This window comes from Carya illinoinensis, chromosome 3 (genome assembly GCF_018687715.1).
Source record: "Carya illinoinensis cultivar Pawnee chromosome 3, C.illinoinensisPawnee_v1, whole genome shotgun sequence".
Taxonomy (NCBI): Eukaryota; Viridiplantae; Streptophyta; class Magnoliopsida; order Fagales; family Juglandaceae; genus Carya; species Carya illinoinensis.
In genome coordinates, this window is record NC_056754.1 from 7795711 (window position 1) to 7932754 (window position 137044).

The window sequence follows — 137044 nt, forward strand, 5'->3', positions numbered from 1 at the left end:
TATTAAAAACCTTAATATTAAGCTTCAGGACAAAGACAAAACAAACTTTAGCAAGTTGGGTTTGTCAATATTCAACATCTAATATATTCCCAGCCCAATGGGCCTTAAAAGTAAAAACCATTTTGGTTTCGGATCTTGATGTACATTGATTCCAGCAGGTTTTGATATTCATGAAATGAAAACGTGTTCTGATTAAGTCGCGTCTTTTAATATTTTTTAGTATTTTATTTTGGTGATTACACGATACTCTTAAGTTCTTGGAATCTGAAAGCTTAATGGAAACCAGAAAAATAATGAAATGACAGTTACTTTTAGGGGAAAAACAAGTTCCATTTTTTCATTAACAAGGAGCAATATATGTCTGCAGAGACTAAAACCACACAGTTTTCTCACCCCTTACACTCAATGGGGGGATATAACAGGCATATTTTGTGTGTATTCGTATGGTTGCAGGGAGTTTGTGACTCGGATTTTGCTTTAGAAGACTTTAAATGCCCCTCGAATCAGTCTGGGTTTCAGCTTTTCCCCGCACTAATGGCAGCATGGACAAAGTCCTCACACCGCGTGATCCCTCCAGATAAAACATCGGGTAAAACACCGATGATGTCAAAGGCCTCCTGCAGATCAGTGGCGGAATTCATGTCATCCAGCCATGTGAGCAACTCTTTAGAAAACCCTACCATCTCCTTCACATTAGATAATCTCCCCTTCATCATCACCTCCCAGTCTTCCAGCCTTCCACTCTCATCTTCCCCTTCCGAGACGGCAGATGTTCCTTCTGCTCTGACAGACGCCAAATTTGCAGATTTTTTTACTTTAAAGAAATGCTGCAGCTGTTCAATCAAACCAGTATAGACAAGCATTGATCGGACAATAGATAACAGTTCATTGGCGCTCTCTGATTCAGTGCTAGGGCTTCCCCCAGTGTTTCCTGGTTCTGTTCTGACTATGGCTGCTGATCCACGAGCTGCCGACCGGCCCTGAGTGTGAGTGTGCTGCATGTATGCATGATAAATTCCACGCTGCAAGAAGGCGCATCGGTGCTGTAACCAGGATTCATACGACTCTGACAGAAGTGAATTCACCATCATAAATTGGACAGTTTCTTCAGCCCCCACAGAAGCCTGTGTTCCAGATGGAGTGGAGGGCCGGGAATCTGTTGTGGAAGAGGTTAAATATGCTGAGACAGCCTTGGCAATGGTGCGACGCTGAGAGGGGCTTCCCTGATCAAGAAGGTGACGAGCCATTTGGATCATGAAAGGAAGAAATCTTGAGTTGCTTTCCCTTCCACCACCTCTGCATTCAGCACTAAATGACGCCCCTGTAGCAAATCGAGCTAGCATCTACAATTGAACATTCAGGATAAGACGTGAAAACCAAATGTGAGACATATTTACAGTATGAAAATTCAAGTTAGAGAACAAAATCACAATTTAGAAAGGACTGACCCACATTAGTACCTAGATGGGAGAGTAATACATAGCCCATTCAGAAAGATACGACTTACCACAAATAGACAAATGTATATACGTATATGTATATATAAAGTTCTCAATGACATCTTCTCGAGACATTATTTACAATCCAAAACAAGAAAGTAATATTCAAAACATCATTTCGGCCTTAATATATATATCATGACAAATCCTAGATATGATCATTCCAAACACTATCAACATAAAAATATTTTTAGATAGGTTTCAGTTGATAATGAATATCAACATAAAAAAATATAGGGAAGGGAAAAAGGTCACAAGACAAGCAGAGTATAGACATGTACCAGAACAATGTCGTACGTCAATAGTCGGAGCTTGCTTCCATCAGCACGTCCAAGAGCATTGAGATTGTCCCAGAACTGGTCAACATAACGAATATACTGTGGTAGAGGAACAGAAGGACCTCTCACGGGGAATAAGGAATTGCAAAGAGATTCATTGTTTCTGAGGGTTGCACCTTCCCACTCTTTCTTTGGATTCTTCAGAGCAGCATCTGCTCTTTTGGCCTCTTGATGGCATTGGAAATGAATGATATTAAAGTAACTCACAGTCGTATAAACATACTCTCCACGTGTACTTCCTGAAGGGCCAACACCTAGGTTCACCCGCTTGCTGTAAGAGTAAACACCCATCAAGTCAGCAGGCCTCAAACTGTAACCCTCTCGGCACACCATGCATGCCAACCCATCTTCCTCCTCCTCCACATCTTCCAAACCTTCAAGGATTGGCTGAGTAACAACAATTCGCTCACCACCATGTGAAGCTAGTTCTTGTCGCATTCCAAGCCCCTGTTCCAATTACCAGCAAGGAAATCAGTTTCCACCATTATTACTTCGTTTCCTTGCATCAATATTCAAAATGTACTAGCCTTTTTTTTTTTTTTTTTAAATTCAGTGAAGAGGATTCAGAATGTACTATGATGCATTATATTTTGTTCATGGCTTCAAATGGCTAGATACTACGGAAACAGTGGAAGGCGAAATAAAAAGGGAAAGGAGAACAGCCTTCGATAATACAAGGAACGCTCCTGGTAGAGAGGAGAGTCCTAGAATCCCGAGAGAGAGGTACTTACAACAATTGAGACCATAAACTTCCAAGTAAAGCTTCTAGAAAGTACAAATATGAATCAGAGAACAATTTGAGATAAAAAACTTAAATTTCAAAAACAGTTTACAACAAAAATAAAGCACCCAGGATAGGTCATGCCTATAACCTTGTTTTATCTGACATTATCACAAGCCACAACGAGAAAAATTTTGTAATACTTGCTATTCCTTATCTTGGAAATGAAATTAAAAAAGCCACAATTATCACCAGCCCCAATTTAGCAAATTCTGACAGATATAGAAGCAGAAGTTATGCAGTTGGTCCAATGGAGTAATTACCTGAAGCAACTTCTCTCTCTTCATTAAAGCTAGACGCCTCATTTCATCCCTCCTTGCATTACGCAACCTGCGCACCTTCTCCTCCAAGAACCCATCTCCTTTCCCCTCCTTATTAGATAGTGTGTCTAACAAATTTTCTGCCCTCGCCCCAATTTCATTTTCTCCAGAGACTCCTTCCAAAGCATGAAGCAGTGGTAAGATTCCACCCTCATCTATGCACCTTTGGGTGGCCGAATGCCCCATTGACAAGCCCCTTAACATAGACAGTATAAGTGGTACAGAAGGCAGTTTTAAACCCACTGCCCATTCTGTACTGGATTTAAAGGGCATTGCAAAATTATTGGTCAGATGACTAACGGCACCACCAGTAATACCCTTCTCTAGGATAATGTCCTTTAGTCTCTCTCCGCAAGAACTAGTCTTAAGCGACTCCGAAACCCTCACAAAATTTTCCAGAGTGAACCTCTGCTTCGCAGCTTGCTGAGCAAGGCTCTCATCTTTAGGATTGTCTTGGTGTTGTTTCTGCAACCGATCAAATTCACCCCAGTCTTGCAAGTAAGGGCTAAAATGCTGGATCAGTGCTTCCATTGCAGCAGGTTCACCATATGTCAAATAGGGCAGAATTCGCGCAACCATTTCAGTGTTCCTCTGCTGTTTATTTGATTTCTTAAGGCCCAAAGGATGTGACAGCCTTTCCAGGAACATGAGAACTATTTTCTTGGCCTGTTCGCCTGTGCCGGTTTCTTCACTGGTAACAGTAAGAGCACTCTGTGTAATGCTAATGTTGTCACTCTCATTTGCTTCCAGCGTCAGACTTTCCACAATTAACAGAATGCCTTCAGCTGGCTCCATGGCATCCACAGAGAAGGCTCGCCTTGCTGTTTCAAGAAGTAGACCTAAAGCTCCTAGTCTCAACGCAGCACGTCTGTTCTCTCTTATTTTGCAACAATACATGAGGAGATTAAGAACTGCAACCAACTGCTCTTGGTTGGACTTAAAATCATCTCGCAAACGCTGCACATTTTAATAAAAGTAAGATAGGTTAAAAACAACTGAAGGGGAGCAAATGTGAAGAAAAACGAAAATGATAAAGATAAAACCTTTCAACAAGTTTTTGTATTAAATGGACGGAATTTTTGTAAAATAAGTTTTAAAATAGTCATAGAATTTAAAAAAAAAAATGCCCTCCATTCATAAAAGAAAAAAAAGTTTTCTCTATCATTACTTAAGGAAAAATACTTATACTATTTTTGTAATACAACATGATCAGGTTAAAAGGAAAAACTGAGCAAGTTTATACAATCACGTACAAATATGCTAAATTCAGTAACAAATATGAAAGCCCATGGTATGTGATATCCCATATGATAAGGAATAAGATAGGTAATGTATGGGATCCCATATTGCTTGGGAAGGAGAAGTTCTTGCTCTTTATAGAGTTCCAATGGGGTTCCAATTGTATCATTGACTAGTCCTTTTGGAGTATAAGTTATGTGGTTTGAGCATTCCATCGGAGTGTTACAAATGGTATCGGAGCCTATCCCAACTAAAAATGTGGGACTTGAGTCGTGCCACTTACGATGGACTAGCCCCACGAGGACGTCGGGAATTTAAAGGGGGGAGATTGTGATACCCTATATGATAAGGAATAAGGGTAGGTGGTGCTTCAATTGTATCATTGACTAGTCCTTTTAGAGTATAAACCATGTGATTTGAGCATTCCATTGGGGAGTTACATCATAAGATCCTATGGACAATCTAATGGTCATAGATTGGTTATCCATATGCAAGGAGTGGGAAACAATCAGTCATCCTTTGCTTCATTGTGATGTAGCTAGGGCTTTGTGGGCTTCGATTTTTCACCTCCTAGAGATTGAGTGGGTGCCCAAAGGGTGGTGAAGCTATTGGCAGTTTGGGGAGGTAGATTGGGAGGAAATTATTTATTGAAGATGACTCTGGTGTGCTTGAGTATATTTGGAACGAACATAATGCCTGAAATTAGGTAGACCGGGAGAGAAAGCTACTGGAGCTGAAAATTTTCTTGCTTAAATCTTTTGTATGAATGGTCAACCACCCATAACACTACTAGATTTTCTTCTTTCATAGATGTTCGAAACTCTTGTTCTCTTTCCCCTTCTTAGATAGGTGCTCTCCCATATATACTTCCAGTGTACTTGTGCTTTTAATAAAATTCAATATCATTACTCATCTAAAAAAATTGTTCACAACATGGCAATAATGCATAAGCTTGGAAATGACAAATTCCTAAAATTTTTGAAATTTAGTTTCTGTCTGACATAGAATACAGAAATATGGATTCAGATATTCATACTTAATTTATAAATCAAATTCAACCAATTGAATTAAAAATTTTAAGAAATTATGTCCAAATGCAGAATCAATTCAAAGAGTACTGAATAAATAAATAAACCAATCTTCTGAATATGTGGATTGGTTTTTATTACTTTCTTGGTAGTGAGTATTGAGTCTTTATTCATAGTAGATCTTATGTAAATATGCACCTTCCATACAGTGGAACCAAATACTTTGCAACAAGATAGGAAAGTGCATATCTTAAGAGTTACAAAAATAGAATTTTTCACATCTAATTTCTGTTTACAGATTAAAGATATTCACATCTATTTCTCCTCTTCATTTTGTGAATTTGGGACAGAAAATACTCCAACGAGTGTGACAAAATTCTGTTTTTGTACATAACCTTCTGTGTCATTTAAGATAATACCGACTATAACATTCACCTCTAGTTTCTATTTACAAATAAGAAAAATAACCTTAGTGAGAAAAGAATTCACAAATCGTACAATATGGCTTGTTTAGACTTTTTTTTTCCTTAAAAGTAATCCGAATTCATTAAATAAAATTGCAAAAGGTTTATTCTATCCGGTTTAAACTTTGTGATACAATGTCAATTGACATTTAATTTCATAGATAACTAATTTAACTTATAGAATTTAATTGCTTATACTATGTCCAAGCACCTTTGATCCTTCTCTTAAGTTCCACATTTTCCTGCTGTATTTTTCACCCGACAATATTGTTTCAGCCACTAAATGAAAATATTTTCAAACTATCAGAAATCGAAACAAGAAACTCGCCTATTTTATGTTACTAAACAGTATAATTTGATAATTTACTGCAAAGTCTCCAGCCATTTCTATTTCTTCTGTAAACAAATTACAGTGTGTTCCCAAATAAAAAGGCCTGGTGACAGTTTTGAATTAACACTAAGGGCAGTATGAAGAATATAAATCAATTCAACTTGGGCTTCTTAGACAGCTTCTTAGACAGTAAAGAAGTGTATCCCACGCACCTTGATCATGTCCAAAATAATTTCAAGCCCACCAAATTTGCAAACTGCACCTGCTATGGCAAACTCAACCTCCGGATCTTGTGACTCCTCTCTATCTTCCTCCAGCTCCTTAATCATAGGCTCAGTTGCTTCGCCATCTAATCCCTGCCAAAAATACCACCAGATAAAAATGTTGAACGCCTCTCACAAGAAGCCAAAAATCTATACTCACCACCATGATTTTATCTAAACCTTAGACAAAATGAACAAAACACCTAACATCCACCATCCTCGTACACAATCCTTCAGCAATAAATTTAGTCACTGTCTCTCAAAATCAGAGCATGGCCATCGTTATACAGAGCAGAAAGGGCAGGTGTGAATAACAAATGCATTGGATGGATCCCAAAATAGATCTCCATGAGCAGGAATCATATGCAGCCAACAACACAGATAAAAGGTATAAAAGAAGTTCTTCAGTTAAGTGGGAACACACCATTTTCAAAGCTATTTCCTAAGAACGTAACTAGGTGTCTCACTTTCTATTTTCTTTATAGCCCACTAGAATGTAACTAGGTGTCTCACTTTGTATACTTCCTGTGTAGTTGGGCATTGCCTAGTTTCTTCATATTCAATAAAGATTACTACTTATCAAAAAAAAAAAAAAAAGTAGTATCAACACACCTGAAGACGGTACGTCACATTCATAGGTGGACAATCCCTGGCTGAAGTAACAGTACTAGGGGATAACAAGGTAGTATTAGCCAAAGTGCTTGAAGATTGGTTTGACTTTCTCCATACTAGCTCGTAAACTTGAGCAATGCTCAAATCAAGAGAGATGATATTCCCAGCAACTAGTAACTCCATGCCATAATCATCTTCGAGAAGACCAAGCAGATCCAACTGGTGGCAAATTTTATTCTTAACATCACGCATCAATGGGCCAATCTCGGAACTGGAATAAGGATTCTTTGTCATTGATCCTCTGATGAATTCTTCTTGAGTGTGTGCCTTGTTAAGAACCAACAGATAGGTGGGCTCTGGTTTTGTTGGGCAGATTAGATTGCAGAGCTGCTCTAAGATAAACTGCACATGCAGGTTGAAATAATCTTCAAATGGGCAATTGCATCAACATGATACAAACTTAAGCTACATATTGAGAAAAAAAAATCAAGAATAACAATAAAACAGAAGTGCAGCATATTAAAGTTGTAAAATCTATAGAATTATAAGTTTCTCATCCAATAAGATTTTTATCTGAATCAATTCAAGATGCAAAAGAATCTCAAAATTAAGTTCAAATAGATTAAAATCTTCAAACAAAACTTTTTCATACCAGAGAAGTTCGTCCTTTACGCTCCTCTCCATGGATTTGCAAACCACAGATACAGGCCCGGATAAATTGTCGCTTATTTTCACTGCTCTCGAGCAGAAGGCTATCTAGAAGATCTTTTAGAAGCCTGTTGCAATCACTAATCAACTTTGTCTTTTGCACTATCAAGCCACGGATGACGATAAGAGCTTCAAGGATTTCGGAGAGCAGATTGTCTTTCATGAATCTGGCACAAGATCAAATGGTATTACATACGAGAAAATAAACGAGCTCACAAGAAAACGAAATAATATGAAAGATGTCATACCTGGATCTAACATTGGGAACCTCTAAAAATTTTCCAAGGAGCTCTATAAGCTTGTGCAGGATAAATCCCTGCGAAATATCAATATGCAGGCTCCTTTCCAGAGAGTCAATATTACTCACTTCTTGGGTAATTAATTTACAAATTGTACTTAGACATCCCCGAACAGTCAAAAAGAGACGAGAATCTTCTGACTCTATCATCTTGAAGAGCAACTCGAAATATTCAGCTGCACTTTCACCAGAAGATAGTGTTTCCGGTAACAAAGACACTAGTAAGTTCAACAACCGAAATCGTCTTGATGCACTCTGGGCACACAGTAAACTTATCAGCATGCACATTTCTGACCTTATTGACTGCGAGCAAGCACTCAGAACAAGTTCTGTCACCCAAGACCCAAGTTCAAATGCCGATAAGTCACTCTTAGCTATCTTGCAAGCACGCCGCTTCCACCTTAGCACATATTTAAGCGCTAGGTAATCATGTTTCTGGGGCCGAGACTTTTGACCTGCACCCTTAACTGCCTGAGACACCTTGTACTGCCTTCTAACAAAATCGAGATAAGATGCTCCCTTCTCCCACTCAGAATAGCTCAATAATTGAATATCCTGAGTCTTATGGGAAGCATCCCAGTTCTTCTCCAATGACTCTGCCTGAGATTTGCTCCCACTCAAAACACCACTAGACGACCCAGAGACATTAGGGTTACTTTCATCCTTTGTCTGCGAAGCAGCAGCAGATTTTCCAAGGCCTTGCTCTTTGTCTGCTGTATCAGGTTTTGGAGGAGTACATGCCTGAGATATAATCCTCAGACAAGGAAGAATAACATGCTCAGATATGGCAGGATGTTTGGCACCCAATTTAATGGATGAAAATAGCAGTTGAAAAACAATGCGTAACCTCGATTCCCAGAACTCATCAGCCAGAGAACACACTTCTGAAAGCAATAACAACTCTTCGCGTGTAGCCAGAGCAATGTCCATGGAGCGATGGTGTTCAAGGCAGTACATGACTTTCTTCTGTATAAGGCTGTTCAACTCGGTCACCGCATTTATATCACCCTCAGAGAAAGTACAAAGTACTGCCCTAGCTTGGACGCGAGCAGTTTTGGGACCTTGATGAATGTTATTTTCAAATAACTCCGATAAAATGCCAAATGCAACAAGTTGCTTCTTAGAGTTCGACTGCTTTGATAGCACTTGCAATAATTCAAGGCACTGAGTCACAAATGTAGTTGCACAGCCATAGCAATTATTTGGAGACCTGGATACAACAAATCTTGAAGCAGCGACTCCATTATCAGAATGTTTCTGGTGCAAATAACTCATCAAAACCCGACGTAACCCTTGCAGTGTCTGAACACTTTTACTGACAGAATCAAAAGCAGCTTTACACTTCTCACCATACAAGACACCAAGAAGAGCAATTTTACGATTTATCTTACATGAAGGTCCGGGCAAAGAGACCATCATTTGCTGCACGGAGTCTTTCTGCTGTGAGTCCATATCATTCTCACCAATACTTGATACGATCTTAAGCAGTGGCTTCTTGAACCCCAAGAGTTGCTGATATCTCCTATGAGCATTTTCTGATTCAGATTCTATAGCTGCTAAACCCCTCTTCATATCATCATCATTCTCCATGTTATCAAATGTAAAGCTGGGTTTTGCTGTGAAGTTGAACTCAAATCGGCCATATTTGCTGTACCCACACTCATTGCATAAAAAAGAATCCAGATTCTCATAATTGATGTTACGACATTGCCTACATTGATATGCATTCTCATGGCAATTGCCACATATCCCATGCTTGTCAGTGACAGGTCGACTGCACCGTGGACATTGCAATGGTTCAAGGGATAGGGCCTGTAGATTTTCATAGAAAGAATCCAGCTCAATCATGAAGTTGCAAGCAGTGATTGGAATGGGGAACTCCACCTTTAGCTCATTCTGATTGAAAGCAAGATGACAACTCTTTGCACGTTTCCACAGTGACCGATTATTTTTCAATTCTGACAAGTCAGACACAGGCCGATTATTGTAGTACAAGTTCAAAACTTTCACTGATTTAGACTTTCGAGCATCATGAACATTCATGGTCACAGTCTGAATGGTGTAACTCCCTGTACATTTCACTATGATTCGGTTGTCAGTGAACTTTGTTTCAGATTTCAGACTTTCTAGTTTCATCCTACTGTAAGGTACCTCAGGCGAACTGCAAGCCACACAAGGTTCACTCTCAAGATAGTACCCATCAAATTCCACTAAACCACTTAAAGTGTTGTATATGCGGGAATTTGGATGATTAGCCAATAGCTCGTTTTGTGAATGAAGTGTATCGAAGATGCATGTAATAACATCAGGGGTCAAGCATCGATCCACAAGTTCAGAACTTTGTTGCTTTGAGTTAATATCAGGGACTTTGCCCAGTAACCACGTGACAAGTTCTGTGTATTCAACAATATTCTGCCCATACATAGGCAGGAATTTGAATTTCTGCAGGAGAGTTGTTAACAAGGTTTCCTTGAATGACTGCTTCCCATGATGCCAGGCACCATAAAGAACACACTTGGCCTCCACACGCACTGAGCTTGAATTCCACTCCAGCAGAAAACAATCTATAAATTGCCTCAAAACATCGCCACCCTTGTCGGTGAAGATATCTATCATTGCCTCCATATCTAAATAGGACTTTTCTGAACCAGATTCGGTTCCATCATCACCTTTCTTTTTCTTCTTTGAATCCAGAGATTGAGTACCTGATTTGTTAGAGCTAATAGCTGTGTCGCCTGCTTCAGTTTTTTGTGAAGAGTGGCCAATATCCTTTCCCGTATAAAAGGCCGAACTCAAGAGTTTTAAAGCCTGAACAACTGACTCCTCTCCAAAATAAAACACTCCATTCATCAGGAAGGGTAAAACATCCCCATGCCTCAAGCAGAATTTCTGCCAGTTCCTAGGCCGTGCAGCAGCTACTTCCGCCATAGTAGAAAGGCACTTCACAATCTTAACACTTCTCTCATATGAAATAGGATTTTGAAAACCACCTGATTTGTCTATGCGTTTGAAAAGTTTCTTCACTTCACTAGAGAACTGCCAAGAGTCTCTAACACTGTAATAGTGAGTTTTGCTTCCACACAGGTGCAGGAAGAGCCTCCTTGCATATCTTCTGACAAAGGTTGTATGAGGATTGTTAATGTAACTGCAGAGAACATCCTGAAATCCATCCAGCTTCAAATCCTTACTGTACGAAGTCTTGTAAACCTTCTCTTTCTCACCAGTTTTCTCCTGTTTTTCTGGCCGCACTAAGGTGTATACAAGCCGGAAAGCATTCTCTAAAAGTAGCCTGTGGTAATCGATAAAGATATCTATCCGATGGGCTTTGGCATATGAATCTGAGAAGAAAGGAGAGAAATTACCTGCTGGAAGATCTCTCCGTACCGTTAACAAAGACCCACATCCAGAACTAGGGCCCAAACCATGAGCGGTTTCAAAATTAGCAGAAGGGGACTTAAAAACATGCACAAGCTGCTGCAGTATTTCCATCAAATAATTGATAAAGCCCTGTTGCCTAAGAGAATCACAAGCTCGAAGTAGCTGGGTTATAAAATCATCTTTTTCCTGATCATCCAAGGAAGATTGAGCAGCAGCTGAAGCAGAGGGTGGAATCTGGATAACATTCTTGTCATGTTTTTCTACAGTTCCAGCTGATTTTGGAATGGAACCATCACTGCCAGGCTGGTGCCAATTTCGGAGCATCAATGTGAAGAACATGAATACAAGGATTGCAACTTCCCCAAAAGAAGAGCGGGTTCTGGCATTAAATTGCCTGTTGAGATTGATCTCATCCAAAAACCATTTAATTAATTTCTCTAGATCCAGGCTTTTGGGCTTCGAACTGTCTATAAAAGGTCCACCAACAGCAGATGATAGTCTGTAAAAGAGTTGCATCACAGGGATCGCCCGAACCCCAGAGGTTGTCTCCATCCATCCTTTCAGCTGTTCAAGAAGCTCAGAAAGAAGCAAAGAATTTACAGCCCGTTTTGAAGCAGAAATTGAAACTGGATCAGTCACTGAAGCAGAAAACTCTCCAGATTCATTGGGCTCCAAGACATGGATTGATGGGGCAGAAGTCTGCATGGTAGCTTCTGCTGTAGCCGGCAACAAGTTTGTATCACTTACATCATCTGGTGTGAAGTGAAATTCATTGCCATCTCCTCCAATTGAATCAATTTCAATTGGAATTGCTGTCATAGGATGATCTCTAGTGTGTGGTGGAGGGAGCCGGTCTGCATCTAACACTTCATAACATGCCTCACAAAGATCAAAATCAGGACAGATAGTACAATGCCACCTTCGCCTAAGTATAGGAACAGTGGAGCAACCATCACAACAGTATTGAACAGAGGAAGTGATGGAATCTTCTTCAATCATGACTTGTGTATTTACACCAGTTGGGTCAGAAGGCACAGGAGCAGATACTGTATTTTCCACAGCATCATCTGTAGCTAACATGGTTTGCTTTGGAAATGGAACCTGGAGCAACCTCGAAGATATGGCCAAGCTGAAAAAGCAAGTGAAGTATAAGCAAGGACATGAAAGACAAAACTCAATTCAGATGTCAGGCAAAGAAACAAGAATGAATAGAAGTGTACCTGCTGGAAGTCTGAACCGCCTCATTGGGGGAAAACAGAAGCTGCTTGAGTAAAACAACAGCAGGTGCAACAGAGCGTACAGTATCCTTTCCGTGTAAAGCGAGACATTCAGCATAACAATAAAGGAGTTCCACAGAAGATATAACAACATTGTTCATAGTTTGTGTGTCAGGCTGCTCAAATTCCAAAATTCCCCAAAGGACTTGCATAAGCCCATCCACGACTTCAGAACCTGTGTCAATGATAGGAACAGCAGTTTATATTTACTAAATCCAAAATAGATCAACAAAGAAACATATCTCATCACGTCCAGAACACAATTGGACCTCAAAAACTAGCTCTCTGTCCAACATTTCAAAAATGACCTTTTTAAGTTAGCCACCAAATGCCTGATTTCCACATTTTCATTTTAAAAATGCATTTTTTGCCTCCAAAGATCAGTACTAATCAGACCTTTTGGTGCCAGATATTGTTGACCTACTTCTTGGCAACCTTTTTTTTTTTTTTTGGACAACTTAAGCTTTTGGCACTAAATGGTACCATCAAAACTGATCCATGAATGCACAGCAACCATAGAATTTAACAAATTGGCATGATCATCCCCATCAAGTTTAACATGTTTGCATCAAAGAGTTCAACAAAGTAATAAAAAAAAAAAATCAAGTTTTCTAAACAGAAAATAAATGGTGCTTTTAATTTTAGCACCCCCTCCCAAAATAAAACTTTTTTTTTTTGACACGTAAGAAGTAAATTATATTGATATGAATGAAATAGGCATAGCCCATAAAGAGTACACAATGAAAACTTATTCCCATGTAAGACAGATGCAAACCAATTAAACCAACCATCTGATTATTTTATGAATAAAAAAATGACATTTAATGAACTCTAGTGTAGCAAAGAATGCTGCCAACCACAGAATAAGAGGAGAGTATCTTCAAGACCCCAAGGCCAAGGGTTATGAGCAACTTATCCAAACTTAAGAAAAAGCAATGCGGGTCAATGAACACTAATACCTTTAAATATAACAACACAACATGCAAACATACCAAGTATAAAAAAGTAATAACAAAATCAAATATATAATGAAAACTTTACTCAGCCCATCAACACAACTTCACAAAAAGCCACCACAAATATCCAACAGAAGCCCAAGGCAACTATTAAAAGGCCAATTCAGAATTACTAACGAATATACAGTAAAGCTAATTTAAAAGATAATGCACACACCAAGAGCTCAATATATGGAGTCACTGACTCCATTTTAAAAGAATTCCATTCGGGCAAATCGGAAAGGTTATAACGCCCAAGTCTCACATTGGTAAAAAATAACTCATAATAAGTTATAAAGAGAGCCATGGGTGTGAAGTCACATTGGCTACTCGCTAGTTGAAATTGGACTTGATATAAGTAATTCTGAGAAAACTTCAAATTGACTAGTTTCTTCGGGGTTGTAATGCAATTGTGACTAACACTTCCCCTAAGTGGTTACATATGGCATCAGAACTACCTACTAAGGCTAGTCATGTAATATTGTAGCACTATGACATGGCCTTGATAAGAAGATCAGAAATTTAAGAGAGAGTTTGTAATAACCCAATCTCACATTGGGAAAAGCCATAAATCATTAGTTATAAAGGTAGTCATGGGCGCTAAGTTCCACACTAGCTACTTACTAGGGAAAAAAAGGGTTTTATGAGTGATTATAGTAAAACTTCAAATTTATTAGTCTTTTTGGGGTTATAGTGCAGATCTAGCTAAAGTTTTCCCTGGATCGTTACAAACCACCTAGGAATGCCACCAGATACATCATCTTTCTACGGTCAGCAAACCAATAACATCACACCATGCCCCCCAATATTAAACTCGGTAATATTTTTTTTTTTTATAAGTAAAACTCAGGTAATATATAGCATAACCATTACAAAAATCTCAACAGATATCTAGTGTAAGTTTGAGGAACATAAATAAATGGAGATGAAAAGCCAAATCATCGTATGGTGGATTAGGAACGTAACAATACCATTCATCTCTAGAAAAGTAGCCAAATTAGACCGACGCTGCAATGCAATCTTAGAGACTGCACGCATCTGGGCTGTAAATTCTTCAATAATCCACTTTCCTGCAGTACCACCAATCCCAAGCCTTGAAGAAAGTGCAGAGGCAGATTTCACCACCCCAAGGAGACGCATGGTGTCCTTAACCTGAGTCAGAAGCTTCAGTTAGATTGAAAGATGCTCGTGCATCTTAATCTAAAGCATTTACATTCAGACACACAAAAAGATAAAACAAAGTTTACACATAAAAAATTGAAAATTAGTAGTACTTGGTAGTATAACTCTTTTTTGGGGAATACAGCTTGCAAAACACGGCAAGCAGCAGCCTGCAACAAGGGTTCCCTGTCACTTTCAAAAATTGTTTCTAGCAACTGCCTGCACTTGAGTTTGCCCAGCTCCAGTTTTACTTCCTCATCCTTTGAGCATCCTTGTGAACTACACAATGAATAAAATCTAGATAGAAGCTTAAGACCATCTGATATGACCTGCTCCTGAATAGAAGCAGACTGCATTGATCGGCGCTTTTTCCCAGATGCTGCAACGGAGGAATTGGAACCAAGCGCACGAGCTTCCATATCCAAAACTGCATCCATTTTCTCTTTCCAACCAAATTCATCTTTAGATCGACCATATACTTCCAGCGAGTCTATTCTAGGCAGAGCAGAGCCACTGAAGGTTGGTCCAACAGAGATTGTAAATTCTTCATCAGCAAGGAGCGATTCAGCAACCGTAAATGGTATATCATACCAAGAACGCATGCCCTCGTCTAGTTTAACAACCCTCTGGAAGATAGTAATATCAGAAGGAATATGGCTTGCTGAAGTATTACCCACATGCACACGAAAACCTACCATGACTATATCAGGGTTTGAATTGAAGACAGATATCTGTGAAAACAGGAACATTACAGTTAGAGAAGCTTGATACAGCTGAAAACATACAAATTAATCGAACAAGAATACATTTAGAACTCCACCCAAAATGTACTATACTTGACAGGGAAAAACATCAAAAAATTAACCAATGCATCCTCATCTGTGTCAATATCATCAAAATTATGATTAAATCACTAATGGGCTTATGAGTCACTGTCATAGGGCTGTAATCGAGCCGAACCGAGCCAATTTTTGGCTTACCGAGCCCGGCTCAACTCAAAATACTCGAGCTCAAGCTCAAGCCCGAGTTCGAGATTTTTTTTTTTTTAAAATCTTTGTTCGAGCTCGACACGATAAGTTAAAATCTCAACTCGAGCTCGTCCCACAAACGAGTTCGAGTCGAGCCGAGCTCGAGCTTGAACTTGAATTTTTTTTTTGAATAAAATTTAATAATTAATAAATTAAATAAATAAATAAATAAAGGAACTAATATCAAATTTATACAACTAATATATATTATCAAAAAAAAAATTATACAACTAACAAATAGAACCTCTATTAAATTATAAAATTTTAAAAAATTTATAAATAATTAATATCTAACTAGTTAATATTTATGCAAAATAACAATATATTATATGCCTACATATATTATAAATACATACACTTAATATGATAACATATATCTATTTCATATATAGCTCCCACATACTATTATATGAAATTATTAAATTTTATCGACTAATTATTATACAAATTATAAAATATACCTATGAAGTATATTCACCATATAGACATAAGTAATTAGAATACATATTATATATTTAATTATAAAAGTGATATCTTTATATTATTAGCTAATACATATATACATGCATAGGTGTATGTATATATTTATCAATATATGAATGAGTTTTAATCGAGTCGAGCTAACGAGTCGACTCGAGCATAAACGAGCGAGCCTAAACGAGCCTTAGCCGAGTCGAGTCGAGTTTTGTCAGGTATGTGTCATTTACAAATCGAGCGCGTATCTGTTTTCATGAGCGAGCTTTTTTTTTCACGAGTCGAGTTCGATTCGAGTTTAACCGAACGAGTACCGAACTTGCTATCGAACAGACTAGTTCATTTACAGCCCTAGTCACCGATGCAAATACTGGATATAGGTACAACACATTATGCATATGCAAATTCGTCAATTCTTGAAAAACTAACAGAGATGAGATGCCAAGGATACAATAACTTTTTTTTTTTTTTTATAAGAAGTAATTTTATTAGAAATGAACGTGTAGGCAAAGTCCATGTACATAGGAAGTATACAGAAGAAAACACCTAGATACATTCTAAGAAACAGAAAGTGACAACAGAAAATCATAAATAGAAGCTCCGTTAATCACTAAAGCAGAAAATCAAAGCAACAAAGAGTGCACAAAAAAGTTCCAAATTTGCTCCAAAGTATTTTATACAATAACTAATTAACATATAACACCAAAAGAATACACGATCGACGATCCATGTTTGATATTCATAGAAATTGATTTTTTTTTTTTTTTAGAAAGTTGAAATGCTTCTAAAATACTAGATCCACATTTTAAAATAGTGTACACATGCCATATACAGATTATATCATGCTGTATCCATAGCACATCCACAAAAACTGTTATTTATAGTTATGTATACCACATCATCCCATCAGATACACATCATACGAGTACAGCAGCTATTCTAAAGTGTCCACGCTTCCTGGATTCAGGCAGTACCGTATAGTTCCTGTCACTCAACAGCAGGAACTTGAAGCCTATCAATAATCTCAGAGCCCAGGCCTTATTGGACATTCTGGATATGAAAATATGCATAAAAGCATTGCCTTTCTATGACTAGTCAATTTCTCAAGTGCACAATAACAAAAATAAAATAAGGTTAACAGTACTTTCTATCCAAAACTCTCTCTCCCTCTCTATCCGCTGAATTTGAAAATAAGTCCCCACCAACTCCCACGCAAACTAACAAACCCTTTACTCTCAATCTCCCCATCCACCCATGTTACCCTCTTACCCCAAATCCGAGTTTTCTTGACTAGGCTTCGATTTGGTCTCTCCTCGCTTTGAGTTCAGACTTCAGCCAAGGCTTGGTGAAAAATTATCAGTCTTCAGAGAGAGTAGCACGTGCTCAAAGGTGAAATTTGAAGGCAGAATGCGTGGGTTTCTAGAAAAATGGATTTGATAAATGTAGAGGGTAAAGATTTCAGTAGTGGAAGAGGGGTTTGAGGAGTTGGAAATGGGTTATTAGGGAAGAGGTTCAGTACTCTTCGACAATTTTTTTCAGAAGATAAGAGACTTTTCTTCTAATGCTCCATAAATTATTATTAAAATTACATTTTATTCTCTCTCTTAAGAATAGCAGCAAATTCTTTTTGCCTCTTTTTATGAGTTCAGCCGTTAAAACCAAATCAGTGTCAACCTAATTGGGCAACTTACCTCCCTCTGCAGCAGATTCAAGACAGCCATGGGACACATACTAATTGTTTTCAAGGTAATTAATTCCATTCAATAAGCAACATACCATTTTAGAAAATTTGACACTTTGGAATAGAAACACATTTGAGACTTAAAACCATGTCAGCTACAGGAAGATGAATTTAATAAGGCTGGAGATGGTACTACCACCGTGTCCCATCCCTACACGTTGTATGCCTAGTTTTTGTTTTCTAAACTAAATAATCACCACAATATTTATGATGATGTCACAGGTATCTCCTATGGTTCCCCAATTTTCAATGACCTCCTACCCAAGACAATGTAGCACCACTTGCACAAGCAACTTCAACATATTTTGGCACCATCCCACCCCCACAATACACAATTAAACAAACAAACAAGTAAACAAATTAATAAACGATAAATAATTATCTAAACTAAAACGCTTTACTTGGGCTCTTGCCTAATCATTTGATCAATAAAATCTTGTTTACAAATAAAAAAAAAATTATAACGGAGTAACTGTGTAAATGTATAACAATAATTACACAAGAAGGCTACAAACATAAGAAGTATATTACAGAATGCTCCCATGTAAGTCAATTATGTCTACCACCATATGAGAAAGAATGAGACCTAGAAGAAGCTAATATAAAAAACCACAGATGAAAAGAGGTATACACACAACACAATAAATAGACTGTAAAGAAACAAAACCTTAAATCCTGCAGGGCTGGGGCTCTCTAGATAGCCATCCTCAGATGATAAGCTCTGCTTAGCTGCATCAGAGTCACCATTTCGGACAGCATCTCCGCCCAATTTCACATCTGCTGTAATGCACACTGTTTTCTCAAAAAAATCAAGTGGGAATTCAGGATTTTCACCAGCATAAGCTTTATTGCTGAGGATACCAGAACCCAATTTTTTAACCTTCTCTGATGTCACAATTGCACCAGCATCAACTCCAACAGGGACGTGTGAGTATATCTGAAGGCTTCCATCATCATGTAGGACAAGACAATGGATTTTGTCTTTGGATAAAGGCTTGTAAGCAGTAACCCCAACTATGGGTGAGGTTGAACCCACTGCATGCCGCAGGTTTTGTGCAATTAATTCTTGAGGCCCCATGGACATAGCAAGTGCAGAATTGGATTTCACACTAGAAAAGCAAACAAACAACCCACTGCCAACCAGCAACTCTTTCCAACGATGAAGTCCAGCAGGCCGCAACTTACCATCTTGCTCCTCATACACTGAAGATATCTCAGTTAAAGATGTTGCACTGGAACTTAGCCGACCAATCAATGTTGTCCCATCTTGGTACGATATGAAAAGTAATTTATACATTGATGAAAAGTACAAAGAGGAACCCTTTGCATGAATTTCTTTATCCTGAACACATACAAGTTCCTTCAATGGTGTGGCCCCAACATTACCTTCCACTGACAACTCTAGCCTGAATAAGCTGCCACATTCTGAAAGAACAATAAGAAACATCTTCCCGTGGGAAGCCAAATAAAGGGTCGCATCCACAATAATGTCATCATGCAATGTGAAGTAGTGCAAGGGACTGATGTTGTCCTGTGACAGATCATATATTTTGATAAATTTGTTGGTTACCACCATTAACTGAACCTGAGAACCTGGAACCCAATCAACCCGCCTGATATATGCACCTTGCAAAGCTAGTTCAATGGCAAGACGATCAGTCACTTCACCACGAGGGTTCAAAGTGAGGACCTGGCAATCTTCATAACCAGCTACAGCAAGATAGTTCTCTATGACTGAATTGAAAGCAAGATGGACAATTTCAAATCGAACAGCATTCTTGGAGAGGGGCTTAACAATTGTCTTGTCTGCTGTTATGGGTGCAATGGTTGCTTGTCCAATTAACTGCCCAGCATCAAAGATAGCAACTTTGTCACCTTCTCCAACAGCAAGTCGACCTCGAATACTGACGCTGAGCAAGGATTTGACAAGAGAACCACTCACTAAATGTGATTTAAGCTCCTTGGCATTTGAATAGTCAGCCTTTATTTTTAGGTCCAGTGATCCACTTTTATATGCCTTTTTCAACTGCAAGATATCGATGCCATAAGAAAGTACCTTCTCGTCGCCCAAATTGATTTTCTTATCTTTTGAAAGGTTAGAGTCTCTTCTGCTAATTATGGAAGGCAATGAAGATGAGCAAAGGTCAAGAACCCGACCCTCAATGTCAAGCTCCTCTAGTAGCAGTGGAATCCTATCCTGAAGCTCTCTTGGAATAGATAACCCGAGGGAATTATCAACATCTGTATTAACATCTTCATCGAAATCTGAATCACTATCTGGCAGCTGATCTCCATCCTCAGTAAAGGGTAAGAAGGACTGAAAATTACTAGAACCTTGAACAGGAGTAACACTACTTCCAGTGAATTTGCGAGGCTTCAAGCACTGACAGTTGCTACCCCTAACACCACCAGCCCCACAATCACAGAAAAACCTACTTGAGCGAGAATAAACAACACGATGACCACGATGGCAAACTTTTGCACAGACAGAGCAGCAACCTTTTGATACAGTCAGATCACATGTATAGCAAAAATACCAATGCTGTTCCATGAAATTGCTGCCACTGGATGTAAAAGTGCATACTTTAGATGCAAGGGCCCTTTCGCTGTTACCATCCTCTTCCTCATCCTTGTCTATGCTAGCCACCTCACCATCAGAAGTCCCATCATCCTCATCTTCATCAACAGATGTTGCATCACATTCAAGAGATGAGGACACCCCTTCTTGATTAGCAGAAACAACCAGGGTCTCAGAATTCTTCCCTGATCCTATCAGCCTAGAAGCCACAGATCCCATCCCAAGAGTATTGCTAGACAAAGACTTTCTGGTAGATCTCTCTGGCATACTCTTACCAGACCCACAATCAGTCAAGACAGTTCCAAGAAAGCCGAACAGAAACTTTAGCCCTGCAAGCAAACGTTCTTCACCAGCCAGCTTCTCCATCAACATTACTGCCCTTTCTAAAAGCAATTTCATCGACGTCTCTCCTCTTGAAAGTTGAACAACAAGATGAAAGTAAGACTTGGCTGCTTGAATATCAAATAGCAAAAATGCAGTATCAAGTGAAACCAGTGCAGCTTCAAAAATATGACTTTGCAGTTCTCTTGATTGCAACACAGAAGGAGAAGATACAAGGCACAAAATAAAATTCATGGTTGATTCTCTGAGAGAGACAGAACTTCCTTTTGCACAGTTAACCACACCCGAATCCACCATGATGCAACCTAAAAGCCTTTTCTCCAACCATTTAGACAGGAGAAGTAAATCCATGCTGAGGAACTTATTTTGGATCTTTTGTATAAGACCAGGACACAACTCTCCGGATAAGAGATCAATAAAGAAAGAGAGTGCCTTTATATTAACTGATTCGGAACAACAGTCATCTAGTGAGTCAATCAAAACCAACAAATCAACATGTTGCAACCCATGAAGTTCCTTCACCCATTCAGATACATCTTCTGCACCAAGATAAAATTGGAAAATGACAGACTTTGAGGGGTCTTTCCTGAGGCTATCAATTGTATCAATAGCCTTTGTAATTACCAATTCATAGATATCAGTATTGCCTACTCCTCTGGCATTGATGTCCCTTAAAAAAACTTCAATGTGCTTTAGTAGAAATAAGTTAGAAACATCTGACCCTTCAAGCCCCACATTTAAGCTGTGATAAATAGCTTCACACTTTGCGTGAATGCTTCCAAAGATCCTATCAAACTTGACAGTCATTACCGTATCAAGAATCTGACCAAGTAACTGATTCTCCAGGTGGATATTTCCTCTTACATCTTTTATTCTGAGCAGCCCATCTAGAATGTAAATGATCCCTCTAATGGTAAGAATGCAAGAAAGAAGGACCCCACTAGGAGTTTGAAGATTAAAGGGAAAACCATGCAACATAAATTCCCAGTAGGCCCTGGATAAAATTCTAATATCCCTTTTATCAACAGTAGCATCTAACTTCAATAAGAGATCAAGAACAGGCTCCAGCTGACAAGCATCAGTGCGACTCTTTTCAAGGAGTTCATCTTGGACACACTTGTCAAATCCAGAATGCTTGAGAAGTAATAGATGTGAAAAAGTATCACCGTTGTTCTGGCTATTATCAATCGTGGCTAGGAAAGCTTTCTGATGGACCTGTAAATATCTTTCCAACATGGAAGTCAGTAGCGTGATCAGCATTTCAACTTGACCAGCTTCAACAATGGAGCAAATCAGGCCTTCGGCAGAAGTTATATACTCCTTGTCCCTATAAGTTTTTTCAACCCATACTGGACTTGGTCCAGGAATTGCATTTTTCATGCAGTATCTCCATATGCCAACATTAAGTAAGGAGAGCATCAGTGACAGCCAAGAACCATTTCTAAGGAAATCCCAGCCTAGTTCCTCAATTTCTTCAGTTATGTGCATGGAAGACAATTTCTGCAGCAGCCCAACAACCAAACCAGGGACATTAGTGTCTTGGCCAAGGGCATCGTGGTGCCCTAAAAAAGAGTGGGTAAAGAAGAAAAAATGTGCCATATCGGATAAGTCCAAATCCTGAGGGCAAGCCAATAATTGAATCAGATTGTCTGCTGGAGTGCTCATACTAGGATAATCCCAACAAAGAACAAAAACATATCTTTCAACAATGAGATCCTCAATTGATGCAGCCTTTTTTCCTCTCCAGAAGCCCAGTATCCTTGAGAAGGTCGCAAAAATGTCATTCCAACTCAAGCATAAGCCATCAATGGCATCATGATCCCAATATGGTGAAGTAGGAAGGGCTGTAATATCAATCAGTTGATTGATCAAGCTACTGATGGGAGGCTCTTCAACGCATGTACTGACCAAATTATTCAGTGTAACTGATGACCAAGATGATATATGACCATTGATGTTATTATGCAGATGTGATACAGAATGGGGTGTTTCCCTCAACTTGGATCGCAAATCCAGAAGCAATGATGGGGGGCAAGTACGCGGATAAAATATCGTATGACGAAGCACTAAAATCAACCTCGAAACTATCAAGGCCCAGCATGACAACTGTGTGCTGTTAAGACCTGAAGTTGGAACATCAATTTCTCTTAAGGAAGAAAATATTATGTTTGCCAGTGTTGCCTTTTCTTCTTCGGAAGATAAGTGGAATGCCATCAGAAGAATCTCAATATGAAAAATAGAGGGAAGGGTCTGAAGAAGCTCCTTTAAGTTAAGACACTTTAAACAAGCAGCATTTGCCTTCTCAACAACAAAAGCCACAAATCCTCTATATATTTGGGCTCTGAACAGGCTCCCAGCCAAACCCACCCGACAGAATAGAGTGTGAGCTAGCAAGTTTAGAGTCCGATCATTGTACACAAAGGTATCATTTTCAGCATTCAGAATTTTCTCAACAAGGTACTCTTCAAGGGAATCAGACAAAGCATGGCGTGTGAGAAGTTTGTGCAACAGTTCAAAGCAAAGTTCATGAATATTCCCCTTTTTCTTCTCTTCATGTAAACTGCCACCACCATCAGAAGTCCTGTCTTCAGAGCAACAGCCCTGACAATTAAGTAAGGAAAGCAAAATATCAATATGGTTCCTGTTGAGCTGTCTGCAGCCATCCTCATACATGGATTGATGCCATTCAGGAGAGAATATGCTCGCCTCAAGAAAGCTTAACATTTCTGTAGCAGCTTGAATTGCAATGATGCTATGGCTGGAACTAGAATTGATAGCAACAGGTGGTTGATCATATCCATCTGTAGATCCCACAGAACGAGCACTTTCAGAAAAAAGGTCACCAAAAAGGGCTTCATCCTCATTGCAAACTGAATTTTCAAGTTCAGGGGTGGAACTAGTTTTTGGACAATTGGAAGATGATCTCTCCACTTTAGGCTTCAATTTTACTCCTTCAGAATGAAGGAAAAAAATAAGCTGCATCAGATTGTCCACCCACTGATTAGCTGAGGGGAATACCAGTTTCAATAATTCTTCAACTGTATACCTCTTAAGTAAAGGAACCTTCTGAAAATGAATATGACAAGAAGGGGAATCAATCAGCAAATCAGTAGAACCACCACTAATTCCTTTTTCAAACTCTTCCCAATTGAGAGCCTGATGTGTTTGCCTCTCAATATCATGAATGAGTTTCAATGTGTAAAGAACACTGCGAGGGAAAAAAGCTAGTGGAGGCTTTGGGTTAGCCATGGAATTGTTGTATCTCCATACAGAAGAGTCCAAATTGTCCAAAACAGAAGCGACTATACATGTTTGAATATTCTGAAAAACACTGCTGTTGCAGAAAATAACCTGAACAAGCTGAAGAAACTCCTCCAACAGCGATAGAATCAAGCTCTCAAAACTACCCTCAACAGCAGCATGGCTACTTACAAATTCAAATGCAGGTCTAAACAAACTCGGCAATACATCAGCAAAAGAAGCAACAGCATGCATCAATTGAGCATCATACTCAACATAAGGCATTTCCTTCGCAAGATTTCCGAGTAATGTCAAAATCCTCGAACAGAATGAGAGTCTCTTGCTAAAATCTGTACCCAGCATCTTCTCATCAGATATATCTGGGATTGCAATCAGTTCTTTGCAGAGCAAAATCAGCCGCAATATGCATCCTACATGAGCAACAGCCCAATGCTGGGACAGAAATATCAGCTTGTTCAAATCTTGATGGGAAACATGTGCAACAAATCCAGAGGTCTTCCTATCAGGTTGTATGCACTCAGAAGCTAGTGTCATATGTAGCCGATCAACCAGTTTCTCTTCTAGTGAACAACTAATACCTTTTAAGACAAATATGAAGAGCACGTCAAGACTAAAATGCAAATCACAATAACATGACCACAAGAGATAATTGAGTTAAAATACAAAAATACCTTGAAGACTGCATTTATTATGATTATGCAGATCAATGCCACCACAATTACCGCTAACCATCGACAACAAGTCTGCCAGGCTATTTACTGAACAATGCAGCATTGTGTCAGATTCTTTATCCATCCCATCTACTAACGCAATCTCCAAAAGCTGTACCAAGTTATACTGAAAAATAAAAACACAAGGGTAATTATCACCATTTAAACAATAAAATAAAATAAAGGATACACGGACGTATAGATGCACAATATATTTCACCAGTATGTTGAAAATGGTCATTGTGAAACAGAAATTAAGAAGATTACAGGCAACAGGGAAAAAAAGGTTGATAACAACAGCTAATCCCTCCCTCCTCCCCCCTTTTTTTTTCCTGCCCTCTCTCTCATCATAAGTTGTGTTATAGTAGACCTCTGAGCATGAGTTAACAGGTGTTGTCAAAAAGGTCACATCTTAGGTAGTCAGGCATCCAAGACAAAGTTATGTATTGATAAAGTGAAAGATCAAATCTGACCAAGTAACCAACCAAGAAGATTAACGTGTATGGTTGTTGCATATCCATCTACTGTTGCAGCTACTACCTCATCCCATGCAAATCAATTATGAATTCTATTCGATATCCTTGTAATAAATTAATCCAATCAATCTTTCTGTGGTCCAATACGTTACAAGTTTGATGAAAGCATTTTTTGTGAAGTATGTGTTCTTGTCTGCCCAATATTTGAATCATATAATGTTGAATGTCCCTTTTTAGAAGGAACAAGAATGAGTTTGAACCATTCAATATGCAGTTACATTCCCAACAATGTATGGGATTTGAGACTCTTGGTATGATGACTAGCCCTTGAAGTTACGTTCCCAACAATGTATAGGATTTACCGTGGATGGGAGGCATCAGTGGCGAACTGTTGGCAGCATTCTGACGACACTAGACGATGGAACATCATCTTTGCTCAATCAATGAACAATTGGAAAGCTGAGATGTTTTTATCATTCTATAACCTCTAGTATTCTATTTAAGGACGAGAGGTAGCATTGAGAAAAGGATCTCATCACGCACAAGGCAAGTTTGAGAAGTGCCTTAATGCTACCTTTAATGCCCTAATCCACAAGACAATTGGGGCTATGGATGTTAGGGGTTTTCATCCTATACTTTTATTAGATAGTGTGTATTAAATCATCTCCAAAGTTCTAGCCAATAGGTGTAAATATTTCATGCCTTTAGGATGTGTGGGTCATGCCCTAATGTTGGTGGACTTTTCTTTTTAGAAGTAAAAATTTTATTCATCAAATGCAATAGACGAAGTCCATGTACACAGGATGTATACAAAAGAAACACCTAAATACATTCTAATACTAGGAAACTGAGGACAAAAACTCATGGACAGACCCTCCATTAAGTACAATAGCTGAAAATCATCTAAATAGAGAACACATGTAAAATTTCCAGAGTTCTTCTACATTGCGTTCCCTATTATTAAAACACCTCTCATTCCTTTCCAACCAAATGCAACACGTAATGCACAAAGGAATCATCTTCCACCCAGCTGCCACTTGAGAGCAAGTATGAAGTCTAGTCCAACATGGGTGTAAATCTACCACTGATTTTGGCATAACCCAGGTCAGTCCAGATCTTCTAAACACACCATCCCATAACACTTTAGCCACATCACAATGTAGGAGTAAATGATCCACTGATTCCGCAGCTTTCTTGCACATGAAGCACCATTCCATGACAATCATTCTACGCTTTCTCAAGTTATCAATTGTCCGAATATTCCCAATTGCTGCTGTCCATAGAAAAAATGCAACCTTTGACAGAACATGAGCCTTCCAAATACTCTTCCAAGGAAAAAAACTGTAATGCTGATAGGACAACATCTTATAATATGATCTAACAAAGAACTTTTTAGACGCCGTATATCTCCAGTACATTTGATCCCTCTCATATCATCTAATATCCACTGAATACAACAATCTGAAAAAAATCAGTAACCTCCTCAATTTCCCAATCCTGGACAGGTCTGAAAAATCTAACATCCCAATGCACCTCTCCATTGGAGTAACTCATCAAATCTAAGATTGAGGCCTGTTGATTAACAGCCAACCTGAAAACAACCGGAAAAGCTCTAAATGGTGCATTCTCACTACACCAAACATCAAACCATAATCGAACTCTTGAACCATCATCTACCTCAAATTTGACTTGTTTCACAAAATTATCCCATCCTTTTCTAATAAATTCCATAAGCTCACACCATAAGTCCCCCTACTCTCCTTAGTGCACCAGTCCCCCCCAATCACTCCCATACTTCCGAACAATCATCCCACCCTCCACAACGCTTCCTCTTCCCTTCGATATCTCCACAACCACTTCCCCAACAACGGCTTATTAAAACTACACAAATTACAAACCCCCAAACCTCCATCAGCAATCGGACAGAAAACCTTTTTCCAGCTTACTAAAGGAATATTATTCTCCTCCCCCAAACCACCCCAAAAGATGCTCTAAACAACTTTTCTATACAATTAGCCACTCCAACTGGTAAAGGAAATAATGAAAGAAAATAAGTTGGGATATTAGAAAGAGTACTCTTTAGAAGGGTGATTCTACCCGCTTTTGAAAAATACAACGTTTTCCACCCCGCCAACTTTTTCTCAATCTTCTCAAGCACTCCATCCCAAATATACTTTGCCTTAAACAATGCCCCCAGCAGGAGACCCAAATATTTCATGGGCACATAAGCAACTCTACACCCCAATAATTCTGCCAAATTGTTAATATTATGCACATCTCCCACTAGAACCATCTCCGATTTACCCAAATTCACCTTTAACCCAGAAAAGGCTTCAAAACATATAACAAGGCGGCCCTCAAAGCTTGAATTTATTCACCAACAGCATCATAAAAAATAAGAGTATCATCAGCAAAAAGCAAATGTGATATAGAAATGAAGCCATCATTAGTAGTTCCCACCGAGAAACCCAATAGAAAACCTCCTCCTACCACAGTCTCTACCATACGGCTCAAAGCCTCCATAACAAGAACAAATAAAAGTGGAGATAACAGATCCCCTTCTCAATCCTTTATAACTCTGAAAATAACCACATGGCTGCCCATTAACTAAAATCGAAAACCGAGTAGTTGAAATACAATGTCTAACCCAACCACACCACTTGTCACCAAAACCACATCCTCTGAGCATGTAGAAGAGAAAATCCCAGTTCACGTGATCGTACGCCTTTTCCATGTCCAGCTTACAAAGAACTCTCGGAACACCTTCTCACATCCAACTATCTAAACACTCATTCGCAATCAGCACAAAATCAATGATTTGTCGGCCTCTAACAAATGCATTTTGGGGCTTAGAAATAATCTTCTCCACCACCTTGGTCATTCGATTTGCCAAAACCTTTAAACTTATCTTATAAATCCCACTTACCAAACTAATGGGACAAAAATCCTTCAACTTTGAAGCACCCACTCTCTTAGGGATTAAAGCGATAAATGTGGCATTCATCGACTTCTCAAACTTTTGATTATCATAAAATTCTTGTAGAACCTGCATCACCTCCTCTCTCACAATATCCCAACAATCTTGAAAAGAAAAAAAGCCATAGAAAACACCCATCTGGGCCAGGAGCTTTTTCTCTTCTCATCCCCCATACCACCCAATGCACCTCAAGCTCTTCAAACGGCCTCTCTAACCAGCTTGCTGTAAAAGAATCCATAGCCTCAAAATTCAAGCCATCAATTTTACGTCTCCAATCCGCCGTCTCAGTTAGGAGAGCACTATAAAACTGCACAACATGATCTTTTATCTCATCAGGTGTAGAGAGCACATTATTATTAGCTTTAATCATCTCAATAGCATTGTTACACCTATGAGAGTTAGCCATTTTATGAAAGAAACTAGTGCACCTATCCCCCTCTTTAAACCATAGAACTCTCAATTTATGTCTCCAAGATATTTCTTCCATCAAAAGTACCTCACAAGTTCTTTTTTTTTTTTGATAAGTAAGTGATAAATATTATTGAAATGAATGACATAGGCATAAGCCATGTACATCGAGAGTATACAGAAGAACACCTAAACACATTCTAACTACGATGAATTAAAGACAAAAAATCATGAGCGTTGTCCCCATTTAGTACAATAGCGGAAAACCAAAGCAATAAAGTGTGGAGAAAAAAGTTCTTCAGCTCCTCCCTTGTATGTTCCTTATCATCAAAACAACGCGCATTCCTTTCTAACCAAATACACCACATTATACATAACAGAATCATCTTCCACACCGCAGCCACTTGATGACAACCTTGCAACTTCCTCCAACCACCCAACAAATCCACCACCTTCAAAGGCATCACCCAAGGAACATCAACCCTTTGAAAGATCTCATCCCACAACCCCCTTGCTACCTCAAAATGCAATAGAAGATGGTCCACAGATTCACCATTCTTTTTGCACATATAACACCAATCTACCACAACACAACCCCTCTTCCTCAAATTGTCCGTAGTCAAGATCTTCTCAAGAGCAGCATTCCAAACAAAAAAAGCAACTTTAGAGGGGACCCGGGACTTTTCCAAGGGAACGGGGTATGATCTTGTGTTGTCAAGATTTTGTAATACACCTTAACCGTGCAATTCTTATTATTAGACCTCCACTTCAATCTATCCCCCTGTGTCGTAGGCATCCCCTTGGAGTAAAGTAAGCTGAAAAAATCTGAAACAATAGCTAATTCCCAATCATGAAAATTACTATTAAAAAGAATATTCCACTGGTGAGAGCCATGCAAAAAAATTCGCATATCCGCCACTAAAGCCTCCCTATTCTCTGCAATGCTATAAAGAGCCGGAAACGCCCTTTTCAATGCAATCTCCACACCACACATCCCGACAAAAACTGATACGGTTGCCCTCACCTGCTACAAAACAAATCTAATTTTCAAAACATGGCCACCCCCTCCTTATAAACTTCCATAAACCCACGCCATACCCCCCACTCACTTCATTAGAACACCACCCACCCCAAGCCGCTCCATATCTAACATCGATGATTGCCTTCCACAATGATCCCCCAATAACGCTTTATTAAAAGTTCTCAAGTCACACACTCCCTACCCCCCCGTACAACTGGAGCACATTTTGTCTTCCATTTAACCAGGCGGAATTTCTTCTCCTCCCCATACCCCCCCCCTCCCCAATAAGAACCCCCTAAATAGTTTCTTGATCCTATTCACCATCCCTACAAACATCGGAAATAGGGATAAGTAATAAGTGGGGAGATTAGTAAGGGTGCTCTTAATAAGGGTGAGACAGCCCCCTTTCGATAAATACATCTGTTTCCAACCAACCAACCTTTTCTCTATCTTCTCCACCACCCCATCCCAAATAGCTATAGCCTTAAAAGTTCCACCCAACGGTAAGCCCAAATATTTCATCTGTAAATAGGACACCTTACAATCCAAAGTGTTTGCTAAGCTGAGAATATTTGAGATTGCACCCACTAAAACCATCTCAAACTTCCCAAGATTCACCTTGAGTCACAACACTGCTTCAAAGTAACGTAACAGTGCTCGTAGAGTTTGAATCAGGCTAATATCCGCATCACAAAAGATAAGAGTATCATTTGCAAATAAAAGATGTGAAATGATAATAGTGTCACCAGTGCTTTTGCCCACCTGATAACCAGATAAGAGAGCCCCATCCACAGCCACCTTTACCATCCGACTAATAGCCTCCATGACTATAACGAACAGAAGAGGAGATAATGGATCTCCTTGTCGCAGACCCCGAGAACTATTAAAGAATCCAGCAGGAGTGCCATTAACTAGCACCGAGAACCGTGCAATAGAAATACAGTGACTCGTCAAGGAGATCCACCTCTCACCAAACCCACATCTCCCAAGCAGATATAATAAGAATTCCCAGTTCACATGATCATACACCTTTTCGATGTCTAACTTACAAAAAATACATGGCTCTCCCTCCCTCAATCTGTGATCCAAGCACTCATTTGCAATGAGCACTGAGTCAAGGATTTGTCTCCCGCGAATAAATGTGTTTTGTGACTTGGAGATAATCTATTCCATCACAGGGTTTAACCGGTTGGCAAGCACCTTCGAAATTATTTTGTATATACCACTAACCAGGCTTATAGGACGAAAATCCTCAATACTCGACACCTCTTGTTTCTTAGGAATAAGAGCAATAAAATTCGCATTGAGAGATCTTTCAAACTTTTGAAAAGAATGAAATTCACTAAAGACCTGCATAATATCACCTTTCACTATGTCTCAGCAAGTTTGAAAGAAACTCTCTCAAGTTCTAACACCACTTCTTTCTTTCTTAACAAAGACTCCTCACTTTCCCCCTCAACCTCCAAGGCCTGTAGCTCCTCCCAAAGAGATTTTTTCTACTGCTCTACATCCCAAATACTTCCTTGTTCCACTACTTCAAATCAGCCTTCAAAGCTTTGACTTTACTTGCCAAAATAAAGCTAGAAGTCCCCACAAAATGATAAGAGTGCCACCAGCTTCTCACCTTTTCTACAAAACCCTCAACTTCGAGCCACATATTCTCAAACTTAAAATATAGTCTACCCTCATGAATACCCCTACAATCAAGTAAAATGGGAAAGTGATCCGAACAAACCCTTGGCAATCTTTGTTGACATAACTCTAGATAATGAGTCTCCCAAGAAGGAGAGACAAACAGGTGGTGGACTTGATGGCTTGTCTGTAAAATCCCCTTAGTAGCCATAGCAATCTAGATGTTTGGAGCATGGTTTCTTTGTGTTTAACTTGGTATATTTGGGGGAAACTTAATGCTCAAACCTTTGAATCTTGTTAGACGACAATGTTAGAATTAAAGGCCATTATGTTCAATGCTCTTTATGTTTAGATGGCAGCGTGCAATAGCTTCCATTCCTCTAGCTTTCTAGATTTCATTGGCTTGTGTTCTTTTTCTTCATACTTCTAGTTGGGTATTTCCTATTGTACATTTTGGATATGCTTGGTTTGCACCCCTTTATGTATTATGTCTAGACATCAAGTCATAATCGTCTAGTATTACCCATAATTGGATTTCCTTCACCTCTCAAGGTAGTTACTCCTTTTTACTCCTCATGATAGACCTTGTGTTAGTAGGTTGTGCCCCTATGTGACTTTAATGAAAAATTAAGCAAGTTTGGCTCTTCTGGTACAGTTTTGATGTTTTGGCATCCTTACCTATCAAAAAATTTATAAATTAAAAATAAAAAATAAAAAAACCCATAAATGCTCAACTTCTAATGCTTGTTACTAAAACGCCAACAGGCAAACTACCAGGTTAAACAAGCTTAATAAATTTTCGTCTATTATATGATACCAGCATGTGATTAATAGAGGGAAAAAAAGACGGTTGAGAACAATTTCACTAGTGACATCTCAAAGGTCCCACGCCATGAAGTATCAGTGGTATATACCCCTGCATGCGACCAAAAATAACACTGCAGAAAATAGGATCTGTATAGTACAGATAAGTAATGCAATGTGCGAATTCTTCAGGATAAATCCATGAGAAACAACAAGGTTGTTTTGTTTTTTCACATATGCAGCAGCAAAGAAAATGAAAATGCATGAACAGAAAATATGCATGATAATCCAGAAAACCACAACCAGAAGAGTATGTAATAACAGCAAAACAGTAACATAGCCATCAAATTACTGAGCAACTCCCTCATACATACATTGTAGACAATAGCTGAATTCATAGCAGTGTCCGTAAGAGAGTAATACAACCCTTTATTAGCACGAAAGGATTGACATCTCTAATGAAATAATCCATTTCCTTAACATGCAAAAATCGAACTACCATAACTAAAGCTGCCACCACCAGTGGAAGAAGAGTATGTAATAACAACAAAACAGCAACACAACCCTCAAAGTACTAAATAATTCCATAATAAATACCCTAACGACAATGGCTGAATACATGGCAGTGTTCATAAGAGTGTAATACAATCTTTTAAATAAACAATAAAGGACATCACTTATGAATTAATCCATATCCTTAAAACACAAAACAATAACTAAAGTAATTATTACATTTTTTTCTAAGCTAAAGCAATTACTACATAAAACCTTATTACACCGACTTAAACAACCTTGTGAAACAAAGCCTACACTAAAAATTTTAAAAGGAATGGATATATAAGCAAACAAAACTTATAAGAGCACCTCCCACGTGAATTGCCAAAGAGGCCACACAAACCTGAATATTTAAATCATCGCCATTGAATTCTGATTTTTCCAAACAAGATACAGCAAACTCCAGCGACTGTTGCACCACGGCAATGATTAATCCTTCCGCTTGCTCCACTATTCAAGTCAATTGCAACGGACAAAACATAAAATTAACAGAAGCAAAAAATACTTTCAACAGCTTCATATCAATTACTTTGAATCAAAAAGTAGTAGTTCCGCCTTTACTGGCGTAAGCATAACTCAGCAAATCAAAGCAAAATAAAAAATAAAAACGAAGGAATCTGATAAAAATTGCAAAGATAGAAAGGAACTTCTAATAATCCATCTGAACTTTTATCGTCTAGAGTAATTTTCTCACTTCCTGAATCATAAACCGCTATACTGATCGCTCCCACAAGAAAGAAGTTTCCAGAAATGCTCACCAAATAAGAAACAATTAGAACTATAGCAAAACCGATACTCAAGAAACGAAACGAATAAAAAAAAAAAAGTGAAGCATACGTGACAGAGATCGAGAAGCGGAGGCGATCGCAGACGCAATCGCACAAAGAGCTTGAATCTGCGACTGGTTCCAAGATTGGAGCCGCAACCGGGCGTCGGTTCCTGCCTCGACGCCGCATTTCAGAAGCAAGTAGAACTTCTCGAGCGCCGGTCTGATCGAGTCCTCGGACCGAAGCTTGTGGAGAAGATCGGTAGGGGAGAGGGGCTTGGAGCCGGAGAATAGAGCGTCTGCGAGGTTGGCGAATAGAAGACTCTCGTTGTCCGCCATGAGGAGCGAGACGATCGAGAGTGAGATTTTAAGAGGGACTAGTGCATGCGAGCTTGAATTAAATGGTGTTGTGTTTGTGTTGGGGAGTGGGGGGAGGGCGTGGAAGTGAGGGTTTATAGAAGATGGAAGGAAGATGAGTCTGAGCCCCAAGGCGGTTGTAGAGAATTTTATGCACAGGCCTTTCGGGGCCTAGACTTTAATAAAAAAAAAAGTGGGTTTTGCTTTTCTTGCAAGAAAGAAAAATACAAAAGCTAAAGTGATTTTTTTTTTTTTATTACATGTTAAAAGATATTAAGATTAATTTATTTCAGTCTAATTTTAAGTTAAATATAATATTTAAATATTTAATTTTTAAATCATTAGATATTATTTAATTTCAAATTTTTTTATATATAAAACTCACAGGATTTTTCACTTAATATCTTTTTATATAAAAAATTTATAATTTTTTTAATTTTTTATAAATAAATTTAAACTCATTTTAACATTTAAAATACATCTAAACTAACCAAAAATATAGACTGATTTGCATAACTCCCAAACTTTCAAAACGTAGGACTTGGATTCAAAATCCTACTCTCTAAATATATCAAAGAAAACATATCTAAATTTCTTTTAAATAAATTTCATAAAATTTACTATCTTATCTTATTATAATTTATAAAGAAGTTAGTTTATTTCAATTCAACTCAAGGAATCATACTATTTACTTTGGAAAAAAAAAACCCTCACGTAGGACAACCTACGGGCCCCAAATGGTCGGTCGAAGATAATTTTTCCTTTTCTTGAATAAATTATTAAAAAGAAAAAGAACACTTTAAACATTTTCTTGACTTTTAAAGTCAATAAAATTTTTTTCATTCATGAATTAAATTAAAATATAAAATATCAGTTTTTTTTTTTTATTAATTCGGAATACAACGTAATTGTATTTCTTTCCATCTGTGCATCCGTAAATATTGTGGATTAAACGGAGCCGTCATGCACGCATGATTTTCTAAGTCGGTTGTCTTAGGGCTACTTTGGGTATTAAAATATTTTGAGAAAACTTTATTATTATTTTTTATTATATCATTATGTTTTACTTATTTTTTATTATTTTATTAATATTTACTCTTATTTAATATTTTATTATTATTTTTTTATTATTATTCATAAAATATTTGAAATCATCTCACTATCTAAACGTAATGATAAAATCTTACCTCTATTCAAATACATGGGGCTCTGGCTTTTTTAAGGAAATACAAAAATTATTAATCACATGAATTTCACATATATATCCAATCAAAATTCTCCAATAAAATAAATAAATATGCATATTAAAATATAAAATATATCTATTTCCATCGAATTAAATGTTTAAAATAAATAATAATTTTATATGGTATTTAAATCCTGATTTTATATTTTATTATATTTAATTAAATATTTCGTATAAAATATCTAATATCGTCTTATTTGATTATATAAATCATCTTATATTATTTAATTAATATAATTTTTTTAAACTCTTACATAAAATATAATAATTAATTTAATTTTTTTAAATCTTAAAATAAAAAAAAATATTTTAATAATATATATATTTTATTTAATTTTTATTTTATCTCACTTGATATGTATAACAAATCGAGACATAAATCTTATTATTCTTCCACCATCATTATCATCACTTGGTTGTGACGTGTCAGTGGCATTGATTCATTGGCACCCGAGCACACGGCAAGTATTTTCTAGAATGAAATAATTATCTTCCAAACTCGATCCCTAGTTACTTAACTAGGGAGTAGGGACTTTTTCTTCAGTCCAGTTAAAATAGTTTCATCTTTTGTTCATTCCCACGTCGATCCAAAATGAAACTGGGGCCCGAGCTGGAGAAATGTGCCCGATCACGATGGCAGGGAATCGTAACAAGCATCTCATGTTTTCAATAACGGAACGCAAGCACGGATGAAACATGCACATGAGATGATGACAGTGCGTCTTAAGAAATGATATTTATAATTATAAAATATATAAATATCGTATAATTTTTTTAAAATATATATAAATAAATATAACATTTACTTTAAAAAAATTATTATTTTAATAATAAACTCTATTTTTTTAAAAATAGATTCACGACGCCTACAACTCATTATTATATTTTATATTACTCAAATAATAATGATCTCAAACCAAAAATAAAATATAGATCATAGCTGAGAGCTTCTTCTCTGTGCTGAGACTTGGAACCCATAGTGCAACCCCTCCCCCAGCGCCCATCACTTCTTGATCGAGTGCTATAATTCATGCCGTACTTGTCATGATTAAGGATATATTTTAAAAAGAAAAAATTTAGTTGTATGTATAATTACGTATTAATACATGTATAAATCTAATATAATTAATTAAAAAATATATTTTATTGAAAACAGTACTAATTTAAATTTTAAATATGAATGAATTAATATTAATACACAGATTAGTACGTAATTTTACTTATATATAACAAAAATCTTTTGGAAATATAACCGTTCTCAAACTAATTTATTATTATTTGTAAATAATTTATTATTATTTATCAATTAATTTTATTATTATTTATAAATAATTTTAGATATTCTTAATATCAGAATCTTAATAGCGCCTAGGGTGTTAATTCTTAACATCATCCGGGAATCTAAGGCAAACCAACATGAAATTGAATATTTTAGAATATGATCCAATTAATTGAATAATTCAATTAGTTATGATTGAATCTTAATATAATTCAGACTCAAATTGATACTGTTTGAAGTCGATACACGACATACAAAATAGACAAGTTGCATCACAATTCATGAATTAATGAACTTGAACACGACACTAGAACTTGAATTGCCAACTCTCAATATATAATAAGGTTTGCTTGATATTTATTATTATTTTTTAAGTAAGTGAGAGATAATTTCATGCACCGAAAGGTACATCGATATCGAATGAGAACAATATTGGTTATTAATAATTAGCTACGTGACAATGAGAGAAGTAATCATTTGGGAACTTGCATCATATAAGAAAAAAAGACGTTACAATGAAGCATGTTAAGTGCCTTCTTTAATCAGTGATCCATCAAGAATTAACTTTTAAAATATAAATTAAAGAGAACTGCTACATATATAAAGAGATTACATAAAGTAAATCTATAAGCTGATATAATTTCATAAAATCTGCTAAATCTATTTTTTATAATAAAAGTAATTTTACAATCTGATATATCACATCAAGTCATATTAGTTTATGAATTTATTTTTGTGTAATTCATTTATGGCTCTATTTTTCTAAATTAAATGATATAATTTATTTATAAATATCAAACATGTATGTACGTAGTTGGATTCACTTATATTAAGAACGAGTCTAATCCATACGTGTTGAGTCTTACAATTATTTACATTTTCATGCCGAATTTTAAAAAACCATCAAAATATATATATATATATACCTAGCTAAATGAACACTCATAAACTCTATCAGGATAGAGTTTCATTTAATTGCAGGCTCTATACCATAGAATATTGACAGAGATCAGTACTTCAGCTTGATGTATCAATAATTAAACACGTACATGAAGAATTTAAGGGTCGGAATATGGAAGAGCTAGCGCAGTAACAAATTGATCAAATGCTAGAATTAATTATATCAAATGAAGAATAAGAGTACTGATCTTTCTCAAAATCATGATTACGTACATCAATAAATTGAAGCAGATCAGAGAGAGAAAAATGAACATGATCCGATCGAGATAGCAGTAAATCTGTAAGGGAAAATCGAAATCTATCTTTCTCAAAAGATGGAGAATCATGAATAGGCGAACAAGACATGACTAATGCCATGCATACAGATCAAAATGCAGTATTTATTCAACGTTCTTTTACGGCCGCATGCAGTTTCATTTTCGTGGCAATTGAGTCATATATATATATATATATATTCTTCTATACATGTACATCTTAATTTGTTAATTCCCCACAAGTCCTAATCGCAGGGAATTATCGATCGTATGATCGTGACAGAGATAGCTAGCTAATTCCCAATATTTATTTATTTTTCATTACAAGTGGATAAAAACTTACTCTTGGGCGCCCATGCATGCATCCATGCATAAAGTTGACTGCCCTTCGCCGGCGTTACAACGGTCTTAAAAAGTTCAAATTCCTCGTATATCTCGTAAAGCTGAGAGCAGCTAGCTTCTTAATGCATGAAGGCCACGTGATCTTCTTATTCAATGCGTACGTTGCAAAACCACTGCCTCTTTATTTTATCGTGGATCTCCCTATTTTTTAAGAAAATTCATTTGTAATAAGATTGAGATGAGATTAAAATTAAAAATTAAATAAAATAATATTAAAATATATTTTTTAGTATGATCTATTATCGACTCTTAAGAAATAGTACTAGATTATTTCTTACGTGGCAATAAATTAATGATCGAAGAGTGTATAAAACTAAGTTTTACACCATATCATGATCATGATGATAAAAATTTAGAGGATTTGAACATTGAATGAATCGGATTTTCTCAAAGATGCACAATGACATGGTGAGTTGTAAAGGAGATAAGGAATAAATGTTTGGCATGCGTGCATGGTTATGTTCTGCATGCAATTCATCATTAACTAGGGAAAATGGCTTCGGGAAGTTGCATTAATAATTAAGGGTGGACGTACATGCATATGCCTATATATTTATAAGAGTAATATTATATATAATTATTTTTATATATTTTTTACATATTTTATTAATATAATTAGTTGTATTAATTTTTTTAATATATAATTAATTATATCTATAAAATATGTATAAAAGAATACGTAAAAGTAACTCTCCGTATTATTTTTGTATCTAAAATGTAAACAAGTGCAGTTTATTCTTGCTGACGAAGAAAAGAAACTGAAAGAAAAATCAGGGCCGCGCCCGAAATTATTCAATAATTTCAGTTAAAAGAAGGGAAGAAAAGGAGAAATGGCCAAAAAGACGCCTAGCCAGCCGAGGTAAATGCATGCACACTACGCTGGAGTCAGTGTAATAGATACCATAGGATATGCAACTCCCTGAGTGTCAGACCGAGTCAAAACTTTAAGGTGCGGATTGGTTACGTAAAATCAAAAATCTCATCTAAAAGCACTTATTTTCAGTTTTGGTATGCAAAATGGATACGCGGCGCCTGGACTTTAAGGAGCACTGCTACTTTTTATGAATTATTTAACACTCTCTCTCTGTCTTTGATCTCTTGCTGACGCTCATTCTCTTTAATTTAATATTGTTTGTGTTAAGAAATTGGGATTTGTGATTACCAAGTTGTCATAATCTGAAAGAATGTATGCGAATCTCTCTTATGCAATCTACCTTTTTCTCTCAGTATTGAATTCTGGATTCCCCCTTCCTTCTCTATATAAGCAGTCCCAGGCGTTTCGTCATTGTGCATTAATCCTTTTACTCTGCTGTGTGTGTGTGGGCGAGAGAGAGAGAGAGAGAGAGAGGTCTTTCAGATAGGTCGATAGCTAGGAATAGATGGAAAGTGTGGGTGTGAATCCTCTAGAGCTTAGCCTGAGTCTGAAACCATCTTACTTCCCCAAAACGATCAACAACTTGCTGAAAGACCTTAGGAATATGAATAATGTCTGGGAGAAACTTTCGGTTTTGGATGAGTCTCTACAGATGCATAAGGAAGAGCTGGCGAGGGTTGAGGCCTCTAAGCGTGAACTTCCTCAGAGCGTTCTGCTCCTTATGGAATGTGAGTCCAATTTCGTTCAAGAAAACGTTTGGACATTTATGGGGGTAATTTTTTTCCTTTTTATTTTGATGATTTGACGGCTCTGATCTTTTACCTTTGTTTGTTTTGTTTTTGGGTGTGCATAGCGATTGACATACTGGAGGAGGAAATCGAGAAGGTGAAGAATAAGGAATCTGAAACTGAAAGACCTTTGATGGAGTTTCTTACTTTGAAAAACAGAAGAATCAACTTTGATCAGGAGGAGCAGAGACAAATCTTGGGAAGTGACGGAGTGGGAAAAGCCCAAGCAAGCTCTCCTGCTTTCCTTTCTAATTGTGACCACGGCCACCTAGATACCTCTCGGGTAATCTCCCAGAATGATAGAAAAAAAGTTGATACACGAGTTTATTTTGAATCTTTTCGAGAATTTGACCAAATTAACTCAGCTTATATTTACGACTTAATTTCCAGCCATGCAAATTTAATAGTGGTAAAGCAAAGGGAAAAGAGACGATGAATGGATCAGGTATGTCATTTGTTCATCCCAAGGCTGGAGTCCCAAAGCCATTCGAGCCAAAGCCTATATGGAAGACCAACAGGAGAACATGGACAGTGGAGCTGCATGCAAAGTTCGTGGAGGCTGTAAACTTCCTCGGAGGTCCCGAAGGTCAGCAATAAAGGAGTTTATATATATATATATATATGTATGTATGCAGGTTGAATTCATTTTAGGTGGTATTAATTTCGAGCGTTTTGACTATTGAATTTACAACATGGAAAATAATGCATAACACGAGTAGGGTGCGTTATTTAAGATCCTAACCTCTTCATGCATTTTGCATATACTCAATACACGTGGATACGTAATTAGCTACTTTTCTTTTGGCTTCGGTGGTAAAGCATCATCATGTATAGTTTTTCATATATCTAACCTTTTAAAGTATCTTATCTATATAATTTCTTATGTACTTTTGTTTGGATCAGGGGCTACTCCAAAGCAAATTAGAGAAGTAATGCAGGTTGAAGGGCTGACCAATGATCACGTGAAAAGCCATCTGCAGGTTGACTTTGGATATCTGTTCTACATACTGCATGCATACGGCCTTGCCATGATTTTTTGAATGTTTGTATAGATATTACAATATCACGTACATACGGATTATTAGATAGATTATTAAGAGTAAAATTTGGATCCATTGCCCGCTTTCTTTTTCCTTTTCTTTTTGTTCTAAATTGAATGTTCCAGACTTTTTGGATCATGAATACCTTTCTATCTTATAAACTAGACTGCGATTCATACTCACTTGCTAGCATTATTTCAAGCTTATCAACATTGCTGAATTAGTACTGAACATAATAATAATAACGTGTTTAAATTTCAGAAGTACAGACTGCACAACAAGATATTTCGATCGCAGGACTCTTCATCAACAAGTTGGTACTGATGGCCGGTAGTGCAGATCGAACGCCTAGCACGCAGTCGAAACCCCTATACATATATGGCTTGATTAGGAACAATCGCAACACTACTACTCAATCCAACTCGATGAAAGGGTAAGCAGTGCCGTAGGGGAGATGACACATCCCACAAATCTGGTATCGATTGGTCTGAAAAAGAAATAATAAAAGAATGCAGAAACACCTGAGGCGATGGACATGGAAGCGGTATATATATATATATATATTTATATATGTATATAACCATGCATAGACAGCCATGAAAAAACTATATATGTTTGTGTATGTGATGGGATCTGATCACATCTAGCGGCGGTTCTACGTGTTTTCCTCTTCTTCTAACCAGCTTTCTATTTTCTTCTCTTTCAAAACTAATGCTAATCTCCATGTTCGCAAGTAATGAAAAGTGAAAACAGGACTTTAAGCTCCGAGTCCAAACGTACAATAATATTTTTGCAGTCTCTAACAGTATGCTCTTTATTTCACAGGGCTATATTAATAGGCCCATGGATTTTTCTCGTTTATTCCTTGAGGGGTCGAGATAGATAGAAAGATAGTGGCTGAGTAGAATAAGTGCGGAATGAAAATGGCACTCCAGTTAAGACCGGCCAGGACTTCATGAGACCATCTCCAATAACCAATACCTTCGTATTATAGAAGTACTATTCGGATGAAATAGATAGATACTTATTTTCGGGGTGTATTCCAATCATTTTCACGAAGCATATCTGTCGTTAGCTAATTTACTTAAAGGTAATCATGGTTTAAGACGACAAAACTTTTTATGTCTCTGTTGAAGAACATTTTAAATCGGTACTTCAACCATATGGATTTAAAAAGTGAAGCCTGTCAGAGACTCGGATTACTAACAACTTATCTTTATTCCAATGGTACAATGATTTAGTATCCATCCCTACTCACTGACAATAGCACGCTACATGGCTGACAAGAAAAAGCATATACATCTATATGATCGATACATGCTCAACAAACGTCCAACTAAATTGTTATGGCTATGCCACAAACATATTATAATTTTTATAAAAAGAAGTTTACCAATATGTGAAAGGTGCGATTTGAATATTTTTTATGGATAGATTGTGATTAGTCAAGGATGAGTTGGCTTTGAAGAAGAAGCAGCAGGAGGAATGCGAGGGGAAGGTGGGAATGGAGGGAATGGAATAAGTGGAGGGAAAGGGAACGGCAGAGATGGTGGAGGAGGTGGTGGAGGTGATGGTGTAAAACCTGGTATTGGTGGAAAAGGAATCAATGGTGCTGGTGGAGATGGTGATGGAGTAAAGCCTGGTATTGGTGGAAGAGGAATCAATGGTGGTGGTGGAGGTGGAGTAAAGCCTGGTATTGGTGGAAAAGGAATCAATGGTGCTGGTGGAGGTGGAGTAAGGCCTGGTATTGGTAGAAAAGGAATCAATGGTGCTGGTGGAGGTTGAAATGGATTAGGGAGAAGTGGTGGTGGCTGGAATGGGTTGGGGATGAGAGGAGGTGGCTGGAATGGGTTGGGGATGAGAGGAGGTGGCTGGAATGGGTTTGGTGGAAAAAGTGGTGGAAAAAGTGGTGGAAAGAAGAAGTCCGCTTGATCTGCCTTCTGATCCTGTAACTGAGTTGCCTTTATTGATTCGGCAGGTTTTGATTTCGCAGTCTTTCCTGGAATAGGTGGCAATGGAAGTCCTGGAAGAGGAGGGAGTTGTGGCAATGGTGGAAGCTCGGGCAGTCTAGGAAGAGGGGGAAGATAGTCACCACCTGTGGGAGGAAGATCTGGGACTGTTGGGTCTTGAATTTGAGGTGGAAATGCTAAGCCATCAGTTGGAGGAAGTGAGACTTTCTTGCTACCAAGCTCCTTGGAATTTTGAATGCTTGGTTTTTGGTTACACAGGTTTGGCTGAGTTAGAGGCTTGAAGGTGAAAAACCCAGCAGAGAATATGTGAGTCCCTTGCTTTCTAGACTTGAGATGGAGCGAAGATGAAGTTGCTGTTGAGGCCACAGCACAGTGCGGCTCGCTGCTGCTTACCAATTTCACAGCACATCCTTCAATTCTTTTGACATGTTTGCTTACTGAGAATGGCAAATGGACTTTGAATTCTCCATTCAAATCTGTTTTCACTTCTTTCCGAAAACTTGGTTTTGAAGTCCCAGGTTTGCATTCTACAGCAACAGATGCACCTGTATACAATTTATGGGACCATTTATTTTGCCACAAAAGTGAAACAGAACCGCCAAGAAAAAATTGCATTATAGAAAGCATTTAATCAAGTTATTGAAATGAACCTGAAATGAAGTGGCTGGTCTTTGAGAAATCCTCTTGGAAACATGTGTCACAGTAGACAGTCCCAACAACAATTGCAGATGGGAGCTTCTTCTCATGCCTAGCCTCTGAAGGACTATTAAATGCAATACTGAGAAAGAGTACTAGTATAAACCAAGACATTATATTTCTCAGCTTCTAATTACTCCCAGGGAACTCTTTGGACAGTGAGAAACAAGGAGCTATGAGTTGGGTTTAATATAAGAAATGCTCTGACCTATTGCAAATATACTCTCCGTGAATTGGATTATTTGTTTTCTTCTAGCGGTCTTGTGGTATAATTTCAGCTCATCAATACTCTATAATTCTTATAACCTGACCCACGAAGCCTCTTTATGTCATTTATGCAAAAACTAGAAGCAGTAATAAAGGTTCAATTCCTTCCACCAAAAAGAAGATAACTAGAAGATATGGAAGATGCCGATAAGGTGAGCTAGCTATGCCCCCGGTTTCCTTTCCTGGTTCTTAGATTAACTACATTTATTGAGTTTCTTCCTTTGTTGGGATAGAAATGCTAACAGGTATAGCTGAGGTCCTTGTTGGTTCACGAGAAATGTAAAATAGCCACAAATTTCATGCGTCCTCACAAAGTGACCGATGATAACAAATTTGTGGAAATGTGTGCTTGTTGGGAATGTGCGCCGTGCATTCACAATGTGAACGCATCGCGGGAGCCAGATGTCTCTCCATGAAGTAAATCAAAGACACCTTCACTAATTGAGAGTTGCACATGAGCAGCAGTACTATAGATGAGATTGATCATGTGATCATGTGAATAAGCTTGAGCCTTTTACCTGTAATAAGCTGACGAACTATTTATTCCAATTCCCACTTTACTACTACTCTAGAATTGAACCCAAGGCGTCGTGATGAATGTTAGTGCTAGAGATATATATACTGGTTACACGAGATAATACCTCGTTGCTGTTGTCTAGACATTAATTGAGTACTTTTCACTTTGACACCAGCGGGTTGGTTGATTCAATCATTCCATAGGCCGGTTCTGGTTGGCAATATCTTTAACAGAGAGATTTATATTTTGGAACTAGAATAACCCAACAGGGAATCAATCACTAAATAAAATTAAAGGCAATTGAAGTAGTGCCACTAACAAGTTCATCAGCCTAGAAAGCTTGTTTTTTTTGGGACAATTTGATGGCACAATTGTCATTTCTTCAGATGTAAAGAGAGAAGGATCTCGACGATCCAGATTTCTCAAACAAGCATGTCCAAGTTTATCATTGAGCTAGGACTAGTGTTAATTTGTTTTTTTTTTAACAAAACAAAGAAAGGAGGAGAAAGAGACAGAGAGGAGATGGTGATCTTGAAAGAAAGAAATGCTGGAAACCTCAAAAGCGATGGTTCTCTCCCTATTCGGAAAGAGACGTCTGGTTTTCCTCACGGGTTTCGAAAAGACTGTCAATTGGTAACGTCACTTCTTCACGGGCGAGTTTAGAAACATTCAGCCACGTGGGCTTTCATGCCTGTTCGTGGAATCTCTCAATCTACCACTTTTGTTGTTAAGCACCAACCATTGGCGTCAGCTACGAAATCGAGAACGACATTAGAGTTTCGTCTCTGTTCTTTCTTTTGTTTAACAGGGTAGGATTGGCACATAATATTCCCCAACTTGCAAGGCACAAAATGTGGGTACGTATTGCAATTTTGCTACAAATTGGGAAGTCATGCATTTTGTCCCCCTAAATCAACAGAAAAAAAAATGTAGTGGCTCCGGCTCGTCGAGCCATAAATCTTTATCCCACGCTTGTATAAGTACGATCATCTGCGGTATGATTTTTCATTCAAGAAATGATATTTATGTTATAAATATATAAGTATCATATAATCACTTTAAAAATAGTGAATAAATATAAGACTTGCACAAAAAATAAAAATTAATTTTTTTAACAGTAAACTCTACTCTTTTTCAAAAAAATTACATAGCACTTGCATAAATGCTATACTTTACAACTATACGTAACGTTACCATTTTTATTCACTTATCTTTTATGGATACATTCAGGATTTAATAGCTTTACAACTAACTAATGAATCAATTCCAATCGACAGAGGTTTTGTCGATTGGAATTGAGTGGCTGAACTGATGAAGGAAATAAATGCTACTGGCTAGAAAAACTCCCGAGGATCACCGATCAAAGCTAGAGACATATATAACGAAGTTTCCGATAGCTGAAGAGAATGTGAAGAAAGATATACAACGGATTGGTCCATGCTCACCCTAGATACATGGAGCATGCCAATCTGTCGTCTTGGTCTGTGTTAGCATACAGCCTGTTGAGTGCTCCATCCAAACCACATTGGAATCACCCATATTTTCCTTAAGACAAGACGTATTTATTGTTCACGAGATCTTTCCACGAGTCAGAAAGGGGACGACAAACCTTGGATTTAACTCTGGTCAAGAAATGAGTTAATGTAAGAAGCATACAACATGTACAGCCCCAAACAGGGAGAATAATCCACCCAAAACCCAAGAACTACGAATAGCCTAATGATACAAAACATCTCCCCGAGGAGGAAGAATCATCCTGTACAAACTTTAATGGGAGAAACGATTAAAGATGGGTCTAGCTGTGCGTCAAGCTACAAATGAATACAAAAGCCCCAACTGCCATCTCACCCCAAAACAAACCACACCAGGAAAGATGTTCAGAAATAGATGCTTCCACGTCCATCCGATAAGTGCGGCCAGCGCAGCACCATGCTTCCAGGGCCACAGTTCACATGGTATTCCATGTTGACGTGAAAGTGGGAAAAATTATAGGCAAAAAGAGAGATACATCGAGTAGTGTCTTGCAACATTGCATCCTAGAGTATTTCCTTCACAAGAGCTCCTTATCATAGAACGCAAGAAGCTGCTGCTTCACATGATTATGCCAAGCAGCAACATTTTGGCCATCGACTGTAACCCAGTCAACAACAGTTGATGCTGGCTGCTCCCACCACTCATCAAGCTGCAATGTCACGTCAGAGTACAAAGATCTAAGTAGTACCCAAAAAAAAGAAAAACAAAATGATAACAAAAATTTGGAAAGGAAATCAAGTAATCATATGAACATGGTAAATGTTGGTACCAAGAAGATAGCTGTGGTTAATGATACACACAATGAGATTGATCCCGTGATGTTACCATTGTTCCTGTGATGTTACGCTCCCCTTGTCTATAGAGGATGGAGATGCCATTTGGCCCAAGAACAATTGACTTGGAATACTAGTCTTGCATATCACTTGCAAATAAGTAACAGACAAACCTATTGCCTAGGCAAAGATATAGGTGTCAAGTTCTATCAATTGACCTAAAATGATGACCAGGAAATTAGACTTGGGAATGTTGAACTTTAGGAAGATATGGTGAAAACAGTATCTAATTGATTTTTAAGGATAAACAGGAATGCTAATGAGTGAATTTCGGAAGTATCCTACTTCAAATTAATCATTCTCTTTTGCTTGCCATGGGCATTTGTATATCATCCTATATTCTACAGAAAACAGGATTGGCATGCATCAGATGCAAAGTTGACCCCATGCACACACATGAACACGTTGTTGTGGCATGACCTCTGTTTCTCCATTAATAAGTACGGTAGAGAAAAAAAGGGGGGAATTCACCACACAAAACCTACAAGAAGGGCTTAGTAGAGACGATTTAACTCTAGTCATGGTAGTTTACTCACCAACCCCCTGACGTATTTACAATCTTCAAAGGACTTTTGAGCATTTAAAACTGCCGTCTTAAGCTCAGGCAACCATTTCTCCATGACAGATTTTTCTTGTTCAGCAGCCAAGTTCAAACAGTAACTTGTTGTCCTGCATGATGAAATCGATAGTTCTTAAACAAATGAACTAGTTCACAAGATTAGAAAATATAAATAAATAAGAGACTCAATCAACCTGTTGGTTTACATGGGGTGTGTGTGTGTGTGTGTGTGTGTGTGAGAGAGAGAGAGAGAGAGAGAGAGAGAGAGAGAGAGAGAGAGAGAGACAGAGAGTCACATATAATACAATGCCTATGTGATCTTTCCCAAGTGGAATGGCTTGATCATGTAGAATGATTTCCATGATGGCAGCGATATATGCCAGGTACATGTAAAAGGTAAACGAAAGGCAAAGAATGTGGAATAAATAGACCCTAAATGCATCTCCTGAAAGATATACATCTCAGCAATAAGTTGTAACAGCCAAAACAAATAATACAAACCAGATCAGTAAAAGATCTTGACTGGTCATTGGTGGTTCAAACGAGATTCAAGAGTGACTGACTTCAACGAGGGAGAAACTGACAGAAAAAACAAAACAAAATAAACATTTCTCAGCAAGAAAACATATTCATCACCTTTCATATTCTTGTTGAGCACGGTAAGAATGGTTAAGCAAAGCATGACCACTTTCAACAAGTTCTTGACGTATATGAACCAAATTTATTGCCTTTGCCAAGTCCTCCAGCACACTAGCCTCGGAACCGCGGAGTTTCAAACAGAATTCAAGGGACTCCAATACTGATGCTAAACTAGCATCTGAGCCCTCCAAGCCTAATTATAGATCAAAAGTTATAGTCCATGACTAAAAAGATGAATCGGGTAGGAATGGACATAAACCAATCGTGGAATCATCCGACACCATACAAATAATCTACATCAGATGACAGTTATATAACTATAAAACATAGCAGGTCCCGTAACCTTTATTTTTATGAAAAAACAAGTGAGGTTTTAATTCTGTTGAGATAGGTTTTTTAAGTGCTCGTAAGTAAAATTATAGGGGAAAAACATCATCCAAAGTCAGCAAAGGTAGAACCAGAAATTGAGCAAAGATAAGAGAAGAACATGTTCAAATGAAAATTTGGTTAAATGTTAGTCCAAGCAAATGAAATTGGTTTAATCCTCCTGAAAAAATATAAGTTTAAATTACCAGGAACTCATTTACCAAGCCATTCTAAGGAAATCCCTTTCCTCTTTTTCTTTTTCTTTGTCTTTTTCTTTTTTCCTCTGTTTTCAAGAGAGAAATAATCAGGAATCGAATTACCCAAGAAGTGGTGACTGGTCCTATTATGTAAACCATGACTCTAGCATTATAAGTCGATGGCCAAAAACTCACCAGCAGGATATTGAAGTGCAGCAGAAACCCGGCATATCGATGGAATTGCAGATAGATCCCTAGCACCAGCTTTTGCAGTCAATATAGCAGCATTCTTTTCTGCAGCAGCAACTGCTTCAGGTCCAGTGGATCCGTTAGCACCCATGGATTCCAAGAGTGCCTGATGCAAAATTACTGAAAAAGTAAGTCCAACAGGTTAAAGATGCCAGCTGTTGCAAAGGAAACTTTTCATTACCTCTAAAGCATAAAGAAAATTAGAATCCAAAAGATATGAAGTTGCAAAAGCATGGCAAGCACAAAGTTGCGTATCCCAGACCATTATGTCTAAGGGAAGATCTATTTGATTAGTCATCGGTATAACTTAGGCCATGACATCATTATAAACATCAGACTTGAGTTTTACCATTTAAAAAAAAACACATCATAGACTTGCAGGTGTGGCCCATTGAATGAAGGGTTTTGATACCTCCCCAAGTTAAAACTCTTTAATAAAAGTATTTAGCAGGTCCAGGAGTTACAGTAATAAATTATTGTTATTGATGAGTCCCACAAACATTAAGGTGTGCAATTGGTTTTAAGATTAAACACTGGTTGGGCGTCTTTATCCACTAGCTTAAACATTTAAGTTGTTCCGCATCATCATCAAGGTCCATGATATTATGTGGAAAGAATGTCTTTTTTTGTTTTTTTTGTTTTTGTTTTTTGTTTTTTTTTTGTTGGGGGGGGGGGGGGGGGGGGGGGGGGGGGGGGGTGGTTAGTGTTTATGTAACAAGTTTTAGTTGGCATAAGTGAGGGCGTTTTCTTGAGGAACTCTGATCTACCACGAGTTTTAGGGGCATGCTGAGAACAGATAAGTTGGGCCTACTGGTCCTTCGGCTCAAATAAGGTTACTCGTGTGTAGATAATCCATAGATTTTTTTTTATAAGTGATAATCTATAGATAGATTATAGTCTTACATATCACCTTGTCCTTGTCAAAGGTGTATGATGTTTTTCCGCTGCCACAATTGAGGGCTTTTCATCAATAAAATTATTATTCTCTTAATATATAAATATATATATGGTCCACTTTGCATCTTTTTCATTTCTGTTCGGCCAGCACAGAATGATGCCCACATAGGATTGGTGTGAGCTTGGTTATGGAATAATAAACCTGTTGGATCTCTAGATCAACTAGCTTAAGCTTTGGGGTGGGGGGAAGATTCTGTAGTCACCATCAGCTTATGTGTATGAAAAGAATGCAACTTTGATGTGTACATGAAGGTGCATTAGCAATCACTAGCACTAGGGCAGCATTTAGAAACATAGATGGCACCAGACACGTCCATCCTTCCTTAATATGCAGCACCTCTTGATGCATATATCTTTCTTTACAAAACACTAATCCTAATTATATTATCATAGATTAACATGAATGCTTACTGAAAGATAAAATAATGAACAAATATTAGTAATCCTTAACCTCACGTGACAAATAATTGATTCTTCAATAAAATATAAGCCCTTTTACTTCCATCGGATTTGAAGAGTCAATTCTCAACCCCCACCCAACCACAAAAAGGATCAAACAGCACTTTCTCCACTCATATGAACAGGGTGATAAATGGTTCACTAAATCACACGAAAACATGTTCTATCAGAGTTCACAGACCTGTGGGGTTGATGGAAGCATGTAGAGACTATTATCTGGACTTCGATAGAAAGCAGAAACTTCTTTATCGATAAGATCTTTTGCACCATTTGAAATGTCCACAATGACTGAGCATGCTGGAATTATAGTGCTTGATGCATACTCCCTTGCAGCTAATGGCTGCTGATTCCAGAATGTGGCAGCATCCTTCAAGGTTAATGTGATCACATTAAGAACAATCTTATGAAAAATAGAATTTATTTACTTCTGTAGCTTAAAATTAAATAAACAAAGACCCTGAATGCCAAAGTAAATCCATATTCGACTTTCACTACAGAAAGGTAATTTTTTTTTATCAGTCACTAAATAAATGTATTGTCAAAGATACTTTTTCTTTTTATAGGTAATCAAGAAGTTTTATGATAGAAATAAGTAAAGTCCAAGTACACAGGAAGTATACATGTGAAGCACCTAGTTAGAGTTTAAGGAGAAAATAATGGACATTTAGCCCATTACAAACAATGGCCCCCACACATAAGCACAATGATTTAAAAAAGAGAACTTTAAACTCATCCATTGTTCTCTTGCAATCTTCGAAGCTTCTATCATTTCTCTCCTACCAAATACACCAACACATACATATAGGACTGATTCTCTAGATGGCTGCCACTTGTAAGTTACCTCAAAGGTCTGTCCAGCTTGCAAGGAAGTCCACCAGTCTAAGAGGCATGACCCATGACAATCTAATTCTCGCGAAAAACCATCCCACATGGTCCTGGCCACCTTGCAATGTAAAAGCAAATGATCTACTGATTCACCATTCTTCTTACACATACAACATCAGTCCAACACCATTACCCGTCGTTTCCTTAAATTATTTGTGGTGACCAATGATGCTGTCCATACAAAAAAAAAAACTGCTTTTGAAGGAGCTTTCATCGACCATAAACTCTTCTATGGGAACATGGTCATTCCGGGGCTCGTTAGAACTTGGTAAAATGATCTGGCAATGAATCTACCTTTCTTGGAGGGGTTCTAACTCATCTTATCGATGGTACCCTCTATCATGCTTACAAAATACAATGCCGTAAAGAACTTTGTGATAATCTCCAACTCCTAATCTTGGGTTGCCCTAATGAAATGAACATAACATTGAGGGAGCCCCTAGAAAAGACCAAGAGATCGGCTATCGCTGCATCATTTTCTCGTGCCAGCTCAAAAATGTCAGGGAAGGTATCTTGAAGGCTTCGTTCTCCACACCATTTGCCATACCAAAATCTGATATGAGAGCTCTTGCCCACCACAATATGTTCATGTCTTAGGAAGATCTCCCAATATCTCCTAATGTATTTCCACAAACCCACCCCATATGGGCCATGTACCTCATTCAAGCATCATCCTCCCCAAGTCTCCCCAAACTGTGAATTTATAATGGACTTGCATAGGGCCCTCCTTTCGTGTTTTGGTACCTCCACAACCATTTACCCAACAGGCCTTGATTGAATTTCATCAAGTTGCGAATCTCCAATCCAACCCAGAAATTGGAATACAAATAGTTGACCAATTAACCAGATGAAATTTGAACTCTTCCCCCAATCCACTCCACAAGAGGTCCCAGTGTAGCTTCTCAATACGGTTAGCAACCTTTGTGGGGAGTAGAAGCAAGGACATAAAATAGGTGGGTAGGTTAGAAAGAATACTTTTGGGGCTAATTTGGAAACAGATCTCATCCCAAAATTCTCATCTCATCGCATCCCATCTCCTTCCCAAACATAATTCAAATACAAAATTTTCAAACTAATTATCACAACTTTTTCAAACTAATCAAAATAACTTTCCCAAACTTTCAAACAAAAAATAAAAAATAATTCAACTCTATCAAATCTCCAAACAAAAATAATATTATAAAACTATATTCTAACAATATTTTTTTTTTGATAAATAAACTATATTCTAACAATATTTTAACTTTATAATATTTTTTATTCAACTTTTTCTCTCTCCTTTCCCAAAATCCAAAAAATACCAAACTCAAACTATCTCATTACTACTCACAATTATCTTACTACTATTTACAAAATTTTCATCTCATCTCACTTCCCAAACGAGCCCTTAATCAAAGTGCTTACCACCTTTCAACAAATACAACCTCTTCCAAGTAGCCAATCTACGCTCCACCTTTTCAACCACACCATTCCAAATCCTTTCAGATTTGAAGGAAGCACCCAATGGTAAGCCTAAAAAAACCATAATCTCTACCATAGGATGATACCTTGCATATCCAATCCCCCACCGAGAAACCATCAATAAACCACCTTCCACAAGGCCCACAATTATCTTACTGAGAGCTTCCATGATGAAAAAATAAAATAAAAGAGGGAGCGGGTCTCCTTGTCTCAAACCACAGGAGGAGTTAAAGAAACCCAACAGTGAGCCATTCACCAAGATAGAGAATCGAACTATAGAGATGCAAAATTCTACCCATTTCTGCCATTTCTCCCCAAAGCCACATCTTCCAAGTAAATAAAGTAGGAACTTCCTGTTTACGTGATCATTGGCTTTCTCCATGTCTAATTTGCAAAGTAACCCAGGTTCTTTAGATTTGAGTTGTCCATCCAAAACTTCATTTGCAATTTTTTTTTTTGATAAAAAAAAAAAAAAAAATTGCAAATGAATAAGACTGAATCTAGGATTTGTCTACTTTTGACAAATGCAATTTGTGGCTTCGAAATAACTTTTCCATCACCAAACTCAATCTATTCGCTAACACTTTAGAAAGAATCTTGTAAACCCCATTCACAAGGCTAATGGGGCGATAGTCTCTTACATCCGTGGACACCATCTTTTTGGGAATGGGAGCTAAGAAGGTAGCATTAAGACTTCCAAAGCCATTGATATACCTGATACTTGGGTTGCATCTAGACATTTTGGATTATAATTTCTTGAAAATCTTTTTTTCTCAAAAAAAAAATTTCTTGAAAATCTTGCAATTTTTTTATCCCTTCCTGCCTTAAATTCCATCACCAAAGATGCAGCTATTGGCTACTTACACTAATTATGGGAAAAGTGTGGCATTACATCGAATTACATTTAATCATAAGACTGAGCTTAAAATAGCAGTTCTACAGCGTACATCTTCTTTGACAACCCCATTAGAAAAGTCACAAACTTGCCTTCTTAAATGCTCTTTAAAAATTAAATTAAGGCCTCCAATTTTCATAAGAAAAATGCCCGAAAAATGCCTCCATGCACAGCATTAAGTGGCATTTTACAAGAAATTTGAAGTTCAGATATCTTACCATGTTAGCCTTAAGAAGAGCAGTATATATGGTTTCAAGTTCGGATCTACGAGCATCAAACTCTTCAATCTTCTTCCATTTCTTTTTCAAAGAATCTTCAGCTTCTCTCCTCTCTGCACATAATGTATTCAAGCGCTGTACTTCAGCCATTAGTGTATTCAAGCTCGCCCTCAACCCAGCAGCTTCTCGTTCCTTTGCCCAAACTTCAAACTGCACCCACAATTTTTTTTTTGATAAAGAATAGGAATGTAAACAAGCATAAACAAAGCTCCTCAATAAATCCAGAACTTCCTAACTTCCTCCATTTGTGATACAAAAAGAAACTAATGACCTCTAACCACAGCAATTATCCATCCATTAAAAGGAAACTAAAACCCATAAGATCTACAGACTTACCTCGAATTGCCTAAGACTGCTCATATTCTGTGCAGCACCTCCGACACCAAGTGGGTGTGAAGAAACTACATCACTACTTCCATGCAGACGTTTTACAAGTTTTTGAATTAAGTCACTTGACTCAGCAGCTTTATTCAGTGCATCTTCAGTAGCCAAAAATTGTTGAACATGAGCTTTCTAAGAACGAGAAAACATAGCACCATGAATTAAACAACTTCCCAAAGACATCAACTTAGCAGAAATTAGAAAATAAAAATAGCAAAAAGTAGAGCAAGCAAATTTAATCAAAGCAGTCTTTTAGAAAAGGTAAGAGTCTGGACCTGAAACCCCATTTTCTGGGACATGAATGAGGGATTTCATTAGATATGAAGGAAAACAAGGAAATTTATGCTTGATACATTAAATCAAATATTTTTTTGATAAGTAAAACAAATAAAGAATAAAGATTATTATTGAAAACGCGTTCAACTCACTAAGAGAAAAGTGGAAAAGTGAAGAATGAACATGATTAGAAAAGGAAATATAACTTCTGTTTTTTTTTTTAACTGGTAAATAAAATTTGAAATATAACTTCTTATAAAAGCAGGTTGCATGTAGAAAATGAAAACATGAGTCAAGGCCCAAAGAGAAAAAACCATAATTTACAGATCAAATGCAGAAGCCACCAAGTAAAATTAAAATGTAAAATAAACAGATAACCTGTCTTTCAAGAAGTTGATTTTGAGTTCCTCTAGAAGGTATATCTCCTCCGATCTTTCCATTACCATACAGCTGATAGTGTAATGCTGAGTTCACATCAGGAGAAGACACATCCATAACTGTATTGTTCTCATACTTGTACCTATTAAGAATAAAATATTAGTGGCCTATTAAAAGGTGTTTCCACATTGATAAATAAAGAAAAAACTGACGAAACTCCCCCACGAATGATGAAAATAGATAAGATACTAAAACCAAGTTTGACCTTGAATAGAATGTTGTGGATAAATATTTATTTTTTAGGTAAGATTCAACCAGGCTCACAAAAGCAATTTTTTTATTACACTGTTTTCAGCAGTAGTATAAACTTATTGGAAACAGTGACTACTACAAGCACAAATGAACTTTAAAACTGACAAGTTTAAGACAGACCCCACGTCCACTAAAAAGAGTAATGAATAAAAAATATCACAACTTAGTGGTTAAAAATAGGCCTTAAGACAAATAAAGCTAATGCATCTCGCTTGGCTAAAAGCCCATGTCCAACTTTCCATACCTATTTACCAACAAAAACCATACATCAAGTAAAAGACCCACAAACAACGGCTTTTGAAACATCAAACCCTGATATACAACACCCTGATTCTTAAAGCTCTGCTAAAATCAAGAACAAATCCTTCGCCTCTTTACAGTAGCACAACTCTCATCTAATAGCATAAACTATGCGACCCTGAGTGGTATACGAAAAGGAATAATAAAGCAATAATGGGGGCAATTTTAATTCAAGTATCATGATCCTTTGGACTCCAAATAAAATTTCATCCTCGGCAAATGATAATTTTATTGAAGGTATAATTAAAATTTCACATTTAAAGTGCATTCTAAACCCCAAGGGGTTGGCCCAAGTGGTGAAGGCCTTAGTCTTGGGGTATCACTCCCCTCAAAGTCCAAGGTTCAACACCTCATGGGTGCAAACAATCCTTTGGGGCCACACCCCCTAGAGAAAAGCCAGCAATTTAACTAGTTTCGTGTAAGAAAACTTCCAAGGGTGCGATGTATGGGATCGGGGCTTACTCTGCAAGGATAGGTTCGAAGGGTCCAGCCTTGGAGAGGTTCCCCGACCAAAAAAAAAAAAAAAAAAAAAGGAAGAAGAGTGCATTCTAGCTCTCAAACCCCTCATCACAAATTGCAGTAAATGTGGTAGCGTGTAATGAAACATAAAAACCCCAATGCAACCAAGCTAGGTCAACCATTAAAAATTGAATCGCTTAAGTTACTTTTCGTAAACAAGGTTTCTTGAGGAGAAAGCCTACTAAGATACTTATTTCTCGAACACCATAAATAACCATTCAAGAAGACTTGTATTTTTACTTATCAAAAAAAAATAACCATTCAAGAAGACCTTGTACGGATTATTTTCTCACAGAATCCTACACTAAACAGCCATGGTCAAGCCTTAACAAAGTAGAATGAAATGTTGGGAGATTCCTTTGAGCACAAATAATTTTTTTCGATAGGTCATATGAGCATGGATACAAAACAAGACTGCATAATAATACCTTAAGGTTTCTGCATCAGCTCTAACATCAATTTTCTCAATTTCTCTAGAAATCAGAGTTTTGAGCCGTAAAGTGTATGCAGTGATTGCCTGAAGCAACTGAGGAGGACTCTTCAAGCAACTTGCAATAACAGTTCTAACCTCATCAGGTATTTCACCATCAAAATCAAAGCCCAGCTTGGCTGCTTCCAATTGAGGATTCAAATGGATACCACTCCCTTCATAAGCAGGAAAAGAATTGCGTATTTTTTCAATCATGTGAGCTGCAAGAGATTCACACGCCTTTCGAATGCTTCTTTCCCGATTGGTTTCAATAAGAATCATGTCATCTGCCGATTTACTGCCCTTAACAGTTGAATAAACAGCTTCCTTCTCACTGTTTGCACTAAAGCTGTTAACTACTTCATCTGAAGAGTCAACATTTAACCCTTGGGCATCCCTTGCTTGATTGACATAGTAATGAAGACGTTTGTGATACTCTGCAAATATTTTTGCTGCTTCATCACATTGTTGCTCATAAGCATTCAACATCACTTCCTTGTGCCTGAATTATGTGTGAGAAAATATAAGCTATGTTTACACTGATAATTAGAATACATCAGTGTGTTAAAAAACCATTCATCAAGCAAAATTCATTCACAATAGAAGGCCGCAACCATGCAACTTATTCTTTGCTAAGCATCTAGAATCAAGTTTTTAAATAAAATATAGACGGATTAGTAAAAAGATGATGACTAGTCTAAAAAGCAGCCACCAAAATTTGGTATCCTGATATAATGTGAGTGTTCCGGAATCAATTTACCAAAAACAACACTTTGATTTTTAATTATTGAAAATCAATTACTCATAGAGTAGATGTAAAAGGCCATGAAGCCAATCCCCATGGTTGCAGTAAGGCTTTTTTGGATTGAGTTTAATTAACAAATTATGAATATACAATGGAAAAATTGCAGTTATATCATTAATTCACTCCTCAAGAAAAGGCCTACTCGATTCACTGTGTAGTAATTCATCATTATGCTGCATTTATGCAGCTCATCCACTTCAAGAAACGACACAGCTCCTGCCAACTAAATTTTCGTCTTCAAAATATAAGAAATCTCAGTATTAAAGTTAACTCTGCAATTCGAATAACTCCTCTGCATAGGGACAAATATACATCAAATGTCACAATTTCCTTAGCATCCCATTTCTTTCCACGAAATTCTCGTAAACTAAAACATACTGTAAATCACAAAAAGTAAACAAAAGATAGAGAACTGAACACTGCCGTCGGTTTTCCGAGTGACCGAACCTGTAATTGGCACGCTCGTCAAGCATCCTCTTCCGCTCGGCCTCCTCCCTTGAAACCTCAAGCATTTTGGCCCTCAAATCCCTCCTCTGCCTCCTCAAAATATTCCTCAACCTCTCCACCTCCTTCGCCGACGATTCCCTCTCTTGCAACGCCGCCTCCCTCGTCTCCGCCACACCCAATCCTTCCTCTACGGCCACCTTCTCCTTCCTCCTCCCTCTACTCCTACCCTCCTCTTTGACACCGCCACTGCCACTGTCGCTAGCACTGCTATTGCCGCCGCCGTGAACCGTAATGTTCCTCCGAATGTTCTCTACCGTCTTATCCGACTTCACGCGGGTTATCAAGAAATTCCAGACAGGGATCATGTTCCCACGGGAAATCTTGCGGAGAGATTCGATCGAGGGCAACTGTGACTTGCCACTCGAGGCGCTGTACGGACCCAAGGGTCTGTACCCCATTTCCTTGTGGAGCCACTCAAGAATGGCCTCCGGTTGGGCCGCCGAACTCAAAGAACTCTGCATTTCTTGGTGGAAAAAGAAATGAACTAGGGTTCCAGCGAATCCGGCCGCCGGGGAACCGGGGGGAGCGAGGTCTATGAGCTCTGCATTGTGTAGAGAAATTAGGTTTTCTGGCTGGCGAAGACAGACGGCAGAGGATTCAAGGAACTGAGATGAACTGTAGATTCGTAATTTTGGTTCGCAACCATACCTTACACTCTCTGTGATTCTGACACATTAACTACCAGTGATAAATTGATAATGCCCAAAATTCAAACCCCTATATTAAATATGTACGTTAAATTTTCGAATAATTTTGGCCAAGGGATAAATTGCGTAAAAATTAATTTATTTTTATAAAATATCTCATCTTATATTATCTTATTTAATTATTATAATTTTTAAAAATTTATAATTAAAATAAAATAAATAATTTTATTTTATAAAATTTTAATACAAAAATAATATTAAAATAATATATTTTAATAATCTTCTATTCTATTTTTAATTTTAATCTCAATAAATCTTATCTCATATTTAAACAAAATATATATATATTTATAATATTTTTAACTAAAATTACTTTTACTGGCTAAATCTGAGCCGTTCAAATTCATGGCCAAAACTTATTTTGAGCATAAAAAAATTACTTTCTCGCTTGTTGGTCAAATCGTAGAGATAGAAATGCAGCGTTTGATAGTTGTTAATAGTCAAAAAATTCTAAAAATTAAGGAAAATCAAGTTATTTGCAGGAAAAATATATGTTATTTTTGTAATAATTACTTAATTTTTTGAGATTTTCTTTTTTCCTATTTCGCTTGTCCATTTTATTTAGATTCAGTTTGACATTTAAAAATTTTCATTTCAAACTTAAAATTCTCATCTTATCGTTACAATTTTATCAAATTTTCATATAAAATATAATGAATAATTCAACTTTTTTAAATTTTAAAACAAATATAATATTAAAATTTTATATTTTAATATTTTATCTTAAAATTCAAAATTCTCTATTACTAAACCGAACCTTAAATAAAAATGCGAGGGAGGGTTCCATTTCTTTAGAATTTAAACTTTTCATTTACAATCAAATTAAAATTAAAATAAATAAAAAGGTTAAAATCAATATTTTAATAGAATATGGATAGATTTGTATAGTTTGTTATTTGATGTTGTTAAAAAGTGACTCTCTAAATTAATAAAAATAAGTTTTCTAGTCAAATTTTAGCTAAACTTTAATTAGGCTACTACTAATGTTATTTTTTATATATCTATTCTATTATAATAAATGATTATCTAACTGTGAATAGTAATTTTTGTTATTTTTCTAATAAATTTTCTTATTTTTTCGTTAAGTCCTATTTTACTAAAAAATCCTTAAGACCTTTAATCATTTGACATGTAGCTTCCTTATAAAATTTATTGAATGATCATGATTTACTGAAATTTATTAATTTGTAGCTCCCTTAATAGCCTTGCGGCGCATATGAATTAATAACTATTTTTCATGTCTTTTTTATTCTGATAGTGTACTCATTTTCTTTTTTTTTTTTTCAAATTTTTGAAATAACAAAATTAAAATGAATTTACTTTTTAGAATAGAAACTTTTTAGAGTATTCTCATTGTAAAATTCAACTTTAAGTAAATTTAACTAATAAAATACTTAAAACACTCAATATATAATATTAATTATTAATTTAACTAAAATATATTTATTATTGATATTAATATTTAATATTATTAATTTGATTAGAATATAATTATTATTAATATTTTAATTAGTATAACTATAAAATGTGATAAAATAAAAATTAAAAAAATATTAAATTAATAATATTTTATTATTATATAGAGAGTAAATAGATAATCCAATATAAATGTAGACTAATGCTCATACTTTGATGAAGTTTAGATTTTTTTTTTTATCTTTATTTTTTGCCTTTCTAACCTCGTATTCTTTTTTAAATAAATAAGCTATTGACTTTTACATTTTTTTTATTTAAATCATTATGTCACATGCACTTCGGGGCTAACGCACCTGCGTCGTTTCCTAGTGTGTATATATATATATATATGCTCATTGATTTAATAAAATTAAAATTTGAAGAAAATAAATAAATCATCTCCATTCTAATGGCAATTGGCAATGGTTAAAGGGGTCTATGAAAATAAACCATAGGATTTTTATTTCATAAAATAAACCATAGGATTTGATACATTATACAACGTGTATAATAATTTATTCACTATTTCTTTATCATATTTTGAAACCACATTGAGTGATTAAAATATTCTTGTTTGTTTTTGAAAAAAATCATCTACATTTCATTCTAAGTAATTATAATATATCTTTAGATAAATAAAACAGATCATATCCTTCGAATTTTAAATTTATGAATTTATTTATAGCTGGACTAACATAATTAGTTTTATAATTTTTTATACAAATCTATTTTAAATTGAAAGTATTTTTTATAAAATAATGTTATCTTTATAAAAATATCTCCCATCCTTTGTTCACACCATTTGACAATGCTTCATTTTTCTTTGTTCACACCATTTGACAAAGAAGTTTCTATATTTTAGTTTTCATTATTTATTTTAAAAGCTTATATAAATATATTTATTTAATTAATACCAAATAATTTACAAGATGATACATAAATATCACACCCTTTCCAAGCTTAAACTATGAACAATTCAGAATTATTTATTTATTTGGTGTTGACTATCCAACCAAAATGACTTTCACAAATAATCCCACAATTCCTATGTAGGGACGGCCATGCCACTTTATCAAGACCAACCAACATAACACTTTGCTGAGTTTATGATATGAATGTAATTAATAAAAATAACTTTATGTTTATTATTATTTTTAATAATAGCCACTTTAGATTAAAGTTTTATTTAATTCACTAAAGTTGGATTATACGACTCCACCCACCGGCAGACAGAGAGATAGAGAGAGAGAGAGAGACCGCAGCTAGCAGCTTTTGATTCTCACAGGTTTTCTGGCTGAAAAATCCAAGCACGCGCACAAAAATGCACGGAACCCATATTTAGTATTTACGATGATTTCTGGAGTATGTCATCCAGTTCAATCCACCAAATTTCGTAGTTAAGGGCTTCCCTGTCTCCTTTTTCCCTCAAAGACAAGTAAAACGTAATAAAGAAAACATATTTCTTCTCTTTTCAGGCAGCTTCCTAGAGGTACTTCTCTTACTTTTCTCTCATCGATTCCTTTCTCTATTAACCGTGGCTTGTTGTTTTCGATTATTTGGTTGTGAGTGTGATTTGAACCTTCTGATTGCTAATATGTGATGATCTCCAATAGGATTCTCTTGCTTCGTTAAATTTTGCATGTTTTTATAGGTCGATCATTCTCTTCTGATAGGATTTATTCTGGGTTTTCAATGCTATTTGCTTTTATTTTTTTTTTCCTTTTTTCACAAGTCTGTATCTTTTTAGAAAATGCATGTGTTTGGCTTATTTATTTGTCATCTGGTTGTGCAATAAGCATGATAATCGGCTTTGTGTTTTTGAGTGAATTTTTCTGTTGGCTGATGTGCTACTATTTCTTGCAACTAAAGGAAATAATTTTGGCTGAATTTGAAGGGACGCATGACAAAATTGTATAATTTGAGACGGCGTAAATTGTTACTTTTATGTAACTTTTTTGGTAATTACATCTCTATGTTTCATATTTTCCCCCTTTTGATTTACATATTTCACATCAGTTGTTGGTTTGTCGCAGCCGCTAATGAGCACCAAAATATTATTATGTCATATATGTACATCAATCGCAATAAAACTGAATATGATGGCAATAGTTGGGTTATTCTAGGAACTGGGGGAGCTCTGATTGCTTCGTTAGTGATTGCCGTCTGGGTTCTCTAAATTGTATTATTTTGGTTATCAATCTAGTTCAAGGACAGCCTTCTCAGCTCCTTATTACATTCATAATTGTTTAACGCAATTATTTTCTTTTTCTACAGGGTAAGAAATTAGCCATAAGTTACCCAGCAAAACCACAAAGGCATTTGTGATTTTTAAACAGAAGAGGAAGGGTACTGGTTTGCAGAGGCTTAGTACTTCTGCAAGCCGAGCTTCCTTTCTCGCTCGTCATATATCGAAGTAGAATTACTGCTGTAAAAGCCTCTTGTTCGTGATGCTTGTGCAAATGACAATTGTTATCTGTTGATGAGATTGGGGAGTTTCTGTGCAACTTTTAAGTGAGAGAGAGATTGCAACTGGCATAATGGGTGCTGTCTGTTGCTGTTTGAATTCTGAAGTTTTTGAAGACTATGCAAATCCAAATAGTTCTGTATATAGGAACTGTACGTGTCTCAGTTGCTTTATTCAGAACCTTTTAAATGTGGTATGTATACAAGGCTCCTGTTTCTTTTCTTTTTATTTCTTTCTTTCTTCTTCTTTTTTTTTTTTTTTTGCTCGAATTCCATTTTTTGCCTAAGTTATATCTATCTGAGTTAGAAATTTTACATTCAAAACCTAGAGTTCTAGTTATGTTGCCCAATTCAGATTTCTCCCCTATGGCTTTATACTCCTGTATTGGTATTTTAGTATGTTCTTGCATTCTCTACCTCATGACTGTATGTGCAATCATGCGTCTGCAGTCCATATTTTTAACAATCAACAATCCAGCATTGTATATATCAATGGGGTCGCCCACATGTGGAAATTTTTTGCTTTTATTGCACCAGTCTTGGTGCTTGTATGCTTTAAAGTATGGAGCCAATCCATCATACAAAGAATGAGAGATAAAGGGAGAGGAGTGTTGCAGATAGCAGATGAGGCCTTTGCTCTATTAAAAAGCAATGTTAGTGATTCAGTGTGGACACATTAATTTTGTAGCTTACAACTTAATCTGATCAATGACATTTGTTGTTGTCTATTGTGGTTTTTGAGCTGAGCTTGTCACTCGATACGGGCTGCTTTGTCTGTAAACTGCAAGTGGTAGGGAAATTTTTTATTGTTTTATCCCCCAACCCTTGTCATTTTGCATCCAGAACTGATGCCATGCTTGCTTGTTTGTTTGATGTATCCTATTTGAAGTTTGTTGAAAGACTTGATGACCTATTAAAGTGTACTTCTTAATTCTCATTTTAGGAATTCCTCACCTGCATTTTTCAATCTGATTTTGTAGGTCAAGCTTATTTTAGTACCATTCCATTGTGAAGTACATATTAGTCCCAAATCACTTGCAAAGATTTTAATGTTAATAATGAGAATAGTCCCTTGTGTAAGCATGTATTTTTCTTTTAACATTTTGGATCTTCTCGTTTTCTGTAGTACACCTCACTATTCAGAAGAGGGGAAGTGCATTCCCTCCCTTCTTCTATTCAGGGGGCAGCATCTATGACTTCTGCAGCATCACTGGACAACACTCTATCTGACATGTATCGCTCTCCTCCAAGGCCCTTGCCTTACGATGCAGACCCCAGATACTTCCGCTTGCAGCGGGATGGACTAGTTTCAAGACGTGAAAAGGGCTCAAGTCATTCACACGAGGAGACAGAACCTCTAAGAAGTGATGTCGATGTAGATGCAGTATCTTTAAATTCGGGAGACAAATGGAATGAATCTCCCTGTGAAGATGGATCTAAAGAATATCGTTCTAAGTCCTCACTTAAGCTCTCACAGGCAAAAACTATGACTGGAGTTGGGAACATTTATACAGCATCAGAAGATGAGGATTTCTGTCCTACTTGTCTTGAAGGTAAAATTTCTTACTTTATTTTGGTTCCTTTTTTCATTGTAGGAAACCGATCATTCTTTTGATAAGTATTTTGGGAAACTGATACTTGTGGTACCATTCTTGTTAATTTTTAATATATTGGATGGTAATTGATGCAGAAGCGTGTTAACATGTGCTAAGGCTTGATTGGGCAGTAGTGATTGTTTTTATTTATTTTTGTAACTCCTTCCTGCAGAACCAATGTTTCATGGGGTTCACCAAGAATTAAACTGGTGTCATTTCAAGTTTGTTTTATGATTTGCTGGGAGCTTGAGCATTTCATTCTCCACTCATCCTCACTTTTCTAATTTTAAATATTTCATGCATTTGTATTAAGAAAGAATAACAAAATGCTGAAAATGGTATCTCTGTGGTCGAGAATGCCAGAGATAGTGTTGATAATTACAGTTAAAAAAAGCCTTCAAAAAAATATACCCTAATTTTTTAATAAGTATATGCATTAACCTATTTTTTGTTTTGTTTTGATAAGTAATAAGTTATTTCATTGATATAAAGATAGGCAAAGCCCAAGTACACTGGAAGTATATATGTGACTACACCTATTTAAGAACTAGAAAGAGTTACAAGGAAATCGTGGAAGGTGAGACCATTCAAATCTAGAGAGATGGACCACAAAAACAAAGTCTTCCAGTAGAAACCCCTAAACTCACTCGATGAACGCTCATTATCCTCAAAAAACCTCTCATTTCTTTCACACAATATACACCAAAAAATACATAAAGGAACCATTTTCCACATGGTTGCAATCTGAGGTGTCCCGGTGATCCCTCTCCAGCTGGCTAACAGTTCAACACTCTGTTAGAATTGATAATACCCTATTAGAATTGATAATACTTTTGAAAGCCTAAATACTTTTTTTTTTTTTTATAAGTAAACAATTTATCGATCTGAATAGGCATAGCCCAAGTACACAAAATGGTATACAAAATGTCACACTTATTTAGAGAGAAGTAATAAAAACAAGAAAATCATGAAAATCTACAGTTGTGGCCCACAGAAAAAAAGTGCTAACAAAAAATAGTCTAAGTTCTTTTAGTGAGTGCTTCTTGTCTTCAAATGTCTAGTCATTTCGCTCCTTCCATAGGCACCACATGATACAAATCGGGACCATTTTTCACACCATTGAGACTTGTGGGAGACCTCGTAGATTTATCTAGCTGGCCATGAGTTCTGTCACTATGGAAGGCATAATCCAAGCTAAGTCTATTCTATTAAGAGTTTTGCTACTTATCATCCCCACACATCCCACTTTTTTATTTTTATTTTTTATTTTTTCTTTTTAAACTAATTGAATTCTTTTACTCATCATCCATATACCACCATACATTTGTTAAGAGAAAAAAAAGTGTGGTGTGTGGGAATGATGAATAGAATTTTTCTCCTATTAAACACTTCATTCCATAATGTTCCAGCCACCTCACAATACAACAATAAATGATCTACAGTTGCACCATTTTTTCTACATATGTAGCACCAATCTACTATAATCACCTTACGTCTCCATATATTTCTCTATGGGAATTCCGTATTTGTGGTTGTGTAAGAGACTTATAGAAAGAGCAGATCGAGAATGTACCTTTACTGGTGGGAATTCACCACATCTTGTCTGCTCCTTGGGTTCTCGGCATCCTAGTGTATAGAAGACCAAAGAACCCCTGAATGATGCCAACTTCCCAATCTTGTGTGGCTCTAGTGAAATCACATTCCACTGGACTAGGTCCCCAGATAACTCCATGCAATTAGTCACTGATGCATCTTTCTCACCTGCAATCCTAAAGACTGATGGAATCCTTTAAGGCTTGGTCTCCACACCATAGGTCAGTCTAGAATTTTGTTCTAGATCTATCGCTCAACACCATTCTAGTATGCCGATTAAAGATCCCTCAACCTTTTTGAATGTTTTTCCAAACTCCCACTCCATAAACCCTGTGAACCTCCCTAGTGCGCCCCCCCCCCCCCCCCCCCCCAAACCAAAAAAAAAAAAAAAACAACCCACATGCCTCCGTATTTGCAATCGATCACTGATTTCCATAGAGCTTCCGGTTTCGTATTATCTCTTCACAACCACTTCCCAAGCAAGGCTCGATTGATGAAGATTCTCAAATTTCTAATGCCTAACCCACCTGAAGAGACTGGAGAACATACCTTATCCCACTTGACTAGATGATACTTGAATTCTTCTCCTATCCCACTCCAAAGGAAGTCACAATACAGCTTCTCAATATTATTTGTCACACTTGCTGGAATTGAAAATACAGATAAAAAATATGTTGGTAGATTAGAAAGAGTACTTTTGATAAGGGTGATCGTACTGCCTTTCAAGAGATATAATCTCTTCCAACTTGCCAATCTGCGTTCAATCTTCTCTACCACTGTATCCCAAATCGGTATAGATCTTGCAACTTCCCCCAAAGGGAGACCAAGGTAGTTCATGGGGAGAGAGGAAACCTTACATCCAAGGATACTAGCCAGCCGCCTGATGTTATGAACACTGCCCACTGGCACCAATTCTGATTTATCAAAGTTCACTTTCAATTTAGATGCCGCTTCAAAACAAAGTAATAATGCCCTCAATGTTCGAACTTGGTTTTGTTCTGCCTCACAAAAAATAAGTGTATCATTTACAAACAATAAACGAGATAGGTTAATAGTGCCCATATTGGGATCACCCACCTAGAATCCCTTAATAAAGCCACTATTCACCAAGGCTAGAATCATTTTGCTAAGTGCCCCCATGACAAGAACAAATAGGAGTGGGAACAAAGGATTTCCTTGTCTTAGACCCCGAGAGCTATCAAAGAAACCATTTGGGCTGCCATTTACCAATATTGAAAACCTCACCGTTGTCTAATCCATGAGCACCGTTTCTCCCCAAAACCATAGCTTCCAAGCACATATAATAAGAGCTCTCAGTTAACATGATCATACGCCTTCTCCATATCTAACTTGCATAGGATTCCCAGCTGGCCAGATTTTAGCCTACTGTATAGGCATTTATTAGCAATGAGGACTGAATCTAGAGTTTGCCTATCTTTAACAAAAGCATTTTGGGGTTTTGTAATGATCCTCCCCAAAATCTCTCCTAGACGATTGATAAGCACCTTAGAAATAATCTTATATATTCTATTCACAAGGCTGATGGGCTGGAAGTTCTTCACCTCCGAAGCCCCAATCTTCTTAGGAATGAGTGCTATAAATGTGGCATTGAGGCTTTTTTCAAATTTTTCAACTGAAAAGAATTCTTGGAACACTTTCATTAAATCTGCCCTCACCACATACCAACAATTTTGAAAAAATCCCATGGAAAGGCCGTCAGGGCCAGGTGTCTTTGACAATTTTCCTTATCAAGGTGTGGACCTCTAACTCCTCAAAGGGTCGCTCCAGCCACAAAACCTGTTGTGGATCAATGGATTCAAAGGCTAGTCCATCGAGTTTTGGCCGCCATCCCACCTATTTAGAAAGTAAGTGTTCAAAAAATCCCACAACATGCTCCCTAATCACTGGAGCCTCCATACATTCCACCCCCTAATCACTGTATTTTTTATTTATTTATTATTTTATTTTATAAAAAAAAAAAAACCTATATACTATAATACTAAGATGTTAAAATGTTTTCTGTCATTGTTATCATAAAAATAAAGTTCTAATCCTTAAATGTTTTGGTTCCATGTTGTCCCAAACCACATATTACATATATAATGGCAAATGTGGCACTTTCTGTCAAGCTGGAAACTGAGATATGCTGAATGAATGGTTCCATGCAGTTTACTTCTCTGTCTGTATTTCTTTGCTTTTTAGTTAACTGGGCCTGAAGGTTGGAGGCAAGGATTTGTTGATTACAAGGCAGTATCGATCAAGGGGGCTATTTTTTTTTTTTTTTGATAAGTAAAAGATAAATATTATTGCTCAGAATATAATAGGCAAAAAGGGGGCTATTTTAGCAAGGACAGATGGCATATTAGCTAATCTGGAAATCCTGAGCTGCATTTTGTGTTTTTGTATTTGTTATAATAAATAGTTTAATTAATTACAAAATAACAAAAGAAAAACATGAGTAGGATAATTATCTTTGAAACTGTACTCTTATGAGGTACATATTAATCTCATGGTTTTAAACTTACATTTGCCATGCAGAATATACTCAAGAGAACCCCAAGATACTGACTAAGTGCTGTCATCATTTTCACCTTGGTTGCATTTATGAGTGGATGGAGAGAAGTGAAAGCTGTCCGGTTTGTGGCAAGGTATAACTTTTCTCGTATGTATATTGTTCATATAATTCATACATATGTACATGGTTATGTATACGACTGTCCTAATGGCTACAAATGCCCTTTTTTTTCATAAAATTGTTTCTTTGTTGCATATTTTGCCTTCAACAACAGGAAATGGATAATTGCTCCTAGTCACGTCATATGGAAAGAAGGGTAGATTTGTCTGGATCCTGTCACATTAGTTCCTTTTCTTTGTTAGCATTGATGATAGATTGTTATTTGACCTGACCCATGCCACTTGGTAGATTTTTGTTTAGATAATTAGATCTATCTTATTAATTACATGGGCTTTTTTAGATGGACAAATACTGCTGCATGTATGAAACTTTTGGCTGCTGATTTCATCCCATCACTTCAAGGCAAAAAGTTATAAATACCTTCACCTATCAAAAAGGTATACGAACAAAAAGTCAAAACTAGCCCCCTTGAAATTGTTTTCAAATTGCAATACCTACAAAGGTTGTTATATGATTGAAATGTAAAAATGACTCTCTTGAAACTGTTTTCATATTAAAATACATGCAGTAACACTTGTCTATGCAAAAACCCCATGTATCTAAAATTTGAATCCAAAGAATTTTGGGAAAATAAATCTTGCATCTTTAAACTATTAGACATTTTACACTTCACTCCAAACTACCGAAACTGGCATATTGCACCTTTAAACTACCAAAAAGATTCAATTTGCATCTTCTATTAAGATCCAACTGTTAAGATTGTGCTACTTTTCATTTTTTGACAGTTGGAGGATGCAATGTGTCAGTTTGGTAGTTTGGGGTGCGGAGGGTAAAACGTCTGATAGTTGGAGAGTGCAAAGTGTGTTTTTCTGTAGAATTTTTCTTTTTCTTGTTAAGGTTGATTTTCTTCTAAAAAAGCTTGTCATGAATTTTCAACATGTGTTTGTAGCAGCCGAACATTGTGCGCGCCTTGGTGGGTGCATATGTAAAGGATGAAAACTTGCCATTTGACTGCATAAATGTTTATTTTTTCCCATTCTTTTACACCATTGCTTCACTCTCCAACCACTTTTCATAGGGGGAGGAAATGCCATTTAAACCAAATGCATGGTGCTTACCATGGGTTCCGTTTCTTCTTGTTTTTATATTTGAATGACTAAAATCTCTTTCTGGTATATATTTGAAAAGTAGTGGTATGCAAATAGTTGTTTTTTAATAAGTAGTCTGCAAACAATTGTTTGAGTGATCCTTTTAATGTGCTTGTTCACATAGTTGAGTTGGTGACTTGTTGCTTCACAACATCAAACAGAGGCCCCTAAATGCCAAGTATCATCCTAGAACACCTGGAAACCTGAGTAAATGCTGGAAGAACCCTAGTACATTGAGGTGTATCACATTGCATGTGAATTTGAGGCATAGTCAGTTTACTGAGCTGATGAGCAGACTTGTATGTGGTATTCTTTTATGTGTATTGTGGTTAACAACTGGTCCGTGAAGCAGAGACGTTAAGGTATCATGCTCATGGGACTTTCTTACTTCTGACTTTTGGAGGTTCATGCATTCTAATGTGAATCCAAGTAAAATGGTGGCAGGTAGCTGCATCAGTTGTTCATCATCCTTTACTAGTTTTGAATTGTAGATGGATTAGTATTGACTGAAGTTTATTTTTCTATTTTTTTTTTTTCATGGAAGAATGAAAATGATACGAAATTATGTAGTTACCTGAATCTCTGCTCAATCTGACTTGGAACATTGGGTTTGCTTCTTTAGGTGATGGTATTCGATGAAACAACTAATCTTGATTGAAAAGTTTGCGTTGTGGAGGAAGCAAGCATCAGAAGGAGATATTGTGCATACCACAGATGAGTTTGTCAACCATAGTAAATATAAAAAATTGTTCTCATATCCATTGTTGTGAATACATTCCGTCTCAGATGTGCGTTGTTCACTACCCCTGGAACCTTTGCAGTAAATTTCCTTTTTGGTTGATTTGGGAGAAAAGATAGATTAAGAAATAAGATTCATTCAAACAATGTTGAGCTACACGAAAGGCAATGAATGCTGAAGACAGGCCAAGACGAGTTTCCTCAAAAGTGAATGGACCGAGGAGAAGCATCTGGACTGACTCCTGTTTGGGGTGTATAGTTTTTGTTTACATTTTTACTTTTTGGCATTAAGGCGTTGTTGGTTCTAATTAAACTTGAAGATTGATTTGGCTTGAAGTACTAAAGAAACATGCAAGGGGGAAAGTGAATTACACGGATTAATTTCTGTTGCTAATTTTAGTCGCAACCGCTGAAGTGATATGCAAGTGCTTTCTTTCTGCGTGTACAGCTTCTAAATGTGATTTTTTTTCCCTAAAGAAGCAAGTTTATAAATAAACTAAAAGTTACATGATACAAGATTTAATAGAGTGAGAGTCCCTTATAATCATCCCGAAACAAACAAGTGTAACACTAGGAAAGAAAAAAAGAAAAAAAGGGATTTGGAGTTGAAAAATGGTTTCCACCAATTTCCTACTAAGGAGAAGTCGCTTGAAGTAGTTTTAGAATAGTTTGATAAATAGACTATCACAATGCGATTAAAAGTTGCTGTGAAACAAAGTGTGCATCTTGTTTGTTTGGACTGGTTGTAAGAGTCTTCCACGACCACTATGTCTTGATCATCGGTTATGAAAAGTAAGAATATAGGAATGTAACAACAGGAGGATGCGTCGATACACAGACAAAAGACCTTCACTGTCTATGGTGGTGCGTGTGGTTCATGCGCCACTCTAGGAAAAAACATAGTAGTAGGTTATGAGAGAATCAAAGCCATTAATCCTAGTAGTATCGCATGTGATGGTAGTGTGCGAGGGCTTGATCGAGGTCTTTAACACTAATCCTAGTAGACCCCTTTAGTGTTGGGAATCTCGGTCAAGCCTTCACACACTAAAGGATCTATCCTCTCCTTATCACTCCTTGATTGATCGAATGAACTCCTTTGTTGGTCTTGAACACATGTAGCCCAATATGGGAATTTGGGTGAATGTAGGCTAGTGTTTAGTGGTGGGAATAATGGTGGTGTATGTGCTATGGTGCTATCGGGTATGGTGGTAATGGGGCATGGTGAGGTCTCTCTTGGGTGCCAGGCACCTCTTGACTTGTTTAGATTGGAAGATTCGTGAATGAGGCTAGGGTTGGATGTGTGTTTCGGTCAAGGGTAGTGATGGAATTCGGTTAGGGCTTAGGTGGATGGTGATTTTCTAAATTATTGAGATTGGAATTTGAATTTTGATTGGAAAGGTGTTGGCCGAATTTAGGGATAAGGGATAAGGTTGGATTTGATTTAGTTGGGAATGAGATTTGATTGAGTAAATTAAAGAATAATGACCAATCAAATAATATATGGAAAGATATGGTGGGGGTAATGTGGAAAGTAGGGTTTCGGTCAAACCAATTAGGTTATGGCCGAATGGCTCAATATGTTAATTATGGTTTTAATTGATGATTGGCTATGGGAAGTGGATTGGGCATGTGTGGAAAGTTGTGGGGCTAGGGTTGGCCAATATGGTGTTTGGTAAATGGGAATCTTCAAGAAACTTTAAGAAAAACTTATGAACATATAAGAAAATACATGAACACAAGAATAACTTGAAGAACTTTAGCAAAAGGCCGAAAATCCCAATGAAGGTTTCGGCTCCCCACACGTCACTTCAATCAACAACACTCCACGACAACAACAAAGATAAACTCTAAAGAACAAAAGATAACCAATCAATTTTACAAATTGCATAAAGATTGACAGGAAACTTCAAATGATAAATAAAGATAAATAGAATCATATTTATTCATGAATTGCAAGATATGATCATTTTCCTTGGGGATTTATGAATTGCACCCCAAGAAGCCTAAGTGCTAAGCACCTAATAGATAATCCTAAGCACAATGACCGACCACAAGAAAATGTCAAATGTTCAAAAGATGCAAATGAAATGACTAAGGGTCCTATTTATAAAGTTTACAAATTAAAAACTCCCAAAAAGTCCATAGCAAATTATTAAATTAAATAAATCAATCAAATAAATAAAATAAACATATTGGATAAAAGGCCCTATGGTGGCCTCGGCATGCAAGGCCCATGGTGGGCAGGGATGGTGCATGGCCTATAGCTGGACTAGTCCTGGTTCGGTCCAATGGCTGGCTGCATGGCATGTCATTGTGTCATGTGTTGGTCTGGTGGTGGACACGGCATGGCGTTATGCGTGGCCTACTGATGGTGGGCATGACATAGGCCTAATAGTGGGCACATGTGCAGTGCTGCTTTTGTGAGATCTAGTCATGTGGCTTGGGCGTTGGTCCTGCATGGCTCAAGTTGGTGGCCTGGGTATTGGGCATGCATGGCCCAAATTAATGGTTTGGGCACTGGGGCTGCAAGGCACGAGCTGGAGCCGTGTGCTAGATGACGTGGCATGCAGGGCACACCACTAACCTCGTTGAGTGGTGCTGGGGTGCACATGTGCATGCGTAAGGGAATGCGTAGGCCTACACGCGGCCAATAGCCTTCATAGGCGTCTGCTGCCTATCCAGACATGAGCTAAGGCATTCATGCAGGCTAGCCATGTGACTGTCCTGGCCCTCCAAGAGCTATGTCGAGGTGTGATTTCAGACAATTCTTTTAGGGATTATGACTAGGGGTGTATAGAAACCGACACCACCGGCCGCCTCCGACGGGAATAGACCAGTTGCGTCAGGAACCGGTCGGCGTACGGTAGAATTTCTTCAAAACCGACCTATGTCGGTTCGACAGCGATTTGGTTCAAACCGTTGAACCGGCCGACGTAATAAGTTATATATATTTTTTATTTATACCTTACTTAAATGACACCGGCCGATGTCGTTTAACATCTGAAGTTAAAAAAGAAAACTAAATGAAATGGCACCGAGCCAAATGGTGCCGTTTCAATTTAGGGTTTAAACTCCCTCGACCCTTCTTCCTCCTTGACTCTTCTTCTCAATTCGACTTTTCATCAGAAGCCCCTCTCTCTCTCTCTCTCTCTCTCTCTCTCTCTCTCTCTCTCTCTCTCTCTCTCTCTCTCTCTCTCTCTCTCTCTCTCTCTCTCAGCGCACGCAGTCATGGTAGGGCCTCTCTCTCTCTCTCTCTCTCTCTCAAATCACATCTCTCGGCCTTGTCTCTCACTCAGTTACTGCAGCGTCATCGCCTGAAAATAGCCTCCATCGCCATAGAAGACGTCGATGAACCGACCAGAGTGACGCTGAGACCGATGTAGACGATTTTCTCCTATTTCAACGGCCGATTTCGATCGAGATTTACATGATTTTGAAGATATTGGTTCAGTTTTCACCCATAATTGTGACAAGGCACTCACTAGCGTGTGAAACTCACGTACGATATGAGCCGCGTGTGAGACGTGCCATACTTTTGGGAAGTTTTGTTCAGCTGTCTAATAGATCGGCGGCTAGAGATTCTACAAGCAAGGATCGTGATGGTCTTTGGAGGCTAGTAGGCAACAAATCGGCATATCTTGGTGTTATGGACGGAAAACAACAAAAAGATTGAAAAAAAAAAAAAAACACTACGAATAGGTCTGGCGGTGGCTGGACAGGAGGAGGGAGGGAGGAGCCAAAGCTCCAACCCCCCTCCGGGCGGAGGAAATGGGATGGTGGCCGGCGTGCTTAGCTTATTGCTCTTGCCCTGTATTATATTCCTTCGCTTCCTTAGAATCAGTGGCGTTTTGCATCGGTCTAGATATTACTGTTTTTGCATCATTGCTACCTTCTCGTAATTTCATAAACTTTCGAGCCGAAGGTAGGAATCAAATTACATTTCCCAATACTCGCTAAATGAATTCCTAATATACCGCAAGCTCGACAGAAACGTTGTTTTGACCCACGAGGGTAGAAGAACAAACATGTTGAGTATTTTGGAAATGCTATTTATCATCGTTGCAATTATCATTCGTTTTACAACCTTTTCATTATTCATAATATTAAATGGTTGGAAAGTTTGTAAGCAGTATTTTTTAAAGTTTCGAACTAGGAAAAAAAAAAATGTTAATTTCCATTAGCGGCCTGGGAGCTCGCCCCATGTGTTCAATGGGTGGGTATGTTTGAGCACCAAGAGGTGGGAAAAGAAAGCATATGACTGCTTTTGTGGGAGACGGACGAGCTAAAAAAGGTGAAGGATTCTTACACAGCTCACAAAACCTCTGAATCACTGGGTCTATGATGGGGGTTTTGGGGAGCAGTTTTCTACCAGATGTAGAAGGATATAGTACCCTGCATAACTGCAATCTTTTCCGACAATGAATGTCAACTCTGAGGGGAGGGCTGCTTCCTCTGTTCTGTTTTTCATCGCAATTCAAATAATCAAAAAACTAAGTGGAGAACTAAAACTGAACATTGGCACCAGTTCAAAATATCCATCTCATGGCATTTGTAGAAACAAAAAGGCATATGTGAAATGACTCTCTCAAAAGTTTAAGCTAAAATGAAGAGATAGATTTTATTATTTAATTTATATCTCTTAACGTAGGAACCAAAGCCAGTCAACATGACAAGACAATCATGATAATATAGCAGGCAAATTTGTTTCCTTTATTTTAACAACTGAAATAGAAGCTTTGAAATGCTAGGTTCTCTCAATTAGCAGCTTGTTGGAATGCTCTCTGGAGGACCTCAGGGGGTTGGGCACCACTCAGCTTCTGGGTTCCATTAATCTGTCAAAGAAAGCAATGGGATCATTGGGTAATATTATACAGAACAACTAACTTATCATAAGGTGTGAATTATCATCACCCACCACAAAATAAGGGACTCCTGTCATGTTTGCTGAGTGCTTCTGGACCTCCTCTTTAACCTTAACGGACATAAAGAGCAAGGTCAGTTCCATAAAAACCATCAGAAGATAACTTGTTACGTGGTTTACTGGGACAGAAATAAAGTTGGAAAAGATATAATAACGTTTGGAAAATACAGTACATAATTGGAAAAGAAATAAAGCTTGGAATTTCTTCACTATTGGGACAAGTTTGGAAGCTACAGAATTCTATTCAGCCTGCTTGGCAACCAAAAGGAGCATAGTCCAAAAGTTCTACAATGCTCCATTTGGTTGCTAACATAGCTGGAAAATTGTACGTGTGTGTGAGATACTTGAACCAAACTTCCAACAGTTTAGAAACTTGATCTGCTTTCAAAAGTAAAATTATTCTAGGCGGAGCATAAGATTGGCAAAGAAAAAGACCTCCTTTAACCCATTGTTGGGATCTTCAAGAAACTCCGCTGCCCCTTCTATCCCAACTTTTTTTGCAGATTCCACAAGAAATTCCCTGAAAAGGTTGATGTTTATCATTACCTGATATGCAAATACAATCAAGGACTTCGATTTGTCCACGAGTAAACAACTTATGCTCGTTTCATAGAAGGATGGTAAACCCCTTCTTGTGAGTGACCATGGTGAGTAACGTTTCATGCCAAACAGATCAAGTTAAGTGATAGCACGACAAAGAATGCTTTTCTGGTTTTAACTTTCCAAGCAGGTCCCATAGATTTATAATTGTTAATTTGTTATCACAATTCTCCTGTTTCCAGGAAAGCTCTAACTGGGGACCAGCATTTTAACGGACTGCAATGTCAAATTAAAAGAAGAGTGCCCAGGTTAGTTACATAATGATATAGTATTTTTATTTAATAAATTTATGAGAAACAGCACAAGTAAGAAATACAAAAGATCAGCATTTATTCGAAGGACCTAAATATTTAGAAAATGTGAAGGTCATTAAAAAAGTCAACCAAGTATTTACCGGTTACCAATGTATTTTCCCTGAGTGAAGTAGCCAAGGAAAAGCTCCTCAATAAGTTTGTATTGCTTATCAATACCCTGCTCTGCAGCAAAATACATAAGCCTGTGGCTTTCTAGAGTATTTCCCCTGCACATGTTCAAGACAATGTTAGTTTGATCTCCCTTAGATTAAGGTCTCTTCACATACTCCTCACGTTATATAAGGTTGTTAATAGATGAACTTCAAAAGCTTTCTTTAAGCTTACGTGAGTCCTGAGAGGTCGCATTCCAGCCCATGGCTTCTGAAAATCTGAAATTTTTGGATGGGTCATAATTACTAATTGTGCACAACAACTAGCAAATACAATAACACGATTAACATGTTTCTAGGTGGTTCAGAGAACTATTGTAAAACCTCTGACATCCGAGCTTGAATACTCTCAGCCCGAGATCCAAACCTTTTCCTGTAATACTCTCGCTTATTGATGCCTTCTTTAGGGGCAGAAGGGTCGAGTTGAAATGGATGAAATCTAATCTGCAAATTGATAAAAGATAAGTGACGAACACGACACACCCACACTCTGAGAGAGAGAGAGAGAGAGAACCTCAAAGTCATATTGATCCTTAGACGCATCTACAGCTTTGTCAAGATTTCTTTTGCCCACAAAGCACCATGGGCACACAGTGTCAGAAGTTACATCAATTTTAATAAGCTTTTTAGCAGCATTGTTTCCAACTGAGTCTGACTCGGACATGATCCCTTTGTATCAAGCTTTCTGCAATATAACCATCGAGTCAGATTTGAGGCCAGTGATGGACAGCAGTTTCTCTTCTTCACATGTTTTAACTCAAAGAGACTCAGCAGAGTCTCTTAGAGAGTTATTAAATGAAGAAGATACAAGCTTTCTGCAATATGAACATCGAATCAGATTTGACTCCATGATGTCAGTAGTTTTTCTACTACACATGTTGTAACCAAAGATACCTAACTCCTTCAATCAGAGAGTTATTAAATGAAGAAAACCACGTTGTGCATATACGTCCTTTTGAGTTGGCAATCCTGGATGAAAATAAAGCTAGGTGCATTTCATGCGCTAGCCACATATATCCAAATTGTTGTAGGTCAATCGATCCTGCACATTCAGCTCAAGCAAGAGCCCCCCTTTTTTCATTGACATTACTACTGATGGTACTGATACATCAGTCCCAACTTTACCTAAGTTTACCCAGCTCAAGCAAGGTGTCCTGGTAGTTACCTGGAGAACAGTACTCTTTAGTTATTAAGTCTAACATGACAAAGATCAATGGAGGCGGATCCTATTAAATGGTCACTTAAGAACTACCGATCACCACAGAAAATCCAGTTGGGGAAAAACTCAGAGAGTTACCCTTTCTCTTGCAATAAAATAAAAGATTGAAGCAGAAAGTTGCATTGCTGGGAATCATCATTGTATGGGAAAGATCTCCTGAAAATTAAGACTGAAGCCTTCGAGCAACACTTATATAATCCCGGATACTCTAAACAGATTTGTCAATGTGATAAAAAGAAACAGACAATGATCATCAAAATTTTGTGTCTGTGACAATTTAGCACATACAAAGACAGTTAACTAAGCTAACCGTAAAAATAAATCTCACAGGGCAGTCATCAAATCACCTGTTAAAGATGTGAAGCTGGCTACTTGTGTGGAAACACCAAATACAGTGCCAGTGTGATGTTGAACACGTTAGTTTTATGACCGAGGACCACCTACCACCCAGTGGGTTGTTGAACACCTTGACGACTGTTTGGTTTGAAACATCGCATCACCTACCACCACCATAAAAAAATAAAAAATTGATACTTGAGGCAATTATGTTTTAAATAAGAAGTATTTGTATCCAATATCGTTTTAAAACATATTTGTGAAATTCATTGTGAAAAGTGTTGGGTAGATATCATTACTCTTGTAAATATTAAAAAAAATGTAGTTTCGTTTGTCACGGAAAGATGGAAATAAAACAAACTCAATGTTGTTGCATTCTGACCTGGTATTTACTGGACTGGCCTCTTTAGATGACTGTATTCTATGAACAGCGTAATCTTGATTGGAAGGTTTGGGTTTTGGAGGAAGCTAAAGAGAAGAGAACAAAAAATTTACACATTGTTAAAACCGCAGGCTAATTTTAATGTCCATTGATGTGAGTACATTTGAATTTGGTTATATATATGAGATGTTTTTGTTAAAAGTTGAATAAAATATTATTATAATATAATTATTTAATATTAATTTTATTTTAAAATTTGAAAAAACTAAATTATTTATTATATTTATGTAAAAAATTTTTAAAATTATAATAATAAAATCACGTTTTTTATAACCAAACGGGACGTTTTTGTTGGTACGAGCTCCTGAGGTGCACGTGCTTTCTTTTGGCGTCTAGTGTGAACAGATACTACCTATACCTTATCCTCCTACGTGCTTATTGCTGGTGCATCTCATGCCCTCTGTATTCTTTCGCCTTCTTTTTAGAGATAGTTAACCAATTGTGCAGGTGTTTGGGAGCAATTTAATGATAAAATATCCAAAGAGATCTTGCCTTTTTATTGCTTACATTTTTTATAACTTTATCTTTTTCCAACAAATGAACTCAACTTTCTTTATTTTTCATTTTGGCCGCCCCCGCAGCAGCCGCCCGCGGAGGGGGGGGGGGGGGTGGGGAACGGGGCTGTGGTGGGGGGACCATCTAAACATGCATGCACATCACTAAAAAAACAAAGTCACTAGAAACAAGCACTCCCCCAAGTTTTAAATAAACATGTCATGGTAATGGTACATAAGCCATAATAGAGGATCAATAAGTCGATCAACGAGATACACACCATATTATTAAGGCAGGCAAATATGCCGAGGCCCTTTATTTTATCAACTGATATATAATCTTTAAATGTAACATGTCAGGTTCTCTTTAGTTAGCAGCTACTTGAAAAGCTCTCAGCAGAATCTCAGGGGGTTGGGCACCACTCAGCTTCTGGATTCCATTAATCTGTCAAAGAAACCAATGGGGTGAATGCACCTGATTGGGTAATCGTACAGAACATTTGTTTCATAAATTGTGAATTATTATCACCCACCACAAAATATGGGACTCCTGTAATGTTTTCTGAGTACTTCTGGAGTTCCTCATTAACCTTATCAGACACAAGAGCAAGGTTAGTTCCATAAAAACATTGGAAGAGAACTGTAGCGTGATCTATTCCCAAGTATATAATTGGAAAAGAAATAGAGTTTAAAACTTCTTCACCACTGGGACAGGTTTGATAGTAGCAGAATTCAAATTTTAGCACGTTCTTAGCCTGCCTGGTAACCAAAAGGAGCATCATAGAAAAATATTTAAATCATGCTCCATTTGATTGCCAGTGTAGATGATGAAAAATATCTGTTACTCTAGAACCATGGCTTCAACAGTTGAACCCTCATTCGCTATCAGAAGCAAAATTTCATTTTCTCCTGCAATATCAGATACATAACCAATTGAAGCATATGAATTAAAAAAGGGAAAACCTCTTTTAACCCATTATTAGGGTCTTCAAGAAACTCTGCTGCACCTTCTATCCCAACCTTTTTTGCAGATTCCACAAGAAATTCCCTGCAATCATTGATGCTTTTCAGTAACTGAGGTAAGAGGTGCAAGTAAGATCAACTCGACCCCAGTCCACATAAAAGTAAAGGACACAAGGCCGGTTTCACTGGAGGGTGGTATACCCCATATTGGGTAACACTGGCGAGTAACAAATAACACCGGGCAATCAGGTTAAGTGATAGCATGCCAACGTCGCCAAGAGTGCTTTTCCAGTTGTAGTTTAACTTTCCAGGAAGGTCCCATAGATTTATATTATTATCATAACTTCTGTTTCCAGGAAAGATCTGAATGGGACCCAGCAGTTTAACTAACTTGTCAAACTAAAAGAAGGTTGCCTAATCCTTGTGGGGGCTTGGCTTTCATTAACTTTGTTTATTCAGTTTGATGTGGAACAATTACTAAAGTTTTTTTTATAAGCAGCATAGGTAAAAAGAAAAAATACATAAGGGTGCAACTATCTGGAGTATTTATGTATAAACAGAATCTGTAAGAAAATAAATGTTAAGTACAGCTCACAAGAAACTATAATTTATTCAAAGGAACTAATCATTTAGAAAATATAAAGGTCATGAAAAAGTTACCTACCTGTCACCAATGTATTTTCCCTGAGTGAAGTAGCCAAAGGATAGCTCCTCCATGAGGTTGTGTTGCTTATCAAGGCCCTGCTGGGCAGCAAAATACATAAGCCTGTGGCTTTCTAGAGTATTTCCCCTGTTCATATTTAAGACAATGTTGTGGAATCTTCATTAGATTAAAGTCTCTTCATAGCTTTACTCACTTTATGTAAGTTTATTCACAGATGTAAAATCATTCTTTAAGCTTACGTGAGTCCCGACAGGTTGTAATCCAGTCCATGGCTCCTAAAAACCTGAAATTTTTGGGCGGTTGTAGTGAATTATTGTGTACAATCATGAGCCAAATCAAAGTAAATGAATACCCATAACACAATTATCAAGTACGTAGGTGGTTCAGAACATTATTGGAAGACCTCTGACATCCGAGCTTCCATACTCTCAGATCGAGATCCAAACTTTGTACGTACTACTCTCTCTTGTTGATGCCTTCTTTAGGGGCAGAAGGATTAAGTTGAAATGGATGCCATCTAACCTGCAAATTCAGTTGCTAAAACATAAGAGTGGAATAGTAGAGAGAGAGAGAGAGAGAGAGAGAGAGAGAGAGAGAGAGAACCTGAAAGTCATATTGATCCTTAGATGCAGCTATAGCTTTGTCAAGATTTCTTTTGCCCATGAAGCACCATGGGCACACAGTGTCCGAGCTGATATCGATTTTTATAAGCTTTTTCTCAGAATTGTTTCCAACTGAGTCAGACATGATCTCTCTGTATCTGCAAGCTTTCTAAAATACAGATGCTGGATTCAAATCTAGCGAAGTACAATAGGTGTTCTTCACATGTTATAACTCAAGATACTCAACACTGACGGGAGAGTCATTCAATTTATAACTCCATATCATACACATATGTCAACTTCATTTAGAATTCCTGGATTAAAAAAATCCATGTTGAATAAACCCCCCAAGTGTGAAATGGGTTTGGGTATGCAGCCACCAACTCCATGCTCACCCACCACCACCCACCATTGTTAGGCCACCCACCCTCTCCCAAGTCAGAAGAAGCTGCAAATGGTGGGCTGCTCTCTCCTATAAATAAGAGAGAGCTCTGATGCAAAATAGACAGTGGGTGAAGAGAGAAAGAGGGATGTGAGAGAGAGAAATAGAATTTTGTAGAGTGTTTTGTAAATCTTGTACAAATTCTATAAAAGAGGCTCCAGTGGACGTGTAAACAATTTGCTGAACTACTTTAAAATTGTCTTGTGTGATTTTTGGACAGGCCGGAGGCACAACAATTGGTATTAGAGCTCTGGTTCAAGCTGTCCGAAAATTCAAATTGCTCCAAATCAAATTTTGACAACTCCAGGGTGTTCCTCGCGTTGAGACGAATCCGTTGCTGCAAACGGAATCGAAAACGGAGGTTGGAGGAGCCCACACGCGCCCCTAGAAGGTCAGCGCGTGCATCTGCTGTAATTCACGCGCCCCCACGCGCATAGGAGGAGGAAGATGACTGAGCCCCACGCGCTCATGCGCCCCCACACGCTCCAGAGGTTGAAGACCTGTGAAAGACTCACCCTACGGAGGTTCAGCGCGTGTACTACACGCGCCTCACTCTCCCCCACGCGCACACAGTGCTGTAGCGCGTGTAATCCACGCGCCAACTCGCTGCCCAATCGCACTGTGACGCGCGTGCATCCCACGCGCCAGACAGATCAGAACCGTCCGTTTTTTAGATCCATTTTCGGCTTGATCTAAGCCATTTGGAGTCTGATTTCAGCAATTAAATAGTGCTTTCCTACTATTTGGATCATTCCGGACTCATCCGTACGGTTAGAATTTTGAAATTTTGAGTCTAAATTTTTTAAATTCAAATGGAAAGATCTAGAAGAGACAAGAGCTCTGAACATGCCAGTAGCTCAGGACGTCGGTCCACTGTGTCAAATGCCAAGTTTGAAATTGAGAAGTTCAATGGAACAAGCAACTTCGGCATGTGGCAGTGTGAAGTCATGGACGTTTTGATCCAACAAGAGTTGAATATTGCGTTGGAAGGAAAGCCAGATGATATGACTGATCAGGGTTGGAAGAAGCTTAATACTCAAGCTTGTAGTATAATCCGATTATGCCTTACCAAAGAACAAAAATATTTTGTCATGAGAGAGACAGATGCTAGGGTACTTTGGCAGAAATTAGAGGATAAGTTCATGAAGAAGAGCATTGAGAGCCGTTTGCACTTGAAGAAGAAGCTTTTCAGATTTCAATTTCGTGAAGGTATTTCAGTGTCTGAACATCTGAATAATTATAACCAAATTCTTGCTGATTTGTTAAACTTGGATGTTAAAATCGAAGATGAAGATAAGGCTTTACTACTGTTGAATTCCTTGCCTGATACATATGAGCATTTAATTACTACTCTATTGTATGGGAAGGAAAAGATTAGTTTTGAAGATGTATCTAGCTCTTTAATTAGTAATGAGTACCGGAGAAAAGATAAACAGGTACAATAAGATACATCAAGTGAAGCGCTAACAGCAAGAGGGAGACCACAGTCAAGGTATCCCAGAAAGAAGAACGATTTTCAATCGAAAACCCGGCCCACATCACGTGGTTCATCAGTCGGCAGAAAACTCGCCAGAGACGAGTGTTCCTTTTGTCACAACAAAGGACACTGGAGGAAGGATTGTCCAAAGCGGAAGGGACAACAGCAGAATCAACCCACCACAGCCAATGTCGTGGACAGAGATGACGAGTCAGATTTTTTCTTGGCAAGTTCATCATCCATTTGTCATTCCGATGAATGGATTATGGATTCCGGATGTACCTATCATATGTGTCCCAATCGGGACTGGTTTACTGACTTCACAAAAATTGATGGTGGAACAGTACTTATGGGCAATGATAGTGCCTGTAAGACTCAAGGAATAGGTAGCATTCGGTTAAAGTTGCACGATGGCAGGGTCAAGACTCTGACAGAAGTTCGGTACGTTCCGGACTTGCGGAAGAATCTCATCTCACTGGGATCTCTGGATTCAAAGGGATTCAGAATCGCCATTGAAGACGGAACTCTCAAAGTACTAATGGGAGTTCAGGTGGCAATGAAGGGCTTGAGGCGAGGAAACTTGTACTTCTTGCAAGGAAGTACCGTTGATGGAAGAGCTTCCATAGGCTGTGAGAAGCTATATGAGACTGATGCCGACACCACCAGTCTTTGGCATATGCGTATGGGACACGCAGGAGAAAAAGCTTTGCAAACACTGGTGAAGTAAGGCTTACTCAAAGGTGCCAAGATAGGTAAACTGTCTTTCTGTGAGCACTGTGTATTGGGGAAGCAGAGACGGATTAAGTTTGGAACCGCAGTACACAATACACAGGGAATACTTGACTATGTGCACTCCGATGTTTGGGGACCTACCCAAAATGCATCTTTGGGAGGTAAACATTGGTTTGTAACTTTTGTTGATGATTATTCTCGTCGTGTGTGGGCGTATACGATGAAAAATAAAGATGAAGTGCTGAAAATCTTCCTTGATTGGAAGAAAATGGTTGAGACTCAGACCGGCAGGAAGATCGAGCGGCTCAGATCTGATAATGGAGGTAAGTACACTTTAGACCCCTTCATGGAAGTATGCCGGAGAGAGGGAATTGTCAGACACTTCACGGTACGAGGTACACCGCATCAGAATGGTGTGGCAGAACGAATGAATCGTACCTTATTAGAAAAAATGCGATGTTTGTTGTTGAATGCTGGATTCAGTAAACAATTTTGGGCTGAAGCTGTGACATATGCCTGCCACCTCATCAACCGACTACCCGCAGCTGCCAATGACGGAAAGACACCCATTGAAATGTGGAGAGGTAAACATGCTACTGATTATGATTTTTTACATGTTTTCGGATGTCCTGCTTACTATCATGCTAAAGAAAGTAAGCTTGATCCTAGAGCCAAGAAAGCAAAATTCTTGGGTTTTAGTACTGGTGTAAAAGGGTATAGACTCTGGTGTGTAGAGTCCAAAAAAGTAATCACCAGTAGAGATTTTACATTCAACGAATCTGAGATGCTTAAGTCACATAAGCATAAAGATTCCAGTGAAGGCAGCAGTGATGGTGAAACATCAGATGATTTACAGAGTGTGAAGTTTATTTCAAAGAAGTTGGGAAAGCATGGACAAGATGAGGTTGATAATTCAGTCACAGTACCTCCAAGTCAACCCGAGTCAATAGCAACCAACAGACCGAGACGAGAGAAACGTGTACCGACACGTTATGCAGACTATGTGACATATGCATTACCAGCTGAAGGGGGTGAGATGCCAACCACTTACAGAGAAGCCGTACAGTCCAGTGAATAAGTTGAATGGACAAAGGCAATGAATGAAAAGATGCAGTCTCTTCACCAGAACCAGACTTGGGAGTTTGTGCCGCTTCCAAAAGGAAAGAAGACAATTGGTTGTAAGTGGATCTTCAATCAGAAAGATGATCAAGCTGCTAAAAATAGAGTGCGATACAAAGCTAGGTTGGTAGCCAAGGGCTACGCTCAGACAGAAGGAATTGACTACAGTGAAGTATTCTCTCCTGCTGTTAAACATTCATCCATTCGGATATTATTAGCTTTGGTTGCACAATATGATCTTGAGTTAGCACAGCTTGATGTGAAAACAGCTTTCTTACATGGAGAAGAGATTTATCTGTCTCAATCAGAAGGATTCAAAGAAGCTGGCAAAGAGAATTGGGTATGCAGTCTGAAGAAGTCTCTCTATGGCTTGAAGCAGTCACCTCGGCAATGGTACAAGCGTTTCGACCGCTTTATGTTGGATCTGAAATACACTCGTTGCCAATACAATCATTGTGTATATTTTAGAAAACTTGCAAATGGATCTTTCATTCATTTGCTTTTATATGTAGATGATATGTTAATTGCATGTAAAAGCAAGGGGGAGATAGATCGCTTAAAAACTCAGTTAAGTAATGAGTTTGAAATGAAAGATCTAGGAGAATCACGAAGAATACTGGAATGGAGATCAGCAGAGATAGGGTGAAAGGTACAGTTCACCTTACTCAGAAGTAGTATCTGAAGAGAATACTGCAACGATTCAACATCGACTCGAAGACGAAGCCGGTGAGTACTCTTATGGCCCCATATTTCAAGCTCAGTGCATTGCAGTCTCTTAAAACCGATGAAGAGCGGGACTACATGAGGAATGTTCCATATGCAAGTGTTGTTGGAAGCTTGATGTATGCCATGGTGTGTACACGACCTGATATCTCCTAGGCCGTTAGCTTAGTTAGTCGCTATATGCATAATCCTGGAAAGGATCATTGGCATGCGGCTAAGTGGATTCTACGGTATATTTCAAAGACCGTAGATGTTGGTTTGAGGTTCGAGAAGAGTGAAGATAGTTTAGTAACTGGATATGTTGACTCAGACTATGCAGGTGATCTTGACAAACGCCGATCGACAACTGGTTATGTATTCACTATGGCTGGAGGACTAGTTAGTTGGCGATCAACTTTGCAGTCAACAATTGCACTATCATCAACTGAGGCTGAATACATGGCTGTAATAGAAGCCGTGAAAGAAGTTATTTGGTTACAGGGATTGGTAACAGATTTGAGCTTTAAACAGCAAGAGGTTACCGTTTACTATGACAGTCAGAGTGAAATTCATTTGGCCAAGAATCAAGTATATCACTCTCGAACAAAACATATAGATGTCCGATTTCACTTTGTACGTGAAATATTAGAGGAAGATGACATCAAACTTCAGAAGATTGGCACTGAAGATAATCCAGCAGATATGTTAATGAAGGTCGTCACAGGGATCAAGTTCCAACACTGTTTGAACTTGATCAATATTATGCACTGCTGAGCACCCTCAGGTGCATTGGAGCGTATTCGATAGCAGAAGTCTCTCATGTCAAAGAAAGATGTGCATTCATTTGAAGAATGAATCGGTTTGTGAGCATCCTAGTATGACACACTTGGGTGGAGGGGGTGATTGTTGAATAAACCCCCCAAGTGTGAAATGGGTTTGGGTTTGCAGCCACCAACTCCATGCTCACCCACCACCACCCACCATTGTTAGGCCACCCACCCTCTCCCAAGTCAGAAGAAGCTGTAAATGGTGGGCTGCTCTCTCTTATTTAGGAGAGAGCTCTGATGCAAAATAGGCAGTGGGTGAAGAGAGAAAGAGGGACGTGAGAGAGAGAAATAGAATTTTATAGAGTGTTTTGTAAATCTCGTACAAATTCTATAAAAGAGGCTCCAGTGGACGTAAGCAATTTGCTGAACCACTTTAAAATTGTCTTGTGTGATTTTTGGACAGACCGGAGGCATAACAATCTAGGCGCATTATATTGTGCCCTAGCCTGTTATCTCAGCACATCCGAGTTTTAACTGGTTGAGTTTTTCAAAATATACTGCAAATTCAGGTCAAGCAAGGCCCCTTTTCTGCTGTGAGAATGAGTGTGATGGAAGTTTGCACAAAATTGTTACTGGTGTACTAATACTTCTGTCCTAACTTTACCAGCTTCTAAGCCATCCTGAAGCTAACTTAAGAACAGGACTTACTAGTTGTATGGTCTAGTGCAAAGACCAAGGAAGCTGCACACTATTAACGTGTCTGAAGCTTCAAAGAACCTCATCTAATCTCAGCTATTCTAAGCAGACTTGAGAGCGTAATAGAAAGGGGGGAAAAGGCACAAATCATCAAAAATACATTGTCGGAGAAGTTAGCACCAACCAATACAGTTAAGAGCTAATCCGAAAAATCAAGTAGGGGATTTGACAAGGCAGAGTCATCAAATTCACCACACTTCACAAAGGGTTTAAGGTTTTTCATTTACCCCCCACCCTGCCGGCGCCAATATTTACACATATACACGATACACGTAATGAAGAAGAAAACAGAAAAAAGCAGAGGGATTGCAAATCACGAATTTCACCTACAGCAAACATTTTTTTTTTTTTTAAAATACTTACTTATTTTTAAACAGAGATAACAGTAAACGCCGGAAAAGCGAAATTTGATCAGCCAAGCAACAGACAAATAGTCATGCAGACGAAGACAACCTTGGTAGTTAGAATACCGGAAAATTAAAAAGGGTACAGAGAAACAAGCGTGGAGAGTGGGAGACACCAAAAGCAGAATCAGAAAGCCATTACGTGTGGGGGGGGGGGGGGGGGGGGGGGGGGGGAGATGGTGTTGGAAGGAAGAGAAATTACCTGGAAAAGGTGAGAAACTGGGGCTTTGCCTTGAGTACCGAACGCAGTGCAGTTGGGATATTGAATACGTTCATCTATAACTTACGACCGTCTTGGCTTTGAAAAAAAAAAAAAAAAAAAAACAATACGACCTTTTCGATTCTAATTTCTACGCATCAACCAACACCGAAAATATCCTCACCGTACTCCAAAAATAATTTATTATTAAAATATTAATTAATTTTTAATTTGATTTATTTTTAAAAAAATAAATACACAATATTTATTTACTCTATCACTATATAAATATCATTTCTTAATTAAAACCTAAGGTCAGGCTAAAAACTCAAAAAATAATTTATTAATTAAAAATTTATAAATAAAATATTATAATTTAAATAATATAGATAATATGTTCAAAAAAATCTTTTATAAAAGAAATAAAAATATGTCGTTGAAAGTTTATTAACTACTATTCAATTACAAGCCTAGTAGTTGGTCACACCACGGGAATCTCAGGAAGAAGAAAAAAATAAAAAAATAAAGAAGAGAAAAACATAAAAGATTGAAATATCTGACCGGTTTTTCAGGTCTAGAAGATTCTTCTCCTTCAAGGAGGGGAGGCTTTTGGGTCCTTGAGCCATTGCCGAAGATACGCAGCCAAGTCCGCCCTAACTTCCACTTTGTCGGACCAACCATCTCATTTCCACCTTCCCGCAAATCTTTCACGATCTCAAGTTTCCTCTTCTTTTGAGGAATTGATTGAATTCCAACCTATTCTTCATATTCAGGTGCGTCCTTTCTTTTCTCATTCAAACCCCACCCCCCCTCTCTCCCCTCCCCCCCCCCTTCTTCTATTATCTCTGCTATAGTACTAACTGCTCATGGTTATGCCTTTCCGAAACAATATCCATACGCTTTTCCCGACTTCGGAACTGAGATTTCCTGGTTTTGTTAATTTCCCAAAAAGTTTTGCTTTATCTTTTGAATCATTCATGTTGTATGCTAATTGCTACCTTGCACTCCATTTGGTTGCTTATTTTGGTTTTCTTATTGGACCGAGTATGAGGAGACTCATCCAGCTATTCCAAATATCTGGTTTTATCTTTTAGTTGAATCTACGATTTTCTGGAAAATCACCACATAAAACATCACTTTTCTCATTTGACTTATCTTTCCCTCCAAAGTTTTACTCCACTACCCAACAGAGTATATTACCTTGAAAAATTTTCTTCTCTGTTGTTTAAACATTGACGAAGTCTCGAGTTTCAAGCCGAAATTCTGCTCTGAGCGATCTTTTTTCTTTTCGAAGAGTCTTTTTCCTAGGCATCAGAAACATCGTGTACGATAAATTGATCTGATTGATTTTTATTAGTTGGTTTTTAGGGATATAAATGGATATTAATGAAATTGTTGACACTACTCGACCCAAAAACCTCCCGACAAAGAGTGCAATTTATGTATGGGGCTATAATCAGTCGGGGCAGACGGGTAGGAAAGGCAAAGAGTGCCAGTTAAGGATCCCCAAGCAGCTTCCTCCCGAGCTATTTGGGTGCCCGGCTGGTGTCAATTCGCGTTGGTTGGACGTTGCTTGTGGTCGTGAGCATACTGCGGCAGTGGCCTCTGATGGGTCACTTTTCACATGGGGTACAGTCCGTTTACCCCCTATGTGTCCCCTGTATATATACATATATATTTTTTCTATAATTTGTATGATTCGATTATTATTATTATTTTCTTTTTGTAATGTGATATCTCTAAAATTTTATGGAAAAAAACATGCGTAAGAGCTGTTGAATAGAAATGATTGGGTTGAATGCATATCATTAGGTTTTATTCTTGATTATAGTGGGTTTTACTAATTATTGGGAATGGCTTTTATTTTTTTGGCTGTCTATAGTAGCAGCTATATATAACATCATGTTGAAAATGTAGCATGCTGTACAACATAAATGAGCCAGAATCATAAATGTGTGAGATTGACCAGGGGCTAATGGCTTTGGTCAATTGGGAGATGGAACTGAGGAGCCAAGGAAGCACCCTAAGAAAGTTAAACAATTGCAGACAGAGTTTGTGAAATCTGTATCTTGTGGAGCACATTGTACTGCTTGTATAGCAGACACTCGTGAAACTGATGGAACCGTCTCAAAAAGTAGGCTCTGGGTTTGGGGCCAGAACCAGGTACTGTTTTTAATTCTTTCAGCATTGTCTTTTTATCAACTTGATCTTTGACAAATAATATTCCGCATGTTTACATTATTCTGCTTCTCCTTACAGGGATCAAATTTTCCTCGCTTATATTGGGGGGCCTTTCCTCCTAATACGGTATGCTATATTTCTTTTGTTAAGTTTGATTTTATGTAAATTATTCAAGCTTTTGTTTTGGTCAAGGTGGGTCAAAATTGTTGATTTTTGTGTTTCTGATACTACAAAATTTATCTATTAAACTAATTTTCAAAAGAAAAGCAAGAAAGAAAATTAGGCTGATCATGAATTTTTATGTGAAGCAAATTTTCAAGCTAATTAGAAATAGTGCGAGATAGAAGACACAACCTATGTTTAATCAAGTGTAATAACTTTTTGTTGTATGCATGGATAGAAGACAGAACCTATGTTTAATTGAGTCCTGATCCTGGTATGTCAACTAAGTAACACAGACTTATGCACTCATGAGAAGAAGAATAATAAAGAGAATAATGCTAAGTCTCCATTCCATCACCATAATAAATCCTAAAACATAATCTTTTCCATTCTAAAGACCATGGGATGTATTTTTAGTCTCTGATGGAGTAGAAATGCAGACCTGCAAAAGGTGTAAGATAAATTCTTAACTCTTGCAAATGAAAGGCTAGTCCTTACTGGTTGACATAAGTCTATCTATTTGTGCCTATACTTTTATGATATTTCTGAAGGTGAATGTTCTGTTGCTAATCTATATGCTGTCCAAAGAGAACTATTGCTGCCGACACTTCATGTATTTGTTTCTAGGTATATAGCAGTTGCGTTATAATATGTAATTTTATCGTATACTAAAGGTCCCTGATTACAAATTATTGTATACTATAATTTGTCATGCACTTTCTGATGTATATCACAAACCTTGTGTCCTAACACTGATGAACTCCATTTTTTGTCACATCGTGTAAATATGTTAGAAATATATGTTTTCTAACAATCTAACAATTTTATTGATGATCCTTCTAATCCACATGTAAATTTTAATTTCTTGTCAAGCATCGGCCAGCCTGTGTATGAGTTTTTCTTGTTTATATATCCTCAAGTCTGAATGTATATTACATTCATAACAGATTATCCGCCAAGTGTCGTGTGGGGCAGTGCATGTGGTGGCCTTATCAGAGGATGGCCTACTTCAAGCATGGGGTAAAGTTTCTTCTAGAATAACGACTTACCATTATGTTAATAGAAGTATCTCAACTGAATGTAATTATAGCAATGCAAGCAGTTTTGTGTGTATTTATTTAGGTGCGGTTTGGATAGTGAGATGAGATGAGATGGTTTTAGATGAAAGTTGAATAAATATTGTTAGAATATTATTTTTTAATATTATTATTGTTTTGAGATTTGAAAAAGTTGAATTGTTTATTATATTTTATGTGGGAATTTGGAAAAGTTGTAATGATGAGATGAGATGAGATAAAACACTCACTATAGAAATGGAAACTTGTGTTTGTACTCTAGTTTCCTTATTCATAGTAATTAGTATTTGTCTTTGATTTCTGAAAAACCAGGTTACAATGAATATGGTCAACTTGGCAGAGGTGTTACATGTGAAGGACTACAGGGGGCTCGTATAATAAATGCTTATGCGAAGTTCCTTGATGAAGCTCCTGAGCTTGTGAGGATTACCGATGTGTCATGTGGGGAGTACCACACGGCGGCAATATCTGACAAAGGCGAGGTGTAAGTGATCTGAAGGACTTTTTAGGAGGAGTTAAGTTCTAAATTTAAGCATGATAATTCTGGTTTTCAGCATGGTACATATCTCTCTGAAGGTCTGACAAAATCTTCAGATGGGCATCTCATGTCTAGCCAGGAGAAAGGTTGCAATGGAAATGTGATGCATTTTGATTCAAGTCTCTGTCCCCTTAACTTGGTTGAAAGCTTAAGTTCAGTTTAGATGTTTAATTGTTCCGGCTACTAACTTATGGATTTGCATAAGTATTTGTATATGGTCGGAATGCTTCATATTATTAATTATTGTAATGTGCCTGTCCTATTAGTATATCCTTAGGTATTATTCTAGGTAAACATGTGGGCGAATACACAAGTTATAAAATTTCACTATCTGTTATGAAGTTATTTGGTTAGTATTGCACCGTATGATGCCAGAGGAAAACAATGTTGAATGTGTGATGTATGTGCCAATGCCCATCCATAAGATCCATTACCATCCCCTATCTTAAGTTGTACAATATTTATAAATATGAAATAAAAATGAACTTCAGTCAGAAATATGATCATGATAGAGAATTAGTTATAGCTTCAGGCTGGGAGGTGCATAAATGCATCTATATCGCCCACATGAATGCAGCTATTTTTTTTTTTTTTTTTTGTTCCAGTTCTCAGTTATGAAATTAAAATATTGGAGATTTTAGTAGATAGCAAGAAGCTTTAGATAGAATTATTTCTTCAAAGCTATGCTGTATTGTTTCCTTTTTACTTTTTGGTACAATTGTCAAAGTTCAACTTGTTGAGAATTGTAACTCATGATAATTTTTTTTTTTTGATAAGTAAAACTCATCATGATAATTTTCTTTGCGCATCACAGCTATACTTGGGGTCTAGGAAATATGGGGCAACTTGGGCATAATTCTCTCCAGTCTGGGGATAAAGAGCTATTGCCGAGGAGAGTGGTTGCCCTTGATGGAATATTCATAAAGGTTGTCGCATGTGGTGGTGTACATACATGTGCTGTGACTCTGAAGGGAGCTCTTTATGCTTGGGGTGGTGGTCAAGTAGGGCAATTAGGCCTTGGGCCCCAAACTGGATTCTTTTCATGTGTTCCTAATGAATCCGAGACATTTTTTCGCAATATCCCTATTATGGTTGTTCCAAATGGGGTGCAACTTATTGCATGTGGACATTCCCACACACTTATTTCCACCAGGGATGGAAGAATTCATGGATGGGGTTACAATAATTATGGTCAGGCAGCTAACAAGAAATCTACATATGCTTGGTATCCATCACCTGTTGATTGGTATGGTATAGCTAATCTAATGCTTGGTTTTGTGACAGTTGTATGTCCTCCTATGCTGATGAAAATTCTATGTTGCAGGTGTGTTGGGGAAGTGCGGAAAATAGCAGCTGGTGGTGGTCATTCAGCTGTGTTGACTGATGCTTGTTCCTTAAAAGAGTTGTGTGAGTTTAGGCTTGCAGATGGTGTCACTCTATTAAATGCTTCTGAGATCGAGGATGTTGCTTCCAGAACGGGATCAGATGCTTTAGCACGTCTCTGTGAAAAACTGAGGTATTGGCTCCTGTTTATGGCTTATAGCTATCTGTTATGGCCTTTTGCTTGAGTATTTTGGAAAGTGAAAGTCCCTTGAGGGAAATCCCAGGTTATTGCACCCAGTTAATATCCGTTATCTTAAATCAATGATATCATAATTGAAAGACCTCAAGCCCTGAGCTTGCTTTTCTTAAAGCTCAAATTGGAGAAACTAACTTTGCTTGAAATTTTGGCTGTTCAGAGATTTGTAAGGAAAAAATCATACTCGCGCAGATATACTAAATAAAGAATGCATAAAAAATTTCACTTTGCTTAGTTTGCCCCTGAAAAATTCTCCTTTATTGCTGTGTAGATAATTTATGTTATTTGAATAAAGAGGTATTTAAATTTCTAGTTGACATTTGCGACCTCACTCCCTCAGCAAAATGAAATGAAACCATTTTTCCGTCACAGAAGAAGCATGATTTCTTATAATGAAGGATCTGATTTGGGGTTGCATAGAGGGAAGAGAAAAGCATGTTTGGTGGTTATTTCAGGGGCAATGACCTATTTGCAAAATGAAGAAGAGGACGACCTATAATGACATGTATATGTATGTATATATTAACAGGGGAATCACCCCACGGCAGAGCTCTTAGGACTCAACCATGGAGCCTAAACTCTGGGAAGACTAGCATAGCAACCCACCGCCATGGCCTCCGACTTAAATCGCACTTTGATCCAAGGGGAATCGAACCTGTGACATGGGGCTCATGTACACAAGTTTGCCCTTGCCACTTGGGCTACCCAAGGGTGGGTATGAAATATACTTGCACAGATTTGTTAATTCTTATTTAACCTACTGGAACTATAACTCTCAACTCTAATAATAAACACATTCCTTATAAAACCTAATACAAGACGGACTTGGATTCTAAGAAAAGAACATAAAACACTATAACTCCTAGAAACCTTTATACTCAATTTAATTACCCAAATAACCTTAACTTCTAAATATCACACAGAATTACAAAAGGAAACATAACTTGTGAACTAACAACCCCAAATCCTAAAACTGTTTCAATCCTTGACTCATGACTGGACACTCAAAAAACTATACATGGCTTGTCATATTTGATATTGCACTTGAGCCAATCAAAAATCTTGGAATTTATAAAATTGCGAAGTAACATCAAATCAGTCTTTAATAGCTGCATCAATATCCATTACCACCAGAAATGTGGCGCCTCAGACTGAGATTATGCAGCACTTTGGTCATTGGTCTTTGCTTGTTTTATTCTTCACACTTGCATGATTTAATAAGGTGCAGATGCCACTGCTGACCTCTTTTTATTTGCAGGGAACATATGCTTGTTGGTGGTGACTGTGAACGCGAAGATGATGAGTGAAGAAGCAATTGATTTAGCTTCAAGATGGCTGATTATTTTTTCCTGTTGGCCTCTTTTATCACCAGTTAGGTTAGAAGTGCAAACTCAAATACTGATTGAAGGTTAGGAAATCTCTTCTAATATTAACATTACTTGTCATTCACTTGGTATGTATTTCTGATAGCGACGGATAAAAAATTGAAGTCAAGATGGATATTATAATTGGGATGATGAACTCGTGAAATTTTACGGTTAATGGGACTTGAAACGTTTGTAAAAAGGTTTTGACTAGCCATTTCTTTCTGTAGCTCGGTAAATTTAATTGCTTGGGAACCGCAATGCTGCTGATTGAGCTGCTGTGAGTTGAGGAATGGCTTTGCGCTTAGCTGGTTTCCATGGTAGGAACCCATTTGCTCAAGCTGGGGGAGGATTTTAGCAGACCCTTACTGTAGATGGTTCAGCAGTGTAGAAGCTCCTTGTCTGGTAGAATTAGAACTTAGAGTGAATGTAAAGTACTTCTTGGCTGGTAGAGTTGGTCAAAATCTAGCTCGTTGTATAAGAGGCTAAAAAGGGGAGGGCAAGGGGGAAGTGGGTATTGCCTTGTCCCTGGTGACCTGCTCTATTTGAGCTTGCTCCTATTTGTTTGGGGCAACCTTCATAAATGGATAGGTGTCACCATATTAATTAGATTAGGAGCAAAGGATGGTTCGTTGTGCCAAATAGAGCCAAGCGTTTGCCGTCTCCGTCCTGGCCTTTTGGGGGATCTGATGAACTACACTCGAAAACAAGCAATAGCGAACTATCAGCCATGCCCATATGCAAATTGCAGTATTAGGCCCAAGAACTCTTTTAGAAGAAAAGGTGCAGCCTCGAAAGACTTGAAATTTCGAAATACAGTGACGCGATGGAGCAACATGATATTAAACTTTACAAGGATTGTTAATGTCGTTTATCTTAATTTTCCACTTCAAAAAGCCTCAGCTTGGTGACTCTATCCATTAATGTGGCGGAGCATCCACGGTGGCATAAGCGTAGTGGTACTAGGCTGAGTCTGTGATCCAGCATCTTGATCATCTACCATTGCTGTTGCCCCGAAAGTAGTCCCGCTACGTAATTTATTAAAAAGATCATGATGTACGTGCATTAGCTGAGCCAGTTGACGTCAAAAGATCACTTGCATATATCTCTTACTTAAAGACTCACGCACACATGTTTGTTATCCGCAGACGTGCGTTTTGAGAGAGAGAGAGAGAGAGAGAGAGAGAGAGAGAGAGAGAGAGAGATCTAGAGTACCCGATAGCTAGAGAAGGAAGTGCTAGCGTCAATGGTGGCGACTGTTGTGGGGATAGCATGAAGGTGTTTGAGTTTTGGCCTAGGCTTGGCTGCTCCCGGTGTGCATGCTCGACCACCGTCTTTTCATTTTCCTTGAGCTATTTGTCATAAAAAGAAAAAGAAAAAGAAAATTGTTCATAAACATGTAAATGGGAGATAGAAGCTGACTCCGAGTATGAGATGATTCTGTACTGTACGGTCATTTAGTACTTTTTTTTTTTTACCTCTTTAGCAAGCAAGTTGTTTTGATCCTGCAAAGCTTTTTCCTGTCACAAACCATGATGATCATGATTAGCGGCCAGCATGTTATTTCTATGTACTACCTCTCAAGTTTTCCCATGTAGCATGCATGGCAATTCTATAGCCAGCTCCTTACGAGCATTAAACTCTAGAGGTCTTGTAATTATGGAACTTGATAACCTTGCGTTAAATCCTTTTTCTAAAACATATCAAAATTGGTTTTGAAAGACTATGCAGATCACCCCAAAAAACCGTAATCATCTTGATCATTACCTTCTTCTGCAGCTCCGTAATGGATTCATGCATAAGTTGATTCTGCATATATAAGCCAAATGATTTATATGAGTATATATATTTAAATCAAATCTGTTTACACATGAACGTGCGTCCTCAAAATTATGTGCGCAATCAAGATAAAAGCAGTACTACGTTCACCTTTTTTGTTCTTATTCGCTTCAGACCTGTATCAAGCTGTTGCTCAAGATTTTGGAGCTCTCTTAAACTCAAGGGATCCAGATCTTCTCCAAATAAATTCCTACATTATATATGTACCCAATGTAAAATATGATGTCTCAGTCTCATCGACGACATCGCACTGATTGATGCATGGCTAATGCCTTAATTCCTAAAACGTAACCAAGAGATGCATGAAATCACCTCAACCTAAAAATTAGGTATTTGCATGATGCCCAACATTTGACCAACCCACCAGCTGTTCGCAAAAATCATCACCATCTATTGAACTTTAAGCATTCTTTCTTTCGTTTTCTTTTTTGGGGAAAATCTTGAAAGCAATCTACCGTTCCTTTGAAATATATACTTTATTGGCTAAAATATCATCATTTCTGCTAGCTGAACGTTTTTGCGGTAGATCTGATTCATTAAATACTCATACCAAGGTGATCAAGTGGCTGTGATCTGGTCAAGGGGTGCTTGTTTTTGTTCAATTTGCTATAAAAACTCATCTCATTTTCTTTTCTATGAAGAGTACTCAGCTAATTACCTTATGTTCCTTTGTAAAACTTCAGTTCTGGCCAAGAGCTTGGGGAATTCCAGAGTCCAGCTTCCCTGGACGCCATTCAAAGAAGGGTTATAGAAATCACTGCATGCATTCATTAATTTTTCTGATCAACTTCTTTTAGTAAGCACTCCATCAAAGATCATGGCCATTTGATGGATCACAGAGCCCATCAGAGCATCAGATTATCCAAATTAAGTGCTCAGGTACATACCAGACATTGATACAATAATGACCAGATCGAGTCGTATGACGCGAATTATTTCAAACACAGGTGTGATCATAGTATTTCTTTTTTGAATAAGCTGAATTTACTCGCCTAAAAGAAAAAAACGAATAAGAAGAGAGGCCGTACTAATTAAGCATATAAATATTCCCGTGATTTTGCATCATGATAAAGACCATATATATATATATATATATGCACAGGCCAGGGGAACTTTCAAGGTAAGTACTATGTACGTATATATTCCCTCTAATAACTCTTCCCAACTCGCAGTACTCAACCAGCTTGGACTCAGGCTCCTAAACCCAAAACCAAAGCAAACTTGAGAAAACATGGTTTTGGTGATCCCAATGGTAAATGGACAGATATATAGGAAATAGTATGTAAGACATGGTGTGCTGTGGGGTAGGAATATATACTAAACATTGAAGGATCGAGAGAATAGATAAACACACCGGTCAATGCAGAAACACAGTTTAAGTCATGTTAAGGACATATATTGGATGTTGGCTTGCATGAGATCATACCTGAGATTCAGAATCGATTGTAACATGCTGTCTTTCAGCATATGAATACCTTTCATATCGTTCCAGGATTCTCTCCATGCTGCAAGAAAAGAATGGTTCTCATGATCAGTCTAAACGCATTGAGGCCTTTTCAGAAGTTGGCTGTTAATAGGAAAATATATAGAATGCATAAGACTTCATAAAAACTGAAAACCAGCCAATAAAGAAGCATTGAGTTTGAGGGAAGTAATCAAATAAATGTATATGAGTACTATATGAACTACCTTACACGTACACATGGTAGAGGTGAGCAATCGGGAGCTAGAGGCAATTTCGATTTCTTAATTTAGAAAAGCAAATCTCAGTTACTTTTACTATTATTATGATCTCCAACCTCAGACAAAAACAGTACTATGTAAGAATCATAGTCTTTCTAGGATTGTGATTAACCCTAATCTTTCATTCTAATTAAGACATGAGTGGCGACGTGGATAAGTAGTAAGTCGTTTGGTAAAATTCTGCATACTCTTTGTAATAGGTGTGCGTAACATACCATGCGTATGGGTGCAAAGGAGTTGGATGACCATGTGCAGTGGATGACTAACTAGCTAGCTAGTAGTTTCAGGGTGCAAGTTTTTCAAGTTTGACAGCAAATTTGATGCTGGTGGCGGCAGTATACATCCATTTGGAGAGAAGAAAAATTGTGTGCATGCTAGAATCAATTCCAGGCCAGTGGATTCCTTCGGGTCAACCCTACAAAATATATGGCAGCTGGAAAAATCTCGGGGTTTCTCCAAGCAGGTACTAACAATTAATAAGTTGATCTAATCCTGCCCTACGATATTTGTTGGCTTTTGTGTTGATCTTGCGGTGAAGGCCGGGTTGCCGCTTGCTTTAATCTTCCCTTTTATCGTGTATTATATGCTTGAGCACTCTCTCTGGTAAAATAGTTCTTTTAATATTAAGAAGTACAAGAAGCCGATAAATAATTTAAACTAAGACATTTGTTGATAACCAAGGGCGCGCTCTTTCTTCCATCCTTAGGTAGACATTAATTGATAAGAGGTGAATGCTTGAAGGGTACTTGCTTTGAGGTCAAAAAGGGGCCAGAAAGTCTCTTTGACACAAGAAGGTATTGGATGCATGGTAGTGATGGCTATATATTGTAAGAACAGACTTTTTAAGCAGAAAGATATTGAAATATTGAGAGAGCAGATACTACCAATATCTATATTCCCCAGTGCCGATTATCAAGGGTTGACTTGCAGTAAATTAACCTCTGACAAGCTAATTGAGGAAAGATAAAATATAATAATAATGAAGCTAAGTCTTAGTAATTATAAGTGTTATGAATATAATATAGATAATTAAACCTAGATTTTTTCATCAGTTTAAACTTTTAAGATAAGTTTTGGTTTAACATGATATCAGAGATCAATAAGATGTTAAACTATGGAAAGAATTGGATTTAATTATTTGTATTATATTTTTAACTGTGAGGATGCATTTTGTTCTTATGCAACTGGTGCATATTGTTATATTTACAAATTAGTGAGTGATCATGAAGATGAGTTATTAATTTGGAAATAAAGTTAATTGGTGAAGAGCTGGTTTCTTTAATTGATAAAATAAACTCAAAACAATCAAGGGCTAGTCATCTTCATCAGTCAATTATAGCTAAGAAACTGTCGTTGATAAAGCCTAATAAGCAATCTGTTGAACCAATATTGACAGACGGAGTAAATAGTATTCTATCTAAAATTTCTGCTATGTCTTAGGCAATGAGGAAAAAAGATAGAAGGAAATAAATGTCAGCATTCTATCAAGAAAGTATCCAAAAAAGATAGAAAGAAAGAAATGTTAAGAGTTCTAGCTATCAAGAACAAGTCACAATCTATATATATACAAGGGGTTGGACATGCACATGCAGTACGTTATGGTCACATTTTACAAAAGCTACTCCTAGCAATTGCATTTAAGCTGAAATACAAGAGCCAAAAACAAAGCCACCTGAATAGCTAGCCCTTCCATTGCATTTAGTCAAAGATTGGGCATTATAAACAGCTTGGCAACAAAGGCTTGGGGATTTTACGCTGCAGGCCAATATGTAATGACTTTTATGTGCTCAAATTAAAGAGTGATCAAGGATATTAGTTCTTTGTATAATGGTCCTTATGAATGTGGTAGGCCCAACTTATGATGATGAAGATATGGCAACAGATCGAAGATGTACGTAGCTTTCTAAGATCAGCAATTTCTCTATAGTATCGTGACTTGGGTAAAGTTATGTGTGAAGTAGTTCCATTATTATTGTAGATATCAAAGGTATATATGGAATACGTGGGAGCAATATAGTTACCCTCCCCCATACCAACACGGTCATACTAGCTAGCACAAAAAGAATTAATTCCTGTTTTCCTAGGATTGGCATCAAGATTCAAGCTGGCACAGACTTACCAAAATCCTTGTCAACCCTAGATCTTGGTAGTGGCCGGGAATTTGAAGTACTTAAGAAACCATTTCTTTGATCATGTCATTATATAAGAAATGTCTTTGGATTTATAGGCATACCTTTCATTGGTCAATTGTAGAGGAACAATTCTTTTTCTTTAAGTAATTGAAAATCTTATTAAAGATGATAATGACGTAGTCATCATATACATTGTAGAGAAACACGATAAGGCCGAATAAAAAATTATATAAGAAAATCATGAATATTTGGCCCACTAAAGGTAGAATAGAAGAAGAATGTTTTAAACTCTTCCATCGTCCGTCCACTCATGATCCTCAAAATTTCTATGATTTATTCCCCTCCCCTATACCTACAGGGTCATACTAGCTAGCACTAAAAGTGTTCATTCCTCTTTTCCTAGGAATGGCATCAAGATTCAAGCTGGCATAGAATCACCAAAATCCTTATCAACCCTAAATCTTGGTAGTCACGAATTTGAATTACCTAAAAAACCATTTCTTTGATCATGCCATTATATATGAAATATCTTTGTATTTATAGGCATACATTTCATTGATCAATTGCAGAGGAACAATTCTTTTGTATAAGTAATAATCAAAAATCTTATTAAAGATGGTAATGGCTTAGTCGTCTTGTACATTATAGAGAAACAAGATAAGGCCAAATAAAAAATTTCACAAGGAAATCATAAATATTTGGCCCATTAAATGTAGAATAGATAAAGAATAATATTTTAAACTCTTCCATCGTCCACTCATGATCCTCAAAATTTCTATGATTTATTTCCCTCCCCTATCCCACATGGCCATACTAGCTAGCACTAAAAGAGTTCATTCCTCTTTTTCTAGGAATGGCATCAAGCTTCAAGCTGGCATAGACTTGCCAAAATCCTTATCAACCATCTTGGTGGTCGGGAATTTGAATTACCTAAGAAACCATTTCTTTGATTACGTCATTTTATATGACTTGTCTTTGTTTTTATATAAGTAATTGAAAATCTTATTAAAGATGGTAATGGCTTAGTCGTCATGTACATTATAGAGAAATACGATAAGGCTGAATAAAAAATTATACAAGGAAATCATGAATAGTTGGCCCAATATTAAACGTAGAATAGAAGAAGAATGTTTTAAACTCTTCCATCATCCACTCATGATCCTCAAAATTTCTATGATTTATTTCCCTCCCTTATACCTACATGGTCATACTAGCTAGCACTAAAAGAGTTCATTCCTCTTTTCCTAGGATTGGCATTAAGATTCAAGCTAGCACAGACTCATCAAAATCCTTGTCAACCTTAGATCTTGGTAGTGGCTGGGAATTTAAATTACCTAAGAAACAATTTCTTTGATCATGTCATTATATATGAAATGTCTTTGTATTTATAAGAATACCTTTCATTGGTCAATTGTAGAGGAACAATTCTTTTTCTACAAGTAATTGAAAATCTTATTAAAGATGGTAATGACTTAGTCATCATGTACATTGTAGAGAAACATGATAAGGCCGAATAAAAAATTATACATGAATATTTGGCCCTTTATATGTAGAATACAAGAAGAACGTTTTAAACTCTTCCATCATCCACTCATGATCCTCAAAATTTCTATGACTTATTTCCCTCCCCTATACCTACATGGCCATGCTAGCTAGCACTAAAAGAGTTCATTCCTCTTTTTCTAGGAATGGCATCAAGGTTCAAGCTGGCATAGACTTGCCAAAATCCTTATCAACCATCTTGGTGGTCGGGAATTTGAATTACCTAAGAAACCATTTCTTTGATTATGTCATTTTATATGACTTGTCTTTGTTTTTATATATATAAGTAATTGAAAATCTTATTAAAGATGGTAATGGCTTAGTCGTCATGTACATTATAGAGAAATATGATATGGCTGAATAAAAAATTATACAAGGAAATCATGAATATTTGGCCCATTAAACGTAGAATAGAAGAAGAATGTTTTAAACTCTTCCATCGTCCACTCATGATCCTCAAAATTTCTATGATTTATTTCCCTCCCCTATGCCTACATGGTCATACTAGCTAGCACTAAAAGAGTTCATTCCTCTTTTCTTGGTGTTAGGAGATTTTTCACCAGGCCCAAAAGGTCCAGAGGTTCAGCTCGATACCCAGGGGCCCATACCTGCCAAGCCATCCGCCAACCCAACTAAAGGGCTCTTGACCTCGTATAACCAGCTTTGGGACCTCAAAGCAGAGGTCAATCCACTACCCAAGAAGTGTGAAAAATTTGCCTTGGAGAAAAGTAAAGAGGAACATGCCATCTTGATGGGATTAAACCCTAGGACGAAACAAAGGATCACGCTGCATTAGTTGCGCCCTCCATAGGATCATGCCGCATTAAATGCATCTCCCAAAGGGTTATGCCGTATTAAATGGGTATGGCGGAAGGGACTTCGAGAGAACATCTCCCCTGGCCACAAGGTATGGCTGCTTGATCCTCGAAACTAGGTATAAAAAAGAACTCTCAGGTATTGGGAAAAGGGTTACACTCTTAATTCTTTGAGCTGTCTCTACTCTCACTACTCTTCTACATATTGTCCTGAAGTATTACTAATTTTGGTATCAGAGGCTCTCTGGCTACCACCACGGCCACCACTTCTCGATTTTTTCTTTGTGTTTGTAAGCCAAAGATTGAAAACTAGAGTTGCAGAGGGCCTGACCCATAGGCGTACGAAATACAATGTTAACACTTAGGATTGGCATCAAGATTCAAGTTGGCACAGATTCATCAAAATCCTTATCAACCCTAAATCTTGGTAGTCGAAAATTTGAATTACCTAAGAAACCATTTCTTTGACCATGTCATAATATATTAAATGTCTTTGTATTTATAGGCCTACCTTTCATTGATCAAATGTAGAGGAACAATTCTTTTTCTATAAGTAATTGAAAATCTTATTAAAGATGGTAACGGCTTAATTAGTCGTCATGTACATTGTAGAGAAACACAATAAGGCCAAATAAAAAATCATATAAGGAAATCATGAATATTTGGCCCATGAAACGTAGTATTGAAGAAGAATGTTTTAAACTCTTCCATCATCCACTCATGATCCTTAAAATTTCTATAATTTATTGCCTGCCAAATTTATTAAATGTCTATATATATAGAAGCCATCCATGCTGCTATATATCATTTTAGGGCTACCATATTATAACTCTCTAAATTTTATTATAAAGATGTATATTATTATCCACTAAGCTTAACTCAAGCCAACCCAACTCTACCTAAAAAGACTTTCCATAAGGCTCCACAACCTCACAATGGATAAAAGCTATAGACTAGAAAACAAATTTCCGCTCTTTCTACACATACATCATTAATCAATACCAATAGTTTGACATTCTCTTAGGTGGCCAGGGTGACTTTCCTAAGCAGATTGTCATGTATATAGGCACCAATCGTGTGGAGATGGTGACACTAAGCCGGTTGTTGCAATTGGGGAAATGTAGGAAGAAGCACTAGATGATGAATTATAACCAGTTGTCAATGCATGACTGTTGCCTCTATGCTGGAAAGGCATGAAGTAGTACTAGTACCAATATTTAGAAGGGACTAATGATTAAAAATAAAAAAACAAGGGTTTGAAGTTCTAACTTCTTAATAACAAGATAAGGAAATCAAGTAGATGACTTGGATCATCCAACTCCAAATTCACCTATTATTTTGAGAAAAGAACGAATAAAAGGAAATATCTCAATATATAGTTTAGAAATGAATAGATGGGTTGGGGAAAAACATAGCTTCAACATTTCACAAGCATTAAGCAAAATCCCTTTTAAAACTTCCGTTAGAAGGGGCAAGCTGATACTCAATTGCAATGGGCCTTTTTTTTCCCTTTTTTGTCATCTATTCTTTGACACCTTTATAACTTTTATCATTTTTTAATATTATTTTATTTTTATTTTTCAACTGAGATGTTGTACAAAGGAGGGAGAAAATATAGGAGGTGGATACATATGTTGCTGTTTTTATAAGTTATTCTAGTACTCATCAATAGACCACGACATTTAAGAGTAATGATATCCACACAATATATTTTACATTGTATATATTTCACAATATATATAAAATAAATATATTTTTATAAAATGAAGTTATTTTTAAGATAATTTATAAAAATATTTCTCATTTTAAAATATTATTTTGTAAAATATTACCAAAAATAACGTCTGTTTATAATTTTTCGACATTTAAAAAAGGCATTAATCAACAACTTTTGAGAGCTAGCTAGCATTTCTTCAATGTGTAAGTAGGTTATAACTAGCTTGTCACTTCTATGGCTGTTAATCATAAGTGAACTCTGCATTGAAAGCTGCAACAAACAATCTGCAAAGCTCTGCAGATACTTGTAAATTTGTAATTTATTGTTTTCCTGAATGTCTCGGCAAGGGTTTTGGAGAAGACAGCCAACTTAGCTAGGCATGTGCAGTCTAATCCCCATATATACTGCAGGATATATTTACCTGATATTTAAGACTCAGGGATTTATGACCGAAAATCTCCACAAAGGGATATTAGCTTTCGGACACAATTAAGGTTGGACAAATGCTTCCTGCTCAGGCACCTTGAACCTTAATCCATGACCTATATAGACAAGTGGAAGTTATTGAATGGATACTTTTCTACACAGCTGGTCGACATTAAATTTGGTTTGGATAGCAAAATCCTCCCAACTCATTTTAATATCTAAATATCTCAAATATAATTACTTTTTAGTTTTAAATTTTTTTCATCTAATCATTACTTAATCATGATAACTTATTCAAACTTTCAAATAAAATGTAAAAAATAATTCAATTCTTTTAAACCTCAAAAAATAATATTATAATAACATTTTAACTTTATAATATTTTTATTTAATTTTTTCATTCTCATTTTCCAAAATCCCATAAAACATGATATTAAGTCAAACCATTTGATCACTACTATTTACAAACTATTTCACTACTATTCACAGATCATCTCAATATCCAAACAAGTCCTTACTCTTTCCATGCATATATATATATATACACACACACTGCAAGTTGGAGTACTAACATCAAGATTGATCAATTCGATCCATTGAAGGCAAGTGTTGGTCCCGCTATTCTCTATGTGCAAAATGTTGAAAAAAACATCTATGGCTGAAGATTTAACTAGGGTTTACTTTAGATTAGAATGGATTCCTTGCCAATTACTTTTAGGGTGCGAAGGAAACAAATCTTACTCGTACATTTTAAACCACAGTCACCTAAGTACGTATGACTCATATATATATATATATATATATATTTGTTACCTTGTCCTGTTCATTTTGATGGATAATAATAATGATAATAAAATGAATGTTTCTAGGAATTAAAGCTTCTCTCTCCAATACGTACGTCTAGGTACTTTCAGTTAATTTCGTTTCTAGTACTTGAGTGGCTTTAATTCAGTCTTCAATGTTTCCTTCCTCTCATATAATAGTGGATCCCAGTACTATAATTTATCCAAGGGATTCATTATGATTTGAAATCATGGAGTTTGCATGCTTCCAGAGTTTTAGGTAGTTTTCTCCAACCTTGTGCATGAATATATAACTTCTCTAAGATCTATCTGGAGACCTCTATAAAAAGTGAAACTAATTAATGCTTTATGTATGACTCTTGAAATGTTTAAATAATCCCAGGTGCAAATAATCCCTGGGGAAAGGATATTTAAACTACAAAATCAAGATATATACGAAAGTTTGAAGCACCTAACAAGAACAAAACAACCTAGCAAAGGCATGCAAGATACATTGGCCGGAGGGGCGCTTTTCTAATATTAACGAAAAAACCTTCTTACTCAGAGCCAAAGATACATACAAACAGACGTAAATATATACATAAATACATACATATATAGTACATACATATATTCAAGTGGGCGTATTTTACGTATGATCCATTTAATTTCATGCTTTCTTCTAAATTAAAAAATGGTTATACGGGTACTGGAAGATCTTTGTGGAGATCTTAAATAACGAACTTTTACTTTCCACGATTAAAATCATTGAGAAGGCGTCCTCCTTCGTGCCCAACAACATTGGATATTAGCAAATACTAGGTTATAAAACCGAGGAAATATAACATGACCACGCCCCGTGACACACAGCTCAAGGTATTCATATATTATAAATTCTTCTAGCACTGCATATATAGCTTGTATAATGCTGCATATCGTGTATCCACTAATGGTCTTACCCAATGGATGCAATGTAGTGTCTGTGAAATATTGAGCAATATCTGTACAAAATAAAAGCAAATTTACTAACAATTTCACTATCCTTTCTACTGTACAAAAACGATTTTCAATTTTAAAACAATTCAGGAACACAAATAGCATTTTTTTTTTCCTGGTAGGTTTTGCTTTTTTGACAATTTTTTCTTCGTTTGCTCTCCTTCTTAGTTAATGCCAGAAGAAATATAGGAGAACGCCTACAGTGTCATCTAAAAAAGGTCAAACTATTAAGTATAGTCTTATGCACAACCTGTGCTTGTGTTCGAGAGACTGGAAAAGAGAAAGAATTATTTCTTCGTTTGCTCTCCTTCTTAGTTAATGACAGAAGAAATATAGGAGAACGCCTACAGTGTCATCTAAAAAAGGTCAAAGTATAGTCTTATGCACACAACCTGTGCTTGTGTTCGAGAGACTGGAAAAGAGAAAGAGAGAAAGAGAACGTGGAGTATAAGCTAACTTAATATGTAATTTTCAAACGCCTCAGTGTGTAGGATGATCTAAATTTGATGGCATTTGGGTGATACGCTGGCCATGACAAACAAACAAACACATCAGTCGGGGGGATGACCTAGATTTGATGATTTCACTGCAATTAATATTCAGACCAGTTGAGAAAATAGACTGAAAAAAAAAAAAAAGAAGAAGAAAAACTCAAAAGTGCCATAACAAACAAATAAACCACATCAAAACAAAAAAGGAACAAAAAAATCAAGATGAAACGTAGTGTAAAAGTATGGACCTTGAATCAGAGGAAAACTCAAAGAGCTTCCCTTTTGTAGAGAACACGATCAAAGCGACCTCAGCATCGCATAGCACTGAGATCTCATGAGCTTTCTTCAGGAGCCCGGTCCGCCGCTTCGAGAATGTCACTTGCCGGCTGATCTTGTTCTCGATTCGTTTAAGTTGAACCCTACCTCTCCCCATTTTTTGTGCACCTTTTTCTCTTCTTGGAAAAAAAAAATGTGGCAAGAAAAAAAAAAGGTTATCTAGCTAAAGGAAAGTAAAACATGAGCTGAAAAATCTCCAGGAAAAAAACCCTAAATAGGGTTCATTTCAAAGCCAGGAGATAAAAAGAAAAGCATATTGTGAAGAAGATGATAATGATAGTGGTGGTGGGTCTGTGAGTGAGTGAATTATGGGTGCCTTTCTATTTTTGTGAATGAGAATGGTTTATGGTTATATATTTATGTTGCGAAAGGCTTTCTGTGTATATATATAGGAAAGCATGGGAAGAGAGTCTCCCGAGACGGAGAATAAAGATGTTAAAAGACTACTGGCCGGGAGTGAGTGGGAATGGTATCGTGGAAAACCAGAGTGGTACTAATGAGAAAACCAGGATTGGTTGGGGGAATTCGTTGTCGAACTGTTATTGGTGGAGAGTGGGTCACAGTCGTTACTGTCTCAATTTGAGCCACAGGTTTGAAGGCATGCAGTTCGTACGGATACCCTGTCATCTCAGCTAGCTAATCTCAGCAATATTGCTACGCGGGACCTGAAGGGGGCATCATGTCTTTTTATTCTTTTTTTTTTTTTTTTTTTTTTCTTTTATTTATTTATTTGTCTTTGTTCTGTAGTATTTATGTCTGTTGGTGACAGACGGCGCTGCACTTTCACGGTTTCATCACCAGCATTGCATTTGCCTCTGCAACTTCTTCTACTTCATGTTACTTTACCTTTTCCAGTTTTTATGGGCATATAATTTCGGGTCTAGAAGGATTACTATTACTTTCATTGCCAAAAGAAATCTCATTAATTTCCACGACAAACATCCTACGTACGTTGCCTCTTTCAGTGCTCACCAATTTCCATTTTACCATGTCAAATCATATGTTCACGACTCATGAATATAGACCACCACCTTTCATTTTGGGCATGAATTTTTCTATCTTATTTTGGCCACGTTTGTTCCCATAAAAACGAGAAATCGGGTAAGCTAGCCCTTAATTTTCCAGTAGTACCTTAGAAGTCACATGATTTTCCTTTGATTCTATTGATCCATATTTTCTGCTCGACCTGAAACGAATTTACACTACAAGGTTTTTGGAAATTTGACCCACGCATATTTTCTATTGATAGTAAACTTTTATACAGACCTCACTTAGCTATATTAGGAATTTACAATCCTATTTACAGAGCATTAAAAACATCATTCCAAAAACAGAGTATTTAATACAATATCAAATCCAGATCCTAGAATAAAGTCTAGCACAAATCTTGGGGCATAATTGTTGCTTTTGTTATCTCTTGGCTGTCACCAGATCATGCTTTGCGTCTTCCTTAATACGCCCCCGCAAGAACGGGCTACCATCGGTGAGTCCGATCTTGGTTCTTAGAAGATTAGTGCGTTGACGTGAAAGAGGCTTGGTGAGGAGATCTGCAAGTTGGTCACTAGTGTGTACATGACGAACATGAAGGGCATGTTGTTGAACCAAGTCTCTGACAAAGTGTAGATCAAGCTGAATGTGTTTCATTCTTGAGTGTTGCACCGGATTGAAACTTAAATGGGTGGCACCCAAGTTATCACACAGGAGCAATGGCGGTTGAGGGAGTGTAAACTTGAGCTCCTTGAATAGAGAAAGTATCCACATCGATTCAGCTGCTGCTGTGGCTAGCGCTCTATATTCAGCTTCAGTAGATGACCTTGCAATGGCTCTTTGTTTTTTTGAGCTCCAGGAAATGGGTGTTGAGCCAAGTAAAACCAAGTAGGCAGAGGTGGAACTCCGGTTGTCCAAGTTGCCAGCCCAATCCGCATCCGAGAAACATATAACTTCTGGTGAGGATGATTTTCTGATGTTGATGCCATGAAAAATAGTATTTTTCAAATATCTCAGCAGTCTCTTAGTGGCTGTCCAGTGAGTTGTGGTTGGACAATGCATGAATTGAGAGAGTTTGTTTACTGCAAAACTAATATCAGGCCGAGTTAGAGATAGATATTGCAAGGCACCAATGACCCGACGATATTCCGTGGAATCAAATGATGAAGAACCATCATCAAGCTTTAAGGAAACTGAAGTGGACAGTGGTGTTGCCACATCTTTGGCACCATCCATGCTTGTTTTTGCAAGAAGTTCACGAATGTAGTGGTGTTGAGATAAAAACAGGCCATCTTTAGTAGGAATTACCTCAACACCGAGAAAAAAATTCAGGAACCCCAAATCTTTGAGAGAGAACTTTTGGCCAAGCTGGTCAATGATGCTGGCCACAAAGCTAGATTTGTTCCCAGTAATGATCAAGTCATCGACATAGACCAAACAATATGCAAGTATTGAGTCATGATGATAGACAAATAGGGAGGAATCAGACTTGGCATTCACAAAACCGAACTCTAAAAGAGCTTGTTTGAGGGCTGAATACCAAGCACGTGGTGCCTGTTTAAGCCCATAAATTGCCTTTTGAAGACAGCACACATGCTCGGGGTGCTCATCATTCCGAAATCCTGGTGGTTGCTTCATATAGACTTTCTTAGTCAAATGACCAAGAAGAAACGCATTGTTTACATCCAGCTGTCTTAGTGACCAGCCTTGCATCACTGCCAGTGTCAAAACGGTTCTAATTGTAACAGGTTTAACTACAGGGCTGAAGGTTTCTTTGTAGTCCAAACCAGGCCTTTGATGAAAGCCTTTAGCCACTAATCTTGCTTTGAACCGATCAATAGACCCATCAGCATTTCTTTTAAGTCGAAACACCCATTTGCAGCCTATGATGTTACAGTCTTTTGGAGGGGGAACCAGATGCCAAGTATTATGGCGCATAAGAGCGGTTAACTCTGAGGACATGGCATCACGCCATCGGGGATCAGAAAGAGCCTCACTTACACGGGTTGGTTCCAAGGAGGGAGGAATTGGGTGTTTGGTGACTAGAAAAGACTTTTTGGGTCTGTAAATATTGTTCATAGACCGAGTGACCATATGATGAGTGCGTTCCTCAGATGAATTTGGTGGTGTAGACTCAGTGTGAACATTAACAGGGGCTGGAATTTCTGAAGTACGTAAAGGTGGGACTTCTTGTGGTAACGAAATAACAGGCAAAGAGGAACATACCTGAGAAGCATTCGGCGCAGGAGATGACACTAACCCAGTCGGTGGAGAAGCAGCAGTACCCAATGCCGAAGAGCCTGGAGACAAAGAGGAAGTGATTGTTGGCAACGAGATCATCACATCCGAAGTGGGCGAATGAGAGAGAGATGGAGTGGTGTCGGTGGATTTCTGAAAAGGGAAAGTAGCTTCATCAAAAACAACATGCCGTGAGGTGTACATACGGTGCGTTTTTGGCTCCAGACAGTGATATGCATTCTGAGATAAGGAATAGCCCACGAAAACGCACGGAACGGATTTGGGCTCAAGCTTAGTTTTATTATAAGGCCGTGTGAGAGGATAACACAAACAACCGAAATGTTTCAGCTTGAGATAATTGGGTCGTTGCTTGAAGAGATTTTCAAATGGTGTTTTATATTGCAGCGAAGAACTGGGCATCCGATTTATTAGATAGGCAGCAGTTTGAAATGCATAAGGCCAATACGAGCGAGGCATATGGGCATCAGTGAGGAGAGTAAGCCCGGTTTCAACAAGATGACGATGTCATCTTTCAGACACGCCATTTTGTTGCGGAGTGTGAGGTGCAGTTGTATAATGGCCAATGCAATGCACGGAGAGATAAGTTTTTAGCCCAATATATTCGCCACCATTATCTGAGTATAGGCTCTTAATTTTAGTGTTAAATTTATTTTCCACAAGATGTCGAAATTGAGGAAAAATAACTTGAACACTAGATTTATTAGCCATAGGATAGAGCCAAATATATTTGGTGAAATGGTCAATGAAAATAACATAATATTTTGAACCATCCACACCAATATCCGACGATGGACCCCAAACATCCGAATAAATTAATTCAAGGGGAGATGTACTCGTTAAACCATAGGAATGAAAAGGTTGACGATGAGCTTTATTTTGACAACATGAATTACAAAGCAAAGAAGTACTTTTTTTAGTAGGTAATGAAAAGGCACGGATAAGATGATTGACAATTTGGGAAGAGGGATGACCAAGTCGTTTGTGCCAACCATCAGTTGATGTACGCTCATGAACATATGCAACAACCTTTTTGGAAGCCATTTCCAGGGAATTCGGTAAAGGGTACACGCCATCTTCACAGTCACCTTTGAGTAGTGTCGCCCCCGTGATCCGATCCTTCACCAAAAAATAAAATGGATGAAATTCCAAGTAAACATTATTATGTTTCGTGAAATTATGAACTGAAACAATATTTTTTTTAATGGAAGGAACACATAAGGTATCACGTAAATGAAAGACACGATTAGGAGAAGTGAACGATAATGAACCAACATGAGAGACATGCAAACCTGAACCATCACCAATTACCACCTCATCAGTACCATCATACTCAGAGTGTATTGAGAGATTAGAGAGATTTGTTGTCATATTGTGCGATGCAGCGGAATCGACTAGCCATTTTTGATTTTTGCCTTGAGAAGCATTTGCACAGTTGGCTGTAATCTCATTTGAATGAAACTTTGGGCAGCTTCGGGCCATGTGGCCCACTTGTTCACACAGTTGACATTTGGGCTTGAACTTACGTTGGCCCGAGTCTGGTTTATTCTTCTTGTTGTATCCACGGCTTTTGTTGAAGGATGTCCGATGTTGAGTTGCAGAGCCATCATTGCTGTGGTAGCCTCCATTCCGGTGACTATAGTTGGCCGTAGCAACCAAAGGGGAAGCGGACTGAGTCTCCATTCGACGGAGATAATTCTCATGACCGACTAGGAGGTCATGGATTTCTTCAAACTTGAGAGAGGTCTCTCGAGCACGGATCGGGGCTGCAATATCCCTGAATTCGGGACCAAGACCGTTCAAGATGTAGAGAGTTAAGTCATCATCCGAAATATGATGATCGATGATGGCTAGTTCATTGGCAAGGATTTTTACAGCGTGAAGAAATTCTGTAACAGATCGAGTGCCACGGTTACTCAAGGTTAGATCTTCCTTGAGTTGCATGGCACGGGTTCGAGATTTTCCCGCATAGAGACGGGTGAGAGCTGTCCAGGCCGCATGAGAGGTTTTGCAAGATGCAAGGAGTGGGGTGATGGTTGTTGAGGTGGAAGCAAGAATGGTGTGAAGAATGAGTTTGTCTTGACGAATCCAGTGGGAATTCGCAGCTTTGGAAGAGGCGGACTGAGTTTCATCAATGGCAGGACATTTACGCTTGCCAGTGACAAAATCGATCAAATCATAACCGATGAGTAGTGCTTCAAACTGGGCTTTCCATTGAGGGAAGGTAGCAGGGGTAAGTTTCTCATTGATGGTGGTGGCGGCATTGATTGTGATGATAGGATTATCAGAGGAAGAACCAACAATAGCAGCCATTGGAAGGAAAAAAAAAATTCTCGTTAGAGTGCTGGCTCTCTGGATACCATGAAACGAATTTACACTACAAGGTTTTTGGAAATTTGACCCACGCATATTTTCTATTGATAGTAAATATTTATACAGACCTCACTTAGCTATATTAGGAATTTACAATCCTATTTACAGAGCATTAAAAACATCATTCCAAAAACAGAGTATTTAATACAATATCAAATCCGGATCCTAGAATAAAGTCTAGCACAAATCTTGGGGCATAATTGTTGCTTTTGTTATCTCTTGGCTGTCACCAGATCATGCTTTGCGTCTTCCTTAATATGACCGAAAACAAGTTTAGAAAAACTAATCAATTTTAGTGTTTGAAATAGAGTAATGTTACTTATCATCTTCTCATCATCCCATAATGTGACATTAGATGGTTGTAGATTATTTATTATATTTCACTTATGAATCTATAATCTAATATCACATAATGACATAATGAGAAAATGGATAACGAATATATTTTTTTCTCGAAATAATAAACGTAGAATTAATCGGATACTATATATGCTTCTTAATTACATTATAGATCGATCAACACTCATAACCTTCTCTCTAAACATATCTGATCGATCCAGTTGATCTAGAGATCATAAAGTAACAAAGTTCATTAACACTCAATTCAATTCATTTACATAGACAAAATTCTCGTCTTCGTACAAATAGGTGGAATCAAGTCAGAGATCAATTAAGCAAACAAACTGATCTTTCTTTTTGGTAGGTTTTTTAATTATATATAGTTTTCGATCGATCACTTGGTAGAAAAAAGTCTTATTAGGATCGACTAGAGTGCATTAATGTAGCGTGGGATATCCTCCACCAGTAATATCTGAATATCATCATGAGTACAACCTATTTAGTTTTGGCACATTTACTTTTGATCTGCTTGGCGCAATGTCCTAATTCTCAGTCTTCTTATGTCTTGTCAAATTACCGGAAATTGGTTTTGACTTTATATACTTTATATCATGAAAAATAGTAGCTAATTGGTAATTATATATATAGTAGAAGGTTTTTTTTTTAATTATAATTAATTAGTACTATTTATAACAATATATTAATTGCCGCAGTCAAGTACGTACGTACTACAGTTATTAGACGACCAAAAAAACAGATATATATATAATTAATGTCTTGTTTTATTTTTTAATTATATATTTCCCTATATATATATATATAAATTCAGATTACGTACAGTTTCCATGGCCGATCAACACTAAGCTGGAAGCGTATGTAAGCACTTCACAGTTCACTCTGCTATATATGAAACTCTATGTATATATATATTGCGTGCTCACTACAACAAAGACTGATTTTTCCCAAAAGGCATGAAATCGGTGGGAAAAAGTACCTGATCCTGCCTTGGATGCTAAAAGTACTGCAAAACATTAACAAGCTATATATACCAATCGGGCGTAATGTTGAGAGATGGGGCCCCAACGAACCCGCAATATATAGCTGATCATGAAATTTTATATATATTGCTGCAAATCCGGTCTTCCAAAGAATAACCCATTTAACTAAAAATAATAATGCGCCACAATGCAAAACAGAAATAATCAAACCTAGCTAGATGTCACTGATCAATTAATATTCTTCTGAAAATCTTGATCACGTGGGAAAAGGCTCATGAACGGAACGTGTTGCGGTCCCCGTTGCCTAACCTGACCTAAACGTCGCCATCTTCGCCTGGGAAATCCAACAGTGCTCATCGATGTGGTCGAAGGAGAATACGCCAATCGTCTATAAATGTTGTCCCAGGTTTCACGAAGCAACCAAACACAAGCTATCAAAAAATAAAATAAATCATGAGAGAAGACAGATTCTGGGGTTCCCTGGGGAACCAAGCTGCAACCAAACTTAAGCTATCAATAAATTAATAAGGACAAAAAAAAAGAAAAAAAAAAAAAGAAAAGGAAAGAGATCAAGACAACTAGGGTTTGACGGAACTCCTTAGGGCAACCTTAGCTAGCTTATGCTCTTTGGTCTTGGCGAGCATGAATTGGACCTTCCCATGTGCCTCCTTGGGGACTAATTTGGTGAATACTGAATATGGCGATTGCATATTAATGAGAGAGAGAGAGAGAGAGAGAGAGAGAGAGAGAGAGAGAGAGAGAGAGAGAGAGAGAGAGAGAGAGAGAGAGAGAGAGAGAGAGAGAGAGAGAGAGACGGGAGGAGCGTCCGCGTCGATCGGCGAGGGTAATAAGCGAAGAATTTTCGCCCTACTTTTCACACGAACCCGCTGCTAACAATATATTTAGTAACAGTTTTAAACAAAAATCAGCTAGCGCCATTGAAGTGTAGCTTTAACAGTATATTTAAACCATATAGAAATTAAAATTTAAACCTTTAAAAACTATTTCCCTAAAAACTGCTACTATATACTAATTTTACAATAGTTTTAGACAAAATCGCTACTACAGAAAAGAACCTTTCTCCTTGCCTGTCGAATCTGAGGAAGATTTTCTTCTGTGGAAGATCTGTGGTTCCGCTTGTGGGAAGGAAGGGGGGAGGGAGAGAAGAGAGAGAAGGGGGGGGGGGGGGTGGCGGAGTTCCGAGCTGGCAGATCTGGCAGGGTTTCTGCGGCAGGTATGTGCAGGCTAGGTATTGGCGGTGTGCTTAATTTATGGATGTGGGGTTTCTATGGACTGTGTGTGGTTATCGTACTGTGGCTAGATCAAGTCCGACCGTATATATGTTTATAAAGATGGATTTGGGGTTGAATCTGTCACAAGTAAAGATGGATCATCAGGCTGTGGTGTGGTTTTTGGTCGGAATTATCATGTGCATATTTGGGTGTCGTTTGGAGGTTGACCGTTCGTGGTGGCTAGAAGGCCGGCTTGTGCTTGCCCGGCCGTGAGTCTACTTTTTGGGTTTAAAGTTGTTAAGATATTTAGATCTGATGTTAGATTTATTTGGAGATCCATATGATTTGTCCTTGTCAATCTCTTTTCTTCGTGTGCTTATGCAGAAAGATAGCATAAAGTAGTAGTGTAGCACTACTACTGCAGCCGTATATAAGGGCGCGCAGGGAGACCTCATGATCAGTCATATTGCATGAAAGAATAAACTTATTATAGCTCTAGATCGATTTTTGAAATCTATTATTTCAGTCTTTCTGAATTATATTTGTTACGTGACAAATTAATTAATTAACACTATGATGGTCGAGTTGTATAGATCAGGATTAATATAGGTCATGAAGCAATTGATTCAATTTCGACTAGCTAGTGTGTCGTGATCATGCCGGCTACCGACGGTTGATCTAGAACAAAACTACTACCGTAGAAATTATTGTAGTTTATTTTTAATTGCAAAAAAAAAAAAAAAAAAAAAAGGATAATAACACAATCAACGAATAATCATCTTCATGGAATCTACATGTATATGAATTGATTCCACATATATATAAGCTTATGGAGTAAGCTAATTAACTTTATCTAATTTCCTTTTAAGTAGGTCTTAATTAAAATAATTGACAGCAATTACACGTAGCCTTTTGTCATATTAAAGGTTGATTGTTAAGTTTGCTTGCGCATGCGATAAGAATTACTTGTCCAACAAAGAATTAATCTTACCAAAGCAATGGTACGCACAATGTCTGCTTAACGTGATATATATGCTAAACTTGAGCTTATGAACAAATTGGTAGGGATGCTACTGCCAGTTTTATATATATGGAAAGGGGTTTGTACTATCTCCATTCCTGCCCTCGCCCCAAGCGGGGGAACTATATGGGGAACTATTTATATATATATAGAGAGAGAAATGATATTTGCAGTCGTGGTTGTGTAAGCCGCGTGCAGTCGTTTTGAAAAAAATAAATTAATATGGAACCCACATGAAAAAAAAAAACTAACTTTTTAATCGTGGACCCCACTCTTTTTCAAAGCGATTGCTCGGCGTTTGTAATTCCACAACTGTATGTAGCATTGCTCATATATATATATATGTATCATGCTAGCCGGCCACCCAGCGGTTACTGCAGGGTTGCCCTCTATTGTATTTAATTTGTTTTCTTTTATTTTCTTTTTATCATTTTGTTAACATCCTTAATCATTAAGAAAAAAAAAATATCGAACTTCACTAATAGTTATTTTCTTAACTATTATGTCAAAAATAATAATTAAGAAAAATTAAAATAATCAAGCAATAAGTTTGATGGGCTCTACTAATATTTTTCATATATATATATATATATACATTACCCCGCCCGTCCCGTCCCTACCCCATAAAGAATTTCCCTCACCTGTCCTACGTACTATAAAACTAGTCATCATGAAGAGCTAGATTGCATAACAATTCATAACGCAAACAAAAGATGGCAAAAACCAATACGAACAAAACAACAAAATTAGAATGTCAAAGCCAGATCAAAGTTTTAAAAATCAAACTTGGATTTTTTAAATCATAAAACCCAAAAAAATGTTGTCCAAGACCTAAGCTACATATGTAGACGAGATCGATGCCAAAGGTTGTCCATCCAAATCCAATAGCTTGATAATTAAGACTATGAAGACAACAATTCAAAGAGGTGGTGGCGATTGGAGATCAAGGCACTAGGCTAGCATGGACGTGGAACAGTTGCCAGAGTATGAAACTGGCTGTCAGCCGAAGGTAGAAATAAGTTGAAATCGACATCGACCGGTTTGGTTTTAGTTTGAACCACGTTCAGTTCCACTATTTTTTTTCTTAATCCAAATTACTCTCAAATCCCATCATTATCCTTATTTGAAGAGTCCTATACTTAATGAAAGTTCTTAGCTTGTTCCAACGTCTAGCCCACTTGAAATTTCTCATTTGAATTTGATTGAGTTTTAACTTTCTCTTTTATAGATTCTGAAATTAAACATAAAAATTTGCTTAGTAGTATACTAATATCTCAAAATAAATAAAAACTCAATTCAAGAATACACATTAATTCATATGATTTCTATTTATATTTTAACATTTTAGTTCAATAATATGGTATTTAGAGTGCATTTTCATACACTCATCACTGCCCAACCAGCCAATTATATATATATATAATCTTAGGTATAATGACGTTGTTTAATTTAAGTAATATGGCATCGTTTTACACATATTATTTAAAAAAAAAAATTAGAATGAAACGATGTTGTTGGGTAAATGGCATCGTTTAAATTTAGGGTTTAATAGCCCCCAACGGTCCAACCCCTTCTTTTTCTTCTTCTTCTTCTCCCAACTCTCTCTCTCTCTCTCTCTCTCTCTCTCTCTCTCTCTCTCTCTCTCTCTCTCTCATCACATGGTCAGACATCCAATTTCTAGTTTCGAACCATTCATGATGCTGAAGGGACACTGATGACCTACTTGGATCACTCTGAAATTGATGTCGTCGGTTTTCTCCCTCTTTCTCGGCCAATTTTAGTTGGTTTTATCCATGTATATAAGTTGTTGGTTTAGTTTCAGTTTTGGACCTAAATAGAAATCGAAACCGAACCGAAATAGTCGGTTTTCACCCTTACTAGGAGAATCAAGGTTTTGAGAGCGAAAAAAGCAAAACCCAACTCGTGTATTGATCTCCACCCGTTTTCTATCTGATAATAGTACTTTATGAACCAGTCACACATTATACCAAACTGCATTATTAATATTCAATAGAACCAACTTGTTGCAACATGCTGGTAGCATCAACCAACGTCATGCACATAATTCAAAAGTGCAGTAAGTAATCTCTCAACTAGATGATCCAACACATTCCGACAGCCTCATATTTTCGTAGGCAACTTATCTAAATTAACATTATAAGGTAGTTATTTAACTTGTCAAGATACATATAAAAGGTTTATGAAATTAATTAGAACTGGCATGGAGAGCTCGAGTACTGATCTAATTAAAGTACTACGCCAGGTAGTAGATGTTTCTCTTGAGTGTGTTAGATTTACTACATATATATACATATTTTGGTGGGTTAATTTCTATAAATATTGATGATCTAGCTATCAGTGAGTAATACTCATATTCATGTATCAGAACTTTGTGTACGATCAGAGAACCTCTACCACGTACCTCCACTTTCTTGAAATTACACAATCGATGCATGATCTGATCTATTTATAATCGTAATTCCTTAATATTGATGACCCTAGCTATTTTTTTCCAACCTTGATCAAGTGATCGATGATCTATTAGCCAGGTCAGAAATTCGATGCACGTACACCTAGCTAAGGGCTAGAATTCTCGAATCCAGGATATCGATTTTCACAAATAAAAACCTCAGAACGTTGTTGATAAAACCAAGATCAGATCAAAAACGCCAAGCAGCTAATTAATAATTAGCAAAACAAAAGGTTTACAAGGACAGGTTCTTCTTACTTTTGGGCAGCTAAAGTAAAGTGGAATTATATGATCAAGGAGGATATACAATATATATTGTTGAGCTAGATAGCGCAGGATTCGGCCTTGCTCGGCCAAAGCAAGAACGAAAGGCCAACGTACAAAATAAAAAGAAATAAAACAAAAAAGAAAGGATTCATGATATCGTGGTAACGAAGATATGCTCTTGTGGTCCAGTACTACTACAAGTGTTGATAAATGGGATGGATTTGTTTGTTATAAGCTGTTACGTACCATTTTAGGCTTAAATTTTATTATAAAAAAGTGGTCCCGTTAGTACTACTCCTCAGAATATTTTTCTTTCTATCCAAAATTTATGCATCTCAGTCTCCTTAATAGAGAACTGCTGGGGACCAATTGGTCTGCAACCTCCCATTAATATTTCAAGTACTTCAAAACAATATTTCCTTTGCCATCCTCGTGAATCGACTAGTTGCATGAATTGTGGAGAGACCATTTACACATATCATGACAAACCACCCATCAAAAATATAAATTAAAGGGGTATATATATATATATGTATGAATAATATTTTATAAAAATAGAAATGTTTTAATTATTAAAAGATTATATATATAAAAATAAATTCATAAATTAATTTGATTTAATATGATACGTTAAATTATAAAAATTTTGTTAATATAAAATAGATTTAACTATCATATTAAACTATATATGTAAGTTAGTTTATAAATTTACTTTTATAAAATCTTGTTATATTTGCGGCTCTTATCTTTTAAGATACAAATAGCCATGAGGCTAGAGTTTGGGGGAGCCCCCGCGGGCATCTTTCTTACGTGCATCTGATCGATCTCACAAGTCGTGACACGCCCGGCCTTAGATTCTACTCGATCGATGGATTGCTTAATTCATGCGTACCATGATCAATGATGACATGTCTTAATTATAATATATAGGACTCCCACTGCAGGGAATGGTGGTGTTCGTCAGCGGAATTAACCAAAGGCTTTTTACCCGGCCGGCCCCTCCCCCTTTCATAAAAGGAAAATACTTGTATGCACACGGCCAAAGGTGCTCCTTAAAAATGATTATTAGCAAATTTATAACTTTTTTTTTTTAAATGTTGTAAATATTTAAAAATGTTCAAAAAAATAAAGAAAAAAAAAATACAATTGCAATTTCATCATGCATTGATGATGCCTATTGCCTACAAAAATAGATCATGAGACTCCACGCGTACGTGCGGTGGGTCAAGTGAATGACTTTAAGACAGACACATGTTTAAGGGAAAGAAGAATTATAAAATAAGAGAAAGTAAAGTTTTGAGTGGTAGCTAGAAAAGAAGTCATGTGTAGCTGGCTATCAATGTATATTATAAGTACACCCCAAGTTACACGAATTAAGTAATGCATCCTTAATTAGATATATATGAAGGATTGATATCCAAAATAGGCATGAAAGAGAAGATTGGAAGACCATTCTAATTATAGTACCCCTTTGTCTAATTCCCATCTCGATCCATCTGTCAATTTCTTAATTTCTAATTCTAAAGATAGAATATTGATTTTGTCACTGAGTGACCATCAAGATCAATCGTCTTAATTAACAAATTATTTAAGTTTGTCATGATTACTAATTAATATCACTAAAGGATGAGGTAAGCCCTGCCTGTCACTTCCTGGCTTTAGTGGAGGCCGACGACTAGTACTGTACATCGCGTGTTGCTTTGAGGATAGCCCAGCAGTGTAGGGGGCCTGTCACTTTATTTTCTTTATTTTTTTTAATTTATTTTTTAAAAATTTCATATACAATTACACTTTACTAATATAATTAATTAATTTATTTTTTAATATAAAATAATTGTTTTGATTAATTATATTAATAAAATACATAAAAAATATATAAAAGTAATTATATATAATAAAATTCTTTTTTAATTTATTTATTTTTCTACTCCTAAATGAGAAGGCTTACAAAAAAAAATGTAATAATCAGTACGGTCATCCGTAATATTTCCCTTTTTTATTGAATAATATTGCAAGTGGGTTGGAGAAACAATACATAATTAGACCTATTTTGACAATAATTATTGAATAATATCAGAATATGAATATTCCACGCATAAATATAAATATATTTACGATTAATTAATTGAAGGCGTAGGATTATTTGCGTTAGATTCACGAGGGGGTGGGCTGTTCATTCAGCAAAAAGTGAGGGGCTGTTCATTCTGTTTGCAGAGGTCTAGTAAATAGAGCAAAATGTAGATAGACTATAGTTCTTCGATGTGATCATATGGACATGCCACGCGTCAGTGATATGGACGTGTCGCATGCCTTCATGCGACACATATGCTTGCCAAACTTCTGTTCCGTGCTCTTGGCGCCATGTCCGGCTTTGTGTCTTTTCTCACACCCGTAATTAATTAGTTTTTTTTTTTTTTTTTTTTTTTTTTTAAATTCGGTAATTCAGGTTTAATTTGCCAAGGCAACTTTACAATCTAACGGTTTTAATTTTTTTTTTTCATCTTTTATATTTTTCTAACTTACACATATATATATATATATATATATATATATATATATATAAGAAACTATTGAAATTCCTAATCTCTTAAGAGAGAGACATTTATGTAGGAGGCAAATGGCATATATGGAAATTAAGCCACAAAACAATGTTATAGAAGTTAAGATAAAAATATGTTGATATATATTAAGGTTTTTGTTTTTGTTTTTGTTTTTTTGGTATAATGATGTTTAGATGTTGTAGAATAATCTTATTCTTTAATTCCAAAACATGACGAACCGAAAAAGTTAAGCAAATGGCACGCTTTAAAGCTTTATTCTTCTGGGCCTATACGGTGAAAATAGTGCAGAAAACTAGGCTTGGGCTGTTCTTGTACTTGAGAATGTCCTGGTTCCAGACCTCACTTGGGCAAATATAGTGCGCTACACTTCATTTTTTAGGCATATCCATGCATTGATATTTGTTTCTTAATATGCAAACATTCATAACAAATATTCAACATTCTAATTAGTGATGTGGATTGAAAATATAATAATTTAAAAATTATATAAAAATTTTATATATAGTCATTTTTACGTATTTTTTTGTGCACTCCATTAATATGATTGGTTGAGTATTAAAAAAAAAAATGATGCAGCCAATCATATCAGTGGAGTGCATAGTAAATACGCAAAAGTAACTCTTCTTAAGATTACTCAAAACTATATATCAAGATCAGCAAACTTTTAAGTAGTATAGCTGAAACCACAGCCTTATGGTAATGACCCGTCTTAAAACCAAAATAATATCTCGACTCCGGCCCGGACATATATTGGGGTTTTCGGAACATTATATATAAACACCATACATGCCTTTGAGTTTGGCTCGTGGCTAAGAGTTCCATAATGCTTAGAAAATCGGTCGGTGCTGTTTTTATGTCAATATGGACTACAAATGCCGATCAAACCATTTAGATATTGCCAACACCAAGCAAATACTTGGCACATTCAACTAATTAGAGCATCCATCCTGGGATAAACCCATTGATTTGTTGGGCATGGCTTGTTGCATTTATTTGCTCTGAACCAGATGCATTATACCTGTGCATGTCCAGAAAGGAATTGATGACATGCAGAATATATAAATATAGTGAATAATTTTGATGTTGAAATGAATTGAGTAGTACTAATTATTATGGTTTTAATTTGAACATTTACCCCATCTGCAATGTAGGATTGCAAGCTATGGGCTGGAAGAACCCCTGAGTTTGAGGATTTTGAGGACCATATGAGTAGCTTTGCTCCCCGCCTTCCCATGATTGTCGAAGGTGATTTCTTGAACAAATCTCATCCAGCTGCCAAGAAAGAAATTTTAAAGCATATATGTCATGTGGTCAACAATCGAATGATATCAGGGAATATTTAAATACACAATAGCAGTACTCTAGGATAGTAGCTGCCATTATTGACCAGGATATTATAAGGCTGGACAGTAAAGCAGAAGTGTCTGTTGAAGAACAGGGTAAGTACTCACAGTAATGACATATATGCTGGCATGGCAAGTGAAAAGTGAGCAAGTATATTCCTGCAATGTAATGGTTTTTCCCGAAAGTTTTCGTCTTTCATTCTTAGAAATCCAAGAAATTCTCCCAAAATCAAACTTGGATGTATACTCATGAAGGGGTAAGGCAAATTAAAAAGGAATGACGGAAAAAGATGATAGAGCCTTCAATGTCTACGCAATTCATTAAATTAACTTTCAAATGACTCGTGAAAAAGATCATCTCCGCGAACGCAAGCTGAAGAAAGAAGTGAAGAAGCAAATCATGCAGAGAGTGCTCCTTCCACATACTCATGATGCAGCTTAATTAATTGAACGCTGGGGAACAAGCGCAACCATTCATGATGAAAATGAACCAGACAGTTATTACCTTGATCGTCAAAGCTCTGTTTGATTCCAGTAATAGTTGTTCCTGTACTTAACCAGAAGCTTGTTAATATTAGAAGCAAAGTAAAGAGGATTACTATCATTTTTGTTCCATATCTGCGTACCTTATTTTGGAGATCAGAAAGCTGGTCTAGCATATACTGCGTCTGCAAAGAAAATTAGAAATAATGTCAGCGAGCTCCACTCAATTGACACTGGAAATGTACATACTTCAACTTCAGAAATATTTTAGAAATCAGAACAAGATGTGATTTTTTAGGAAAGCTCATCTAATTTCCCATATATATATATAATATATATGTATGACATAATAACGTGTTTTCTGTCGAAAACGAGTGATCGAGAGATGTTACGCATGATGTTCGTGTGGTGTGGTTATTCCTTACTTCTACGGCCATCACGTGGGATTAAATTTCTTAAAAACCGGTACTTTGGTTCACTTTTTATATTATTTGATTGGCTGGCTCTTGTTATTTGCCTGATTCCTAGTCTACATTGCGACAAGAGATAAAAAGGTATCGAGAAATTCGCATGAAATGTAATTAGTATAACTGGGAGAGAGATCATGCAGTTGTTGCACTGTATTTGTGGTACTTTGGATTTTGTGAGTCATGTTTTGTTGAATATGGTTCCTTTCCATAAGATTTTCAAGCAGTATCGATATAATTCTCACATGAACATTTAACGCTGTGTCTAACTATATATATGACCTCTTTTAAAAAGTAGACTATCCAATTTCATAAGAAAATTAGAGAGGATCTTAACTCTACTTTCTTCCACTTTTCACGTGAAGCTACCACGCATGCTCTTTTGATAGATAAACTAGAAAGGGTTTGGCTTACATCCTGGATACTTCATGCAGTTTGAAAAATCAATAGACGAAATTGTTTTAAGTAAAAAAATAAGTTATACTTTTTCATCAATCTGCTTCCAATATTGTCCATTCACTTTTCAACAGAATGCAAATAGTGAATTTTAAACATAATGTAAACCCTTCTTCAAGGAGACCAAGAGGGTAGCCATCTATGTGTGATTATAGCGACAGCTCCTACAGCTAGCCTAGCTAGTAACCAAAGGCAACTAACCAAACACCAAACCAGAAAACTCATAACACAGCAATTACATAGTAAGCACACCGCAGCAAGCATCAGCATAAAACATCAGTACTACTAGGAAGCCCTACGACTCCTGGAAGTTTTGGTTCACCTAATAAGATGGTTAGCTGGAGGCACTTGTAATGAGCACATCTAGTTAGTTTCAGAGGAGTTTGTAAGTATAGACCAAACCCTTGTGCCAGTCGGTCGGTGTCTGTTTTGGGCCAGAACAACATGGATCGATCGGTTTTTCAGCCCTAACAAAGGGCTAGTTATTTATTATAAGTAGAGTATTTCTGTTACATATAGTTACTTTTGTATATTTTTAAGCATTTCACTTATATGATTGGTCAAAATAATTATTTTATATTAAAAAATGTACTAACACAGCCAATCACATTAATAAAATGTATAAAAAATACACAAAAGTGATACACATGGAATTTTTGTTATAAGTATATACAAATTAGATTTCTATGAATGGCCCGACGTGCGGTGACAAAATAATTAACGCATGGTAATTAGGAATACAATCAGCAAACCAAATAAGCTTATGCAAAGTAACCAACCACGGCTCATGCATATATGACACGTGATTTTTGAGAACGTCAACGATGTTAGATCAACCAATCGACACAATTCTTTTTCTATGTTAAAATAGAATTAAAGAGCTAAATCTGGACTAACAGTACCTTTATCCTCCTTAAAAAACATGATATGCCTCTTCTATGTTCGAAACTTCTCTATTGATCAGATCAAAGCATCGTTCTAACGTACATTTTTATTGCTTTAATAACTGTAAGTTCATGAATCTGCGTGTAGGTGCATATGAATTCAATTAAGCGCAGGTTACTACTAGATATTCAAATATTATTAGGTTTAATACTAGAGCAATTAAGGAATTGTTAATGGGTTAGTGGTGCATGCTTAAGTAGATAATTACCTTAGTGGACCTAACTTGTTTTAAGGATGACTCCAGTTGGCGCTCAAGCTTCTCCAGGTCATCTGTGTTTAATGGGCCCAGGTCTTCCCCAAGAAGGTTTCTGGAAAACCATACAGAGAAATGTTTCAATTAGTGATTAATTAATGCATCCTCGCCTGGCGGATCAAGTGCTGGGCTAGCTGCTAGCTCATAAACAACATATGCATGCCCGACTCGAAGATTTTTTGAAGCAACAGTACTCGAGAATAAAAATAAATGGTATTTACCTCTGGGTTTGTTGCAAGGACTCAAATCTAGCTTTCAATCTCAGGTACTCCCGGTAACTGCTCTGCTACAATATTTCGTGACAACCAGGATATGAGAAACAACATACCAATCATAAGCATATAAATTAAAATAGTTAAGCTACGTACCTCGAGCTCCTTGGCAGGTCTGTTGACTTCCACCGCACCATAGCTGCATTTTTGGTACCTTTCAAGCGTTTTGAGCATGCTGGAAGAATATAAAAAAGAAAAAGCCAATAAGGATGCATAATCAAAGCCATAAATTATGATCAATCTAGTTGTTTTGGACATTTAACATGCATGCATCCCCCGGTCTCCACTTGTGAGCGGAAAAAAGGTAGTATGTTTCATCTACTGCACAAGCGCCAATATTAACTAAAGAAATAAATAAATATTACATGGATTGGTACTTTCATTGTCTAATGTCTATGTCAATGGCACGACACAACAAGTTGAGAATTGTGAGTGCAAAGATATATAGTAGGTAGATACTGGCCAAGATTCAGGCCAATCTATCTACCGCGCCTATGATCTTGGCTTGCTTGGTGCATCATGAGTACTGTCAGTGCAAGCATACGATAGACTCTTTATTTATTTCCTTCGAGCATGTAAAGTATGATTGCGGGGTCTTGTAAAGGACCCCAACTGATTGCAAGCATGGTACATTCCTCCCCACATCTTACTGTTCGTGGTTGTTGCAGGTATCTGGTGAAATGTATAGTAGCCTATGGCTACTAAGTTGAGTTCTTTAACTTTAAGACTTGTCTAGCTTCATTCGCCCACTCAACATTTAGGTGAGCGCAGAATAGTAACCTATGCCTAAATTCTTTTGTTTATACATTTATTGTGTCAAGCGGGATCATTTCCACTTGTTCAGATTTTTCAAGTAGCAAGAAGTGCTCAAATGTTGTAGGGATTACTTCGTGGATGTATATTAAATCTCTTTTCCACTTAATTATTAAGGTCCCTTAAGTTTGAGCAACAACATGAAGCCCTCAAATTCAATGGATGACCTTTCGCTCCTATCCAGTAATATTTACTTCTAAAAGACTAAAACCTAGTGCTTTGACATCTTTTTGGTTATACATGACATGGGAATTTTGGTCATATCTTTAAATGGGAATTTTGGGAATTAATACTTTGGTTTTCTGCTATTGTACTAAATGGGGACAATGTCCATGATTTCTTATCTTTAATTCCTTGAGCATAGAATGTATTTAGGTAACTTATGTATACTTCCTGTGTACACGGGTCATGCTTATTATATTCTGAGCAATAATATTTATCTTTTACTTATAAAAAAATAAATAAATAAATTGGTCATAGAGCATTTCTTATAGTTCATTCATCCTATCCTTTAAAATATATCATCAAAACTCAATTTTTCTATTTTATATACTAACTTTTATAATGTATCATACATCAGTTTATTTATTTATTCTCTATATCATTTAAATATTATATTTTTTAAGATTTTATGGGAGAAAAATTACATAAAGAGAGAAAATAATTAAAACATGTTTACATTTGTGCACAGTCTATGCTACATGTACTACAACACCATACAAAACTTGAAAATAGATAAGAAACACATCACCTATTGGCTGGTACTTTTGGGCTCCTTTCCTTCAAATTTTACATAAATATTGGTTTTACAAAACCCATTGGGAATGCTCTTTCTAGTTTGTATATAATTACACTTGTGAAATTCATGTTTTGTTGGATGAAATACAGCACATGGAAGGTTTACAATTTGTTTCCTTTCATAATTTAGCTAGCTACTTAGTGCTACTGATGGTGCGTGAAATGATTGATAAATAAGAGAAAAGTAATAAGTATTTGTTTGCCTTGACGCAACATAAAGAAATAATAAAAGGATGATAAATAATATTACTCTTTTAATGTAATCAAGATGCGATCGGTCTGCATAGATGGGTGATTTCATTATCCAAACCGATATTGATGACCTAAGATTTAGTGCAGATTATCTAATCGAAGAGAAGATGATCACCTATAATCTTAAGAAAGCTCCACAAAAACATGGTTAGTTCTAAGTGCGACTTTTGTGCCTCTCAAATTGCCTGATCACCCTATTATGCTAATCATACGGGTCATGGTCAATTAAGAGTGAGATGAGCTGAGAATCTCGTGTTTGTATTTGGAGTGTCTAGCTAGTCACTTCCCATGATATGCAAATTAGTTTGGTCTAGCAGCCTCAAATAAAATTTAAAACCACTCAAATCACACAATCTTGATGTCTATATGTTAACCAAGTGTTCAAATTTTCAGAATATTGGGGTACTATAAACTAGTAAATTTGATTATTTAAACTATAAATTGAAAAAACAACGATACTTCGAGGTGCACAATGTAGGTTTCACTTTCTCACTACGGAGACAGACAAAGGGTTTTGAAGAAAATGACAAGGATAATAGGAGTTGCAGATATAAGTCTTCAAAGAGGGAAGAAACACATAATTTTTTGTAGAACATTTAAAGAAATAGCTAGTTTGACAAGCAACAACAAGGAGTTGTGAGTGTCAATTTAGCCAAAACAAATGACACTTGGTACCTTGGCCAATGGTTTAGATCCAAAGTTTGAGGAAGGATTATAATTAAAATTTATTGATAGTAGAAATCCTAAAGTTGAAATGGTTATCATTCAATGTTAATTAACATAGAACATTTGGAAAAAAGTATTTTTAAAAATGATTAGATTATTAACAATAAATGATTAAAGCACGTACGTACACTCTATATATAATTATTGTGAATGAACCCCTAGGGGTTGGCTCAAGTAGTAAAGGCCTTGATTTAGGAGTATGTCTTAAAGTTTAAGCCCCAATAGGTGCAAACAATCTTAAGGGGTCATTAGATTGGAAGATTTTTTCTTTAAATTATCCGAAATACACTTGTGGGAAACTCCTTGCCAAGGGCCTATGCACCCCTGGGTTTATTCGGAAGCGTTCCTGGAAACCCGGTGCAATAAATTAAAAAAAAATATTGTGAATGGATATTCTAATGGTGGATGGACAATGCCAATGCATGGACTAATAACGAGGATATTGATCACATCCGAAACACAATATTAACCTAGTAACAACAAATATTCTTTCTGCAGCATATAACAAGCGGCATAGGGGAAGAGCATGCATGGCCGAAAGGATAGCCACTGCCAGGGGATTAGAAAGAGAGTACGTGATTTTTGCAATTTTTTAAAGATTTTTATCTTATATGATTCTAAGAGATCAAGGACATCGTGTGTCATAGTTGTACGTATATATCCACTTTATTCAGTTAACGATGCTAATTAAAAAGTAATGTATAATTAACCACAAAAAAGTTTCAGTAGCACACATTAATAGTGTCAAATGGAAAAAAATTTCTAAATTAGAGATGGTAGGGATCATCATGCTACGTACAAATTTACCTTAATCTTTAGTTGTGCCTGAGTACTAAACCCTTTTTTTAACGTATGAAAGTGATCGATCTTGTTTGTAGTACATCACTTACTCATGTAGGACTGATTATATTCATAAAGAAAGTCAAAACACCAATATATATATATATATATATATATATATTATCATGTAGGCAGATGTGAAAATTTTCTACATTAGCAGTATGTTTAGTTTGTTAATAAACCGGGATGTACATTTTTGTTTTTACAGAATCTCATATCTCAGAAGGTCATATTATCAGTAGAGAGTTTATAGAAATTAAAATAATATCCATCATAAAAATATTTGTGTAAGGGAAAGCCCCTTGCAGATGAGTAGTTTGGCTTATGATCTGAGTATTTCCCTGTATTTAATTATCAGTCACATATGTAACTTCAAGTTTCATGAATAAAATTAAATCTATTTCGTATAAAAAAAAGTTTGTTAATAAACGGATCAGTTATAAATATATATAAATATATATAAATATATATATATTCAAATCATAATTATGTTACTTTAACGTTAACAAATATCAATACCTAGCTAGTTTGTTCCTGCATTCTAATTACCATGAACAATGTTATCGTTGTTTTTTTTTAACCAACCGATAGAATTAGCTAGAATATTTCTTCGGTACTAGTATCTCCATAAATATCTTTTTGATAAGTATTAATCTTCCATGCATGCATAATTAATCTAAGTCAAGTAAATGTTAAGATTTAATTCATGAGATCATAAATCCTACATCTAATAAATACGACTCTCTTAGACTTGATCCTAACCTATATTTCCATGCAATAACCTAGCTAGCTATAGATGGAACTTTTAATCAGGCCTTGTTCAGGTAATGAATTGATCTCAATTCATCTCATCTAATTATTATAACTTTTTCCAACTTTCAAATAAAATATAATAAATAATTTAACATTTTCAAATCTCAAAACTAAAATAATATTAAAAAAATATATATATTCTAACAATATCCTTTAAAACGTTAATTTGAAACCAAAAAAAATAAAAAAAATCAATTCTTTGTTATGAAAAATAGGAGTAGCAATGCTACAGTCACAACGTGATAACATAAAAATAATCTTATAAAATGACGCGACTTCATGTAATCCGTCATATTTACTTTACAATATGACAAATAACATTAAACGATATCAATTTGTGGAATTAGTTTTATATAATTTCTTTGTAGTAAGAGTATTTTTCTATAAAAAAAAAAATGGTAAACAACAACCTTAATCTATTAAAAAGAGCACAACTTAACCCATAATTTAACCAGATGCTTCGTTGAAAGATGCGTCAATATATCTACAAGAAAAATGGATATTTTTGACTAATTTTTTGCAACGAAAATGATTATTTAAGATGAAAACAAACTCATTTTAACTGAAAATTGTAATTTTGCTAAATATAATTGGTCACAAATAAACAATTTTTTTATAATAAATGTTACGAAATTTGAGAAGGAAAGAATTTTAATTCCCTAGCCATATATACCAACCCCAAAACTAAGGATGGTACATTTCTCAGGCTTTCAAACCAATTAAAAGAGAGTTATTTAGAGATGTCTTTGAATATCAACTTTTTCTGGGTAATATATTAATTAGCGAGGTTATGTTTGGACGGTTAGGTAATTTTTAATGATCTGTGAACACTACTGACTAGTAAAAAAGGAGTAAATAATTTGTGAATATAAGTGAAACATTTTAAAACTAGTTCACTTACCAAAACACAGCCTAAACTTCATGCGATGTCAGATGCCAACAGCAATTTTCAGTACCGGAATACTAAAGAGAACCTAGGTTTAGTAAGTACTCGATGATCTCTTCATAAAGGATAACGCAAAAATAAATTAATAAGAAAATCAAGACCAAAAACAAAATCATGGCACGTCTAAATTAAATTGACATCCAGTTGGGTTCCGAGAAAACTACGTCACATAAAAACACACATAATCAGAGGCGAGTCGAGGAGAGAAATTATACGGAACATGACGATCTCCTTATGAACAGACAGATGAAAGCTGCCAATATGTTTCAGATCTCATAGTGCATATTTCCCTTCAAAGAAATTTTATAATTAGAAACAAGTATGTTGTGCTTATATATAAGCTAGATCAGATCGATCAGCATCTAAACTTGGCTTCAAAAATCACATGAATGACAAAAATGAAAAGAACAAAAATCAGAAAAGAATCGTGAAACTAGCATTCAAACATAACAGAAATATAAAATTAAAGATGGAGAGAGGCCAGCCAGTGGGGGGAGTAGATCAGTAGTAGTGTGTGCGCTAATTGACGGAAGCTTCCTTAGATATAGAAGAACGAAGACATGAAATCCAAAATCCAGGAATAAAATCAATGAGACAGGAAGAAGCAAATTAACAGGTCCTACACATGATGATCTGTACTCTATAGGGACAAAAGAGAGCAAACAGTACATATTTTACCTAGCGCTGCTACAGAACTCATAGAGCTTGCCACGGTTGGAGAAGATAATGAGGGCTACCTCAGCATCACAGAGAACTGAAAGCTCGTAGGCTTTCTTGAGAAGCCCATTCCTCCTCTTTGCAAACGTGACCTGCCTGTTTATCTTGTTCTCTATCCTCTTCAGCTCCACTCTTCCCCTCCCCATATCCTTGATTATCCCAAAACCTGTTCTTTCCCTATATATAAATATACAGCCTTTTTTTTTCTCCCTGTAACTCTTTCTTTTCCTTTTTCCTTGTTTTAGTGTTCTTCTCTCTTAATTTTGCATACCGAATTTATGAAAAACAAGAGAAAGTTGGATTCAGATAAAAAACCCGAGAGAGAGAGAGAGAGAGAGAGAGTTTTGTGATAGATAGATTGCCTTCTAGCTCTGGTTATTTCAGTCGGGACTTTTAACCTCAGCTTTTCAACCTACTCCATAAATTGAAATGAAGCCTAGGGTTGGTGTTTATATCTTGTTTCATACGTTCCTTTATTTATATTTTTATATTTTTTATTTTATTTTTAATTTCTTAAAAAAAAATTCTATTCATAAGTTTTATATACCACACCATTCTTTTTATTATTTTTATAATTTTTTTCTTATTAAATATGTAATATATGAATGATTGATAGAAGAATTTAATTAATTTTAAAAAAATAAAATTAAAAAAAAATTTAAAAAATAAAAAATTATGCAATATGTGACGTATGGTAAAACTCTTCTTAACATGGGTACGTTCTCTCCCACTCGTGCTTACGGTGCGTGTGAAATCACATTCTTAAGTTGAAGTACAGTTGAAATGAGAAAGCACATGCACGTACGAGCTACGAGGGCCGTCCGATGGAGACATGACAGCGCGTGGTAGATTGCTACGTACGTTGGATTAAATAATTTTTTACGTAGTAAAAATCTAGTATTCTTTTCAAACAGTGTTCAGAAGTATCAGCTCGTCGTCACCTTTCTTAAAATGGATCTCCTCGTGTCGCTTTCTGAGTGGCTTACGATCGCTGTCATGCTGAGTTTTGTTTTGTTTTTTTTTTTTTTAATTTCTGGTTTCCCCTTCGTATTTCCCTGAAAATGTGTAGGCCTGAAATGCACTTGCAATTGATGATTAGCTATAAACCTAGCTAGGAATACGAGGGAGCTAGGGCTCCATGGGCAGCTTTCTGAACGAATTAAGTTACGACTGAGATCGATCGACGGATCGTCATGATGATCAGGAAAATATCTAAGCAGTTCGATCGGTTTTCATGAGGGCGGCCGGATGGGCTGTGGCCGCCGCCCCGGGGGGGGGGGGGGGGGGACCACGCTTTATATACTGTCTTTGCACTTGGCACAATATGCACGCATTCTCATCAAATCTTTAGGGCCGCGACCACCGCTCCTTTTTTGTCCCGATGATCACGTTTGAAGTCGAATTATATATAAAGGATAAATAATATTTGTAGTAGTATATTATGTAAATACTGTGTATTTTTTTTAAATAATTAAATATGAATTGGATTCACATAAAAAATTAATTTTTTAATAATAAATTTTATTCATTTTCAAAACGATTACGTGTATCTACCAGTATTATATGTAACAATACTCTAAAAGTAATATTAAATATAATTATAAATTATATAAATACCATGTACTCTTTTTGAAAAAGAGTGTGGTTTATTATTAAAAAATTAATTTTTTTTTTCACTCGAGTATTTTATTTATTCACTTTGTTTAAAAGAATTAATGTACGGTACTTGCGTACTCTATGATTGCAAATATAATTTCTCTATATAAAATCCAGCCCGTTCCAATTTTTTAGATTCAATAGAAAGGTATTCAATTTGGTTAATTCATAAAATCATTTATTGACACTTATATAATTTATGTATGATGCTTATAAATTGATCGCAACCTCATGTAATTAGCTAATATTATTAATATTGGTGAATTGGTTTTGATCAGCTTCTCTCTTATTCTCCAATATGCATGCATTCGAGATCATGATCTTCTAACTTTTTTCACCAAGTCAATGCGATCGATCATTTCCATTAAGACTTTTGAAGGGGTTGTATGGTAGTTATTAATTTGCCATCTATATATATATATATATATATTATATTGAGCTGCATGCTTACTTATTACCTTAATTTGAATGCATGCAGCCGCCTAATTGATGTACAAGCTAGACTTATGCAAAACCTCTCACGATAATTTTCATCCTAAACAATTTTAAGTATATGCATATCCCTTTCTCAATCAATAATATTCTTAATAAGTCTGACCATTTTCATCACAAAACCTCATAAAGACTAATATCTAAAAGTTTCATTATATTCTATATCTCAGACATTTTCTTCTCATATCCAAACATATCAGAAATACAAGTTTGATCTCATGATTTTCATGCCACAATTTAGACCTAACTCGTATAATGCCATCTTAGTTTTTTATTTTTTAATTTTTTTAATTTTTATGGTTCTTGGGTTTGTTTTTTTTTTTTTTTCCCTTACTATTGTTTCGTTAAAAAATAAATAAATTTGAGGTAATGTCCTTTCTTTAAATAAACAATCAAATTGATTATGTTACAAAATATCATGTACATGATTAATATATATAATAAAAACAAATGTTAATGGTTTCAAGATTCTTCCTTCAATAACATGACTCCATATCTCTCTTTTTTTTTTTTTTTTTTTTTTCCCTTTCATTCTTAATTTCTCACAAGCATTTCGATAATATGTTTTCCATCAACAATCACGATCACTAGTAGTGGAGTCACATTAATATCCCAAGTGGGTGCAAATTAACTACATCCATTGAAAAAATGTATAGGGAAAATTTAATAAATTAATTGAAAGAACTTAACCATTGCTTCTTCTAAAAGCTTTGCGGGATCAATTATGAGAATGTCTTTTCAAATTTTAACCATTTAATTAAAACTTTTTTTTCATGTAAATATTGAAAGTTAAAAATTCATTCAATGGAAAGTAGCATCAATACAATTACAAATTGATCTCAAATCTCCAAACAACCTAACTTATTCATTCTTTAGAATTTCTAACTTCAAGTACTAGCTAGATTAGATTGTACATACGTGTCCCTAAAAAAAGGAAAAAAAAAAAAAACAAGAATATTTGTGATGAGTGATTTGCAACGAGAATGACTATTTAATTTAGATAAGAATCGCGTTGACTCATTTTGATAAATATATATATATATATATATATATCATTTTTGTACTAAATAACTGACAATAAATAAACAGTTTTTTTTTGTAATGTGCTAAGCCCCATTCACCCATAACTCGTTATGGATTCACTAAAAAAATTGAGACAAGCATTGCATGTATTGAGATAAATTATGATGATAGTCGAATATTGGTCTTGTTGCACACATGCATTGAAAGAGATTTTTTTATATAATCAATGATGAAATGATTTCAAAATATGAAAATCAAAGAAAAAAAGTATCATGGTACGTAGTTTATTTACATATATTTTTTTATATTGAATTTACGTCAAATGAAGAAAGATTATTATATATGACTCTACGGTACTTAATTAGTGGTAGTGACAAACAAAGAAGCAGAAAGAGAATTACAAATGAGAACATGAAAGAGGAAGACAGATGAAAGATATCATGAAGATGGGCAGCTAAATGTAGTTTTACGTTTTCTTTTTTTGGTTTATATATGCTTATACCGATCGAGCAAGCCAAATTAATTACCCGGCCACATGCAGTCTGCCAATCTTTATTTAAAAAAAAAAAAAAAAGAGATATGGCGTTAACTCTTCTAATTGATTTTCTTTCACTACAAAAAAATTATTTATTTGTAACGAAATAACTATTTTTAATTAAAATTGATTATAATTAGTTTTTGATTATAATAAATTCATTACAAAAATCCATTTTTTTTTTTTTTTATAGTGTCTTCTTCGATTATATGGTACTTTATGTGACACATTATAAATGATTTTATATGTCAGCCACTTAAACGAGTAGCTATTAAAAATTTCAACTCAGCAAGTATGACAGGAGAATACCCAAATAAATAAATAAAAGTAGTTAAAATGATATCATTAGCAAGAAGTACTTTTGTGTTTAACGGTTGAAGCCAAATGGTAGATAGTTTGTTAGCCACTAAACCGGTTTACGAGGTAGATTGATTAATAGATGTCTAGTCTTAAGACATGCTAGCTGTTGAACATTCGTCTTAATCAGTGTAAAAGCTAAAAGGGTTCAAGTATTGTACTATATATCGATTCATTTAATGCATCCAACAAAATTCTCACATATCTCTCTCTTCATTTCTTGTATATATATATATATATATTTATTAATTGATTATTCTTTCCTTCAGAGCCCAACTGATCACTACTTTTTGTCAAAAATATTTATGAAAAGATTAATTTTCATCTTACGTAACGAAGCTCCAAACAAACACAGTTTTAGAATCGCCTTTTGTGAGATATTTGGAAAATAATATAAGATAATAATTTTATAAATGATAATAAAATAATTTAAGGTAAGAGATTTTATTAAATTTTAAAAAAGTGAGAAAAAAGTAAAATAAAATTACTATAAAGTTAAAATAGTTTTATCATATAATTTTTATTTTATAATTTGAAAAAATTGTATTATTTTCTTAATTTTACTTAAAAGTTTGGTAAATTTATAATGATTAGATGAAAAATTAAAAATTAAATAATATTTGTATATAAATGATATTTAAAAAGAAAATTATAAAAAAAATTAAATAAAATAAGATAATCTAAATTCTCAAATAAACTCTAATTAAACTCATGATTCTCTTTCAAGGATTTGTCTAATCAAACTCCCGACTCAATTGGAGAATATACGTAGATATGTATTTTGGGTTTTTCTTTCCCCCCCTCCCCCACATAATAATAATAATCATATAAAACCTTATTAGCTATAATATATATATAGACAGAGCAAGAGAGAGGGGAAGTAGGTCAGTCACATCGTAGCTGGATGAAAAAGAGGAGAACATAAATGAGTGTCTCACACACAGTGCACACATCAAATCAAACCCAAACGTAATTATCAATCATGTCGGTTAGTACAGACAGAGTCACTACAGATGGCCATTGGCACCGCTCAAAGTCCCTCCGGATATTTCTGCGAGACATTCTTCAACGCATTTATGCTCCTCTCTCTTTACTGGGCATCTAAACCAAATTCAACCCAGAATTTTACTGATAAGCTCGTCCGCTCCCATACATAGTTCCATCAACAAAACTAGAGGCAGCATTACTAATTAGAACTTGAAAATAAAATTGATGGGTTTGTATTTATTTGAAGTCACAATTCCGTAGATTTTACCTTAGGAGTAGTGATTGATAGAGCATAATTGATAATTCCACTTTTTTATGTTGTTTCAAGCTCATTCTAGCCTCTACTTTCTTTTTTTCCTTTTTCCTCTCTCTCTCGGTGGAATAAGTTCAGTTGCTCAAAAATACATATATAAATATGAAAAATTATATTTACAATTTTGAAATATATAAACACTATACAATTCTTTTAAAAATAGAGTAAATATAAGATTCACATAATAAAAAAACTAATTTTTTAATTGTAAACCTTACTCTTTTTTAAAAAGATTATGCGACAGTTACACACTTCATTATTGTATCTAACATTACTCTCAAGATTATAACTTATTTGTAACTTATCAAAAGCTAATCGATCTGAA

General features: G+C 36.6%; 9 protein-coding genes, 1 long non-coding RNA gene and 1 pseudogene across 17 annotated transcripts; 3 read left to right on the plus strand and 8 right to left on the minus strand.

Moving 5' to 3' along the window:
• Window positions 1-309: 309 nt before the first annotated feature.
• LOC122303003 (auxin transport protein BIG) lies at window positions 310-33972 on the minus strand. Of its 2 annotated transcripts, XM_043114529.1 has the most exons (14): window positions 33537-33967; window positions 33043-33149; window positions 24788-24953; window positions 18603-24694; window positions 14806-15423; window positions 14503-14683; window positions 12480-12711; window positions 7832-12388; window positions 7528-7750; window positions 6876-7277; window positions 6213-6356; window positions 2882-3895; window positions 1781-2284; window positions 310-1343 (listed from the first exon to the last, which is right to left on the minus strand). In XM_043114529.1, exons 1-14 carry the CDS (start codon window positions 33802-33804, stop codon window positions 516-518), a joined length of 15336 nt encoding a protein of 5111 aa, XP_042970463.1. In that variant the 5' UTR covers window positions 33805-33967; the 3' UTR covers window positions 310-515. The 2 variants fall into 2 exon arrangements, with proteins under 2 accessions (XP_042970463.1, XP_042970464.1); XM_043114530.1 differs by lacking the exons at window positions 310-1343; window positions 1781-2284; window positions 2882-3895; window positions 6213-6356 and having other exon boundaries at window positions 7241-7340; window positions 33537-33972.
• Window positions 33973-39039: 5067 nt separating this feature from the next.
• Window positions 39040-41430, plus strand: LOC122303005 (transcription factor HHO5-like). The gene is made up of 5 exons (XM_043114532.1): window positions 39040-39565; window positions 39691-39908; window positions 40016-40211; window positions 40529-40605; window positions 40927-41430. The coding sequence occupies exons 1-5, from the start codon at window positions 39343-39345 to the stop codon at window positions 40987-40989; spliced, it is 777 nt and encodes a 258-aa protein (XP_042970466.1). The 5' UTR covers window positions 39040-39342; the 3' UTR covers window positions 40990-41430.
• Window positions 41431-41864: 434 nt separating this feature from the next.
• Window positions 41865-44175, minus strand: LOC122303004 (vegetative cell wall protein gp1). Its single transcript, XM_043114531.1, has 2 exons — window positions 43286-44175; window positions 41865-43180 (listed from the first exon to the last, which is right to left on the minus strand). Exons 1-2 carry the CDS (start codon window positions 43443-43445, stop codon window positions 42111-42113), a joined length of 1230 nt encoding a protein of 409 aa, XP_042970465.1. The 5' UTR covers window positions 43446-44175; the 3' UTR covers window positions 41865-42110.
• Window positions 44176-45702: 1527 nt separating this feature from the next.
• On the minus strand, window positions 45703-58070 carry LOC122303006 (AUGMIN subunit 5). The gene is made up of 10 exons (XM_043114533.1): window positions 57314-58070; window positions 56021-56563; window positions 54462-54603; window positions 53763-53939; window positions 53367-53576; window positions 50089-50274; window positions 48438-48597; window positions 47677-47872; window positions 47018-47150; window positions 45703-46297 (listed from the first exon to the last, which is right to left on the minus strand). Exons 1-10 carry the CDS (start codon window positions 57832-57834, stop codon window positions 46166-46168), a joined length of 2400 nt encoding a protein of 799 aa, XP_042970467.1. The 5' UTR covers window positions 57835-58070; the 3' UTR covers window positions 45703-46165.
• Window positions 58071-60738: 2668 nt separating this feature from the next.
• Window positions 60739-70101, plus strand: LOC122303008 (E3 ubiquitin-protein ligase At3g02290-like). Of its 2 annotated transcripts, XR_006240577.1 has the most exons (6): window positions 60739-61024; window positions 61810-62192; window positions 63125-63551; window positions 67725-67834; window positions 69094-69413; window positions 69592-70101. XR_006240577.1 is itself a non-coding variant. In XM_043114534.1 (5 exons), exons 2-5 carry the CDS (start codon window positions 62073-62075, stop codon window positions 69625-69627), a joined length of 693 nt encoding a protein of 230 aa, XP_042970468.1. In that variant the 5' UTR covers window positions 60740-61024; window positions 61810-62072; the 3' UTR covers window positions 69628-70101. The 2 variants fall into 2 exon arrangements, 1 of the variants encoding a protein (XP_042970468.1); XM_043114534.1 differs by lacking the exon at window positions 69094-69413 and having other exon boundaries at window positions 60740-61024.
• Window positions 70102-74299: 4198 nt separating this feature from the next.
• Window positions 74300-77410, minus strand: LOC122303009 (uncharacterized protein YwbO). The gene is made up of 8 exons (XM_043114535.1): window positions 77258-77410; window positions 76206-76376; window positions 76016-76135; window positions 75867-75910; window positions 75623-75748; window positions 75064-75148; window positions 74623-74679; window positions 74300-74539 (listed from the first exon to the last, which is right to left on the minus strand). Exons 2-8 carry the CDS (start codon window positions 76353-76355, stop codon window positions 74462-74464), a joined length of 660 nt encoding a protein of 219 aa, XP_042970469.1. The 5' UTR covers window positions 76356-76376; window positions 77258-77410; the 3' UTR covers window positions 74300-74461.
• Window positions 77411-78365: 955 nt separating this feature from the next.
• LOC122303010 lies at window positions 78366-87147 on the minus strand (annotated as a pseudogene).
• Window positions 87148-87554: 407 nt separating this feature from the next.
• Window positions 87555-94574, plus strand: LOC122303011 (ultraviolet-B receptor UVR8). Of its 3 annotated transcripts, XR_006240578.1 has the most exons (10): window positions 87555-87782; window positions 88378-88638; window positions 88979-89172; window positions 89269-89316; window positions 90300-90372; window positions 90741-90912; window positions 91781-92212; window positions 92291-92482; window positions 93804-93953; window positions 94140-94574. XR_006240578.1 is itself a non-coding variant. In XM_043114538.1 (9 exons), exons 2-9 carry the CDS (start codon window positions 88386-88388, stop codon window positions 93850-93852), a joined length of 1413 nt encoding a protein of 470 aa, XP_042970472.1. In that variant the 5' UTR covers window positions 87555-87782; window positions 88367-88385; the 3' UTR covers window positions 93853-94111. The 3 variants fall into 3 exon arrangements, 2 of the variants coding, with proteins under 2 accessions (XP_042970472.1, XP_042970471.1); XM_043114538.1 differs by lacking the exon at window positions 94140-94574 and having other exon boundaries at window positions 88367-88638; window positions 93804-94111; XM_043114537.1 differs by lacking the exon at window positions 94140-94574 and having other exon boundaries at window positions 93804-94111.
• Window positions 94575-94660: 86 nt separating this feature from the next.
• On the minus strand, window positions 94661-107194 carry LOC122303012 (agamous-like MADS-box protein FUL-L). Of its 3 annotated transcripts, none has more exons than XM_043114541.1 (9): window positions 106641-107194; window positions 105865-105906; window positions 97175-97253; window positions 96407-96471; window positions 95839-95938; window positions 95677-95718; window positions 95388-95429; window positions 95125-95261; window positions 94661-94978 (listed from the first exon to the last, which is right to left on the minus strand). In XM_043114541.1, the coding sequence occupies exons 1-9, from the start codon at window positions 106823-106825 to the stop codon at window positions 94975-94977; spliced, it is 696 nt and encodes a 231-aa protein (XP_042970475.1). In that variant the 5' UTR covers window positions 106826-107194; the 3' UTR covers window positions 94661-94974. The 3 variants fall into 3 exon arrangements, with proteins under 3 accessions (XP_042970475.1, XP_042970473.1, XP_042970474.1); XM_043114539.1 differs by having other exon boundaries at window positions 94661-94937; window positions 106641-107189; XM_043114540.1 differs by lacking the exon at window positions 105865-105906 and having other exon boundaries at window positions 94661-94937; window positions 106641-107182.
• A 6585-nt stretch (window positions 107195-113779) lies between these two features.
• On the minus strand, window positions 113780-115365 carry LOC122303931. Its single transcript, XR_006240858.1, has 2 exons — window positions 114758-115365; window positions 113780-114112 (listed from the first exon to the last, which is right to left on the minus strand). It is a non-coding gene; the product is annotated as an uncharacterized LOC122303931 (long non-coding RNA).
• Window positions 115366-121862: 6497 nt separating this feature from the next.
• On the minus strand, window positions 121863-131778 carry LOC122303016 (agamous-like MADS-box protein MADS2). 2 transcript variants are annotated; one of them, XM_043114544.1, is made up of 8 exons: window positions 131318-131778; window positions 125548-125626; window positions 125401-125465; window positions 125135-125234; window positions 123202-123243; window positions 123081-123122; window positions 122368-122504; window positions 121863-122250 (listed from the first exon to the last, which is right to left on the minus strand). In XM_043114544.1, exons 1-8 carry the CDS (start codon window positions 131500-131502, stop codon window positions 122166-122168), a joined length of 735 nt encoding a protein of 244 aa, XP_042970478.1. In that variant the 5' UTR covers window positions 131503-131778; the 3' UTR covers window positions 121863-122165. The 2 variants fall into 2 exon arrangements, with proteins under 2 accessions (XP_042970478.1, XP_042970479.1); XM_043114545.1 differs by having other exon boundaries at window positions 125401-125462; window positions 131318-131777.
• Between the last annotated feature and the right edge of the window lie 5266 nt (window positions 131779-137044).

Excerpts from the sequence above, each read along its gene's own strand:
- LOC122303003 (XM_043114529.1), bottom strand. The coding sequence starts at position 33,804 with ATGGCGGACAACGAGAGTCTTCTATTCGCCAACCTCGCAGACGCTCTA. Across the intron at positions 24,695-24,787 it reads TAATAAATGCAGTCTTCAAG|GTATTAGTTGTTCACTAGAA; the intron begins GTATTTTTGTAT and ends TTGTCTTAAAAG. Across the intron at positions 3,896-6,212 it reads TTATTTTGGACATGATCAAG|CGTTTGCGAGATGATTTTAA; the intron begins GTGCGTGGGATA and ends TAAAATGTGCAG.
- LOC122303005 (XM_043114532.1), top strand. The coding sequence starts at position 39,343 with ATGGAAAGTGTGGGTGTGAATCCTCTAGAGCTTAGCCTGAGTCTGAAA. Across the intron at positions 39,566-39,690 it reads CGTTCTGCTCCTTATGGAAT|CGATTGACATACTGGAGGAG; the intron begins GTGAGTCCAATT and ends GGGTGTGCATAG. Across the intron at positions 39,909-40,015 it reads GCCACCTAGATACCTCTCGG|CCATGCAAATTTAATAGTGG; the intron begins GTAATCTCCCAG and ends CTTAATTTCCAG.
- LOC122303004 (XM_043114531.1), bottom strand. The coding sequence starts at position 43,445 with ATGTCTTGGTTTATACTAGTACTCTTTCTCAGTATTGCATTTAATAGT. Across the intron at positions 43,181-43,285 it reads GACCAGCCACTTCATTTCAG|GTGCATCTGTTGCTGTAGAA; the intron begins GTTCATTTCAAT and ends AATTGTATACAG.
- LOC122303006 (XM_043114533.1), bottom strand. The coding sequence starts at position 57,834 with ATGCAGAGTTCTTTGAGTTCGGCGGCCCAACCGGAGGCCATTCTTGAG. Across the intron at positions 48,598-50,088 it reads TGCTTCCATCAACCCCACAG|GCACTCTTGGAATCCATGGG; the intron begins GTCTGTGAACTC and ends ATTTTGCATCAG. Across the intron at positions 47,873-48,437 it reads TGCACTTCAATATCCTGCTG|GCTTGGAGGGCTCAGATGCT; the intron begins GTGAGTTTTTGG and ends ATCTATAATTAG.
- LOC122303008 (XM_043114534.1), top strand. The coding sequence starts at position 62,073 with ATGGGTGCTGTCTGTTGCTGTTTGAATTCTGAAGTTTTTGAAGACTAT. Across the intron at positions 63,552-67,724 it reads CTGTCCTACTTGTCTTGAAG|AATATACTCAAGAGAACCCC; the intron begins GTAAAATTTCTT and ends TTTGCCATGCAG. Across the intron at positions 67,835-69,591 it reads GCTGTCCGGTTTGTGGCAAG|GTGATGGTATTCGATGAAAC; the intron begins GTATAACTTTTC and ends TTGCTTCTTTAG.
- LOC122303009 (XM_043114535.1), bottom strand. The coding sequence starts at position 76,355 with ATGTCCGAGTCAGACTCAGTTGGAAACAATGCTGCTAAAAAGCTTATT. Across the intron at positions 75,911-76,015 it reads TTCAAGCTCGGATGTCAGAG|ATTTTCAGAAGCCATGGGCT; the intron begins GTTTTACAATAG and ends CAAAAATTTCAG. Across the intron at positions 74,680-75,063 it reads CCAACAATGGGTTAAAGGAG|GTTAAAGAGGAGGTCCAGAA; the intron begins GTCTTTTTCTTT and ends ATGTCCGTTAAG.
- LOC122303011 (XM_043114538.1), top strand. The coding sequence starts at position 88,386 with ATGGATATTAATGAAATTGTTGACACTACTCGACCCAAAAACCTCCCG. Across the intron at positions 88,639-88,978 it reads TGGGTCACTTTTCACATGGG|GGGCTAATGGCTTTGGTCAA; the intron begins GTACAGTCCGTT and ends GAGATTGACCAG. Across the intron at positions 89,173-89,268 it reads GGGTTTGGGGCCAGAACCAG|GGATCAAATTTTCCTCGCTT; the intron begins GTACTGTTTTTA and ends TTCTCCTTACAG.
- LOC122303012 (XM_043114539.1), bottom strand. The coding sequence starts at position 106,825 with ATGGGGAGAGGTAGGGTTCAACTTAAACGAATCGAGAACAAGATCAGC. Across the intron at positions 95,939-96,406 it reads GTTTTACAAAGGAACATAAG|GAATTTATTTGGAGAAGATC; the intron begins GTAATTAGCTGA and ends TATATAATGTAG. Across the intron at positions 94,938-95,124 it reads CTTCCTTCTCTAGCTATCGG|CGGGACTACTTTCGGGGCAA; the intron begins GTACTCTAGATC and ends TAAATTACGTAG.
- LOC122303016 (XM_043114544.1), bottom strand. The coding sequence starts at position 131,502 with ATGGGGAGGGGAAGAGTGGAGCTGAAGAGGATAGAGAACAAGATAAAC. Across the intron at positions 123,123-123,201 it reads TTTCTGATCTCCAAAATAAG|GAACAACTATTACTGGAATC; the intron begins GTACGCAGATAT and ends GGTTAAGTACAG. Across the intron at positions 122,505-123,080 it reads ACAGAGCTTTGACGATCAAG|CTGGATGAGATTTGTTCAAG; the intron begins GTAATAACTGTC and ends CTTTCTTGGCAG.